Source organism: Quercus lobata, chromosome 4 (genome assembly GCF_001633185.2).
Source record: "Quercus lobata isolate SW786 chromosome 4, ValleyOak3.0 Primary Assembly, whole genome shotgun sequence".
Classification (NCBI taxonomy): domain Eukaryota; kingdom Viridiplantae; phylum Streptophyta; class Magnoliopsida; order Fagales; family Fagaceae; genus Quercus; species Quercus lobata.
Genome location: NC_044907.1, coordinates 26505191 through 26649369, shown reverse-complemented (window position 1 = coordinate 26649369; position 144179 = coordinate 26505191). Strand labels below are relative to the sequence as shown.

The window sequence follows — 144179 nt, the reverse complement described above, 5'->3', positions numbered from 1 at the left end:
TCCGGCAACCGACCGATGCTCACCCTCACCCGAAACCGACTCAATGGATTTTTCCGGCGGTCAGTTTCGGGTTCCTCTGCCCCTCCACCCGACGCCGGCGGGTTAAGTCCAGGTTGGGCCCAAAACTGACCCGACTCAACCCGTGGACAACCCTACTTATGGCAATCCTTAACACGATGCCCCATCTTGCCACACACAAAGCATTTCCGTTGAACTTTGTAAAGTTACCCCCACTAGGGTCTTACTTTGAGCTTTCACCAGAGTACTTCCTCTTATTCTTATTATGCTCCACAATGTTTGATTTAAATTCCATGTAGTGATTCCCTACGGCTCTTTCTTAAGATCGATTGTCTTCCTCAATTCTCAATCTTACAATCAAGTCTTCTAGCCGCATCTCCTTGTGCTTATGCTTCAGGTAATTTTTGAAATCTTTCCAAGATGGAGGCAATTTTTCAATGATAGTAGCCACTTGAAAAGACTCACTTAAAGACATACCCTCAGCATGTATTTCATGTAAGATTACCTGTAACTCTTGCACTTGACTATGCACAGTTTTGGAATCCACCATTTTGTAATCCAGAAGTTTGCCCACAATGAACTTTTTAGTTCCAGCATCTTCTGTCTTGTATTTCTTTTCCAAGGAATCTCACAACTCTTTTGTTGTCTTGATTGAACTATACACACTATATAATGTGTTGTCCAATCCATTCAGTATATAGTTTTTGTAGACGAAGTCAGCATGTTTCCATGCTTCCACAAGCAACAACCACTTGCCTATTTGTCTCATTTTCCTTGAGTTTTGGAGCATTCTCATACAAGAATTATGCCTAATTCAAGGTTGTGAGATAGAATAGCATTTTTTTGTTGCCATCTCTTAAACTCAGTGCCATTGAATCTCTCTGACTTTTCTCCATGATTAACCGGAACAGTAATAGGGGTAGCAACAAGCACAGTTTCATTCAAAATAAAACTCCATCAGATTGAATTCTCAAAATCCAACCGAAGCATTGTTTTATATTACACAACAGTCTAGAAAATATTGACACGGCACGAAACTGCATTCAAGTATTACTTTAAGGCAGAGTAAAACATAAATTATATAAGAAACCAACTAGTCACTGTGCAATGTCAGAATATACAAAAGATATTTAAAGGTAGAAGTATTCTACACAGTACCAAAGAAACACAATCAAAAATCAAACGAAAAGCAATCTGCACTAAAACCAAATCAGAGTCTGACAATCACTTTTATAGAATAGACAATACAAAGCCAACACAGAAAAAGAGATTATAGAACCACGTAAATCACTGTATGGTCATAAGCATATATATAATATTTTTATCCAACCAATATTTAAAATACCAAATTGCAGGCATAATTGTACAATAACTGAACAAATGTAAACAAACCCCAGCCAAACAAAGATTTAAGTAAGACAAATATCTTAATATTATATATATATATATATAATATAATTAAAGAAGATGAATAGCATTGAAAAAATCAATATCACAAGCACAGTCGTAATCAACTTTTGAAGATCACAAATTAATTTATAATATAACAAGTAGATATTCACGCTAAATTATAAACACAAACCCAATTTTCAAGTTTTGCCACGATATAATCAATTGCCGATTAACGTATTTCAACGAACACAGAAATTTATTGATGTGATAAAGTAAAAGGGATAATATGCATATCTGAAATTAAACAATAACACAAATAAATATAATAGATAAAAATAATAAATAAATATTAAATATAAATAATAAGAAATTTGTAAATAATTGAAGATTCACAGACTAGATACTTGAAAGGATGAATAATGTGTGAAAGGATAAATAATTAAGATCAAGTCTTGTGTTTTATACAATCTCCTTAAATCAGATTTCGCCCCTCATAGTTTCACTGTAGTGCTTTGAGACTCGTGGACGTCTGCCTCCCAAGATAAAATAATCAAACAGTACGAAAATGAAACACTTAAGGTCGTGCTCTACGAACTACTCAATGCCTCTTTCTCTCTCTTTGACACAAAAATGAATGAACCAAAAATATCTCACTGGGAGAGTTTTCTCTGAAAAGTTCTATTTTATGAATGAGGGACAATGAAACTATATGTAACTTCAAACTGAAACACTGTTTCAAAGATGATTGTTGTGCACAAACTCTAACTCAATAATAAAATAATAAAATATTATTATTAATTGGATAAATAGACCTAGTCCACACATGTCTAAAGCCCAACCCACTACCCAGCCCAAAGCTCATATTTTCTATTATTTTCAATGTGAGACTCAAAGATTTTCACCACTTATAATAACATCTTCAAGTGAATATAGAACATATCAATTTATTATTCACTCCATGTTATTTTTCAAACGATAAGCAATATGAGATGGACAACCCTCTAGATGGGCTTGTCATTTTATTCCATATTAAAGTCCATGTGTGTGGTTTGGTTTGCATAGATGTAAAGTTGTTCCTGACATTTGGATGACCAAGACATCCCTGGACGAGTCGTCCTCCTAGATGCTCTCCTTAGATGAACGGTCTCCCTGAACGAGTCACGTTACATCAAACAAGGGGTTTAAGTTGGTCTCTTCTAGCCTTGATGTAGAATCATTTCCTAGCAATGCCCATAATTGGACATTGAGGGTTGGTAGGAAGACCTTGGGTGTGATGCCCAAGGGAAATTGTCTTGAAGGTTAGACGAGTGGGATCTTACGTTTGATGACTAGCATTGCTAGTGTATGTCGAATGGGTTCATATGAGTATGCTCTCATTGAAGTTGTTGTTGTCCGGAGGGTCGGACAAGTGATACGTGTCAAGTGGCCTAGGGCACCTATTGGACACTTTTATCAGTGTCAAACAAGGAGGCTACTCACTAGAAGAGTCTTAGTAATTAAGTAAAGGGGTTATCCCAATAGGTCTCCTTTGGAAGAGCCTCATTTGGAAGAGACTCTCCTCTGGAATAGTTTACATTTGTTGGACAAGGTGTTTTGAGAGAGTTTCCTTTTTTTTTCAAATGTAATGCACCTTGGTCATCCATGGAGTTGGATGACTTACTCTGGGTGGTGCTAGTAACTTGGACTTCCGTATGTGGCGCTTGGCCATCTACGGGGTTGGACGACTCTCATGAGGTGATGTTGTCGATTCGGAATGGTTGCTTTGTCATTGCCTAGTCTTCCATGGAGGTGAACAACTAGCTTTTGTCAATGTCAATGGATGGCTGACTTGGCGGACGTGTCAGATAAGTCTATTGTACAGTAGTAGGTAGTTCGCTTAAGGGGTGAGAATATTATTCTCATCAATTTTATTTAAAAATAAACTTGTATAGAACTGAAAAAAAGAGATTTAAAAAATAATTGATAAACAACCAATGAAAATAAGCCTATATTGTGAGCTAAAACTGTTTTTACAACCATCGAAAGTACTTCAAACATTTATAAGCATGATTTTGGTATTTTATAGTCCTTGACTTCTTGTTCCTTTTGAGTTTGATACCTTTACATGGGTTAAAGGACCAAGTTTGAGCCAAAAACAAAAAAGGAAAAGAAAGGGAAAAATCAAAGGAAAAGAAAGGGAAAAATCAACTTTGGTCCATTTAGTCCTATTCAGTCCACTTAGTCTACTTTAGTCCGTTTTGTCCACCAAAAAAAAAAAAAAAAAACTACTTTAGTCCAATTCGGTCCACTTCGATCTATCGGTTCAATTTTACCTATTCAGTCCATTTCGGTTCACTTTGGTCCTTTTGGTCCATTTTGATATACTTACTTAAGAATGGGAAAGGACAAGTTTGGGTTGAGTATTATAGTTATTTGAGTAATATTAATTGTAATTATCTTATAAGCTTTGATTATTATGATAATCTCCTTAAAAGAATGAGAATTTGAATAATTTTTTTTTTTTATAGAAACATTTGAATAATAAATTTGAAACTTAAAAATTTTAGTTATACCAAAAGACTAGGAAAATATAATTTGCAATAACAATACTTAGAAGAATATGGACCACTTAAATAAATATACACACACATATCAATCAATCAAAAACACCAAAAATGTTAAAATTATATATTTGTAAAAATGGAGAGATGAAAATTACTTTTAGAAATTATTTAATTTCTATGAATAAAAGTTAGAGAATAAATTATACATTACACGATATCTCAAAATAATTATATATCCTCATGCATTGCATAAGTCTACAACTAGTTTATAGAATAAAATATTATGAGAAACAAATATATTCAAAATAAAAGGTATAGTTGTAAATATCAAATTATCTAAGTTATGCTATATAATAGAATATATTATATCATTATATATTATATTTATAATTAAATAGAATTACATTTAACAATCAAAGGAAAAAAAGAAAAAAAAAAAGATAACACTTTAAAACACAACCAAATTAGATCAACTTGAAGTCTAGTTCAACACAAAAATTCATCAACTTAAAATACAGTTGCAAGATTGAATTTAAGAAGAAAAAAAAACACGCGCACACACAGAGAGTAAGTACCATGTTGTGGTGGAGAAGAATTCAAATAAAAAATTCATTAAATTAAAGTAAAGATGCATGCAAGAGAGAATTATAAATCCATCAAAAGGGAAAAAAATAAGAGAGAGAGAGTAAACAACTTCTTTTCTGGGAAAAATATGGATTGAACTAATAATTTATATGGGTTGAAAAAAATGAATTTACATGGATTAACCTCTCTCTGATGAAACGTCAACACCTTTGATGGACCTCCAACACATGCCACCTCGCATTGCGTTGATGATGTTTAGATTAGTTTTGTTCATGTATTCTTCTCAACCATTGCAACCTTAGCTCAGAAAATTAAAGGTAGAAAGCTGTAAAAATTTCAAGGTGGAAGCGCCAGTTGCGCTTAAGATAAGAAAAGCGAAGGGAGTAGTAATGTTTAGTTAAATTAGAAAGTTGAAAAGTTGGGAAAGCGTTAAACGCTGCTAAAAAGAAGAAGAAACGTGAAAGCAGTTTATGGTTGAATTCAATCAATCATTTTTAATTTCCAAGAGAGGAAGTGACAAAAAAGAAGAAGAAATAGAATAGGACAAGGACTGATTAATTACTAGTTAGTTGGGTTTAAAGTTGAAACATTAACCAAATATGTTGTTGGGCAGATGAGGAGTCCATAATTCAAATGCAAAACATTTAAGCTTTTATTAAAGTAGACTAAATGGACTGAAATGGGCCGACCTAGACCGAATTGGGCAAATAGGGACTGAACTAGATCAAATGGACATAAATGAACTAAACTTGACCAATGAACAGAACTGGACCGAATGGACAGAAAGTACTGAAGTGGACCTAGACCAAATGGACAAAAGCGGACTGAAATTTACCAAATGGACCAAAAGCGTGTGTTTATTTCTCAAAAAAAAAAAAGAAGAAGAAGAAGAAGAAGAAGAAGCTAGTAGGCCTATCATAACCAAACCAAGCTGGAAAAGGTTTTAGTTTTTTCTAGTGTGTATTTGAAAAAAAAAATTTGTTGGAAATTGAAACAATATGTAAATTTATTTTATTGTATATAAAAAAAATTAATTTCTATCTCTTGTCTAAGAAAAAAAGAATATCATCATTTAAATTAGTATAGTTGAACACATCACATTTATTATTTTATTTTATTTCTTTATATATATATATATATATATATATATATATAAAGTTAAAGTTGAGAGAAAATTCAATTAGATACTAAATTGGATTTCAATTATGCTTTAATTTTGCCCACTGTTATATTTAAACTAGTGTGTAACCCCGTGCATACACACATGTACATTTAAAAATAATCACAGTTACATATTTATGTGAGTTTAAATTTAACTTGGTGTAAGAATTACAACTTACACATTTTTTAAGCTATGAATTTTTAAAATATGTAATGGTTTCTTATTTTATATATTAGATCTAGACTCTTCAGTTTTTGCACTCAATAATTCATTTACCACAAAAATTTAAAAATTTGATGGAACACATAGCGCATAATTCAGTTTTTGATTTTTACACATAATAATTCACTTGACACAAAAATTTAAAAATTAAATAAGACACGTGGCACAAGACTACAATTTAGAATTTAATTAGATTTTCTCTCAGTTTTACTTATTAATATACACACACACTAGCATGTAACACATGCAAAAGCATGGATGCATTTAAAATTAAGCACAATTTTTATTATAAAAATATAAATAATTTGTCAAATTATTAAAAAAAAATAGCATGTAACAGATGCATATTTATAGATATAATTATAATTAACCACAGTTTTTATCATAAAAATATAAATAATTAGTCAAATTATTTTTTTTAAGTAAACGTAATTAGTAATATATTAAAATTCTTACCTAAATTTAATACTACTTATGATCATTTTTTTTCTAATTTTTCATAAGATAGAAAGGGTGGTGATCCAAAGGGAGAGGACTGGATGGATCAAAAGTGAGGATTAATCTCTAGTAGTTATATTCCCAACTCAGACTTTATCATGAAGATTATGGTATGGAACTGTAGAGGGGCACTTAGTGCTGGTTTTCATAGATCAATCAATGATATGGTGAATACAAATAAGCCAAAGATTCTTATTGTGACAGAGACCAAAGTTGGAGGTTCTAGGGCTAAAGACATTTCTAACCATCTTCCTTTTGATGGCACTTTACACACGGATACAGCTGGGTATGTTAGAGGTTTATGGGTTCTATGGAACTTAGATTGCGTGGGGGTGGATCATATAGCTTCAACTGAACAGGAGGTGCATGCCATGATTAAGGTTAGGAATTTGGAGTTATCCTGGCTTTTATCTGCAATTTATGCTAATCCTAGGATCAGTGAACATTCCATCCTATGGAATAATCTTACTAGTGTTTCTGAAGCTCAGTCCTTTTCGTGGATTATGATGGTGGATTTTAATGAGGTACTCATGAGTGTTGATAAATTTGGTGGTAGGCCTGTTAACTTTTGGCTTGCTATGAAATTCCAGAATTGCTTAGACACTTGTGGTATGATGGATATGGGATTTAGTGGAAATATGTTTACCTGGACTAATTCAAGAGGTGTGGCTAATCTTATCCAAGAAAGAATAGACAGAAGCTTTTGTAACATGAGATGGTGGCTCATGTATCCAAAAGCAAGTGATAAACTAGAAAGCACGGACGCGGCTGGGAGGGTGGCGCACCCGAGTCCGACGCGACGCGACGCGGGACGCGGCGTCCGACGCGGGACGCGGCGTCCGACGCGGGACGCGGCGTCCGACGCGGGACGCGGTGTCCGACGCGGTTGACCGCGAGTCCGGCCGCGTCTGAGTTTTTTTTTTTTTTTTTTTTTTTTTTTTTCTCAGATTCGAGCCGAATCGGCTGGATTCGCGCCGACGCGACTCGATTCGCGCCGAATCGGGCTGATTCGGCCAGAATCGGGCCGTATCGGCCATATCGGGTCGTATCGGCCGGCGACCGATACGGCCGAAACAGGCCTGAAACGGCCGAAATCAGCCGAAAACGGCCGAAATTGGCCTTAAAACTCGCCGGAGCAGCCGAAATTCTGACCTCAGATGTGTTTTTTGCCTTCTTCTTTCTTTGTTTTATGAATCAAGTATATTAATGTGTTTTTTAAGAATATTTTAATAGTAAAAATATATAGAAAATATAAATAAAAATATTTTTAATAATTTTTTAATCGCCGAGTCCCGCCGCACCCGCACCCTACTTTTTCAAAAATTGCCGAGTCCCGCACCCGCACCTGCACCCGCACCCGAGTCCCGAAACGCACCCGTGCTTCATAGGATTTGGGTTAATTCATGTATCATGGTCAATTAGTCAATGTTAGTTACAAGTAGTGCATGCAAATTTCACTTCATCAATATTGGCACCTGAACTCGTTGTTTTGCATCTGTGATATGCTATGAAGCACGGGTGCGTTTCGGGACTCGGGTGCGGGTGCGGGTGCGGGTGCGGGACTCGGCAATTTTTGAAAAAGTAGGGTGCGGGTGCGGCGGGACTCGGCGATTAAAAAATTATTAAAAATATTTTTATTTATATTTTCTATATATTTTTACTATTAAAATATTCTTAAAAAACACATTAATATACTTGATTCATAAAACAAAGAAAGAAGAAGGCAAAAAACACATCTGAGGTCAGAATTTCGGCTGCTCCGGCGAGTTTTAAGGCCAATTTCGGCCGTTTTCGGCTGATTTCGGCCGTTTCCGGCCTGTTTCGGCCGTATCGGCCGTATCGGTCGCCGGCCGATACGACCCGATATGGCCGATACGGCCCGATTCTGGCCGAATCAGCCCGATTCGGCGCGAATCGAAGCCGATTCGGCGTGAATCGAGCCGCGTCGGCGCGAATCCAGCCGATTCGGCTCGAATCCGAGAAAAAAAAAAAAAAAAAAACTCAGACGCGGCCGGACTCGCGGTCAACCGCGTCGGACGCCGCATCCCGCGTCGCGCCGCGTCGGACTCGGGTGCGCCACCCTCCCAGCCGCGTCCGTGCTTTCTAGGTGATAAACATCTTACTAGGGTGCATTCTGACCACTGTCCCTTTACTTATTGATCTGGACAGTGGATCCAGTCTTCACTTGAGTTGTCCATTCCGGTTCCAACTTGGTTGGCTGTCTCTTCCGGAGTTCCATAAACTTTTTCAGAAGGCTTGGAGAGATTCTATTCCTCTGGAGAGTGCAATTAAGTCTTTTGTTGATGCAACAAAAAAATTGGAATAAAGAGATCTTAGGTAATATCTTTGCGAGGAAACGAAGACTTGAAGCTTGACTAAATGGCATCTAGCGATGCATTGCAACCAATCCAAATCAGTTCTTATTAAATTTGGACTGGAAGTTGAGAAAGGAATATGCGGAAGTGCTTGCTTTGGAAGAAGAGTACTGGGTAATGAAGTCTAGAATAGGCTTCTTGGTGAATGGTGATCGCAATACCTCCTTTTATCACACTTCGGTTTTAGCTAGGAGGAGGAGGAATAAGATAGTGAGTCTTAAAAATAATAATAGAGAGTGGATTTGTGACGAAGCTGAGGTAGCAAATCACATCAGACAGAGATTCATATCCTTATATACTTCTAGCATGGAGTGTGGATACCATAGGCCTTGGGATATTCCAAACTGGCAAGTACGTATTTCCCAGGAGGATGCTGACAGAATATGAAGTCCTGTGGCTGATCTGGAAGTTAGAGCAGCTCTATTGTCTAGGAAGCCTTTCAAAGCCCCTGGCCGGATGGGCTGCATGCAGGATTTTTCCAAATATTTTGACTTTTAGTAGGTGGTTCAGTCTAAGAGATAGTAAAGGAGGATTCCGTTATGGTGAGGTTCTGAAATTATTAAATAAAACTTTGGTTACTTTGATATCCAAACATCCTGGTGCAGCTAATCTTAGCAGTTTTCAGCCTATTAGCTTATGTAACACAGTTTACTAGTTGATCACAAAAGTTGTTGTTGCTTGGATCAGAACACTCCTCTCAGATCTCATCTCTCCTATGCAATTAGCTTTTGTCTCGGGGAGAAACGGGTTGGATGATGTTATTATAGTACAGGAAATTCTGCACACCATGAGCCTAAAAAAAGGAGGAACTAGTTATATGGCGATAAAAATTGATCTTGAAAAAGCTTATGATAGATTGGAGTGGAGCTTCATCCGAGACACCCTTACTCTGTTTAATGTTCCTCCTTACTTGATCAATGTAATGATAAGCTGTGTCTCCTCCTCTTTAGTTGTTGTTTTCCTCAATGGGGGTGCTCTTGAGGATTTCAAACCTTCCCGGGGGATAAGACTAGGTGATCCTCTCTTGCCATATATCTTCATTATGTGCATGGAAGTCCTTGGATTCTTGATAAAAGATAAGTGTGATTCAAATCTTTTGGATCCTATTAAAGCCTCTAGAGGTGGTCCGGCCTTTTCCCATCTCTTTTTTGCGGATGATCTTGTGCTATTTGGTAAGGCAGGTGAGAAGAATTGCCAAATTATTAAAGATACATTGGAGGTCTTTTGTGAACTTTCTAGACAAAAGGTGAATAATGACAAATCTAGAATCTATCTCTCCCAATGTGGAGTATTATAGACGAGACATGATTTGCTCCTGCCTAAACCTCCATTCTACATCAAATCTAGGCACCTATCTTGGTTTTCTTTGAAGAGTCCAAGTCCGACAACTCAGGATTTCAACTTTGTAGTGGAAAGGGTTTGAGGGCGTCTAGCTGGCTAGAAAGCAAATCTTCTATCCTTTGCTGGTCAAATTGTTCTGGCTCAGTCTGTTCTAGCAGCTATTCATGCATATGTCATGCAAGGTACATTGCTACCTAGTCGAGTACTTGTAGCTGTTGATAAGATTGGAAGGGATTTTATTTGGGGTTCCACTAATGAGAAACGGAAAATCCATTTGGTTAGGTGGGAGAGTATTACCAAACCAAAAAAGGAAGGCAAACTAGGTCTTTAAGCAGCTAAACTGAAGAACATTGTCTTACTTGCTAAATTGAATTGGAGACTTCGTTTGGAGAAGGATCAAGCTTTGGCCAGAGTGCTTCAGAGTAAATATGCAAATACTCGAAGAGCATGTTCTCGAACCTGGTCAGGTATTAAGAAAGGGGAGGAAGTATTTATCCAAGGCACTAAATAGCTCATCGTTGCAAACAATACGGTTAATTTCTGGCATGATAAATGGCTAAATGAGGGGAGCCTTAGGAGCTTAATGGAAGGTCCTCTAAACAGAGATGAATATCTATTACTGATAAGAGATATGATTTATAAGGGTTCTTGGAATCTTAACCTCTGCTCTTTTGATTTCCTGCAGTCCTTAGAATGAAGATCAAGGCCATTCCCATTCCTTTCTCAGACGCCAAAGTGGATGGTCTATGCTGGTCAGACTCTACTTCGGGTGAATTCAATGGAGGGAGTGCTTACAAATTGGCCTATGGTATATCTCAACTACAGTGCAGCTTTAAAGGTCAGTGGATTTGGAAGCTTGACACACTGCCAAAGATTCAACATTTTGTGTGTAAGTGTATATGAAGTGCCTACCAGTTAAATCCTTGTTGGTTCATCAAGGGATAGCAAAGGTAGACCAATGTGAGGGTTATGAAGTGAATTTTTAGACAATTTTACACATGCTAAGGGACTATGCAGCAGCAAAAGACTATTGGCAAAGAGCAATTATTGACATTTGCAATGACAATTTCTTCAATGTTGACATGTGCTCTTGGTTAAAGAATAATCTGGAAAATAGTTAAGAGTATGATGAGGAACCAACTTCCATGGAGGTATTTCTTTGCATTTGGTATTTGGAAAATCTAGTTATTCAAGAATGGAAGGATCTTTAATTGGAACTCTACAATACAACTCTCTCTAAAGGAGGACTAACTTACACCATTCTTCGCTTATTTCAGACTGCAGAGATTTGGTGACTACTTTCCCGGAGGTAAGAATCAAACGCTGCTTTCGAGAGGCGAACCATTGTGCAGATAGATTGGCTAAGGCTGGTGCAAGACTTCAGCAAGATTTTGTTGTTTTTGAATACCCCCTTTCGGAGGTAGTTTTGCCTTTGTTGTATGACTCTACTAGAGTTTTCTTTGAAAGGCTTTGGACTAACTCTGATGTTTGTTCTTAGTTTTCAATTCATATCCTTTTCTACCAAAAAAAAAAAGTGGGGTGATCTTTATTATATGGTGATTTTATTGAGTATATGTGATTGTTTTTTTTTTTTTTTTTTTTTTATAATTTTATACTTCATTAATATTAAATTCTTAGTATTTTACATTCATTAACTCACTTGGTACAAAAATTTAAAAAACTTAAGTGGACACATGCCACAAACTTAAATAAATTATTATGGTGTGGTCTCCACATAAATTTAAACACATGGCGTAAAATTGGATTTTAATTTAACTTTCTCTAAACTATATATATTTCTAGTTAGTTTCTCTCAAACATCCACGGTTTTTCATTCTTTAACTCATGTCGTGGAAACCTGAAGAAGGCACACACAATGCTCTCTTGATGGTACAAAAACTAAGCTATTAGCTTCGGTAGTAAACCTCGAATCCATGAGAGGTTTCCCTGAATCCACAAAGAGAAGAAAACTGAGATCCACCAAAGAAATATTTGACAAAAAGTGTGTGTTTATTGATAATAATTTGATAACTAACCTGCCTTTAGAGGCTACAATGCATTTGAATAGTAAAAACAAAACCTAGAAACCTAGGGCAACTAGAAAACCCTAAGGTGGCTATGGAAGCATATAAAACCCTAATTTGACTAAAAAAACATTAAAAACACCTAAAAAGAAGGAAATAAATTACCTAAACCTAAAATAACAAAAATTACATAAAAATACTAAAATTAAATAATTACAAAAATTAGATATTAAACCGTATCCTACATAAGACCCCTCCACTTGAAACAAACTCATCCTCGAGTTGATGGTCAAAATTTGAAATCTTCCGCTCCAAATAAACAAATACGTTGAATGCTTTAATAACTTGATCCAATTTTGAAACTTGAATTCTTCATAAAGTATAGCATAAAATTTCTTCTCATCTACCTTCAATTTATTTGCAACATCAATCAACAAAGGGTTGAAAATAAAATTAAAATTTTCTACCCTAAAAAAATCAACATATTGTGTGGTCATCTTCAACAAATCAATAGGAACCTGGGGGTTGTGGACGATGGACTCATCATTATATTTAACCTCAATTGGATCTTCCACAATATTCTCATTAAAACTTTTGACAAGTGGTATCTTCAATTTTCAAATCAATAACTTGTTGCAAGTCTTGATCTTTTTTAACCACTCCAAAATTTTCTTTAGAAATAGGCTGCTTCTTCTCAACCCTCAAACCCTTTTCTTTATGGGACATGGACTTGGCTATGATAATTTTGGTTCTGTGGTTGACCTTTCATATTTTGAATATACTGCTTTTCATATGAATATACAGATTTATAATCAACACTTGTATAATCTAGTATATCATAATAGTCATTAGAAAACCATAAATCAATTAATATCCTTTTTCATTCTTTGCCAAGAGCGGATTAGATGCTTACCTCGTCACTTTCTATTGATTTGAATGTCTTCCCACAATTCCTCTGCTTCATCATCCAATTTATTAGATGCAAGCTGCACTTTTTCTTCATCACAAATCTTCCAAAAATTAAAATACACTTCCAAATCAAGAAGCTAGTCAATAAAATCCAACTTACACATATCTCCGTCAAAGAATGGAATTTTCTTGTAGTAGGAAGTGCATCATTGAATATATTGATCATTGTTGTTGTGAGATGATTTTCTAGCAAGAAGAGTAGCAATCATTTGCTTGATTTTGCCTATAATTTGCTGACTCTTTTCATGAAATTGTTAATTTTCATCACGAAAATCAAGGAACTCAGCCCAAGTGAGGAATGTGTTGTTGACATCGTTGCCGTCGTCGTTGTTGTGGTGGTCGCCGTCTGTTAGCCATCAGACCAAAGGTATGTTCAGGCTCTGATACCAACTGATGCAGGATATGGAAGCGTCAAGAAGTAAAACGCATCTACTTCTAGAAAACAAGAAATAAAACATGTTTATTTCTGAAAAATAACCTCGAATCCACGAGGGTTCCTTGAATCCACAAGGAGAAAATGTCTGGAATCTATCAGAGAATAAAAAGACAAAAATCTGAATTTTTTTGATTGAATAATTGTTCCAAAAACATATACAAACTTAGGGGCCTATTTAAGGGCTCTGTAAAACTTGACAGACAAAAAAATATATTTTAAAATAACTCCTAATTGATACCTAACAATAACAAGAACCAAATTTGACTTAAAAAGCATTAAAAGCACCTAAAAACAAGGAAATAATAACCCTAAACCTAAAATAACAAAAATTACAAATTAAATACCAAAATTAATAAATTATAATAATTGAATTGTAGATTTCATCCTACATCATTAACTCAAAATCTTCCTTATAAACTTCAAGGATTACAATTTACAAAAAACCGTTCTTCTTCTTTTTTTTCTTTAAAAAAAAAAAATCACCTAGCAATATTTTAGAGTATCTTTTAACATGTGAGAGTGGACTGGGGAACCAAGACCCTTTACTTTGTTAGTGTCCAATGTCCATGCAATTGTTTTTGAGCTATTCAAGTTCCCCTTTTTTTCAAAATTTATAATAAAAAAAATTATAAAGGAACCTATGAAGTTGTTCAAAATTTTATTTTATTTTCCTTTGTTTTTCTCAACAACCAAATGGAGACTAACCCCTTTCTATATATTTGTTAATTTTGGTAACAAATTTTGTTTGAGCGTTGTTCTGGTATTGACTAAAATTATAAATGGACCGAATTTCTAGACTTAGACAGGCTTATACGGTTAACCTTAACCTAGTGTTGTCAGATTGAATTCTTTTTTCTGAATGTAAGTGGAGGATTTCGCCCGGTTTCTATATAGCAATGTGGAAATCCAGTATAATCATGTTGTTGAACAATTTTAGACTGAATTTTAAATTTTATTTTATTGCAGTATCAAAAGTCATGTAACTCAATGACTTAATCCATTCTCTGTTTAGGAGAATCAAGGTTTAAAACTATAATTATTGAATTTTCAAAATTAGTTCTTTTGGTTTTTGAAGTACTCCAGCCTTGATTTTAATCTTTAGGAGTCATTGTAAACAGAGTAATTCTTAGATACTCTTAGAATACGATGAATAATGCTCATTTCTCTCACATTCATGATAGGATTCAATTATTAAATTCATGGTGGGTTTACCATAAATGTGAGAGGAGGAAGCATCATTTCAATATACTCTGGAAGTACCTGAGTCTAATGAAGGAACCGGAGTCATTTACTTCAATGGCAATGTTCATCTATGGCTTTCAATTTTATTTTTTTTGGGAGGACGTGGGTGGGGGCAGAAGTGTGGGATGCCTATGAATCAAAATTTTTATTCTTTTAAATCCAGCATATCCTGGTTGTCGAACAGTTCATAAGATTCAAGATTTTGAATTTTCATCTTCATATGTACATTAGAAACAAAGTAAGAAACAGAGTAATCAGTAAGAAACAAAGTAAAAACCGAAGGAACTAATTACAAGTTCTCTAAATAGTAATGATGCAAGTGATGTGTGCATTGAAGGTGCCCTTGCTTTCTTTCTTTAGTACATAAATATGGTAAAAATAGTCCACAACTTCTCTCATAATTTTTTTTTTCTTTTATCCACCAAAGCCTTTGTCAAAGCTAGGAAACGTCAAGCTGTCCTCACACGGAGAGTAACTCCATGTTCAGGTGCAATAACCAACCTAAATGCAGGGGAGTGTTGGTATGCCGGTGATAGTGAGAAGCAAAACTTGGATAGAATGAGAGATAAAATCACCTTCAGTTCTGTCATGGCTAAGTGTTGGCCAGCACAGACACGAGACCCTACTCCAAATGGCATATAAGCTTGGGGAGTCTTACAAGCCCCAACAATTCCATGAGCAAATCTTTCCGGATTGAATTTGTGTGCATCAGGTCCCCACAAATCATGGTGCCGTTGTAATATTGGGATTGGAATCTGAATGTTTATGCCTTTTGGGATCATCATGTCTTTGAATGTTATGTCTTCCAGGGCCTCTCTGTTCACAAAAGCTGCAGGTGGGTAAAGACGCAATGTCTCTTGGATCACCATTGTCAACTGCCGTCAAATACAAGGTTAGTGAACCTAGTCAATGAATGGGTGTGTCAAATCTCATGTATTAATTTCTCAATGTTGAGTACACGGTTTCAGAATTTGTGAGGCATTGGTGTCAATCTCTCCTTGTAATATTTGGTAACTGATGCATCAAGTTCTTTATGTGTGAAATTAAATGAAAAAAAAAAAAAAAAAATTGAACCTCAAAGGCATAATTATGGGAAGAATATTCAATCATGTTACTAGCCATTAGAAGTCACTTTTCTGATGATACCTCAATGGGGTATGAAAATTTATTCTTGAACGTTTTTCCAGGCACCACCTCCAATTCTAAGGCAATCTTACATTTATAAGTGCATATGACACCAATATATGTGCAGAAGCATTCTTCTAAATATATACTATATGCACAGAAGCACCATATAATACACTCCTACATGCATTCTTTTTCTCTCTTGTTTGCTGGGATATTCTGAACTAACATGTATCCATATGTAGTGGGAGTGTTTTCTTGGAAGATAATTTGATAAAATCAAATACAGAAATAGCTAAAACTAATAGTACTATCATACAGTAACTAGAATTATAAATTTTAAAGAAAAATACATACCGTTTTCATGTTTCGGAGCATGTTGGCATCTGGCAGACTATCCCCAACTATTTCGAGCACCTCAGCACAAGCACGAGCTTGCCATTCAGGATGTGCAGCCAGTAACATCAAGCTCCATGAGGCTGTGATGGCAGTGGTCTCATAGCCAGCAAAGTATATGTTTTTGCAATTATCCACAATGAACTTGTCACATGGGCCATAACAGTCATTATTACTTTTGGCACCCTCAAGAATCATTTGTAAAAGATCCTTCTCATATGATGCTTCAGTGCGCTGTTTTACCACCTTTAATATCATTGAGTTGATCTCTTCTTCAAGTTTCCACATAGCTCTATTGTTTTTGCTTGGCAAGAATCTATAAAATATACATAACATCCATTTTGAAAAATTTAGGAATAATCATCCCTAGCAATGTTCTCTTTCCCTCCACCCCCATTTATAAAAGAATAGAGATACCCCTAGTTTTCTTATCTCATAAATCCTCAACCCATAGAAGGCCAGGGTTGAATCTAAATCCTTAGGCCAGTGTTTAATCTAAATCCTACTCTTTTATAAGAAAGGGACGTATCGTTAGGCTATAAGAACAATAGTCAATTAAAGATGTTCACAAACAACAAACCAAAATTTGTCAATGTTATAGTTTTCTATTCTTTGTTATTAAGATCAATGGATTCAAAATGTTACCATACCTAAAACCAGGAACTCCAACATTTCCCTTGGACATGATTCCTTGAAGAGTATTGAGTTTTAAGAATATTTCTTCCCCTTGGGAATAGTTGCTTCCAAAACAGGCTCTTGATATTATATCCGCCGATAGGCTTCTCAAATCCTCATTGATTTTAATGTCTGCAATCCCTCCCTCATTTTCAATTCTACTCTCCCAACTTCTTAGCATTGAGGTTGTTGAGTCCACCATCAGGTTTACCATGCCCTTCAGAAAGAAATGCACATATTATTTCTAGCAGTATAAAAGTTTACAACAACAACCTAGCCTTAGTCTATAGAGATTTATTAAATAATGGTATAGTAGTGACTAATTAATCTAAAGCTTAGTATGATGAGGCATTGAATTACCAACAGTATAACGCAATCTTGACTCAAACAATCAGGAAACTGAGACAATATTGTGCTTTAGGATTGTTTCTGAGTTTTGTTCATGTAAAATGGCATATTAATATTGTCAAAACTGGACTATCCCAAAAAAAAAAAGACAAAACTGGTTTCGGGTTAGTTAGTTAAAAACAAAAAAAAATAAAATAAAACGTAATAAAAAAATGGTTTCAGATTATGTCTTTGTAGAGGATTACATTGCCTATAATAAGTGAAATTTACCTTAACCCTATCAATGTACAATTCAGGAGCAATAATCTTCCTTTGATGGGCCCAAATTGCGCCATTTGACGACAGAATGCCTTGGCCCAGAAGCGGCCCACGATCTTTGGATAGATAAGAAGGTTTTCCAAGGTTCAAAGAAGTGCAAAGGCTGATTTCCTTCACCATCTCTGGATCTGTTATGCATAATAGCTGTATGTTTCCAGATGAATATAAGAATATCGGTCCTGCCACCAATACATACTAGCTAGGTGAGCAAGGTTGAAAAAGATAAATTTAAGATTTTGATTTTGATTTAGTGTTGATATGCATATTTTGATCATATGATCTTCAAGAGGTCCATTGTTAATATTCTAGGCATGTCTTGGACTAATTGCTAAAGATTACAAAACAGAGGAAAGTATTTGCTATATGACAAAACATGCCATTGTTTCTTCAACTTGTTACAAGTAAAAATGTGCATTCATCATTCAAATGAAATCTACTATAATTCCCATTCCCAAATCCCTATCCATGTCCAAGTTCACCTATTGGAAAAGTGGAAAAAAAAAACATTTGAAACAGAAAAGTACCAACTTTTATTATTAATTTATTTTCTGAACAATGCTTTTATTGGAGAAATATAATAAAGAAGCAAAAACAAAAAGAACCATCCGGTACAAATACAAGGTCATTGTCACAAGTATGGACTACAAAAGTTTATAACTCTAATTACAATTGGAATATTAAGACATCAAAAGTTGTCTAAAATCTGAGCTACACCCTCTATGACTGCTGCTATTTTAATTTTCAACTCCCTAAACTATATTTCAACCTACTTTGGTAGTTAGAGAGAGAGAAGAAGAAGAAGAAAGGAAATGACAAGTGAGGTACCATATTTATTTCTCCACTGCTCCAAATATGGGAAGAGAGTGGAAGGCCAGTCATGAGCAATAGCATCAGGGTGATCATACTCCTTTGTAGCAGTAGTTTTTGGTGTTGAATGAACTTGGAGTTGAATTCTCTTCATTTCAGGGATGTTCCCAAAGAAGAAAGAAGGAGAAGGTCCCCTTATACCTTGCCTTTGAAGTTTAGCTCCGAGAAGTTTTGGTTTCAAAACCAAAAGGTTATAGAGTGCCATTAACAACACTATAAACCCTCCTATAACCACTGATACAGTGATCTTCGCCATTAGAATTGGGTTTGCTTCCATGTTTTTGCTTCTTTTGCTTCTTTCCTCCCTAGACTTCGATCAAAACTAGGACTCTTTAGATTCTTTGCGTTTTCTTTCAGGTATTAATAGTCAATAGTCTGTTTTGCTGGCCACATTTTTTTGTCTTTTTTTGGTTTTTTGATCTTTAGCATTTTCCAAAAAATCTATATTGTGTTAGATTTTTATCTGATTTGACAAGTGTAATTGGACTAACTGAGACGTATTACCTTGAGACATTGCAGCCTATATGGTTTTGTTTTTGTTATGATAATGTTGATTAATAAGTGCACGAACTGTTTTGTCTTTTAGTCTTTAGAGCACCAGTTGCAACCAAAAAAAAAAAAATATTCTATTTTTACCTAACAAAAGTTTACTTTATCCATTTTAACATTTTACTTTATAATAAACCCTGCATTACATCTATTACTTTAGCATATCACTTATTAAAATAACTTTTTAAAAAAATTTCTAACTTTAAAAAAAAAAAAAAATCACCACGCTTTCCGCAAGTAGTAGCAAGCCAGCCACCACAATCCACCCAAAACCAATTTGAACCCATTGAATCACCTTAACCCACATCTAAATCCAGCCAAAACCCATTCCACTAGACCACCAAAACCACAAAGATCAAACCACCACTAACGACTCATTGCAACCCATCAAAATCAACCCATAAAAAAATATCCACACAACAACCCCAACAAAAAATCGCCACAAACCACCGAGAGAGAGAGAGAGAGGTAAAATTTAAAAACATTCAAAAGTTTTACAATTTTTATTTCTATTATTAGAATTGTACTTGTGCGCGTCGGAAATGAGGCTATTAGGGTTGAGCTCACTTGGGCTCACAACTTACTTATAAGGAGGGCTTAGGATTTCCTACTTTGGGTCGTTCTCGACACAGAGACTCAACGTAGTTTTTTCTCTCTCTTTCTGAATCACTATTTCTCTCTACCAATTGTGCACGCCGGAAATGAGGCTATTGGACTTGACCTTACTTGGGTTCACAACTTACTTATAAGGTGGACTTAGGATTTTCTACTTTGGGTCGTTCTCGGCACAGAGACTCAACGTAGTTTCTCCTCTCTCTTTCTGAATCATTGTTTCTCTCTACTCTCTATTTTTTGTGAACCTTTCAACAAAACCTTTTTCCTTTTTATCTTCTTATATTTATAGCTCTGGATTAGTGGAGAGACTATGATTACAACTATAGTTAATGCAATTGGGGGTCCAATATCATCAGTTGTAAGTGGGTGGTTAGGTGGGGGTGGAATGTGGCGAATGTGACCTTGGAACTTGGTTCCAACTTAAGTAGGAATGCTTGGTAGTGATGTTTCCTAAGAACTGCCAAGCATGCTATGGTGTGTTCGGATTTTAGTCTTTCTTTATTATTTGGGAACGTTATGCCGAGCAATGGTCAGGTGATGATACTTGGGCTTGTAGTTTGTAAGGGTAGAGTAGAAAGAGATTGGAGACATGAGCCATGCTGCTGGGCCTGAACCCAAGGCCCAACTGGATCCGGGTACCTTGATGCCATACAGTACTATTTATCAATGCTAAATTTTTTACCATTTAGTCATTTGTAATATTTGATGTGGGAGGTTTTTTTATGTTTAGTGTGCTAAATGCTAAAAAATTAGCATTTAGCACACTTGATGCTAGTGCTCTTATCCCTTTTTTTTTCAAGTGAGTTTTGGATAACAATAGGTTTAGGAACACAACTATTTTCACAAGTAATATATGTTATGATTAGTGCATAATAAAAATGGTAAATATGATGGTGTTCAGAGAGATAGTCAATACAATTTCTCATTAGATAAATGAGAAGGTTTTTTTTTTTTTTTTTAAAGGAATATTGTAAAGGACAAGGGAGTTCATACTAGTGATCTCATCCTTATAATCAATTGTACTACTCTTCTTCTTTTTCCATGACCCACAATTAAAAGGTAAAGAAAGAAATCAAACACAATTGTTATTAATTTGCAAAGATATGAAGGAAATCAAAAAAATTAATCTTAGTGTTACTAAGAGTATGGATGATTAGATGAATTTATTTTTATAGTTTATTTTGTTTATAAATAAACTTGTATGAGAGAGAAAGAGAGAGAGTTGAAAACAATGGATAAACAGACAAATGATCTAATATTTTGAGCTAAAACTATTTTTACTACCCTGGAAAGCACTTTAAACATGTATAAGCATGATTTTGTGTTCCTTCTAATACCTATATATAGGTTAAAGGACCAAGTTTGAGCAAAAAAACAAAATGGAAAAGAAAGGGAAAAACCAAGTGTGGGAGTGGTTTTTTCCAACCTAGGCAATGGGCTTTAACATTCATAGGCTCGTGTGTTTTAATCTCGAATGAAGCATTAAATTCTAATTTTACTTTTTACAGGGGAGAGGAGGAAGGCCCATTGTTACTAAAGACCAAAATGAGTGATTGGGTGTCTAAGGCTGTGTTTGTTTTGGGTGAAAATCACTTCCGGAAATGCTTTTCCGTAAAATAGGCTGTTTGGTTGGTCCGGAAAATTGGGTCAAACGGAAATTATTTTCCGTTGACCATAAAATAAGCCCTCTAATTCCGGAAAAGCATTTCCGTTTTTATTTTACCTTCAAATCACTTCTGGAACTGAGATGCGCAAAGGGAGAAAGAGAGAGAGAGAACGACTCAGCGAAACGGCAGAGAGAGAGAGAAAGAGTAGGGAGAGTGAACCGGGTTTGATCGTCACAACACCGTGTCGATCGCAATCTCGCCTTCGCGCCGATCGCAATCACAGCACCGCGCCACACCGCCGATCTCTCTCTTTCTCGATCTCCCTTTCCCTTTTGAACCGAGTCTGATCGACGCGGTGCTGCGATCGCGATTGGCGCGAAGGCACCCCGCCGATCGCCATCGCAGCACCACGCCGCGCGATCTCGCACCTAGATCGCACCCTTTGACTTCGCCGGCAAACCCAGAGCCCAGATCACGCATTCGACTTCGCCGAGATCGCACCCCAAGATCGCACCAAGATGGTACCGATTGCACCGAGACGGCATCGATCGCATTGAGATCGCAGAGAAATGGTTGGGTTTTGATGAATTTGACCGGATTTGATGAATTTTTTTTTGTTGGGTTTTGTTTCTGTGTTTATCTATTGAGAAATGGGATTATATATTTTTTTGGGAGCTGAGAAAATGTGAGAAAATGTGAGGAAGAAGAAGAAAATGTGTTTTTTATATTATTTTCAGCAACACAACCAAACACTAGAAAATATTTTCCAAAGCATTTTTTCATAATGCAACCAAACACTTGAAAATATTTTCCTTTCCCGTAAATAGCATTTCTGGAAATATTTTACATAAACCAAACACAACCTAAGCCTCTTTTCAAGAGCCCAAATCAAGTTCAAGCTCTTTTTGCAATATCAATTTCAAGGACTATTGGAGTTGTTTGAATACAAGTTTTGGCCTTCCAAATCACAAGTTCCCAAGCTTTTCCATGACAACTCTGGGCTTAAACCATGGCCTTAAGACTTGACAAAGCTGTAGGCATGTGACAATTTGCAGCTTCATTAAAAGTTTTGTGAGTTTTAGCTAGGGGTGTCAATTTTTGACCCAACTAGCGAACACAACACGGATTTTTGCAAGTTAGGGTTAGGCCTTAGTGAGTTTGGGTCATAAATGAGTCGACTCAAAAGTGACACAATAAAAAATGTGTCATAAACGGGTCAACTCGTGTGATCCACAATAGACACGTTTAACACGCCAATTTATTTGAGTCAACCCAAAAATGACCCATTTAACACAACCCTTTTAACTCGTATAACAAATAAATATTCATTTTATTTTAAAATTGTTAAATATTTTTTATATCCAACCTATATTTTAAACTTTAAAAAAAAAAGTGAGTAATTACAAAAACTTACAAGTGATATAATAGTAAATTAAAACTTTATAAACCCTAGTCATGATCAATCTACTGTTTGCACTAACTCTTTCAATATTAATACTTAACATTTGGCGAGTTCTATGGATATTATATTTTTGTTGAACTATGTTATATTGAATTTAAGTTGAAGTGTATACACTTCTTTTGGAGTGTAAATAACTTATTTCTAGATTGATGTTATATTTTTGTTGAACTATATTATTTTGAATGTGGGTTGAAGACTTGAAGTATATGCATTACTTTCGAGATGTAAAGAACTTATTTCCATATGGATGTTAAATTTAATATTAAGCGGGTTGAAATGGGTTGTGTCACATTTGTATTAACCCAACATAATCCGTTTATTAAGCATGTCAAGTGGGTCAGGTCATGTCAACCCACTTCATTATCAGGTCGGGTTAGGGTTGAAGAACCATTACATGATTGTTAAATGAGTCAGGTTCAGGTTGAGGTATTTAGTCGACACGAACCCGACATGCTAACCCAAATTGACACCCCTAATTTTAGCCATGACTTATTCAAAAATTTTGGTATCTTGATTTAAGGCATTATAATAAGGAACATATTGATGATATATTGGTGGGACTTGCTGAGATGTTGTTTCTTAATATTTATTTTGGGGTAATTCTGGTGCTGGATTTTGAGGAAAATATATACTCAAAATAGTAGTCAATTGTGGATGCTTTGATTCTTGTTTCATAAAAAAAAATTGTGATTAGTTGAATTAAATCCAATAAATAGACCGAATTTCTAGACTTAGACGGGCTTATAAGGTTATACCTTGACTTTTTCTTTTTTTCTTTTTTTTAAAGAAGCAACCATGGAGGGAATATTAGTGGATAGCTAAATAGCTAAATAGTTATATACAAAAACCTTATAAATATTTGGAAGAACGAACTCCATCTAAACTAAAGCAGGAAAAGAAAATCTCGCTTTCTTTGCTAAAAAATGAGCCAACGTGTTGCCTTGCTAAAATGTACGAGAGGAAGAATAGTTTTGGAGAGAATTAGCTGAGGACAAAATATCTTTAACAAGATGACCATAATATGGTTGAGGTAAATAACCGTTTCGTATATAGCAGTTATCAAAATTTCTAAACTACCCTTGAAGGTTGAACTGTGCAAATCCAGCTCCTGAACAAAGTGGACTGCTCTTCTTGCTGCAAGAACTACCACTGAAAGATGGCATGGGAACAATCTCGGATAAGGCTGCCTTTATTTCTCCATGAGAGTTGCGAACCACTACTTCGACACCTGCTACATTCAGATCTTCAAACACGGTTATACCTTAACCTGGTATTGAAAGATTGAATTCTTTTTTTCTGAATGAAATGGAGAATTTGACCCGGTTTCTACATAGCAATGTGGAAATCCAGTATAATCAGGTTGTTGAACAATTTTAGACAGTGAATTTTAAATTCTATTTGTTTGGAGTATCAAAAATCATATAACTCAATGACATGGTCCATTCTCTTACTAGGAGAATCAATGTTTTAAAACCCCCTCCCTTTATTATAACTATCTATGGAAATATCAAAACTAATTCTTTTGGTGTTTGAAGTACTCCAGCTTTGATTTTAATCCTTAGGGTGTTGGGCTTTATGGAGCATAGGTTTGTTTGATCCAGTTTGACGACCCGACCCGACCCGAATAATATTACGTGGTTTTTAATGGGAGATTTACAAAGACTTAGTCCACGGAGCGGAGATTGTAGGTTGTTGTTGCCGCATTCTTGAGGGTGAGAGAAAAAGATTGTAGCCGCAATTTTGTACTCCGTATCCTTCCTTGATAATAGTGAAATCCCTGCAACTCCGTGGACGTAGGCAAATTGCCGAACCACATAAATATTGTCTTGTGCGTGTGATTGTTTTTTCTTTAACGTATGTTTTCTCTATTTTTTTGTTTCTCACAGGTTGTGAATTTTGGTTAAATTCCCTACATAGGGGTCATCTGCTTCAATGGCAATGTACATCCATGGCTTTCAATGCTTTTTTTAGTATTTTTTAAAGAGTGTGGGGTGCTTATGAAACAGAATCAAAATTTCTATTCCTAGAAATCCAGCCTATCCTGGTTGTAGAACAGTTCATAAGATTCAAGATTGTGAATTTTCATCTTCATATGTACGTTAGCAATTGCTTAGTATTACGGGATTAGACCATGACTTCTATTTCTGCAATACTAGCATCACAACTGCTCTTCATCATTGCTTCAAATCTTTATAATCAGAAAGGAACAACGTAAAAACCGAAGGAACTATTACAAGTTCTCCAAAGGTGCCCTGCCCTTACTTTCTTTTTGTAATACATAAAGATGGTACAAATAGTCCACAACCTCACTTATATTTTTATTTTCTTCTATCCACCAAAGCCTTTGTCAAAGCTAGGAAATGTCATGCTGTCCTCACACGGAGAGTGACTCCATGTTCAGGTACAATAACCAACCTAAATGCAGGGGAGTGTTGGTATCCCGGCGATAGTGAGAAGCAAAACTTGGATAGAATAAGAGTTAAAATAACCTTCAGTTCTGTCATGGCAAAGTGCTGGCCAACACAGACACGAGGCCCTACTCCAAATGGCATATAAGCCTGTGGAGTCTTGCAAGCCCTAACAATCCCATGAGCAAATCTTTCCGGATTGAATTCGTGTGCATCAGGTCCCCACAAATCACACTGCTGTTGTAATATTGGGACTGGAATCTGAATGTTCATACCTTTTGAGATCATAATGTCTTTGAATGTAATGTCTTCCAGGGCCGCTCTGATCACAAAAGCTGCAGGTGGGTAAAGACGCAATGTCTCTTGGATAACCATTGTCAACTGCCATCAAATACAAGGTTAGTGAAACCATGTCAATGTATGGGTGTGTCAACTCTCATGTATTAATATCTCAATGTTGAGTACATGATTTCAGAATTTGTGTAGCAGTGATGTTAATCTTTCCTTGTAATATTTGGTAACTGATGTGTTAAGTTCTTTATGTGTAAAATTAAATGGAAAAAAAAAAAAAAAAATGTTTTGAACCTCAGAAGGCATAATTAGAGGAAGAATATCCAATCGTGTCACTAGCCACTAGAAGTCACTTTTCCGATGATAGCTCAATGGGGTATGAAAATTCATTCTTGAACGTTTTTCCAGGCACCACCTTCAATTCTAAGGAAACTTTGAAAATATAAGTGCATATGACACCAACATATGTGCAGAAACATTCTTCCAAATACATACTATATGCACAAAAGCACCATAAATAACATTGCTTGCTACATGCATTCTTTTTCTCTCTTGTTTGCTGGGATATTCTGAATTAACATGCATCCATATATAGTGGGAGTGTTTTCTTGGATAAAAATTTGATAAAATCTAATAGAGAAATAGCTAAAACTAATAGTACTATTATACAGTAACTAAAATTATAAATTTTAAAGAAAAATACATACTGTTTTCATGTTTCGGAGCATGTTGGCATCTGGTGGACTACCCCCACATATTTCGAGCACCTCAGCTCGAGCACGAGCTTGCCATTCAGGATGTGCAGCCAGCAACATCAAGCTCCATGTGGCTGTGATGGCAGTGGTCTCATGGCCAGCAAAGTATATGTTTTTGCAATTATCCACAATGAACTTGTCGCGAGAACTATCTGTTGATGGGCCATAATAGTCATTATAACTTTTGGCGCCCTCAAGAACCATTTGTAAAAGATCCTTCTCATATGATGCTTCAGTGCGCTGCTTTACCACCTTTAATATCATTGAGTTGATCTCTTCTTCAAGTTTCCACATAGCTCTATTGTTTTTGCTTGGCAAGAATCTATGCAAAATACATATCAGCAATTTTGAAATATTTAGGAATAATCATCCCTAGCAATGTTCTTTTTTTTCCCCCATTTATAAAAGAATAGAGAATTAGAGATACCCCTAGTTCTCTTATCTCATAAATCCTCAACCCATAGAAGGCCAGTGTTGAATCTAAATCCTACTCTTTTATAAGAAAGAGAAGTATCATTAGGCTATAAGAACACTAGTCAATTAAAGATGTTCACAAACAACAAACCAAAATTTGTCAATGTAACAGTTTTCTACTTTTTGTTATTAAGATCAATGGATTCAAAATGTTACCATACCTAAAACCAGGAACTCCAACATTTCCCTTGGACATGATTCCTTGAAGAGTATTGAGTTTTAAGAATATTTCTTCCCCTTGGGAATAGTTGCTTCCAAAACAGGCTCTTGATATTATATCCGCCGATAGGCTTCTCAAATCCTCATTGATTTTAATGTCTGCAATCCCTCCCTCATTTTCAATTCTACTCTCCCAACTTCTTAGCATTGAGGTTGTTGAGTCCACCATTAGGTTTACCATGCCCTTCAGAAAGAAATGCACAAGTATAAAAGTTTACAACAACAAAAACCAAGCCTTAGTCTATAGAGATTTATTAAATAATGGTATAGTAGCGACTAATTAATCTAAAGCTTAATATGATGAGGCATTGAAGTAACAACAGTTATAACGCAATCTTCACTCAAACAATTGGGACATATTGAGCTTTGGGATTGTTGCTGAGTTTTGTTCATGTAAAATGGCATATCAATATTGTCAAAACTGGACTATCCCAAAAAAAATGACAAAAATGGTTTCAGGTTAGTTAAAAACAAAAGAAAAAGTAATAAAAGAATGGTTTCAGATTATGTCTTTGTAAAGGATTACATTGTATATAATAAGTAAGGGTTTTAATTTGTTTAAGCATTATTCTAGTCTTCATAGGAAATTTTGGTAATTAATAGAGATCATTATTATATGCTGTTGTTAAAGTCTTTCTTCAATTGTCATGTTGAACATTTTCGCCACTTAAGTCTTATGCATAATATTAAGATCTATTGTCCAAGTACTATTTTTGATATTTATGTAAACCTTTGAGGCTTACCTTAACCTTATCAATGTACAATTCAGGAGCAATAATCTTCCTTTGATGGGCCCAAATTGAGCCATCTGATGACAGAATGCCTTGGCCCAAAAGCGGCCCACGATCTTTGGATAGATAAGAAGGTTTTCCAAGGCTCAAAGAAGTGCAAAGGCTGATTTCCTTCACCATCTCTGGATCTGTTATGCATAATAGCTGTATGTTTCCAGATGAATATAAGAATATTGGTCCTGTCACCAATATAGATTAGGTGAGCAAGGTTGAAAAATAAAATTTTAAGATTCTGATTTAGTGTTGATATGCATATTTGATCATATGATCTTTAAGAGGTCCTTTTGTTTACATTCTAGGCATCTAAGGCATGTCTTGGACTAATTGCTAGAGATTACAAAACAGAGGAAATTAAGTATTTGCTAAGACAAAACATGCCATTGTTTCTTTCAACTTGTTTCAAGTAAGTAAAAATGTGCATTCATCATTCAAATGAAATCTGCTATAATTCCCATTCCCAATCCATGTCCAAGTTCACCTAATGGAAAAGTACTAACTTTTTTGTTCTGAATAATGCTTTTATTAGAGAAAGATAATAAAGCAACAAAAACAAAAAGAACCCCTATTTTCGTAAGTATGTACTACAAAGGTTTATAACACTAATTACAATTGGAATATTCTGACAACAAAAATTGTCTAAAATCTGAGCTGTACCCTCTGTGACTACTGCTATTGTCTTTCTACCCAAAAAAAAAAAAGACTACTTTTATTGTCTACCTATTTTATTTTCAACTCCCTAAACTATATTTCTACCTACTTTGGTGAGAGAGAGAGAGAGAGAGAGAGAGAGAGAGAGGAAATGGCAAGTGAAGTACCATATTCATTTCTCCACTGCTCCAAATGTGGGAAGATAGTGGAAGGCCAGTCATGAGCAATAGCATCAGGGTGATCATACTCCTTTGTAGCAGTAGTTTTTGGTGTTGCATGAACTTGGAGTTGAATTCTCTTCATTTCAGGGATGTTCCCAAAGAAAAAAGAAGGAGAAGGTCCCCTTATACCTTGCCTTTGAAGTTTGGCTCTGAGAAGTTTTGGTTTCAAAACCAAAAGGTTATAGAGTTGCATTAACAACACTATAAACCCTCCTATAACAACTGATACAGTGATCTTCGCCATTAGAACTGGGTTTGCTTCCATCTTTCTGCTTCTTCTGCTTCTTTTCTCCCTAGGCTTAGATCAAAACTAGGACCCTTTTAGATTCTCTGTATACTGTTTTCTTTCTTAGCTGGCCACATTTTTTCTTTTTCGTTTGACCTTTAGCACTTTCCAAGAGAGAGAATAGTAATTTTATACTGCGTTGGATTTTTAATTGATTTGTCCAGTCTAATTGAGCTAACCGAGATATATACAGACAACACTAGCGGCAAAAATTGTGACTTGTTTTTAGCATTACTTTTTTTTTTTTTTTTGATAAGTGTTTTTAGCATTACTCATATGAATTAATTGCAGGTTAGAGCACTCCCTCTAACAAATTTAGCATTTAACAATTAAAAATTTACTTTATATCATTTAACACGTCACTTTATAATATATTCAACATTAAAACTTATATTTTTATTTTTTTAATTTATTTTTGCAACTGGCCTCACTTCGAGCTTAGCTGCTAAATTGTGGGCTATACGAGATGGCTTAACTCGGTACTGTCTTTTATCACTTGAGGCAATGGAAGTTGAGGTTGATGCCTCAATTGCAATATCCTTATTATCTCAAGTTCATACTAATGGGGAGCTTTCTTCTCTTATTGATGACGGCAAGAACCTAATGAAGAACATCCGTCAGTTCTAGCTGGAACACTGCTTTAGAAAGGCTAACCGGTGCGCAGACGCCTTTGCAAACTTTGGAACCAACATGGAGGATGATTTTACTTTGTTTGAGTCTCCTCCTATTTTTATTATTAATTTTTTGCATTCAGACAAGATGGGCTTAACCCAAGACTGTATTTGTAATATTATGGTGGACACCAGTTAGTTTTTTATATAACTCCAGTTTACCAAAAAAAAAACTTCTATTTTTTTACCATTTTATTTAAATATTCTTTTTTATTATTTTTTATTCTTACTCTCTCTCTCTCTCCCTTTGTCTCTCTCTCTTTCTCCCTTTGTTTTTCTCTCTTTATTAATTGAAGTGATAATAATTTTTTTTTTTTAAGATTTTAGCTACAGTAGGATGTCAAAAATGACATTTCTACTATAGTTAAGATGTTAAAACTTTTAAGTATAGCACCCTTAATGTAGTGTGCTTTTTTAGAATCAGATGTTAAAAAATAACATATTTAGCATTTGAAACCTTTTATGAGAATGCTCTTATATGGTCTCGTCTTTGGTTATGATAATGGTGATTTGGTTGATAAGTGCACAAACTATTTTATCCCTTAATATTTTTTTTTCGAAGTGAGTTTTGGATAACAACAAACTATTTTATCCCTTAAGGTGTGTTTGTTTGAAGGTTAAATAGGGTGGATAGAAAATTTTGAAGAGAAAATTGGAATAAAAACTTTTTGGAGTGTGTTTCGTTGGGTGGGGAGAAAGAAAAATAAATGGTGGAGCCTAGATGTTTTATCCCCGGGTCCACCAAAAATTTTTCTCCTCAAAATAGAGAGAAAATGAGACTGCTCATTGAACGAAAAATTCATTCAGTTCCTTTCTTTATTTCTTTCTTTCTTCTTCTTCTTCTTCTTTTTTATTTATTTCTTGGGCTGTGAGTTTGATAGTTGTTTTGTTTTATTTATTTTTTATTTAACTAGACATGATTTTTTTTTTAATAAATTGGTTGATTTTTTTTTTTTTTTGGTTGTTTGTCACTTTTTTGTTTTAATTGACCATCATTTTTTAATAAGGGTATATGAGTAAATTTATTCAAACTTACTTTTTCCATCCCTTCTTTTTTCCACTCCCAACCAAACAAAAATAAGAGAAACAACCAAAAATAATTTTTCCATCCCTTTTTTTTTATTCAAACTTACTTTTTCCATCCCTTCTTTTTTCCACTCCCAACCAAACAAAAATAAGAGAAATTAAAATATTCTCTATCGTCCCACTTTTCCACCCTCCCCCCATTTTTTATCATTCTACTTTTTCACCCCTCTAACTAAATGAACCCTTAATGTTTTTTTCGAAGTGAGTTTTGGATAACAATAAATTTTAGGGGCACAACTATTTTCACAAGTATGTTATGATTAGTAAATAATAAATATGGTAATTATGATGGAGTTCAAAGTGATAGCCAATGCAATTTCTCATTAGATAAAGGAGAAGGGATTTTTTTTTTTTTTAGAAGAAAGATAGTAAATGTGGAGGGAGTTCATATTAATGATCTCATCCTTGGAGCATTTACATCAGCTTACACACATATCAATTTTTTTTAATTGTATATATTTCTTCACACACAACAACCATTATCAACATTCTTTATGTATTCTCGTGATACGTAAAAAAAGAATTAATAATGTTAATGTAAATTTATATTGTTATTGTAACAACCATGTATTGTTACATCTTTTTGATCTTAATTGGCTAAAATGTGGTACTTTTTATTATTATACAAGTACTGATGTGAATACTCTTACAATCAATTGTACTACTATTCTTCTTCTTTTTTCATGACCCAAAATCGAAAGGTAAAGAAATAAATCACAAACACAATTGTTATAAGTAATTTGCAAAGTTTTAAGGAAATCATAAAAAAAAACTATGTTTAATTTTATTTAAAACTAAACTTGTAAAGAGTGAGAGAGAGAGAGTGAGAGAGATTTGAAAAACAATGGATAAACAGACAAATAAGCTAATATTTTGACTTAAAACTGCTTTTACTACACCAGAAAGCACTTCAAACATGTATAAGTATTATTTTGGTATTTTATAGTTCTTGTGTTCCTTTTGATACCTTTATATAGGTCAAAGGACCAAGTTTGAGCCCAAAAAAAAAAGGGGGGGGGGGGGGGGAAACCAAGTGTGTGAGTGGTTTTCTCCAACTTATAGGCAATAGGCTTGGACACTGGTAGGCCTGTGTGTTTTAGTCTCGAATGAAGCATTAAATTCTAATTTTGCAAGGGAGAGGAGGAAGGCCCATTGCTACTAAAGACCAAAATGAGTGATTGGGTGTCTAGGCCTCTTTTCAAGAGCCCAAATCAATGTCGAGCTCCATCTACAATATAAATTTAGAGGACTATCGGAGTCGTTTGAATACAAATTTCGGCCTTCCAAATCATAGGTTCCCAAGCTTTCCCATGAAAACTTTGCGCATGAACCACTTAAGACTTGACAAATTTGTAGGCATTTGAGAAATTGCAACTTCATTAAAAGTTTCTTGAGTTTTAGCCATGATTTCTTCAATAAATTTGGCTTAGTACCTGAAGCTTGCAATCCTCCTGGTTCCAAAAGTAGGTGATAATAACACTAATAGTGTGGTAGTCGAAAGGGGTGTGTATCCATGAGCTGATTTTTAAGTGGAGAGTAAACTTGATCTTCTTATCTTTGTGTGGTCCTTGACCAAATAATTTTGCTGTCTTTTAGAGGAGAAATGAGCCAGATTTCTCTTCTTTGAGCCCCTAGTGACTTAATTTTTTTTAGTGAGTTGGTTTGTCTTTTGGGACCAAATGTGATGTTGTGCCCATACAAGTTTGGGAATTCAAGAAAATAAGTGTAGTATTGAATCTTGATTGTCTTTGTAATTTGGTAAACCAAGTAGCTTAATTGACTTGTAATTGGACAGTTTTCAACCCACACTATTCTGTGTAAATATGAGCTTTTGTTAGAGAATCTCATTATTAAAAAGTGAGAAAATTTATGAGTTGTGAGAATTGGTACCTTAATGGCTCAACCTATGAGTAAGAAAGATTTGGACCATGTGCTTATTGCTTGATGGTGGCAATAATGCGAACCACCATGAGTCCAATTAGAGAAGTTGCAAGATGTAGATCTTAAGTCTATTACAAGAAGTGAAGAAATGTAGGCCATAAGTCAAATTCATGATATAGAGATTATAGAAGTCATGAGCTCAATTCATGATGAAAAAATAAAGCACACTATAAGCCCATTATATGATGTAAAAAGATGAGTCATGGAACCATTTTGTGATGTATAAGCCCATTATATGATGTAAAAAGATGAGTCATGGAACCAAAAGTGACACCACTTATGAATGAAGACCTGACCCGGACTTTCACAGCCATCGAAGTGGAACAAGCTCTAAAACAAATGAAGTCCTTAACAGCCCCTGGTCCGGACGGTATGCCCCCACTTTTCTATAAATCTTATTGGAATATTGTTGGCTCAGATGTTATTGATGCAACTCTATCAGTTTTAAATTCGGGAATTATGCCACCAAATATAAACCACACCTTCATCACCCTAATTCCCAAAACAAAATCACCAACTAGTCCAAAAGATTTTCGCCCCATTAGCCTTTGTAACGTCATGTATAAAATAATTTCCAAAACCATAGCAAACCGCCTCAAAAAAATCCTCCCAAAGTTGGTATCCGAAACACAAAGTGCATTCATGTCCAATCGCCTCATCACTGATAATATCCTCATTGCTTTTGAAACTCTCCACCACCTAAAAAATAAAAGAAGAGGCAAAACGGGGTTCATGGCTTTGAAACTTGATATGAGCAAAGCATACGATAGGGTTGAATGGAATTTCTTAGACAAAATTATGGAAAGGTTGGGTTTTGATAGAAAATGGATAAATCTTGTTGGTTGTTGCATCCGTTCGGTATCTTTCTCCATCATGATTAATGGAGAGCCTCATGGCTTGTTCAATCCTAGTAGAGGGCTCCGCCAAGGAGACCCACTATCACCTTATTTGTTTCTTTTATGTGCAGAGGGCCTTCATTCACTAATACAACAAGTAGCCAACAATGGTGACTTGCATGGAGTGTCTCTATGTAAAGAAGGGTCGAAAATTACTCATCTGTTTTTCGCGGATGATAGCTTACTTCTTTGTAAAGCTAAAGAGACCGACTGCCAAGCGGTGATGGACATCCTTACAAAATATGAACAAGCTTCAGGCCAAAAAATCAACCGTGAAAAAACCCAATTATTTTTCAGCTCAAATACAGATATGAACACCAGAAATAAAATAAAGGACCAGCTCGGTGTGGAAGCGGTGACACAATATGAAAAATATTTGGGGTTACCATCATTTGTAGGGAGAGCGAAAAGAGAAAGTTTCAGCTATATTAGAGAAAGAGTATGGCATAAAATTCAAGGATGGAAAGAAAAGCTCTTATCTCAAGCAGGTTGTGAGATCCTAATCAAATCGGTTATACAAGCAATGCCGACTTTTACTATGTGATGCTTCAAACTCCCAAAGAGCTTGTGTAGGGAAATTGAATCAATGATTTGAAAATTCTGGTGGGGGTACTCGGGAGAATCAAGAAAAATCCATTGGATAGCTTGGAAAAAACTTTGCACTCCAAAAATCCAAGGTGGTTTGGGTTTTAGGGAATTGGAAAATTTTAACCTTGCACTCTTAGGCAAACAGGTGTGGTGCCTAGTGCTAAACAAAAACTCCATGCTCTATAAAGTCTTCAAGGCAAAGTTCTTTCCACATTGTTCGATCTTGGACAGTGAGGTAAAAACTTCATGTTCATATGCTTGGCAGAGTCTCCTAAAGGCAAGGGAAGTGGTAAAAAAGGGAGCATATTGGCGGATTGGGGACGGATCACAAGTACAGATCCGGGGGGATAGATGGCTGCCAGGTTTGCCCACCAAGCACATTATATCTCCCCAGAAAAATCTACCTAATAATGCCAAGGTATGTGCCCTTATTGATGAGGATAACCATAACTGGATTGAGGATAGAGTTGTGCAGGAATTTCTCCCCCATGAGGCTCAAGCAATACTCGGCATCCCCCTAAGCTATAACCGAACAAATGATACTCTCATATGGGCTGGTACAAAGTCAGGAAATTACACAACAAGGAGTGCCTATAAATTGCTATCAAATTGTCCTGACCCAACCTTACCTGGTGCATCGGACCCCTCTGCCCAAAACAGCTGCTGGCGAAGAGTTTGGACTCTTAACGTCCCAAACAAAATAAAACACTTCATTTGGAGAACATGTTGTGAATCTCTGCCTACAAAGAAAAATCTGCTCATCAGGAAAGTTACACGGACAGCAATCTGTGACCACTGCAATGAGGAAGTTGAAGACACAATTCACGCGCTTTGGGGATGCCAAGTGCTCAAGGAAGTATGGTGGAATGAACACTACCTCAGAAATCAGCTATCTACACGATATGTGGATTTTCGGGACTTGTGGACAGGTATCATAAACTCTAAGGTACCCAAATTGGCTGAGAGATTTGCTTATGTTGCATGGAGCATATGGCACAAAAGAAATGCAACGAGAATGCAGTCCAGCTCACTCCCTTTCTACCGGATCTACCAGGACATGTGTGACAGGCTGCAAGAATTTCAGGCAGCACGGGAACTTGCCATACCAGAGCAAATCCCAGTGGGACCTACTCATTGGTCACCACCTCAACGTACACAGTCCAAAGTAAACTATGACGGTGCTCTGTTCCATGATACCAAACAAGCAGGGATCGGTGTGGTAGTTAGAAATTCAGGGGGAACAATACAAGGTGCACTCTCGGACAGATGTTGTCTTCCCATGACTGTTGATGAAGTGGAGGCTCTAGCTTGCAGATCAGCAGTACTTTATGCAATACAGCTCGGACTTGAAGAGGTAGTGTTTGAAGGTGACTCCGAAACAATTACCAAGGCTCTCAATTCAGACTCGCCCTGTCTAAGCTCTTTTGGCCATATTATTGATGATGTTAAAAGTCTAGCTTTGAATTTTGCTTCAGTATCTTTTATCCATGTAAAACGTCAAGGGAATGCTGTGGCGGATAGACTGGCCAAGACAGCAAAGTTTTCCCCTTGCCCTCGCCTCTGGTTGGATGACATCCCTAGTGATGTGCAAAGACTTGTACTTGCTGATAAATGCTTTGTTGATTAATAAAAAGGACGAACTGGTTTCTCAAAAAAAAAAAAAAAAAAAAAAAAAAAAAAAAAAAAGATATAAGCCATGAGCCCATTTCATGAAGTGAAAAGGATTGTGATCCGAAAAGCATGAAAAGTTAGGGTAAAAAGACTAATATGGGTGGATTAATGAAAAATTGGACATATTAGGCTTTTAAGTGAACTTAACTCAAGACCCATTCATTTGACTTTATAGAATTATATTCATGTGGGGCATGTTGTGGAGTAAAATTGCATCACATAGGATCAAAATTATAAATGATGTATTCTTTGTGCAAAATGAAAGTGTGGTCCAACCCAAGTAGAAATTATTATATTATACTTGCTTATAGTGTGTAGCCTGATCGAGCTTCTTTTTCTTCAACTTGGGAATTACAACTCATCTCTTCCATTTTTCTGTGAGTCTTTTGGAAGAATGAAAATAGATTAATTTTCTCATTGTTATTTTCGGTTTTTTTAGGCCTAACCTCTCTGCTCTTAATAAAATCCCCATATAAACTAATATATATTATAAAATTAGATATTCACTGTTTAAATTATATCATTCCCATTATACACTTCTAGATTAAATTAGACTTTAGAGTAGAATTTTTATGTTGTATTAAAAAAATTACAACCTCCTCAATTATTAAATTATTATATAAAAAATAATTAATTTTTTTAAATTAAAAAAAATGAAGATTTTTTTTGTTGGTAAAAAAGTTAAAACTTGTAAGGGAAAAAAAAAAAAAAAAAAAAAAAAAAAATCAGCACAAGGCAAAAGGACAACAAAACAAAGGCAGACAAAAGAGGTCAGGGGAACCAAAGAAGGAGCTCATCTCGGTGTCCCTCTCTCCCAATTCTCTCTCTCTCTTACACACAAATTCCAAACCCTAGCTTTATCCGTAAGTACATACTCTTTCAACCCCTTATCTCTCTCTCTCCCCAAAACGTCGCTGTCCGATCCCAAAAACCCTAACACTACAAATTCGAGGCTTCAATTTTCAACCCCTAAATGTACAAACTCGGAGCTTGAAGAAGAAAATCTAGGGTTTCCGCTTCTGCTTCAACAATTTTTCAAAAAGCTTTGATATTTCGGGAGAGGGAATTTTTTTTTTTGTATAAATTGTAAATTATGTACAGAGATCGAGTAGGTGGAGGTGGAGGATCGTCGAGATCGGAAATGGTAGCTGGCGGAGGAGGAGGACCGTTGGATCGAAAGCGAATCATCAACGACGCGCTCGATAAGCACCTCGAGAAATCGTCGCCGTCCACTTCGAGAGTCGGCGGCGGAATCAATAGTAGTAGTAAGGACAAGGAGAGAATCTCTGTGCCTTCCACTTCCACCGGTAAATCTCAGCAGCATCAGCAGCTCGATCATCGCGATTCTCGTTCCGCGTCGCTTTCGAAGAACAAGTGCTCCGATGGTATGTATTTTATGTGTATACAATTTTGAACTCTGTGTATGTTTTTTTGATCTGGGTTTGTTGATTTTTGTTGGTTTCAGCTTTTGCTTGGTAAATTGGGGTTAATTTGTTGTTTTTGTTTCTAATTATGTGTTGTCTGAATTCTGAAGTAAATTGCTTGTAGTGGGCTAGTGGGGTATTGGGATTTAGGACTGAAAGTGATTGATGAAGAAAATATGTGAGTTGTAGGATCTGAGTTTGCTGAATAAAGTGGTTTGAACTTTGAAGTAGGTATTTGTTTAAAGTTTAGTGTTTATGATTATGTTAGTGTGAATTATGGATTGTTTAGAAGCAAATTTAGTGTAAATGAGATCTTAATTTAGGAAAGTTTTAGTTTTTATCCCCGATTATCGATAGTGGAATTTTAGTGATAGAATACGGTGACATGTAATAGCATGTGTCTTAAGCGCCTGAGCAGGAGTTGGGTTGAGGATTTCGGTTGTTTTTCCATATAATGTAAACTTTCTCATTCATGCTTTGTTAATTTATGTTTTTTAAACTTTCTATTGGGTTTGGGTTAATAAAAAAAAGTGCTTTGAAGTAGGTGCTTGTTTAAAGTTTAGTGTTTGTGATTATGTTAGTGTGAATTATGGTTTGTTTAGAAGCAAATTTAGTGTAAACGAGATCTTAATTTAGCAAAGTTTAAGTTTTTATCTCCGATTATCAATAGTGGAATTTTAGTGATAGAATAATGTGACATGCTTGAGCTGGAATTGGGTGGAGGATTTTATTTGTTTTTCCGTATAATGTAAATTTTCTCATTCATGCTTTGTTAATTTCTGGGTGCTCCTGTAAATATGTTAAGTTTTCGAGATAATTTTATTGAAGTGTGTCAGCATTGAATTAGACCATTATGATTTCTCTCTATGTATATAATCTGTGAGTGTATGTATGTACATTGTTTAGTGATGTATCACAATTTCAATATGATGTAATTTGGATATGGATTCTGTGATGCATGTTAGAACTTATAAGTGAAGGAAGTTTCAGGCTGTTAACAAAGTATGCAATCAGGTGTAGTAGGAAACTATTGAATCTCATGCAGTTGTAACTGTTTATGGAGGGGTGCACATAGGTCGATCCGGATCGGGTTTGGTGCCAAAATGCAACGCAACCTGATCCCTTCGGGTGGAGAACTCACTCACCTGCTTCCATCTTATGGTTGGACAAAACCGTGCGGACCCCACTTTCACGTGGGCAGTAGGCATTGGGCTGGTCATCAGTTTGGGTTTTTGGGTTGGGTTCCAATTTTCCCCAAATAAATACTCTTGAAATTTTTCTGATCAACACAAAAGGACAAGAAAATTTTCTTTTACAATAACTGTACTTAGTTTAAATTTTTCTCAATAACCTGACAGTAGATCAAAACATAAATTTGATTACCTGCACTTTCTACATTTTTCTTAACAACCAAACAAAATCAAGATTCAAAAAATCAAGAACACAGCAAGAATCCAACAAGGCTCAAATAGTCATTTTCTCTTCTTCCTCTTCATTGTTTCAATAAGTAAACAAAACGGTCTTCAAAACACTGAAACGAAAATAAAAACAAACAATGGAGAGGATAGGTGGTTGTAGACATCGGTGAGCCTATCAGCCTTAATCTTTCAATTTTGTCCCTTTCAATTGCCATTGGTGAAGATAGAGGCCAGATGGGTGTAGATGTCAACGAGGGGTGCAAGTCAAGCTAGTGTCCACACCTTGCTGGAGTGTTGAACTGGATCAGACTATTCAAGTGGAAGATGGTTGTATCATTGTTAAGAATAGATATCATAACAAAAGGTTATGTGGCATTTAAAAGCAAGGTGAAAAGTTAGTTCGTGGAATCAAGACTCACCGGTGACCAACTGCATGAGTAATTTACTAAATGTAAAGGGAGTCATCTAGCATTAGCACTGCCCCTTGTAGATACATTTTGTACTAAGGAGGATGGTCTTCCATCCTATTTGTCAAACAAGTGGGATGAAATTCCCCATCCTACCTCCTCCCTTCTAAGTGCAAGGTTGAGGTTGAGGTCTTGGGTTCAATTCCTATTGGCTGCATGTATAACTTCCTAATTAAAATAGGTTCCTTATCCTACCTTTTGGCCTTTGTTTGACAAATAGAATTGCTTTCTATTGTCTCTTGATCATAATTCACGTAATAGAGTATCATCCTGATGTTTTAGTATATAGTATGAAGCTCAAGTGTCCTTGATGCTCATGTTCAGGTATGGATTTTTGGGGGTTTTTTTTCCATGTACTTCTGCTTAGATCTAACCTGTAATAAAAGTGAAAATAATTAGATGTTCCCTGGTAGCTAAGAAATGTACTTTACCCCCCCCCCCCCCCCCCTCTTTTTGGGGGGGTGGGTAGTTGGATTCTTTTTAATTACATTTTGAGAGTAAAAAAAGTGTTACATCATGTGAAGAAACATAAAGAATTTTAGCTATTTTAGTAGTCTGATTGAAAATTTTTAATAGGTATTTTCACCTTTTTGGCTGATGATGACCTTGTTTGCATTAATTTCAGAGGAATCTGAAACAGACAGTGAAGAATCGGATGTTAGCGGTTCTGATGGAGATGATACATCGTGGATTTCATGGTTTTGCAATTTACGAGGAAATGAATTTTTCTGTGAAGTTGATGATGAATACATCCAAGATGATTTCAATCTTTGTGGCTTGAGCAGTCAAGTTCCTTATTATGATTATGCACTTGATCTGATTTTGGATGTTGACTCTTCTCATGGTAAGAACTGTCCTGTTCTAAATTGTATTTAGGTTTATGCATTTTGAAATTATCTCTTTTTGCCAACAATAATTTGATAATTCTGCATTCTTGAATTCCTAAACAATTTCAAGCGAATGGGTTTTTATCTCCTCATACTTGTAGCTTTTGTCAACATAGATAAGTTGCCCATCGACCCTTTGAGGGTGATAAGGAAGCAAGGGTTTGTCCTTGGTGCTTATAAATGAGAATCTCAAATATGTACTCTTGATCACTCATCTTATTCTTGTGACCTCTACAAGTATGAAGTAAATGATATAAATTTTATATAATTTTTGTTTTTGCTAATATGTCATGGTGTTGTTTGGAAACTGCATTAATTATACAAAGCATTGTTTCATGGTTTCGGGAAAAAAAAAAAAAAATCTCAAATCTGATTAACTTTATCTCTGCATGTTTTTGTCATACAAAAAGGATTTCTCTGATTTATGATTGCTAGGCTTAAAAGGTGTTGTTTAGCAAACTACTATAATTTTTTGGTCTGATTCTAGATGTAATGAATAAAAATATTTTAGCATATCGACAAGCTTTATTTTTGTTTTGTTGTGATAAGGAGTTATCAATCTCAACTATTTTGTCGTTTAGAGTTTTGGAAGTAGGAATTTGGTAAGATCTATTGCCTACAGCATGTAAGAAACTGAGATCATAATGTCTTCCATCTCAAACCGTGTCTTTATTTAAAAAAGTACTTAGTAAAGTACATCCAAGCATTAATGTGGGTGGTTCTGAGTGAAATTTGCATATCAATGAGTTGTCCTCTGTATCTACATTTTATTACCTGATATCCATTTCAACAAATTCAAGTGACACCTATGACTGATTTTAAAAATATCTTTTATTGTTATAGTAAAATTCTGACCTAATTTCTGCTTCCAAGTGTGTGTGTGTGTGTTTATGTGAAGGATCTTGCCATTTCGCCTTATTTAATGGTATGGGTATGGTTTTCAGCAGGTGACATATTTACTGAAGAGCAGAATGAATTGGTTGAATCAGCAGCAGAGATGCTGTATGGTCTGATACATGTTCGGTACATACTCACCAGCAAGGGAATGGCCGCAATGGTAAATTTCTGAGCCAATTTATACTTTATTTGTTTCTTATGTTTCTGGTTGAGTAAAACATAGTTAAATCTACTACAGTTAGAGAAGTACAAAAATTATGATTTTGGAAGATGCCCCAGAGTTTACTGCTGTGGACAACCCTGCCTCCCTGTTGGCCAATCAGACATTCCCCGCTCAAGCACCGTAAAAATCTACTGCCCCAAATGTGAAGATATCTATTACCCGCGATCTAAGTACCAAGGCAGTATCCTTTTATTGCACTAGTTTTTACTTGTTTTGAAACTTTGTTTGCATTTTGCCTGCATCTGCCTGAACATTGAATTCTCATTGATAGATTTTTCTTCTGCTAAATGTGGTATGTCCCAATTGATTAATATTTTGTTATTATATAACTTAAGTGTGAAAGAGGGATTTTTACTTTGACCTTCCTGCAAAGTGAGCTATGGTGTTTCCATCTGGATGAAATTGTATGTAACAAGCTAATAAATAATTCTTATGGTTTAGACATGTGACCTCCTGAATTCAAATATATTGGTCGGTATGTTATGTATAGAAGTACAAATTAAGCTATATATCATGTGATTTCTTGTTCTCATCATCATTATCACTTTATTGCTATGTTACATGTGGTTAAGCTGATCTAGTGCCTAAAAATAGATTTTATATTTATGTCCTAAGGATCAGTAGTAACATTTTATAATTATTCACCAGTGAATCTTTAGTTTAAATTTACTTGATGCGCATATATCTTTTGGGGTCCAGGAGACAACCTTGGAATTCTTGACCAACAGGGAGAACATTCATAGAAAGGAGGGCTCTTATGTAATTTAACAAGGCTTGTTAGCTTAAAAGATGGAATTGGGGGATCTGTGGCTTGGCTTTTTTATTAAATGAGTTTGGACAATTCATTTGAGCTTTACTTGTGTTAACAAATGAGTGAGCCTAGGCAAGCATCAAAACAAGCCAAGCCTGACAGGACAATCATATCAGCTCATTTTCTGCTCTGGATGTTGCCATACTGCTGCTGGCTCTACTGGTGCTAAAGCCACAATTATTCTAACTGACATTTGATTCTTTGCTGCTTACCTTGCTGATTAGCCTAAAACCTGGAGTTCCAAGTTAAGCTATATGTTTTTTTAGGCTAGTGAAGAAGCTCTTAGTCTACTTATGTTTTAGCTTAAGTTGATTCAGAGTAGGCTTACCATTTGCGATCCCTAAGCCCAGAGCTGTATACATGAAATCTGAATCACCTCAATCAGTATAATTGCAAAAACTAATCATTTTTGTGCCAATAATCTTAAGCTATATATGATTGGTGGTTAGAGATATAGTATTGGACATTTTGTGTAGTGCACTTGGAGTTTCCATTTGAATTGTTGACTGATAATGGGTGATTGTGATTTCCATTAAATAGTTCTTCTTTGTTTTTATCATTGTGCTAAAGACTGTTGATGTGTGTTGAGTAATTGTGGTTGAATGTATGAGATGTTCCAATTTTTGCAAGTTATCTTTTTGACAAAATTTCCTTGACTTTATGAAGATATTGATGGAGCATATTTTGGAACCACGTTTCCCCACTTATTTTTAATGACGTATGGACACCTAAAGCCGCAAAAGGCGTCTCAAAGCTATGTTCCAAGAGTTTTTGGCTTCAAGATGCACAGGCCATGACATCAGAGGTGCAAGTTACTATTTGTGTTGAATTGTTCCACTGTTCATTTGTGATGGTTCTCATATTATCTCATGCTATGTTGTTATATGAATGGCTCTAACAAGCGAGATGAAATGCAAGAGTACAACAATTGATTCACAATGAAAATGTTTAGAGTGAAAATTTGCCTTTTAGCATAGCAGAACGTATATTTTTATTTTATTCACGAATTTAACAGAGCGTTTGTAAGCTTCTCTCTTTTTCTAGGTTTGAGGATATGTCAAGTGTTTTGTAGTTTCCTTTGCTTGGGTTATCTATCACTATTTCGTTGTTGAGTATGCATTTATTTCATCTCAAAACTAGCACTCGAGGATTCTAGGAAGGGATTAAAGTCCTTTTGTTTTTTGTTGCTTTCGGTGTCTGTAGATGTAAATCATGTAATGCTGTCTGATGCCATTGATTTCAGTGAAAATCAGGTATGTGGGAATATTTTTTTTTTAAGTGAGGGAAAAGGATTTCAGAGTATTTTGAGTACCTTTCTCAAATAATTATTTTATTCCCTCAAATTGGGGGAGAGGAAATATTGTTTAATGAATTTGTGTACTTGCCTTTGTACCCGTTACAATTTATTAAAATTTTAATCATGTTCAAACAACATTTATTACTGCTCTAATCTAATGTCAATGTATACGATCTCTTGTCTTGCTTCTTCTGCTAACTAGTTTAGGCCCCTTAGCCTATGTAATCTGATCTACAAAGCAATCTAGCTAATAGGCTGGAACCTCTGTTTCCAAATTAATCTCTAAGTGGTAGGTTGCTTTTATTTCAGGTAGGAATATTCAAGATACCATCATTCTTGCCCAAAGAAATAATGTATACTATGGATGATGAATTGTTGAGTGGGCTTAAAGCATAAGATGGAGAAGACTTATGATAGACTGGAATGGCCTTTTAGCATTCATGTCCTTCGATACTACGGCTTTTTAGAGTTTTGGATCAATTTGGTTGTCCAGCATCCTCACCTCTTCTCAATTCTCATAAATGGTGGGCTAGTAGACTTCTTCACTCCTCTACATGGTATTAGGCAAGGAAACCGCGTCTTTCCTTTTTAATTCATCTTAGCTGGAGAAGTTTTATCTAGATTGTGCCAACATGCTGAGTTTCTCTTTCTATTTCCCCACTTGCAATTTATCGATGATGTATTATCTTCTTGCACGCACAGGAACAAGAGCTATCACATTTTTAAACTTGTTTGCAAAAGTGATAAACTGTGAACTTAACTACATAATCTCTTTTCTTAAGTTTTAATGTTCCTGGAGCTGACAAATTGCTGACTATTTTTCTTCTTTTTTTTTTCTTCTCCACCCTATTATCTAGTCTATTTCTTTCCAAACTTCTAGACATTTCAGATCTTTTAACAAAGAGAATGAAACACATTCATCTGGTCGTATAATTTTTTATTTGTGTGGACACGTTTGTTTGGTCAGTAATTTCAAGCGGATTTAAGTTAATTTGTGTAAGTAATTTTGACAGAATACATATGCTCGGTATGCTCGACTTTGGAGTCAAATTTGCTAATTATTTATGAGTCAAATATCCAAACCGAATTAAGCCCCAGGTGAAGCTGAGCTCAAGCAGGTTGCAAGCTGCTCAGCTCATTTGGAGCTGTTGACCTCATCTAGCAGATTTGTAGTGTCCTGGAGCTCAAGAGTCAACATGATTAATCACATGTCTTCTAGAAAGAAGTCACATTTAGTGTAACCAATAATATGTTGATTTGTCAAGAGCCTTGCAACTTATTTGATTGACACATTTTGTTGTTTTCAAATTCAAAGGAGATATTCATGGGTCAAAGTCAGACCATTTGCTCTCCTAACTAGCCTTGCCTCATAAATCTCTTTATTAATGATCATTATTCATTCAAAATAAATCCTCTACACTTGTAATGTTCAGGTTATCCAATTCAGAACCTTTTGAATACAGGTTTTTCAGCCTTGGATTGAGACTCTCTAGAGTTTCAAAGGTAACTCTATCATCAAAATCTTAAATTTATATATTCATTATAAAATAAGTAAATTGTATGTTACCATATTATCATAATTTAATTCAACTACAAAATAGATAGTGCCAGTGTTTTGTTAAATATTGATGTAATCAAACAAAAAATGTTGATGACATAGCAAAATTTAATACACTAATTTCATAATAGATAATGAGTAATTCTACAATATTCTGGAAGTATAATAATGTTATATTTTTTTCTGTCACATAATAATTTGTCCCATTAATTCTTATTCCCCGGACTCAGTACCCAACTAATGAGGTGACTAGTCACTTTTGGCGAAACTCCTTTTCTTTCAGAGAGGAGGGATTACAGCACAAAATGTACTTAATTGATTCACGACACAATTATATTAAAACGCTAGTATGAAATGTAATCACCACTGTTATGAAGTCCTAAAGGCCTCAAATATACAATTTTGGGACACCATAGTAGAAGAGGACAACAGTTTCTATGAACCAGACTGTCCAAACAGTAAAAGTAAAAATCATTTTTGACCTTACGTTTATATTTTGGGAATAATGGAAAACGAAAAGGATATATATATTTTTTTATTTTTACAAAAAAGTTGTATTGTCTACTCAATCAACTAACTGGCACTGAAAATTGAGGCAGAAAAATCATGATTTGATGGGCGCCTATTTAAGCCAAAAACATATATAGTATGTAGTAGTGGCTCTTCTATTATATTAAAGAGGTAAAAGAAATTTCTTAAAAACTTGTTTGGAGCTTGCTAATGTTGTAGCTAATGTAATATTATGGTTCATAGCCAAAGAAGCTTAATCATCAAATTTTGTTCTGCACGCAACATTCAATATATAAACACATTCATGGCATATGCTTGGAATGATAGGGACTTGCATTGTTTATAGTATTCATCACAATATTGGTTTTGGTAAAAAAATGATGCAACCTACTTGACTAATGACAACTTAATTTTAAAATAATGAAAAAGAAAAATAATAGTATGAAATGACCTTAGCTTTCACTTCTTTGAAACTTTCCAAAGAAAATCTGCTTCAGTGCCTCTATCTTCTCCCACCTTCTTGACAAGGAAATCAAACTCTCAAATGCATTGACATCATTTTGTGACAGCAACTTTCTCATTTCTCTCTCTCTCTCTTTTAATAATTAATTTCTTTTCTACCTGTTTCTTTGTCTGCTGTACATGTTCAATTCACCAAATTATATAAGGAAGTCACATCAAAAAATTATATAAGGTAGAACTTTTGCTTTTTTTTTTTTTTTTTTTTTTTCTTTTTTTTTAGTATCCCCTCTCTTTTAGGTTGTGATTCAAACTAGAATAAATCTAGAGTTTATTAAATTCATGCAAATATGATAAATTCCTAAACTTTTCAGAGGAAAATGTAAGTCTATGCAAATACTTAAATATTAATAACAATAAAGTTTAAATATTTGATATCTATAACAAATACTTAAATATTCAAGGGCACTCATGGTTGGTTGTGTACTTGCAAATATTCTAAATTGAGGAGTTCATGTTTTTTTGTCATTCATTTATTAAAAAAAAGGGTTCCTATCAACAACAAAAGCATGTAGGGAGACTATATACTTGTGAGAAGCTATATTTTTTTGACTTGTGATGAGGTTAATTATTTAGCTAATTAGTTGTAACCATTGTTTTTCTTTGGTCAATAAATTACTAGTGTTTAGGGTAATACATTTTGAGAGGGAAATCACTCCAAAGACTTTGGCTTAGCAAAGTTATGATCAATACTTCCATAGAATCCGTTTGGTGAGATGTTTTGAAAGATTAATAGAGTTTTTTTAAACCCAAAACTCTATTTTGTAACCACAATTTTTATAGTTTTTTTTTTTTAAACGCTCATTTTAAACTCAAAACACAATTTTTCAACAACTTATACAAAAACACCCATAATCTGTTACTATGTACCTAATCCTGTAAATTTAATTACAATCCTATTTTCTACGCTATTGATCAGCTAAGAGGGTTAATTGGAGGCCCTCTAAAGATTAAGTTAATTCTAAAAGATTATGGTGCTTTGCTTTTTGGCATAGAAGTAAAAACTTTGTGTTGTATAAAGTCGGCAAAATATGAAAAGGAAAACAAGAAATCAATATCCCAATATGGCCAAATGGATCAAAAATTATGAAATGGCTGAGAAGTGTACTTCTTTATTCTTTCATTGTTTTTTTATTTGAGAGGGGAGTGCACTGCTTTACTTAACAACACAAAAAACAAACAAAAAAAGTCTATTGCTTTCAGAATTTGTTTACAACTGGTATCAATTATATATATTTAGATATTTAGATATTTATATGGTTCAACTTTGGGGAAATCGACCTTTTTGGAAAGTCGATCTTTCCGAGTTTGGCCATGAATACGACAATTTTCATTAATAAAGAACTTTTTTGCTTTAATATGTTTTTTTTTTTTTTTTAATTGAGAAAAACCTTGAGTTCCCTACACAATAAATAAATATATTGTTGGAATAATTATTAAATTCATTATGTCTCAACAGTTAAACTTTTAGGACAATTCTATTCTTTAGGAAAAAAAAAAAATTTTTTTTGAAACGATTAGTAATTTATTATTTTATTATGATTAAATGATAGAAATAGAGAGCACAGTAAAATTAAAAACTTTATTTTATACAGAAATTTAACTTTTCTACAACGTCCTATTGTATCTCTAACATCTTTTCAATGGCTAAAAAGTATGCTTACCTTTGTTTCAACTGGTACATCATACAGCCTTTTATTTCATTATACTTTTTTTTTTTTTGGAACCCTATCAATATGTTAAACACATGCTTGTTAAGCCTAATTTTGACCTAATTAAAAGATGATTGGACCGTTCTATTGGCCAGCTAAGAAGTTTAACTTTTTCCCAAGAACCTAAAGACAAAAAAATGATAAATTTAAGAGAAGAAAGGGAAAAATATATATAAAAGAATTGTTAATCCATGCTAAATTTGAAAAGGTTTGGGTTACATTTTCATTATTATGTATGGATTGTGGCTAATTTTTGAGCTTGTTTGATTTGGTATGGTTTATTTTGTTTTAAAAATAAATTAAACAAAGATAATGTTGTATTTATGAAGTTTTAAAAGATATTAAAAAAAGAAGAAGCCAAGCCTGCAAGACTTTTGCTTAGTAAGATTGCCAGGTAAATGTGATTGCATTGCTTTGGTTATTCTTGAATGGACCAAACCTTTTGAAACCTAAAAAGAAATTATGATCATATATCATTAAATATTCAGTATTTTAATAAAAATTAATAATATATATACATATATATATATATATATATATTTTTTTTTTTTATGAATTTCATAAATCTTATAAATTGTGAACTCTCACCTTAAAAGGAATACTTTGACTCTCAATTTACTTTTTATATACTTATATTGTTTGTTTGCATATCATTTCCCCAAGATTTTATTTTATTTTATTTTATTTTAGAATAAGTTGCACCTAATGTAATTCTTTGTTATATTACAACCGTTCTTAACTTTTAATTAAATTAATAATTTAAAGTTTTAATTATTTGATTACAAATTTCATTATTTTTAAGTAACATATAAAAAAAATAGCATGTAACACATGCATACGGATAGATACATTTAAAATTAAACACAATTTTTCTCATAAAAATAGAAATAATCAATCAATTTTTATTTTATTTTTTAAAGTAAACATAATTAGTCACATTTTAAAAGTTTATCTTTGCTAGTGAAAGGTGGGTCTCCATCTTCTCCTAGGTCGTAAAATAGCCATCCCTTCTCTAAAGGTGTCTTTTGTCCCTAAAGGTAACAGGTTTACCTTCAGGCTTTGAGGTTTCTTTTTTCGGGGATTGGGAAATAGTTTTTTTCTTAGTCTCTAAGATGGAAGACCTTATGAAATCATGGAGTTGTCTTACTCTTTCAAAAAGTGAAGGGTCTGACCTTTGACTGACAGAAGAATAGGCAGTAGTGGAGTTTATTCTCACGGAAAAATTCTTGACTAAGCGTGCTCTCAATATAGATGCTGACGTTGCACAGGATCAGTAGGTTGAATGCTTCGACTTCAACAGGCTTATGGTTGTAGTGAAGGCCTGCAAGGATGAACACACTTATCAAAAAGGCGACCGGGGTGAACTGGCCAAGTCCTCTCCGATAAATAAGTCAGTTTTTCTCTTAAAAACCAAGTTCCAACTTCTGGGGAGTCATGTTAGAAAAAACTTGCCTTGATTTGATACCGGCTGGTCTTTATATAGAGAACCTTAGAGCGGTTATTGATTTAGTAACTTCCCCAAGATATGTGGAAATCAATGAATTTTGACATAACTTCCTCAATGGCTATAGAAGTTACAACTGCTGAGGGAAGTTAAGCATTTGTGAGGAATTTGTGGCGATGAATACAGGTTTGGTTCCCACTCCAGAATTCCGTGAGAATTTCCCAAGTGTCATGTGGTCGTCCATGCGCTTTGCCTCTGGACGACCCTTTGTCCATAGATGACCTGCCTAAATGTTTGGCCTTTGGCTCACTGACGACCCTTATGGACGAACTAGAGATGAACAATTTTTGCTATCTCATCAGATGCTATTGCAAAAACCTTCACACCAAACTGGAGATCCAAAAATGGTTTTAAGGTCAAGAAGGAAGGTGATCATGTTGTACTATTCACCTTTAATGATAGGAATGAGATGGAAAAAATTATAGCAACTGAACCTTGGAGTTTTGATAAGCACCTTATGGTACTACAAAACTATGATAAGGAAAAAGACTTGGCAGATATGGAATTTAATAGGGCTACGTTCTAGGTTCAAGTACAAGATATACCAATCAGATGTAGGACTCAAAAGGTGGTGGAAGAGATTTGTGGAGCCATTTGGGCAGTAAACGAAGCACCAGTCGACGCAAAGGTGAAAGGGGATGGCTTTATCAGGGTCCAAGTTACTTTAGATATTTCTCAATCCTTGTGTCGGGGTAGAGTTATATCCCAGAGAATGGTAAGGAATTATAGGTGTCATTCAAATATGAACGACTCCTAAATATGTGTTATTGGAGTGGTTGCCTTACACATGATGATCATGATTGTGATCTGTGGATTGAAAGTGAAGGAAGTCTATCGATTAAATCTAGGCAGTTTGGTCCTTGGATACATGTAGCACACATTATGTCTTCAAGAAGGAATGTAATTAAGGTCTTGGGTTTTTACACTAGAAAGATGAAGGAGACCCCAGCAACATCATCAACACCGCTGAAGAAGCCACCAGTAGTGGTGGTTTGCACAAGGAAGCCTTCACCAGAGATAATTAGGCCCGAAAAGGAAAGTACAGAGCCCTTGCAATAGGAAAATATTGTGGCAGATTTTCAGGAGGATAATACACAGCATTCAAATCAAATCCCCACAAATCAAGGGATTCTGAGGAATTTGAATTTAATTCATCGGGCCCTGGTGTAGGGAAATTATCAGTTGAGACATTTGAGGAGATAGATAAGGAATTAAAAATTTTTGACTCTGATGCAAAAGTATTACCCAAAAATAGAGCATGCACAGGTAAGGAAAATTTTTTGGAGTCGTTGTCAATTAATGATTCACCAACTCTGTTCACTCAACAAGCACGTGCATACTATCCATCTGCTACACCACGCATACCACCATCAGTTTTACCAGCTACTCTCAGTAAGCTAGTGACTAATGAAGGAACATGGAAAAGAATTAGTAGATCAAATATAGGGACAAATATTGTTATGGAGGAAGCAGTGGGTGAGAAGGGAAGTGCAGGAGGTATAGAGAGCCAATCTGAGTTATAGGGAAAAAAAAAAGTTTCTCAGGTGGGCAATAAAAGCAAACAGATATTGGCGGAGGCTGGTTTCCAGTCCTGCCAGAAGCCATGAATATCATATGTTGGAACTGTTAGGGGCTTGGGAACCAACGAACAGAAAATCAGCTTGCAGAGATGGTGTGGATAAAAGATCCCTCCGTTATGTTTATAGCCAAAACATGGACGAATGAAGCAAGGCTAGTTCTAGTTCACGATCATTTGAATTTTAAAAATAAATTTGTGGCTCCCAAGAGAAATAAAGCAGGGGGGTTGGTGATTTTTTGGAAGGAAGATTTTGATTTAACAATTGAGACTTTTTCTAAGAATCACATAGATAGCACAATAAATAAAGCAGAGGAATGACATTTTACTAGATTTTATGGTGAGCCAGATACACAGAGAAGACACGAGCTTAGGGGAAGTTGAGAAAATTGAAATCAAGAGGGAAGGCTCCATGGATTTGTGCTAGGGACTTCAATGAAATTACAATAGCAATCCGAAAAAATAGGGGGAAGAACACGACCGCATTGCCAAATGCATGCTTTTCGCGATCTGCTTGATGAGTGTGGATTCATGGATTTGGGTTTTGTTGGACATATGTTCACCTGGCACAAACATTTTGAACATTATACGGTGTGGGAGTGTTTAGACAGAGCGGTGGCAACAAATGATTGGTTCTTTATGTTTCCAGATACAAAGGTCTATCACCTTGATTTAATTACCTCGGATCATAAACCATTGTGGATTGTACCGAAGGGAATGGACTGCAAGCAGCAGAAACCTTTTAGGTTTGAGCAAATGTGGATGATTGAGCAGGGGTGTGGAGAAACAATAGAAGCAGTGTGGATGGGGAACTATGAGGAACCTGATGGTATGAGAGTTTAGAAAAAGATTGACAATTGTGGGAAAGAGCTTATGAAGTGGAGCAAGAGCAATTTTGGGAGTGTAAGGCGTGAGCTAGAGAAAAAAAGGAAGATTTTGTCCAAAGCTGAAATGGCTACCAACAAAGGGGGAGATGTTCATCGAGTCTGAATTTTGGAAAAATAAAGAAATACACTCTTGGATCGTGAAGCAAATATGTGGGCTTAATGCTCAAAGGTTCAATGGCTCAAGGATGGTGATAGGAATACACAGTTTTTTCATAGTAAATCCTCTCAAAGAAGACGCATGATTTACATTAAAGGACTATTTGATGAAGAGGGACGATGGTGCACACAGCCAAGTAGAGTGGTAGACACAGTGATACAATTTTATCAAAACTTGTTCACCTCTAGCAACTTAGACAGTTTTGAAGAAATTCTAGACCAGATTCCTCAAGTGGTCACCGAAGATATGAATTTAAGCTGATGAGTGAGTTTACAGCTCAAGAGGTTGAGATAGCACTAAAGCATGTGACACCATTAAAATCGCCAAGACCAAACGATATGCCATCTATTTTTTTTTTTATCAAAATTACTGGTCATCGATTGGTAATGATGTCATTGAAGCTATTTTGCTATATTTAAATACGAGTACCCTCCCATCAACACTTTGTCACTCTTTCATTACCTTAATTCCCTAAGTTAAAAATCTTGAATATATCTCGCAATATCGCCCTATTTGTCTCAGCAATGTTTTATATAGGGTTTTCTCTAAAGTGTTGGATAACAGGTTGAAACAGGTTTTGCCCCATCTTATTTCTGAACATCAAAGCGCATTCATGATGGATCGCTTGATTTCAGATAATATAATGGTGGCCTTCGAAACCTTACACTATATGAGAAATCATAGTTCAAGGAATACAGGATATATGGCGCTCAAGCTTGACATGAGCAAAACATATGATAAGGTGGAATGGGTATATATGGAGAAATTGATGCAAAAAAATGGGTTTTGATGTGGCTTGGATTAAATTGATGATGGGCTGTATATCCACAACTACTTACTCAGTTTTGGTGAATGGGGAACCACATGGCAATATTACACCAACCAAAGGTCTTCGTCAAGGCAATTCTCTTTTCCCATACTTGTTTCTCCTATGCACGGAGGGTTTTCATGGCTTGTTGAAAAAGGCAGAAATTATAGGAGATATAAGAGGGGTTTTCAAAAGCTCCTGGAGATTTTAGCCACATATGAAAAAGCATCGGGTCAACAAATAAATAGAGCAAAAACCACTCTCTTTTTCAGCAAATCGACATCCCATGAAATGCAAGAATCAATAAAAGATGCTCTAGAAGTACCGGTGGTCCAACAGTATGAGAAATATTTGGGGTTGCCCTCATTCATTGGTAGAAAGAAAAAAGAGAGCTTTGATAACATCAAACAGAGGGTGTGGAATAAACTCCAAGGGTGGGAAGGAAAATTGTTGTTTCAAGCGGGTCGAGAGATTCTAATAAAAGCCGTTGCCCAAGCACTCCCTACTTATACTATATCTTGCTTCAAATTGCCTATTGCTTTGTGCCATGAAATAGAAGCTCTCATCAAGAAATTTTTTTGGGGTCAAAGAGGAGAAGGCCAAAAAGTGCATTGAATCAAATGGGAGGACCTATGCAAACCAAAGTCACAAGGTGGAATGCGTTTTAAAGACCTATCAAGGGTTAATGACGCACTCTTGGCTAAACAGACATGGTGGCTCTTACATGATAAAACATCGCTTTTCTATAGAGTTTTCAAATCAAAGTTCTTCCCTAATTGTACTATAATGGAAGTTGCAATTCCAAGCTCGGCTTCATATGCATGGCAAAGCATCCTTAGAGGTAGAGAAGTCATCCAAAGAGGGGCGATATGGCTAATAGGAGATGGCAAAACAGCAGCAATATTGCCATCTGGGGTGATAGGTGGCTGCCAGTGAAGCACTCTCCCAGAATTGTATCACCATGGGTTGTAGCACTGTTAGAAGCAAAGGTATGCAACCTTATTGAACTGGACCAAAACTGCTGGAATAGTGAAGTAATTGATTCCACAATGCTACACTTTGAGGCTGAGATCGTAAAGAAAATTCCCTTGTGCCTTATTGATCAACCCGATACACTCACATCGCCTTAAAACCCCAATGGTGAGTACACAGTTAAGTCGGGTTACAAATTTCTACAAGAGTAGTTCCAGAACACACGGCCAGGACAATTTGATATCACCCGGCTAAACCCACTGTGGCAGGTAGTTTGGAGCCTAACCGTTCCGAGTGAGGTAAAAAATTTAGCTAGGAAAGCAGTAAAAAATTCTTTACCTACTAAGAACTTGGTCAAGCGACAGATTATTAAGGGCGATAGTTGTGACGCCTGCCATAAGCATCAAGAGGATGTGAAGCATGCTCCATACCAATGCCTAAAACTGGAAACACTTTGGAACAAGGTGCCCTTTTGGAATCACAGTAGCCTAAAGCAAGCCACATCCTTCCTTGACCTGTTGGGGTGCGTTTTTGCAGAAAACCAAGAACTTGCCCTATTCTCTATGGTTATTTAGGCGCGGTGGACTCGAAGGAACAACATTAGGCTTGAGAAAAATGTTGGCTCGCTGGAACAGGTATTAAGCTAAGCTCGAGATAGGTTACGTGAATACTCACTTCACAACAACTCAACAATCACACCAGTGGGGCGTCCACCTACAATTTGGAAACCTCTAGGCAAGTTCCAGTATGAAATCAACTTCAACGGTGCTCTTTTTCAATCAGAAAATTGTGCTGGTATAGGGGTGATAACCAAGTATGAGCTTGGGCAGGTAATGGTCTCTCTCTCTCTCAGCATATACCTTTGCCGTTTACTGCTATTGAGGTTGAAGCTCTAGCGACACGAAGGAGTCTTGAACTGGCTTTGGAAACGGGTTTTGGAAGGGTGGTCCTGGAGGGTGATTCACAAATCCTCATTGAAGCACTCAAAGAAGACACTCACTCCTTTGCAAACTTTGGCCACATTGTAATAGATATATCATATCTTGCCTCCCACTTTTCAATGATAGATTATTCACATGTTTGTAGGCATTGTAATGTTGTAGCTCGCTTGCTTGCGAGACGGGCAGTTTTCATCTCATAATTTCAAGTCTAGATGGAAGATGTATTACCAGATATCACTACGATACTACATGCTGATCTTACCAACCTTTATTAATGAAATTCACTGTCTTTCTTCTCATAAGAAAAAAAAGTCACATATTAAAATTCTTACCTAAATTTAATACTACTTATGATCTTTTTTTTTTTTTTTTCTAATTTTTAATAAGATAAAAAGTGTGGTGATTTTTATTTACTATATGTGATTGGTTATATATATATATATATATATAGTTCGTTAATATTATGTTCTTAGTATTTTACACTCATTTACTCATTTAGCACAAAGATTAAAAAACTTAAGTGGAAACAGGGCACAAACTTAAGTGAATAATTATAGTGTGATCCCCACATAAATTTAGATACATGTCACAAAATTAGATTCTAATTTCAAATTTTAATTGAACTTTCTTTAAACTTTACCTATTAATATGTATATAGATTTGTATGTTAAGTTAAGAGCCTTGTTACTCAAATAGTCAACACCTCTTAGTATTTCCAACTAAGACATTTAGGTCCTATTTGGTTTCAAAAAGTGGTGTATCCACTTTTTATTTTCTGTATTCTATATTCAAATCTTTATTTATTTCTTTTTTACGAAATATTCAAATCTTGATTTGAATATAGAAAAATGCACTTATTTTCACATTTAGTAGTGTTTGGTAAGTTGTTTTGAATATATAATTTGCGTATAAAATACTTCATACCAGATTTGGTCATTGTTTTCTATTTTTTTTTTTTTAAAGTAACTTTTTTCACTGACACATAATCACATCACTCAAACAAAGTAACTTTGTGTTTCACAATATTTATAAATATGTCACTATATGTGTATTCATAGAAGAAAACATTGAAAAGTTTTTTTTATTTTTTTATTTTTTATTTTTATTCAAATTCAACTTTTAGGATACTAAAAATGAAAACTAAGTATAAACACTAAAACCAAACTAGTTTTTTAGTGGTGGGTCCCACAGAAAATTGAAAATGAATAGAGAATATTGCACTTTTTTTGGCTAATCAAATATCCTCTTAGAGTTCCAATTCTCTCTCTTCCAACTATCAAATTATCAAAAAAGAAATTGCATGTCAAGTTTCATGTTTTATTTCTTTTTTTCTTTTTATGAATAAGTCTTACATAGCACACTTCAGAAGCCTAGCTAACTTTTATGTCAAGTAACTTTCATGTAATATTTTGTATATAATTTTAAAATTAAAAAACTTAAAATTTAAACATTTCATGATGAGATAATAATTAATCTTTACTTATTTTGATATTTTGCAAGTATAGAGAGTATAAAAATCCAATAGTTGATTCATAAAAATAATATTTCAATGAAAATTTATGAAACTGTGTAATTAAAAATTTATGAAAAATAATATATATATATATATATATATTTATATAAAAACTTATAAGCCGGCAGAAGTTGCAAGATTGTTGAATGGGTTTTAATAATACTAGAAGACTTTTTAGTTTTATAGTAATATAAATTGTGGGGCCCAATAATTCATGGACCAGGCCCATTTGCTCTTAGAGAGTCCAAAGGCCCGAGCCGAGGAGAACTGTGGCCCAAGCTCTACAACACAGAGCATAAAACAATTTTGGGAGGCAGCCGAGGACAGTTCAGTCCTCGGCAGATCCTGAATCCCACCGGAATAAAGGGGTAAAACTGGTATAGGGACGAATTTGTGAGGAGGTCCAAAATATCTTGGGGAAGTTATCCTTACTACCCTTTCAGATAAGACCCAACACGTGACAGAGCCGTACTCTGCAGCTTTATCAACCATCCCCAACAATTCTGGGATTAGACTGATGGGACAAATATCAGTCTTGTAAAGATTGACCCTACATGTGGACGAAGGACAGTTAACGCAGAAGAGTATAAAAGAAGAAAGTAAGTAACTCTAAGGGGCTCTCGATCCCACCTCTAAGAAAAAGGAGACGATCTGGGTGAGAACATCTCAACAACACCTGAGATTACAGAAAAAAAACCATCGTCGGGTAACCGGGGTAAGACCCCAATGGTCCTTGGATCACCTCCGAGGAGGCCCATCCACGAATTCCTCTAAAACCAGGACCGGGCACCGCCCCGTGTCCAACGGCTAGCTTTTCAAGCCCACTCTCTACAAATCATATTGTGAGGGATCTTTCATGCGCGAGCCCAACATCCTTATTGGGCCGCCAGAGAATTGTGTCCTTACATAAATTTTTTTGTTTTTAGGATTCAACTATTTTCAATCGAATTAAAATAGTTGTGGATTATTTTATCCGCCGACTGATATATTTTAATATTAGAAACCTCATTTTTAGTTTATTCCATAGTAGGACAAAAAACAAATATGGCAACGATTTATATGTTTGCGGCTTTGTGCAGTAGAAAGTAGAAACTTGGCATTGTTTAATTGCTCTTTAAATGTTCGAATTCATTCCATCTCAAGTAATTTTCTTGACAAAGTTATTTGGAAACAACTTTGTGGAACATGGACAAAATCGATGGTTAATAATTCGGTCCACCATCATAAAGTTAGATTTCCTAATATGTTTTTCTTTGCTTTTCCTATATTGTTTGCAATCAACCAATACATTTCTATCATTCTGAAAAAAAAAAAAACCAAAACATTTCTACTTTCTCTAAAAAAAAAAAAATAAATAACCCAATACATTTCTAAATTTACCATGCAAAAGAAAAATAAAGAAGATTTAATATAAATGTAGCTTGCATCTAAATTAAAATTATGAAACGTGGTAGTAATAATAGGGTAAAACTTAAATACAGAATAATTCCTTAAGTTGAATACATTAGATTCCATAATTAAATTCAAACACATTGTTTTTTAGAAATATTTCATTGTCAAGTCTTATTATTAATTCAAACACATAGTTGCATACTTGCATTGAATTTAATTGTCCTTTAAAAAAATTGTTTGTGTTTATTAGTCATGTACTCATGTGTCTAAATTTAATTAAGAAACCTAATATATTGCACCTAAAGAACAACTATATCTAAATTTTACTATGTAATAATTAATATCATATATATATATAAATTTTTTTTTAAGAAGGATATATATATATAAATAAAATTAAAGTCAAAACTTTAGAGAAAGTCTAATTATATTCTAAATTGAAGTCTAATTTTGCGTCACGTGGCCCATCTAATTTTTAAATTTTTATGTCAAGTGAATTACTAGGTACAAAAATCGAAGAGTTTAAATCTAATAATTAGATTCTAAATTAGAGTTTAATATTGTGCCACATGTCCTATCTAATTTTTAAATTTTTGTGACATCTAAATTTTTAGATGCAAAAACCAAAGAGTTTAAATTCAATTAGATTTTATATATATATATATATGTATGTATATTATATTTTAGAAATTCATGATTTAAAAAAGGTGTAAATCATAACTCTAATATCAAATATAATTTGAATTCATATATGTGAATAATTGTGATTGTTTTTAAATGTATTCGTGCATATGCACGAGATTAACACTAGTTCTAGTACTAGTTAATATAAGAAGTAAAAATCAAGATACGAATCGGAAAAGATTAGATAATAAGTGCTAACAAATGGAATCTTACCTCTCACATGCATTATATATGTATGTGTGTGTGAGAGAGAGAGAGAAAAAAATAACTTATAAATTAAGAATAAAATTCCCAAAATGCTTCTTTTTTTCTTTTTTGTTCACTTTCCTTTAGATCACAGATTCACAGTTATGCAAGTTTGGCGTTTATTATCCAAAGAAGCACAGAGAACGTGTGGTATGACCGTATGACTACTGAGTAGCAGAGATCCATGGAATTCTCACTTTCTTGTGTTTGTAGAGAGAAATTGAATATTCGATCCATAAATTACATTAACTTTTTTTTTTTGAGGGACCATAAATTACATTAACTTAATCTTTGTATTTGGAATTTGGTTCAATGTTTTACACTTTTACTAGAAATTACATTAATTTATTTTCACCAAATAAATGAATCTCAAATAAAGAGAGGGGGGAAAATTCAAACTTGAAGTTATTCTTAAATTTTCAACACCGAGTCAGTTTTAAAAATTAATGCCCAAACTTTAAATGAATAATAATGGAATTGCATGGTATTGATCTAGACATGCATCGCTCTCTCGTTGACTTGTTAAAGCATTGTTCTTGATACTCTTTCATAGGTCTTGAAGTTCAATTCCACACGGATTCTTCTGATATTAATATGATTCTCATTAAAATCAAAGAAAGTTGTTGAAATTTGATAATTGCACTTAATGATATAATAAGTAAAGTATATATTTTTATTTATTTTTATAATTTGATGGTTACATTAGGATTAGGATGGAGATTTCTTTCTCAAATAATAATAAAAAGATGGAGATTTGAACCATGTATGTTTTTATTTTTATATTTTATTTTTTATTTTTTATTTTTGAAAAGGATGTATGTTTTTATTAGAAACACTAAATAATGTTAGTTGAATTACAAAACTCTTGGCATAAAGTATAATTTCTTTGCTAATAGAATTATGTTAGATAATATTTAAAATGCTCTTCCAAACTCTCTTAACTCTAAATTTTAATAAGTTATTGTAAATATACATACCTTAGTTTAATGGTAATGTAATTAATATTTCTCATTATTAAAATTATTGTCAACAAACAGCAAGAAAAAATGAACCAACACTTATGTCAAATAACAACTTCACAATCAAACCTCTATTTCTTAGTTGACAAGTAAAACAATACTACTTGTTATTTTTTTAAGAGTAACTATTAAATGAAGTATTGGTTTAATTTCTAACACATTTTTGGTTAGTATTCAACCTTTTAACTTTTCTTTCAAAATCGTGATTACACTTCACTATGTTTCATTTCAACCCTTATACTTTTATATTTTTTAAAATATCCTTAAAATCATTTAATAGATAGAAAATTTAAACATAACAAAAAGAATTAATGTCATATCATAAACTCCACCTCACCAAAATGATCCTCAAATTCATAAATTTTGTTTGTTATGCAAGTATTTTTTTTCATCAATTAGATAACAATGATGACATTTTTGAAATATTTTAAAGTATAAGGACGATGTTGAAACAAAAAATTAAATGTTGAGACTAAATATCCAATTTAGCCACACAAAAAAAAAAAAAAAAAAAAAAAAAAATTTGTACAACGGATTTATTGCCAAAAATTGACTAGAATTTTTCTATCATCTAAATATAAAAATTAGACTAGAATTTTCAAAAATATATTTTTATAGCAAACCCACAAAAGAGAGAGGATATAAAAATTATTTAAAAAAAAAAAAAAAAAACCCCTAAAAACTCGGAAAATATTATCCAAAAAAAAGTGGCAATGTGAGTGGTTAAGGTGAAAAATGTGAAAAACTACATCCTTCCCAATTGGAGGAGTTGGGAGTTTTTAAGCCTTTAAGGGCAGATGATTGAGGTCGGTCATAGATTCATAGCCCATTTGGGGTATCACTATTACCCTCTTTCTGCTTTCAAAATCCCTCCTCCCTTTCCAAAACCATAAATTCCTCGCATACACCGCTCCTTCTCTCCCTCTCCCCACACAAACAAATCCACACCATTCTCAACCAACAACACCACCAACAAACATTTCCCCTCCATCAAAAAAAAAAAAAAAAAAAACCAATCCCAATCCCAATCCCACAAAAACCCATTTAAATTCAAATCAAACCAAACCAAATCAAACACAAAAGAAACAAAGAGGAAGCAAAAAAAAAAAAAAAAAAATTCTTTGGTGGTGAGTTTTAAGGTATCTTTTTGTTGTTGATGTTGTTGATGTATTATTGTTTCATTCAATCAATCATTCATATATGTAATGCATCAAAAGAAATCGGAAGTTCAGATCGGAAAAGAAAGCAGTGGCATCTCTTCCGATTTCAACCCATCCCCTCCTCTTCTCTTCCCTCCTCCTACTCCCACTCATCTTCTTCACCATCCCAAACAACCCCAACCCTCTTTTCTTCACCAATCTCTGTCTCAACAACAATTGTTCTTACAACAACAATTACAACAACAACAACAGCAAATACAACATCAGCATCATCATCAAAAGCAAAATGACCCTCTTGCCCCTCCGTCTCCATCTCCATCTTCTTCCTCGTCTTCCACGCCGTACAAGCGAGCGACCCTTGTGACCCACTCGTCCTCTCTCTCCAAATCTCCCACCATTTACCAATTCCACTCGAACCCACCTCCGCAATTCGCCAACTCGCAAAACCCATCTTTTTTCTCTCTCTCTCTCGCCGTAAAGACCTTCGTTTTTCGCACCCTGAGGAAAGTCAAGCACTTTCGGCGGTTGCGTGTGCATCTCCGCCTCATTCTCTTGCTTTCTCTTCCATGTTTCTACTTCTTGGTTTCTCATCCGAGCCACTCTTTCCTCCTTGACTTTCTCTCCGCTTTCGCTTTCTCGGCCGCGCTTTTGTTCTCTCTCAACCTCGCTCTCCCTCGCCTCCCTTCTATTCGGCTCTTCCTTGCTCGTTCTTTCCCAATTAAGCTCTCCCAACCTTCTTCCATATCTAGACCTCCTCTGCCGGTGTTTTGGTCAATTGGGTCTCGGCCAAAACCCGAGAAGAGAGCGAGTTCGGGTTGTTGGGTTCAGGTTTTTAGCAACGGGGACGTGTATGAGGGTGAGTTGTATAAGGGAAAGTGTTCAGGGAGTGGGGTGTATTACTATTATATGAGTGGGAGGTATGAGGGGGATTGGGTGGATGGGAAGTATGATGGATATGGAGTTGAGACTTGGGCTAGAGGGAGCCGGTATCGGGGACAGTATCGCCAGGGGCTTCGACAGGGGTTTGGGGTGTATCGGTTTTATACAGGGGATGTTTATGCTGGAGAATGGGCTAATGGGCAGAGTCATGGTTGTGGAGTGCATACTTGTGAGGACGGAAGTCGGTATGTTGGGGAGTTCAAGTGGGGTGTCAAGCATGGTCTTGGGCATTACCATTTCAGGTAAATGGATTTATTGAATTATTGTTCTTTTTGTTTTTGTTTTGTAATCAATGGTTAAAGCATGGAGTTTGTGAAATTTTGTAGGTTATTGATTGTGCTTTAATTTTGTTGTATTTGTTAGAACTAGCTTCAATAATTGAGCATATGTTTTGATCTTTTAGCACTATCTTGTGGCAATTTGTTTGGAGTTCTTACTTTTTAGGGGTTGATGAATTTGTGGATCATGATTACAGTCAGGTCTTTCTAGATTAGAGAAAATTGTGTATAGTTACAACAATGGGGGAAGGGGCATTTGAACCCTAGACTTCTCCGTTGGAAACACTAAGAAATGCTGATTGAATTACAAGGTTCTTGGCCCGTCTAGACTAGAGACAATATGAAATTGAGTTGGATTTGTCTATTATCAAATCGAATATCTATCATCCAAAGTCCAAAACTATGCTTTTTAAGACACTAATCTATTTTCACAATAGTGTATCTTGTCCATTTAAGGTTTGAGTATAGGTAATTATTGTTCACACTATGCTTTTCAAGACAATGGCATCTGCACTATCACTTCTTCAGATGAATGATTTGATTTTTTGTGGTAACATAAAATCAGAACTCAGAAGTCATTATTGGTTTTGAATTCTAAACGTTGCACTTGCACAAGTAACTCTGTAATAATGCTATGCTTATCAGAGCAACATAATGATTAGTTATTATTACAACAATGAGCCAATGGTATCAATATTATTATATGAATGAATTCCCATTTGTTTATTTTATCATGTGTTTATTTATTATGTTTCTTAAGTGAGGTTAGAAGAATGCACTTATGGTTGATTTGTCACTTTACATTTTTTGAAATATAGTTTGCATTCCCAAATAGATGAAATGAGCTATTACTAGTTTCAGAACTTACATTTATTATTCCTCATTTGCTATCAAATATTCGGTTTTTGTTAACTCATGGCTGTTGGAAAAATGGATAGCACACTATTTCTTATTAATGAACAATATTTGGCTACATATTGGAGTTAAAGCAAGACCAGTTTTTCTCAAACACAAGGAAATTCTAGAAAGGCCTATTTCTACCATTTGAGTTTGCTAAATAAATATCACTTTATACCTGATCCAGTGTTTATTTGCTGAATAAATGTTTACCTTGATTACTTTACCTTTCTCTCCTCCAATGTCTAGTAGACTCTTTTATTTATACCTTAAGTATGTGTTCTCAAAGTTTAGTAGTTTGTTAATGTGATTTTCTTTTTTTTTTATTATAAAAATAATATCACAAGAGAGCACACCCACGCACACACGCCAACTTATCTAATGAGTATCAATTAGTGAATTTCATAGTTGATTTTGTATCTGTGCATATGAATTTGTAGCACTAAAAAATAATCATCTTATACTCTGTCCCAACTCATCAATTTTTTTTTTCTTTCTTTTATTAAGAAATGGGGACACATATGCTGGAGAATATTTTGCGGACAAGATGCATGGGTTTGGGCTCTATTCTTTTGCAAATGGACATCGATATGAAGGAGCCTGGCATGAGGGTAGAAGGCAAGGGCTTGGAATGTACACATTCAGAAATGGTGAAACACAAGCTGGTCACTGGCAAAATGGAATTCTTGACATTCCAAGCACACAGAACACCACCCATCCTGTATCTCCTGTTGCTGTTTATCATTCAAAAGTACTCAATGCAGTGCAGGTATTCCTTACTTCCTACCTTAATAATGTAAAGCTCCAGTGCAAGTGTTTGATGTAAATATCTTAGCTGCTGATGATTATAATTTGATGTCTATTTATGTCATGGTTTTGCAATCATACCATGGATGATCCTATCTTTTTGTACCCCTGGCTGTTTATCTTATGGCAGGAAACGAATCATGTTGTGTTGGCTATGATCCTTGTGATTATGGTTCATTTTCCATTTACTGTTGATATGAATCACCAGTCATACATGTCCTGTTTTCCATGCACATGATTAGCCCTTAGTTATTGGGTCCGACTCTTTTGTTCAAGATGATTTAAAGAAATATTCTCTGCCTGAATTTGTTCACTTGAAGCAAGATACTTTACAATTCTCTACTTATCCTCATGCTTTTTTAACATTTTATTCTTTCAAAGATTGTTTTTATGTTATTTAGTATAGTAAAAACATGTTACTGGTGTAATATTACTGTTTTATAACTAAAAATGAAACGTGAAAAGGGCATTTTTGCAGCACTGCAGTTGGGGAAACAAAATAACAAACTGCAGAAAGTTAATTAGCAATTTAAATAACTAGTAATAGTCTTTTTTCTGATTAGTTCTGTGATTCTATTTACAATCAGGAAGCTCGGCGAGCAGCAGACAAAGCCTATGATGTAGCCAAGGTGGATGAAAGGGTCAACAGGGCAGTTGCAGCAGCCAATAGGGCAGCTAATGCAGCTAGAGTAGCGGCAGTTAAGGCTGTCCAAAAACAAATGCACCATAATAGTAACAACAATGTTCCAATTCCAATTGTGTGACACTCCCAACTGCCACTCTGGCTCTTTTAATGTGCAAGACGGCAGCATCAGGACAGTGGCTTATGTTTGTTTTCTTCAACAAGTAGCTTTGTGTTTTTATGCGGTCTCCTTGGCCCCTTGCCTTGAGGGGACGATTTGATTTGTAGAGCCTCTTGAAAGCTGAGTAGTAGGGAAGATTACTGAAGAGTGTGCAACGGTCATCTATACAGCTTGAAGATTGTGTATACATAGAGAGGAGATAGAGAGGGTGGATGGTGATGGCATCCATATTTTTCATTTTTGCTGTTCCATCTTAAGTACATTTTTGTAAAGATCAGGTAGATGTAATATAAAGTGCTGGTGCCTAGGTAAAACCTCAAACCAGCCACTATTGATGTGAGTTTGCTGGTATTTAATCGAGGTAACAAATTGTCTAGTCACTGAAAAAAAAAAATAATTAACCCAAAAAAAAAATTATAATAGAATATTTTATTTTTTTGTAGTTAAATTGTTGTTCATGTTGGTGGCTAGGTAACCTTATTCTAGCCAATGTGTTAATGATTTTTCGTATCCTTGATATATGATTCATAGTGGTACATTGATGTTGGTCATTAAAACTTTGAAATGATGCGTCATATAGGTGCCTCTGCCAAGTTCAAACTTCATGCTTCTCACAGTTACTAAGAATGTGGCAAGAGTAGCTTCTCCTGTCCATATGGAAACTGAACCTACCAAAGCAAAATAATGTTATCCAGATTCCAGAGCATTTGGTGGAAGCTACGTACTGATTTCATGCCATTGAAGAATAGGTGGTGCGTGAAAGACTCAAAAGCATATACTATAATTAGTAGTTGGGGACGTTTTTATTGCTATTTTAAAGAGCAAAATAATGTAAACCAAAGAACAATTATTGGTAGATGTTGTAAATGTGATGGGGCTGTGTGAATGCATGCAAAATTAGACACTGGCGTTCTTGTGGTATGAATGAAAGTAGACATAATGGAACATCTTCGACCATAGGTATTGAGAGGTGTGAATCTTACTCAATGGGTAAATGCAATATTGTTATGACATTTGTGTAACAATATTTGTGTAAGAGGAATGTTGTATTAAATCATGTATTTTTAGACAAAAACATCATTTTTGTGGTATGCATAAAAATAGATGTAATACATTTTCGACCATAGGTGTAGAAAGAGGTGGATCCTAACAATGAAGATATGCAAATATTTTATCAATAGTTACTTACCATATTAGTAGTTTGTAGAACTTTTTGTAAAAAAAATGTCTCTCTAGCATTATTCTTATTTGGATATCAAAATAATATAAAAAAATTGTACTCACGGGATGGGTCAAGTTAATAACAGGACTTGTAAAATAAAATTGCAGAATTTTACTTTACATAATTGGAATAAAGTCTAAGATTTACCTATAGGCTTGATTACACATACTGGGTAAATGTAAAGTCATATGTGTCCAGATATATTTAGGATTAGGATTTCAAGTTTATAGACCCACTATTCTAAAAAGTGCTATTGAGCTCATACTACGTTTTATAAAAAGTTTTACAAAAAGTCTAAAATAGTTAAGTTTTTGTATATTATTGCTTGGATATCAAAAAAAAAAAAAAAATTGTACTAATGGGGTGGGTCAAGTTAATAACAGGACTTGTATGCTTACTTACACATATTGGGTAATTATCTAGATATATTTAGGCAGAGGATTCCAGGCTCATAGATCCATCAATCAATATAACAATATAAAAACAGAGACCTCATGCAAGAATGCATAAAGTCCTGCTACAGTGTTACGTGGTACTCTAAGCTTCCCTTTAGTATTTTTAACCTTTTTTCCATTATATTTTTTCACTGTAACTGAGGTTCACAATGACCAAACAATTGTATCTTCTAAAAAAAAAACTACGTTCTCAAAGTGTAGATGAAAAGCCCAAACCCATAAATATTGACCCAAATATGAACTCCCCACCAACATGGAGCTGAAAGGCTACAACCTTTGACCCACACCAACTTTGAACCCCTCACCAACGTGTACCTCAAAGGATACCCCACGCTGAACACCCCACCAACGTGTACCTCAAACGCCAAGGCTGACCCACCCCACAGACTACAGTTCAGTAGATGAAAGCCTAACTATTTACACACAAACCCTCTTCTTCCTTCCCACCTGTAGATGAAACCCAGCCAAGAATTTCAGTCACTTCCAACCTCTGTCTGTTTCTCTATACAAAAACTCTTCCAACTTCTAAGAAAACAACGGTTTCCATTCCAACCCAGTGATTATCTGTACAAACACTCTTCCAACTTCTAAAAAAACAACGGTTTTCACTCCGACTCGGTGATTATTTGAAGACATAAATGCAGGAGCTTAAAAGGTTTCAACGTTTAGTATTTTGGGCTTCAATGCAGCCACTTCCAACCAATTATACAATGCAGTTAACACCAGGTATATGCCACCTGATTTATGAAATTGAAGAGTTAGTTTCATTTAATGTTTGCTTGCTTTGCATGTTGTAAAAATCTATTCTTTTATAATTTCTCACAATTCATTTCAGAGAGGTATGTTTATTTTCTTAATTTTATGTTCCTCTTAAATAGTTCGTTTATTAATTTATTTTTCGAATCCCAAAATACTATGTTCGTTGTTATGCCACTATAATATCTTACATCTCATTTCACATTCGTTGTTAATTTCATGTTTCCCTTCTTCAATAGTTTGTTTATTGATTTGTTGTTTATTTAGTTTAGCCATCTTTGAAAACTATTTATAATTCAATAGTTGTTGTTAACCCACAGAAACAATATTGATATAAAACAAAACAAAGGAAATATTTAGAATGAATTTCAAATTCCTTTTCAAAAACCACGAGGTTCCTTAACAGTTTTGAGTAGAGGAATTTATTGGGGGAAATGGAGGCTGCAAGGCTTGCGTGCCAAAGAAGGCATATGATCATGTACAAGAAAAGGATGGCCAAGATGTATTCCACAAACATAGTGTCATCAAAGAAATTTGGAGGTTGGAGGTGGAAGCCATAGGAGTAAAAAGCATAAAGACATAGCAATGATCCATGATACAGATAGTTGTAAGCGAGCAAGACTTAACAGGCGAATGGTACTCAACCTTAACTCAATGTTTGCAGTGATCAACCCCTTCACTTATAAATGTTTTTTGTCACTCGTTTGTTGGGCTTAATGGTGATGTTGCTACTACAACTACTGTGCAAGAATTTGGGATACATTTGCCTATAAATGCCAGTGCCTTGGATAAGCATCTGCCTACAACTGAGCTTACATGTGCTAATTTCATAATTTTTCATAATTGTACTGATATAGTAATTAGCTTTGTTAGAGTATTTCTTTGGTTGTCACTTGCCTAAAAGTCTATTGAATCTTCGCTTAGGCTTTTTATTGCATGATTAATTGTCTTCTGGGTAGTGTAAATGGCCTAAATTATTTTGTGATTTAGCAGGGATCTATTAAAATGAAAGCTACCATGTTATGGGTTTCACCGTAAAGGCCTGCTGCCTTTTATAAAACCAGCTCACATTGTGATCTATTATTCATGCCATGGATCGATTTCCCTTGATAGTGTTCATTGTTATTGCTTGCTATTTTTATTTAAATGATAAAGGACTAAAACACATTTTATATGTGTATATATTTTCTTTTTTTGATTCAAAACACGTTTTGGATTAAATAGTGATGGAGTTATCCCAACCATAGTAAAATGTAAATTAAACAGCTTTTACAGCCATCAAATATTTTGGTCTATTATTCATGCCTTGGATTGTCTGTAATACTATTAATAGTAAGTGATGGGGAATTTGAAGTTTTGGATATTGAGAAAATTCAAAATCAAACTTTGCTTTACTTTGTCTCATCCATATTTGTACTTACTTCGAATAGTTTCATGTCTTAAAATTTATAATCAATGATAATTAAATAGGAAGATTGATTAATAGTTGTACTGTGACTGCTGAAATTCGCATTTGAATAGACTACTTAACCTCACCTACAGCAGCCATACATAATAGAAGCTTCACACTTGCTTCTTTTTTTTTTATGGGGGGGGGGGGGGGGGGGGCAGTTTTGGTGTGTAGTTATATATGACTGTGGTATTAACTTTGGGAATTGGTTGTTCTTGCTCTACATATTACTAACTATGAATATTAGGTCCATAAAGGTTATAGGTTTCACCGCAAAGGTCTGCTACCTTTTATAGAACCAGCCCATGTTGTGGTCTATTATTCATGCCATGATTTCCTTTGACAATGATGATTGTTATTGCTTGTTATTTTAATTTAAATGATAAAGGACTGAAACACATTTTATATGTGTATATATATTTTTTTTGAGCCTCGAAACTCATTTTATATTAAATAGTGGAGTTATCCCAACCATAGAAAAGTGTAATTTTTAAACAGCTCCTACAGCCGTCAATTTTTTTGTTCTATTTTTCATGCCTTGGATTGTCCTTAACAATGTTAACTATAAGTGATGAAGAATTTGAAATTTTGGATATTCAAAAAATTCAAAATCAGACCTTGCTTTACTCTGTATGAATATTAGATCCATAAAGGTATTGTAACATGGAAAACCACCTTCTGAAGCTCTGAAGTATAACCTGTTCATTTGATTTGTGGAATTTGTCTGAGCCACTAATTATAGACTGAGTCTACTTAACTTACATCTGTAGTTAGACAGAAGTTTTATAGCTGTCAATCCTCATGTTTCCTTAATTCTCTTGAAGTGTTAGGATTAGTATTGTATATTAGTAAGTTGAATATATCATCTTTTATATTTCAGGTTTCGGAATGAGATATAGAAAACCCATTGACATAACCTGAGTAAAAGGTCAAACAGCACACAAACTAAGTGCAAAAACTACTATTTTGGAATTTTATATTCATCGTTATTTTTCATTTTTCTCATTTTCATACATGCAAAATCACATTAAAGTACTGCTATTTGTAATTTTAAATATTAAAAATAACAATTAAATACTATTTCAAGAGATCATCAATGACAATATACCAACAATAGGTTCAAAATTGTGTCTCCATGTATATTAAATACTTTATTAATTGTGTATACATTTTCTAAAAGTTACTTTGATGTAAGTCCTTCATATATTTTCAGCCTACCTTATTTCTATTTCTCTTCAAAATTTGCTTTAAAATCCATTTTTTACAACATTACTTGGGGCTATTTTTCCCTTTGGTTGGCTTCAGCCCCTATGTTTCAAATAAAACTATTGCTAAACTGGGTTGTCAATGAATTGAAAATAATATTAATTTTTTACATATACTTTTGTATTTTCTATATTTCCATTACATAATTTCATCTAATTATGCTTCATTTTTCCCTATCATCTAGGAAAATTTACATAGCTGTGGAACTTTGGCCCACCAAGCTGTGTGTGTAAATATTGTATTTTCTATGTTTCAAGTACTCCTACAGCATTCAAAACATTGCAAGGCTAATATAAGGAGGTTCAACCCCATGTTTGCAATGACCTCTATGGGAAGAAATGTTGATGTCCATGCTAATGAAGGACGAGGCCCTTACATCTTTCGATTGAATGGGCAAAACCACCATTGGATCGTTACTTCTACTTGTTGGAAAAGACCCATCTTTTGCACAGCTGTATATACACGACACAAAAAAAGAGATTCATTACAGACTAAGTGCTTTGCCTGGACAGGAATCACAATATGACCTTGACATTGCTATAGTTCAAATATTATTGAAGACGCTTGATGAGAACAACATCTTGGTTAAGACATTCCGTATGGCAAGGGATAGGTTCAAGGACTCTGATATGCACAATGTACGCTTGCTATTAATTGGATCGCAATCAAGTGATGGTAGGGAACAAAACATTCCTACTTGCTCTGAAGTTGCTGCTATAATTGTAGGTTCAAAGATTGTTTTTATGTCATTTAGTATAGTAAAAACTTGTTACTGGTGTAATATTACTGTTTTATAACTAAAAATGAAACGTGAAAAGAGCATTTTGGCAGCACTGCAGTTGGCAGAAAGGAACTGCAGAAAGTTAATTAGCAATTTAAATAACTAGTAGTGGTCTTTTTTCTGATTAGTTCTGTGATTCTATTTACAATCAGGAAGCTTGGCGAGCAGCAGACAAAGCCTATGATGTAGCCAAGGTGGATGAAAGGGTCAACAGGGCAGTTGCAGCAGCCAACAGGGCAGCTAATGCATCTAGAGTAGCGGCAGTTAAGGCTGTCCAAAAACAAATGCACCATAATAGTAACAACAATGTTCCAATTCCAATTGTGTGACACTCCCAACTGCCGCTCTGGCTCTTTTAATGTGCAAGACGGCAGCATCAGGACTGTGGCTTGTGTTTGTTTTCTTCGACAAGTAGCTTTGTGTTTTTATGCAGTCTCCTTGGCCCCTTGCCTTGAGGAGGCGATTTGATTTGTAGAGCCTCTTGAAAGCTGTGAGTAGTAGGGAAGATTACTGAAGAGTGTGCAACGGTCATCTATACAGCTTGAAGATTGTGTATACATAGAGAGGGTGGATGGTGATGGCATCCATATTTTTCATTTTTGCTGTTCCATCTTAAGTACATTTTTGTAAAGATCAGGTAGATGTAATATAAAGTGCTGGTACCTAGGTAAAACCTCAAACCAGCCACTGTTGATGTGAATTTGCTGGTATTTAATGGAGGTAACAAATTGTCTAGTCATCCAACCTGAAAAAAAAAAATTAACCCCAAAAAAAAAAAAATTTATAATAGAATATTTTATTTTTTTGTAGCTAAATTGTTGTTCATGTTGGTGGCTAGGTAACCTTATTCTAGCCAATATGTTAATGATTTTTCGTATCCTTGATATATGATTCATAGCGGTACATTGATGTTGGTCATTAAAACTTTGAAATGATGCGTCATATAGGTGCCTCTGCCAAGTTCAAACTTCATGCTTCTCACAGTTACTAAGAATGTGGCAAGAGTAGCATCTCGTGTCCATATGGAAACTGAACCTACCAAAGCAAAATAATGTTATCCAGATTCTAGAGCATTTGGTGGAAGCTACTTACTGATTTCATGCCATTGAAGAATAGGTACTGCGTGAAAGACTCAAAAGCATATACTATAATTAGTAGTTGGGGACGTTTTTATTGCTATTTTAAAGAGCAAAATAATGTAAACCAAAGAACAATTATTGGTAGATGTAAATGTTATGGGGCTGTGTGAATGCAAGCAAAATTAGACGCAGGCGTTTTTGTGGTATGAATGAAAGTAGACATAATGGAACATCTTCGACCATAGGTAGTGAGAGGTGTGAATCTTACTCAATGGGTAAATGCAATATTGTTATGACATTTGTGTAACAATATTTGTGTAAGAGGAATGTTGTATACGACTATTAAATCATGTATATTTAGACAGAAACATTTTTGTGGTATGCATAAAAATAGATGTAATACATTTTTGACCATAGGTATAGAGAGGTGGATCCTAACATTGAAGATATGCAAATGTTTTACCAATAGTTACTCATCATACCAGTAGTTTGTAAAACTTTTTGTAAAAAAAATCTGTATCTCTAGCATTATTCTTATTTGGATATCAAAATAATGTAAAAAAATTGTACTCATGGGGTAGGTCAAGTTAATAATGGGACTTGTAGAATAAAATTGCATGCAAAATTTTAGTTTACATAATTGGATCAAAGTTATAATAATTGGATCAAAGTCTAAGATTTACCTATAGGCTTGATTATACATATTGGGTAAATGTAGAGTCATATGTGTCCAGATATATTTAAGATTAGGATTCCAAGCTCATAGACCCATTATTCTAAGTTTAATTTGTTAGATATTATATATTATCCTTTTGTAAATTATTTAAGTTTAATTATATAATTACCCTCATGATTCTAAGTTTAAGAGATGGGTTGTGGGTTAAGAACAAGTTTTTGGACTATGTTTTAGGATAATTATATCTAATTATATTTATTTAAAATAGGTGGAATTATATTTATGCAGATCAAAATTGTTGATACCTAAAACATCCTAAATTAACATTATAAGGCTAATATAAGGAGGCTCAACTCCATATTTTAATGAATTCTATGAGAGAGTGTCGATGCCCTAATGAAGGACAAAGTCCTTACATCTTTCAATCAAATGTCCAAAACCACCACAAATTTGGGTCGTTACTTTTGATAGTTGGAGAAAAATCCCATTTTGCACAGCCAAATAGAATTTTTTTTTTTTTTTTTTTTTTTTTTGAGAAGGTGCCAAAGAGATTGATAATGGGCTAAGTGCTTTGCCTAGACATGACTCACTATGTGACCTTGACACTGCTCTATATAGTTAAAATATTATTGAGGATGCTTGATGAAATCAACGCCTTGGTTAGAAATTCCATATGAAAAATGATAGGTTCAACAAGTCTGACATGTACAACATATGCTCAATTCATGTAATTTTAGTTAGAAGTTGAAGATACTATGAACACAAGGGGACATGGCACCCATAGACAAAGGGTGATAGGGAGAAAGATCCAAAGCAGTGTCTGGTCCTCGTCATTCGTCAATGTCATTTGAAGAATGAATTAGAAGTTAGCAAGGTTTGAGCATCAAGCCCATTTACTATGTGATTGATCCCCAAGTGGGTAATGTTATTTCACTCGGTAATAAGATTAATATAAAACAGAAACAAAATGTGGGAAGGGGAATGAACAAGGGGTCAAATTTATTATGGTTAACGTCAAATTTATTTCCTTTATATGGTTAACATCTTTGGGAGAGGTTTAGAAAGGATGGGTTATTTATTATCTAAGAAACAGAAGTTTGATGTGAAATCTTATTATCAGGTTCTTTTTTATGGCAACCAATTTGGAAGACCAAGGTTCCAAAGAAGTAGCCTTTTTGCTTGGACAGTGGTTCATGGCAAAGCTCTAACAGTGGGTAATCTTTGTGCAAGATCATCATTGTTTATTGGTGTTGTATGTGCAAAGTGACTGGGGAGTTGATCAATCACCTCTTGATGCATTACATTATTCTAAGGACTTTGGTCTCTCATTTGGTGCGATGTTAAGTGCCTTCCACCAATAGCAACTTCTTGTGGGTTTGAGTCTAGGAATCAACCTCTCCAAAAAAAAAAGGGAAGTAAGACAGCCTACCAATCACCTCTCCCAGATCCTGCAGAAGCGGGAGCTTTAGCACTAGGTATGACAATTATTTAATAAGGATTGTTAGAAGTATGTAGGAATGGCAACAGGCCGAGTTCGGGCCGGGTTTTTGCATACCCGGACTCGACCTGCAGGCCAAGACCCACGACCCACGACCCAGCCCGATTATTAATCGCGTTTTTTTTCCGGGGCCTAGACTCTCCCCACCTTTTTCCGCGGGCCCTGTTTAGCCGCTTGGGCCCAAATTTGGCCCAACCAAATTTTTTTTTAAGCCCATTAAATTTTTTTGCCAGATTCAAGCCAATTCAAGCCATATATGGCAGCCAATTCAAGCCCATTCAAGCCATTCAAGCCCATTAAGATTTTTTTTGTATTAAGATTTTTGGCATTTGGGCTACGTTATATGGCAGCCAAATCAATCCAAATCATAGGTTAATCATAAATCAATAAATCACCTATTAATTATACATCTATAAATCAATAAATCATAACTAAAATCACCAGCTAAACATAAAAATAAAATAAATCCAACAAGTCCAAGAACTAAGTATCACAAGTCCAACAAGTTCAAGAAATTAAAAAGTTACAAAACAAATCCCCCAAGTCTAAGAAATTAAAAAGGTTAAGAAATTACAAAATGTCTTTTCCTCCACAAACCAACAAATTAAAAAGGCTAAGAAATTACAAAAGGCTAAAAAGGCTTAGAATAATTACAAACCAACAAATTAATCCAACAAGTCTAAGAAATTAAAAAGGCTACTAAATTAATACAAAATGTCTAATCATCCACAATTGTGACACAACTCTCATCCTCTTCATTAGGCTCCCCATCATCATGAATTGATTGAAGTGTACAATTTCCAGACATAGTTGAAGAACCTACAACAACAATGAATTAAAAAATGGAATAAACTTCATCAAATTGTAACTAGCAAATATAAAAATACAATTTTGATTTTATAAATAGAAATTAGACAATTGCTAACCGTTGATTTCACTTCATAACCAATTCTGAGCACACATTATTGCCTCTATAGTCTCGGGATGTAGCCTACTACGGTGTGGACTTAAAAGTCTCCCACTAGTTGGGGACGTTTTTATTGCTATTTTAAAGAGCAAAATAATGTAAACCAAAGAACAATTATTGGTAGATGTTGTAAATGTGATGGGGCTGTGTGAATGCATGCAAAATTAGACAGAGGCGTTTTTGTGGTATGAATGAAAGTAGACATAATAGAACATCTTCGATCATAGGTATTGAGAGGTGTGAAACTTACTCAATGGGTAAGTGCAATATTATTATGACATTTGTGTAACAATATTTGTGTAAGAGGAATGTTGTATACGACTATTAAATCATGTATTTTTAGACACAAACATTTTTGTGGTATGCATAAAAATAGATGTAATATATTTTCACCATAGGTATAGAAAGAGGTGGGTCCTAACAACGAAGATATGCAAATGTTTTACCAATAGTTACTCACAATATCAGCCGTTTGTAAAACTTTTTGTAAAAAAAGTTATATCTCTAGCATTATTCTTATTTGGATATCAAAATAATGTAAAAAAATTGTACTCACGAGGTGGTTTAAGTTAATAACGAGACTTGTAGAATAAAATTGCGTGCAAAATTTTACTTTGCATAATTGGATCAAAGTTATAATAATTGGATCAAAGTCTAAAATTTACCTATTAGCTTGATTACACATATTGGGTAAATGTAGAGTCATATGTATCCAGATATATTTCGGATTAGGATTCCAAGCTCATAGATCCATTATTCTAAAAAGTGTTATTGAGTTCATACTACGTTTTATAAAAAGTTTTACAAAAAGTCTAAAATAGTTAAGTTTTTGTATATTATTGCTTGGATATCAAAATAAAGTCAAAAAAATTGTACTCTTGATCACACATGTTTGGCCATTGTTGTTGTTCTAGATCACTATGTACTATGTAGTCACGTTTATCATGGTAACCTAAGTTGAGTAGAAGCCAAAGTTGCTCTACTGGTTATTACTTCCAAGGCAAAAGGCAGGCTTTTGCGCATTCATTTTGGAAAGTGATGATTTCAAAGTTCTAGAACCTATCCTCAGTCGAGCTCATCCTCTAGATTGGCTAGTTGCTCTTGTAACATTAAGTCATTAAATTTTTACTCTAATCTTTCTCCCTTTGCTCTCTATCTCAAATCTCAAATCTGTAAAGCTATAAATTCTCTGGTTCATAATTTGCTTAATGTACCATGTTTTGTGGCCATAAAAAAATTAAAAAAAAAAAAAAAAAAAAAAAAAAACAATGTACCTTGTTTGGTAATCTTTAAGAAACCCTAAGAATTTCAAGTTTTCTGTGGTTGTTTGTCTAGTTAGGAGGAAAAGATGGTTCCTCCATTCCAAAATGTTGGTCTTGTTTAAAAAATTTAACCTTTTAAGGAAACATCATTTAATGTATTATTTGTCAGTTAAAATGACACAAATTACTTTCATTAATTTAAACTATAAAGAAAGAATGACATTGACTTTTTAAATAAAGTAAAGCATAAAATACGAATTTTAAATATAGGATAAGATATGAATGAAAAGAGTGCTTCATTTTGAGATCATAAAATGAAAAAGAGGACCAACAATTTAGGACGAATGGAGTATTTACAATTAGTTTAGAACAAAAATACCCACACAGAACTTCAAAGAGGTTTTCAGGTTCCAAAAATGAGGAAAGGAAAACATAAGAATAAATAAACCGAGCAAAGTGATTGAATCTTTTGTATGAATTTTCTGCACTACCATGTTGCTGTGTTGCTGCACTAACATAAGAATAAATAAACCGAATAAATAATGATCCATGTTGCTGTGTTTTGAAGGAACTGGAATGAGAAAAGGAAGATGGTATCCACAAACTACGTATATGATTCTTGCAACAGATACAAATCCTACATTACCAAACTGAATGCAACTGCCCTGGTTGAAACCCTGAATACATTACACTAATCTACAGCATTTTCTAGTGAAACCATTTGCAAACTCATCAAATCATGCGAGTCAACAGCAGATAATACATTTATAATGGTGAAAATGCCTCACCAGGGTGATTTTTCGTAGAGTTTTTTTATTAAAAAAATTCATGGTATTTAACCATTGAAAATGAAGGCGATTACCGAAAACAACTATTAATATTCATTCATTCATTTATTCATTACCAAAAAAATTTATCGATTGAAAATAAAATATTTGGAAAATTAAATAATTAAATAGTGCTGATATCAACCTCTATAAAGAATCAAAGCATGTGTTCACTAGATACTAGCGCTAAGATTGAGGAGAAACAATTAAAATCCTAATACACCAATTCTGTTTCTCAGTTTCTACTCAAAACTCTATAAATATATATATATATATATATTATTCTTTTTTTTATTCCTATATAATTGAAAAAAGTTCTTTGTTCCTATTTTTGTCCTTAGACTATTGAATAAGCACAATTTGCAAAGATTAGGGACAAAAAATCAAAATGAGCTTTTGGTAAAGTTTAAAGACAAATTATATCTTGAAAAATACCATATTCACAACAAATCTTAAGTGATAAGTTTTTGTTTATTAAAAGTACGCCAAAAAGATATTTCAATAGTAGATTTACATTAGAACCAATAACATATAAAAGAGAAAAGAGTTACTCTAATGCGTAGCATGTTAAAGACTTAATTAGACACTTTAGGATGGCCTATCAACCTTAATTTCATACATCATGCAAACCCAGACAGAAGAGAAACAAAGCTGCAGCCTTTAAAGTAAAAATTAATAATAAACAGCAAAACCAGATGAATCTGCTAGGTCTGCATCAGGAAATCTGACAAAATATGAAAATAAGATACTCCCAACTCAGTTTAACATCCTTTAACAAAAACTACATTGAGAACGATAATGTCAAAATTTAAGACAAACAAGAAAATGCAGTTTAACTCTCAGTCGCGTCCCTCAGCCTTCTGATGGTACTCCTAACAGTCACAGCACTTGCAGTACTGTCAAAGTAAAGCAGAAAAACAGAAATAAGAATCCTCAACTACCAAACTTTTAAATGAATAACTAACTCAAAGCTTTGAGAAAAATCCTTACTTCAATGTGTAAGCACCTCCCGCTTTCACTTTTCCACAATCCTTGCAACCCCAGATGCCCACAGCCTTTCTCTTCACTGCAAACTGCAAAATTACACCATTCATTAAAATGATAGCTTGAATTAGAGCAGAGACTTAAATGGAACTCAAGTAAAGCCATTAACCAGAGTCCAGCATCTGAGTAGTCATTCAATGATAAGAGATGGACACAAGGGGAGATACCTTCCCGCAAAACTCGCAGAAGTATTTGCTGTGCTGGCTGACTTCCATCTTCTTAATCTGCTTCCTCAAACTAGCACCATATCGGGTCCCTGAAATAAAAAAACATAAGTACAATAACTTAATCATAAAAGATGCTAGTACAACCTTTTTTTTTTTGGTAAAAAGGACTTTCATTCAAGAAACTAAGAAGCTGGTACAACCTTAATCATAGAAGATGTGGTTGGTTCTTATCCAGTAAGGTTTTAATATTAATCTTGCCAATTTGCTAGGAAGTAACAGTGTTTGGGAGTGTAGATTGGGTTGGCCACATGCTGGTCCATGATTTTATATAAGTCAGGTCCTCCTTTTATGGTTTTGAACATTGGGTTTGTTTAGGTTTTAAACCTTCAATTTGTTTAAGTTGAGTTTGTATTCACAGCTTCTATAAATTTTGCACAAGTACTTGAAAAATGAAACTTTTGACAGCATCCTGATTCCTGAGCGAATGATAAAACACCAATTGCAAGAATTTGTAATATTAAGCACAGTATGCCACACAAAATTTAGTCCATAAAATCAAACGTGAGATTCCATTAGCAAGTCAGATTATTTGAGTCTCATTTACCACAAACCAGCCACTGAGAAGAGGGAACGACCAACCTACCATGCTAACTTCACAACATTAACCTTTTTTTTTCCTATCATCTACAATTATTCTAGCCCAGTAGTGTGAATGCAAAAAAGAGTAGCACATCTTCCCATTGATCTATAAATTTCAAGAGATGTATATCAAAGAGACAAATTTTTATGTAGAACTTACCATACTTCCCAACGATACCGGCCTTCTTGGTTCTCTTAGTCTGCATACCATCAGAATGATCAAGACAGAAGGTAAGGCACAAACCATGAAAAACAAAAATTAAAAGGCAGCCCAGAAATAGTCATTTTCATATCTATGATTAATATCAACCAACAATAAACACATCCATTACTGGTAAACAGGAACAAAGAAACAACACTAGAATCATAAGCTCAAGGAAAAAAAATATCACACTGCTATTACTCATATAATAAAAGAAAAACTTCCAAAAAATTATGAAATAAGTCATCTCATTACATACAAAATCAGTCAGAAATCACACAGACCAGATGGCAACACATGCTTTCACAAAAATAGGACAATAAAACAGCAGCCTAGGATATGACCCATAAAGCAGTGCACAAGTACTACCGCTCTTAAGTTGCATTGACATTTTCAGAAGCAAAATGTACACATCCCAAAAAATAGGTTAAACATATTCATATCAACCCAATTGGAATCACAACTTTAGTTACTACCCAACATAGCATGTCCAAAATTATAGGATCTCCATACCATTACAAACAGAACCACAATATACTCCAATACACACTATCACAGCACATCGAAACATATAAACCTTAAACCATTGTCTTCTGGGTAAAAAGAAGACAATCATCTATAATACCATTGTTCAAACAGGATTGAGCTATTTTCTTTTAATATTACTTCAGCAATTAAAAATTCCAACAAAATATAAACAACCCAGAAAATCTTTAATAGATTCAAAGCCTGTAAGCTATTTAAACTATCTATTTCAATTGGTTTGCTTAAGCTGATTTCAAATCAAATATTTTCAAAAAAACGATATAATAATATCCAAACAGGAAAAAAATCATCAGATTCAAGCTAAACCAGCATATGGGTAAGCATGATAACATCATATAAACAACAAACAAACAAAAAAATTTCTCCTTTATTATTTTCTCAGCAACCAAACAACAGGGAAAAATGAAAGCAAACACGATTTCAAGCTAAAAGCTAATAGTTTTCTCAAAACCCAAATGCCAAAAACATAAATCAGATCCATTTTCCAGTTCAAACTTGAATATCACAGAGCTGAGAGAGTACCATTTTGGTTGGGGCTTAGGAGGAGCTGGAAACCCTAGAAGATGAACTCTCTCTGTTCACGAGCGGCCAAGCTAAGCGTATCGTTTCGTTGATTGCTTTATATATATGTATTTATATATAGAGACACAGAGAGGGAGGCCACTAGGGTTTATGTTTTCTCTTTGAGGCCTGTGTTTATGGGCCGGGTTTGTGAACCCAAAGGCCTATGAGTTCCCAACTTCTCTTTTGGATTTTATTTTAAGACAAAATTGCAAATTTTTACCATATATAAAGCTTGGGCTAAATTTGATTTTCCTCACTCAAATATAATATAATTATTAATTCTCATTGTATAATTATAATTTTTTTTATTATAAAATTTTAGTTGTAGTGTTTAATATTTATAGAAAAATAATAATTTAATAATCAAGTAATGCGTGAACAAGTTTGAACATGTAATTTTGTTTGGTAGTGAAATTGAGCTCGATCCAATTTTGATTCATGTTCGAGATAAAATTAATAAAAAAATCATAAAATTTTAAAATTCAACTTGATTTAACTTTTTTGCAGCCATATATTTTTTCGTATGGATTTTCAACTTTTTTAAATTATTTAATGACCATTTAAACATAACAATTAAAGAACGAGTAATGCTGCATGACATTTTTCATAATATAGTTGCATTGACAAGTTTTTATTGCTTTTATCTAAGCCCCCTATCGACATCACTTTATCATCTTTTTTTATTTTTTAGGAAAAAAAAAGGGGGGGATTCGCTTGTGTAGTCATTACCCCCCATCCCATGATATATTGTCACTTGGGCTTTTTGGTAAGCTCATTGGTACCACCAGTACATATCAAGACGTACAACTACTCCCATGGGTACCACTAGTGCATAGCAAAGCGTACCGCTACTTAACCTCATTACCATGTTTGCTACATTTTGAAGTTCGAGTCAGTATTCAGTACTTGAATCCGCAACCTCTTGGCACTTGATTCAAAGTGATGGATCTTTTCGAAGGTTATATAACTTACCACCTCAATAATTATGATTTTTTAATGACAATTTTTATGACTCTAAACTTATTGATAGAGAATCTATAGTGTCATAAGGTTGTATAAAGAATCTATGGGTCTGTTCGAGGGCTGTATAAATTACCCCTCCAACTTGTCTCTCATGTTGAAAAGTAAATTTATTTATCTTTCAATAGGGATTCAATTTCCGGATCTTATGTCAATGGGGTGAGGAGAAAAAAAATCTCCTTATATAAAGAATTCTACAAGCAGATTATATGGTTCATATCCTCCCAAGTGTGATATAAAGTTTGGAAGATTGTAACATATCCACCGCACAAAGTTTTTAAAAATATATTCACTAGATTGTAATGTATGCATATACACGAAAACATTCAACAACGGTGATGATGATGTGGTCTTAATTAGGTGAGTGAGGCGATTATCTCAATTTTTGGATTGCTTGGTACCAAAATTAAAAAAAATGAAATTAGATACATAGCATTTTGTTCGGAAAAAAAAAAAGGATATTAACATAAAATTAGATAATAATTAAAAACTAATTTAAAATCAATTTTTGATTATGATCTTGCATTGACTTTAATATAATATATGAACTCTTTTAAAATAAGTGAATTTGATTTTGTTATCCTATAAATATTGAATATGTATTGAATATCATTATGTTGGTATTTATTTAAATTATTTTTTTGAAAAATATTTATTTCAATTATTATTTATATGATAAAATTAAATCTATTTATATCTAAATAAATGAATAGAATTTTAGAAAGCACAAAGCATATCCAATTTCTAGTGCCCACTTCCTTATTTTGCCTAAGGTAAGACTAGAATATTACTCAAAAAAGAAGAAGAAAAAAGATAAGACTAGAATAGAATATTATACAAATGAAAACAGAATGTGTGCCCACTTTGACCAAGGCCAATCGTACATGTGTAAAACTCCTTTATTCAACCGAGTCCAACTTGTTCTATCAATTACATTCCTGATTCCTTTCATTTCCTATATATACTCTCAATACAGTGGCAAATAAATTATAAGTGTGTAACAATCCCAGTGTCATTGCACAACTTTCCAGTTTTTATCATTGTGGTTCTTAATTACTTCTTTCTTTTTAAGAAGAAAGAACCAAACCTTCTTAATACATCGGATTTCTAATAAGAACTGAGGTCCAACCAGGACATGAAGTTCCAAGCTCCTCCAATCAAAGTTCAAAGTTAACTCTGGTAAGTTATAACTTTGTAAGTTGCAAAATTTCTGAGCAGAAAATTTATATAGTTAACCAAATAAATTAAAATAACTGTGTTTAATCATCAATTACACCCATGATTGGAAGATGATATTAAGTGTAACGGGGATAAGTGTAACACCTCTCACATGGAATTCGGTGTGACGCCCTTTGGGCCCAAAATTACCAAGAAATCAAGAACCATGCCAATGCTAGTGAATTGCTCCAATTGTCGCACGCCATTGCAGCTCCCTGCAGGTGCCACAGTTATTCGATGTGCACTATGCCAAGCTATCACACACATCGTTAATCCTCGCAATATGCTGCCTGCTCCTGCTCCTCCTCCTCCTTTTTCAACTTTGCCCTTATGCAACGTGCCTCCTCCTCCATCGCTGTACAACCACATGCCTCCTGGGCCTCCCCTCAATGCTCACGGGAGAAAGAAGGCAGTGATCGTGGGGATATTATATAGGTACTCACTCAAAGGTTGCATCAATGACGCTAAATGCATGCGATACCTCTTGATCAATAAGTTTCACTTCCCCCAAGAGTCCATTCTCATGCTCACCGGTATGTATGTATCTTTGTATCTCTGCAGGCATGTATCTGTGTATGCATATGTGACTCTTATCATAATGGTTTGTTTCCTCTCTTTTTTATTGTAGTAATTTGTAACATAAGCATGATCATTATGTATGTATGAATGTATGTTAGTAAGGCCTCATCCTTTAGCTTGCTTTTACAACCAAAATTTCATGTGTGAGAGTGTGGATATATGTCTAAGCATAACTTAGGTTGATTTGGATTGTACCATGTAAAGCATTATATGTGTTAGTATATTCTCAATTGAGCTTGCCTCTTGTTCGGAGAAAAGATTTGTGGCATAAGTGATAACTAACCGACCCGTATAGTTGGTCTAGGATGACTAGTGTGGAAAATAGAAATAAGGAAAAGAAAAAAAAAAAAACAAATAATTGGTTTAACCAACTAGAATATGTAGGAAACCCTAGACTTCATCACCTAACGGTTTTTGGAGTCACCACTAAGCTTAAAAAATAATTTTCTAATTAGAAATTTTGAATTCAAATTGCAATGCTCAAACTTTCTTGGAGCCTTTTTTTAAATAGGATTTGAGAGTACCTTCTTCTAAGAGCTAGGCTAAAACTTGTTCACGTCTCATGTCCAAACGATCATCTCCCGTCATCGTTTTGGCTTACTTTCTCTTTCTCTTGAATTCCTAGTGATCGTAGGACTGTGTCTTCTAGTCTTGGCATTGGCTGCTGATTAAATGGAAGACATCCTTTTAGAGGCATCATCTTTCTTAAGAAAAAATGAGATTTTCCTGGGTCTTCTTAGGGGGGGAGAGGGAACTAGTGCTTGCCTATAAATATGATAATTGTGTGGCTTTTAAGACCGGATTTGCCAATACGGTAAACTTTCGTTTATCATGCCAAAATTAAATTCAAAATTCAAAAGTGAAATTTAGAAAATATGAAATTTCAAATGAGAAAAAAAATTTTGAAATAATAAATGTTGAAATAATTTTTAATATGCTTCATCCATCAATAGGCCTACAAATAATTGAATAAATCTGTGCAAGGCAATAAAGCTAGATCTGTTGATAAATCCAAACCATCACCATATGTTGGTCTCACTTGTCATTACTCATTATTACCAAGGTTGCATATCTGCGATTTTTGGAGGATTCCCATGTCATGGTGTTACTTTTCAGGTTGATTTGTGCAATGTTTGTTTTTGCTTGACTAAGAGGCCTACCAGTAAAAGCAAATACTTTTTTTTTTTAGAAACAATAAAAGCAAATACTTAATTCAGAAAACAGTTTTATTTCAGTTTTTCTAAGCAAACCCTGCTTTAAGAAACAGAGGTTTTGTAGAACTTTACTAGTTATGGCTGTGGTAATTCTTAAAACATGATAGTGGTAATTATTCTTACCTGAAATATGAAATGCAGAAGAAGAAATTGAGCCATACAGAATTCCAACTAAGTACAACATTAGGATGGCATTAAATTGGCTTGTACAAGGTTGCCAACCAGGAGATTCTCTGTTGTTTCACTATTCTGGTCGTGGTTCACGACAGAGGAACTCTAGAGGAAATGAAGTCGATGGATACGATGAAACTCTATGTCCTTTGGACTTCGAAACTCAGGGTATGATTGTTGATGATGATATCAATGCAACAATTGTCAGACCTCTTCCTCTTGGTGTTAAGCTTCATGCAATAATAGATGCTGGTCATAGTGGCACGGTACTAGATTTGCCATTCCTTTGCCGGATGAATAGGTTAGTGATATTAAAGGCTTTGATTCTCGCACACTCTTTATTATATATCGTCCACACACATCACTTATTTCATATTTTAAATATGGATATCAGTAATAAAAAAAAAAATATATATATATATATATATGAATATTGCTCATGAAATTATGAATATTGTATATACGAAGTGTATATCAACCATGTAAGAGAAAATTTTCCCTAATATTAAACATGTTTATAGTTTATAAATGTACTATTATGGCCACCTCATTCTTAGTAAGCAACACACATCTCCCTGGTGGGGGTTATTGTGGCTTAAGCATGTAACACACTTTTTCTTTTTTCTTTTTTCTTTTTTGCAGAAACGACAATAAACTTTATTTATTTAGAGTGATTTGTACAATGGAAAAGAGAAAATAATTTGTTTTAATTTGAGGAAAAATCAGACCTCCAGTAGACTTTAATTCTTATAAATTCTGGTATGCATTTTTATTAACAATAAGAATGAGTACTTATCCAACATATGTAGATGATCACTAAGATTACAATTAGATAACATCAATTTTGAAGGAGAGCTATCCACATACATGGACACATTACACATAATATGTACATATTAAGTTTTTCTTTGTTATTTAATTATATTATTTGCACTAAGTCTGTGCTACCTGAATTTTTTTATTTTTTATTTTTGTGTATCATGGATGATCTAAATATAAATGATAACACTCCTCATATTTTCTTCGAGTTTCAGTTTTTTCTTTTTTCAACATAATTTATTGTAAAACATTTCCCCAAATTACTTTGTATTTTAGGTTTTGCTTTCTTCTTGGTAATAATAGGGCTGGACAATATATATGGGAGGATCATCGCCCTCGATCAGGTGTATGGAAAGGAACAAGTGGTGGAGAAGTTATTTCCTTTAGTAGTTGCGAGGATGATCAGACCTCTGCTGAATCATCTGTATGTATTTGTAAATCTAAGCGAACATGAACTTTGGAATTGTTTTATAAAACTATACTAGTTATCATAGCTCGAAAGACATGAAGATGATGATAACATACAATATTAATGATTAAAAACATAATTTCACAATTTTATCTAATATCGTGTTTTGAAACACAAAATTTTAAAGAGAATATGTACTGACCATGCAATAGCGAGTATGAAGCAAGATTTTCCCATACAATAATAACAACGACAACGGCAACAAGAAGATGTTATATGATGTTTTTATGGAGATTGCAGGCTCTATCAAAGATAACATCGACAGGAGCCATGACTTACTGCTTCATCCAAGCAATTGAGCGTGGGCATGCAACTACATATGGGAGTGTACTCAATTCCATGCGTACTGCCATTCGATCTACGGGCGGTAATGGCCTTGGTGTTGGTGGTGGTGTTGTGACATCTCTCCTTAATATGCTTTTAATAGGAGGAAGTTTTGGTGGTGGGCTAAGACAGGTATTTGCTTCCTATATTGTTACTTAATCTAGGGTGTCATGAAAATTTTTCTATATCTACGACATCAAATAAAACTGTCTCACTATTATTCTACTTTATATTCTCGATCTGTTTGTTTCGATGAAAAATATTGTATAAAAATAGTTTTTCATGTTTTCTAGTGTTTGATAGTATAAAAATTTAAAATAAAATTAAAAAAAAAAAAAGTAAAAAGAAAACTATCTTCGGTCAACAGAAAAAGTATGGCTTATTTTTAGATATTGTTTTCCATTAGATTATTTTGAAAAACAGTTCTATCTCTCAGCAATTTAAATAAGGAAAGTTAAAGATTGTTTTTAACTTATTTATGGTTTCTACCAAATATAGAAAAATGAGATAATTTTATAGAAAATATTTTTTGAAAAATGACTCATTTTCTAGAAAACATTATTTCTAAAATAAATAGAGCATCGATGAATCATAATTTATTATATATTTTTATATAGAAAATAATCTCATCTTAAAATGAAAATAAAAAATATTATATATTAGCTATTGCAATTGATAGATTATGAAGTATAACACTGTAAGGACACGATTCGTAACGACCCGTAACAGTGTTGGGTTCGTACGTAAAAAGGCTTAAACAATATCATTTGTAGAGCGTGGGTTTGAAAGGCTAGGCCTTGGTCACCAAACGGTGGATTTTTCGTGGTGTTCATACATGATTAAGTCATTTTTGCCCTAGGAGTCTTTCTCCTGGAGGCGGGCTGGGAGGCTCTGGTTTTTAGCCATTTTTCCCAGCCTCCTCTCTGGATTCCTTCCTTTTCCTTTTATACTCACAGGTGTTCCTTATCCTTCGTCCACGTGTAGGATCGACTTTTCCCCAGACTGATACTTGTCCCATCAACCCATACCCAGAGTGGTTGGGGGTGGTTGTAAAAGCTGAAGAGTATGGCTCTGTCAGGTGCAGAGTATTGAATAGTATTGAATGGCAATAAGGGCAGCTTTCCTTGGTCGTTATACTTTCCAGCGTATCCTTCTCTGTTGACCTAGATATTTTAGATTTTCTTCCAAGCTAGTCCTATACCGTTTTTGCCCTTTCTTCTGGTGAGGCCTCGGACATGCCGAGGACGATTTGTATCCCAAGGCTATTTTATACTTGTATTACAGATCCTGGGCCATAACTTTTCTCGGCTTGGGCCTTTGGACCCAGCGAATAAATGGGCCTGGCCCACAAATTATTGGGCCCCACAAACACAAAAAGTACCACAGACAAGAGAATTCTATTCATGGGATATCTACTTCAAATTGATGTGCATGTGTGGCATTAGATTTTTAAAAAATAAAAAATAAAAAAATAAAAAAATAAATGACCATTTAGTCTTTAAGTCAAAGCTCATCAGATGTGTATAACTATTTATTAATTTCTATGATGTTTTTGATGTCTTCCTGAATTTATGCAAGCAATGAGTTGTTAGTACTTTGACTCATTTTCCATTGTGTTTTCTTTGTTTACAGGAGCCTCAGTTGACTGCCTGCCAGCCATTTGATGTGTATACAAAACCTTTTTCCCTTTGATTTTTAATAGTTTATTTATAGGTTGATATATTATATGATGGTATTGACTAGTCGATGACTCATGTAATGCGTAGTACATTCAAAATATTTTGTAAGAAATAATATTACGCCTCATGTATAATACTTATCATGCAGTATAATATTTGGAAAATAAACTTCAACTGCATTATATCTCATTAAAAAGACATGATAATCGAGAATATTGAGCATTTTACTTGATTGAATTGAAAAATATTAAATTATTTTCACTGATTTTCTTGATTGTGTGTATTTAATTTTTTTTTTTTTTTTTACTATACTTTGTTTACCAAAACAAATCAATTTGAAAAAAAAAAAAATCATATTTGAACAAAAATATCATATTTCAAATAAGTTGTTTCTTAAATAAATCTTACAAAAAGTAATCGTAAAATTTTATTTTACATAAATAATTACTGTACCACTACAAATAATTAATCCATGAAAACAAATGCATTTATTTTATTAATACTCAATTTAATTACATAGCACAAATTTAGAATAATGAGTATTGAAAATGATTTAGGAAATGTAAATTTTTAAGATGGATCATATATTATATAAAAGTCGAATCATAATTAGAATCCAAATAAAATCCAATTTAGTTTTTATTTTGGTTGGGTCCACACTAAACAATATATAGGAGAGTTATTCAGTAATAAACATGGTGGCATTCATGAGTCATGCCTTAAAGCATTCACATCCCAAAATTTTATCTCATCCTATTTTACCATCCCAAAAAGCTACTTTATCAATAATACCATACCATTTTACAATACTCCCAACATCCTAACTTTTATTTTACAATACAACACCTTACATATAATATTTCTACACAATAAAATAATATATCCCAAAACCCAGATAAAAACAAAAACCCAAAAACCTGGTGTGTGAGAGAGAGAGAGAGAGGAATTGTTAAAGAAAGTGAATAAAATATTAGTTTTTATTTTAGAATTGAGTTACAGTGCAATTCTAAATTTTTTTGCAATAGTTGGTTTTTACAAGTCCAGATGTGTGGGGGGTTTTGGGTTTTCATGCTAAATTTTTCCTATATATGACATATGCCATTTTCAATGTGAATACTCTTAGGGTCCGTTTGATTGGAGTAGAAAAGTGGGATGATAGAAAATATTTGGTTTTCCCTCTTGTGTGTTTGGTTGGAGGGGTGAAAAACTCTTTTATTTAGTTGGAGAGAAAAAAGGAAGGATGGAAAATGTAATTTATATAAATTGACTATTATACCCTTGTTACATAATATGTAATAAATAGATTTATTTGTACTCATTAAATAATATAAAATTTACCACATTATACATATAAATTTATATTATTATTTTTATTATTATAATGTAAAAATTACAATAGTGTACATATAAATTTAATTGGGCAAAAGATTTTGTATCAACTTGATCAAGTCACATTAAAAAATAAAAAAATAAAAAAATAAAAAAAAGAAGAAGAAGAAGAGAAGAGAAGAGAACTTGGACGTTGGTGTGCTGTGAAGGTAAGGATGAGAAGAGGCAAAAGTGATAAGGATGAGAAGAGAAAGCCATCAGGTCATGAATGAGGGATAGGTGAGAGTATTTGTGTAAAAGTGTTTTCACAACACTTTTTCCTTCACATTTTCCTCTCGATTTGGGAGGATTAAAAAAGTGCGTCCAAAGGAGAAAACTTTCTCCCCTGTTTTTTGTCTCTCCTATTTTCCTTCCCCAACCAAACAGTGAAAAGTAACATTTTTCACCCGATTTTCTTCTCCCTATTTTTCATCTTCCTTATTTTCATCCCAACCAAACACACTCTTAGACTGCTCAAACTATAATTGAAAAATAACTACTTGAAGCCAATAGAGAATGTGACTAACACCAAATATGGGCTTACAATTAGGGGGGTCCAACCAAACTATGGACCCAACCCACCTATTGACCCAAAAATCAGCCAGCTTGATGCCTGTGGCGGTTGGTGGCAGGTCTTTACTCTCAAGAAACCAATTTCGACAAGTCCAATTATTAGGGACCCAGAGTCATCAAGTTGAGTTCAAGTTGGGTACAAACTTGACCGGAACGTACCCATGAACAGCTGTCCTGCCATTACTAAATGGAATACAAATGAAAACTAACTACTTTTATCGATTCAATTGAATGAAAAACAAGTATTTCAAATTATTAAAAAAAAAAAAAATCAAGTATTTTAAAACTACAGTCAAATCAAAGTGGTGTAAAAAGGTGATTTTATTATTATTTTTTATTGTAAATGCGGCACAGCTTCCATTTAGTGGCGTAAAAAGGTGAGGAAAAAACATTTCCGCACAACCAACCATAAATTTCTTGATCATGCACTCCCTTATTTATTTTCAAAATTAAAAAAGTCTATTACAATTTTTTTTTTTAAAGGAGTGCAATGTTCATTTATTATAAAATTTATATTAGAGGTAAAAAGTATGTATAAGTACTAAAAATAGCAAAGAAATTAGTAAATTATTTTTTATCATAAAAATATATTTTACAATTAATAATCAAAATTTTGTTGTTTTTTCAACAAAAAAAGAAAAAGAAAAAAGAAAAAAAAGAAAGAAGAGGTATGGTGGTGGTGTGTTGGCCAGTCTGTCCATGGTGGGCCCTACAACAACTCTCTCATCATCTCTTCTCGTCGCTTTACAAAATGAGAGTCCGATTTGTATCCCAACTCACTCGTTATTGCAGTTCTTGCGTCGACTTCCATAAAGAAAAAAGTATTTTTGTATCGAGAATAATTCTTTTTTTTTTTTTTTTTGAGGAAAATGGAGAATAATTCTTAAGCACGGCAAATGACGTTTTATCCTCTCATTTTTATAGTGAGTCTTGTTGCCTACATCAACGAATAATTTCTTAAAAGTTATATATTTATTATGTAAGAGTATAGTATAATAATCTGTGTTACAATAAACTTTAACGTAAGTATATATAGATAACTAAACTCTAAATTACTAATACAAGTAAAAATTAACTTTGACCTATTACATTGTCCTAATATGTTTAATATATTTTTAATGAAAAATATAATTTTTCCATGTTTTAGTAGTGCTTAAAAATTTTCCTTATCGAATGATTAAAAAAGAAAAAGAAAAAAAGAAGGCAAAGAACTAGAAAGTAGTGGGGTTATTTTTGATTGGTTCTTACGTCGGATTTTCAACAACAAAAGTCCAACTATGTTTTCAGATTTCAAATAATATTATATGTATTTTTATAATTTTTTTTCATCGACATATATTTTAAAAAAATACAAATAACATTACTCAATCTCCTCAACCGAACAAGTCTACCTCCCTTCAAAAACTTCATAAAGTATATTTTTTTAATTTCATAATTAATATTAATTAATAATTAATAATAATTCCTCCGCAGACATAACGACCGCGTTGAATTAAGATTAAACAAACAAACAAACAAAATCCTTAAAATAATAATATCCATTTATTAAAAAACACAAAAAAAAAAAAAAAAAACCTCAAATTTTTCTCTCTCTTTCTTCTTCAACAGACAACCTCCGTATCTCTTTCTCTCTTTCTCTCTCAAAGATCAAAACTTTAAATTCAAAATCCCAATAATACCCTACTGAGTTTTTTCCATTCATCACCATGATGATGAGGCCGCCGCCATTGCTAGTGAATTGCTCCAATTGCCAAACCCCTCTGCAGCTCCCAGCCGGAGCCACGGCGATTCGCTGCGCTCTCTGCCAGGCTGTCACCCACATCGCCGACCATCGCAACGCTCCGCCTCCTTCTTCGGCTCTTTCTCAATCCTACGCGCCGCCGCCGCCGCCTGCTCCGTCTCCTTACAGCCACGCGCCTCCGGGCCCCCCGCCGAACGCGCACGGGAGGAAGAAGGCGGTGATAGTTGGGATATCGTATAGGTACTCGAGGCACGAGCTTAAAGGTTGCATCAATGATGCGAAGTGCATGAAGTACCTGTTGATCAACAAGTTCCAGTTCCCTCCAGAGTCCATTCTCATGCTCACAGGTATGAGGTACCCCATGTTGTGTAAATGTCATTGCTTTTTTTGCTTTTTAAGGTTAGGATTCATTTGAATACTTGTATGATCTCTCTCTTATTGTAATGTGAGAGTGTAGAGTTTCTTTTAGAATAATGATTGAATGATTAAATTCGCGATTTTTAATAGTGGTAGTTTATTATGGTATTATAATAGATAGTTGTGCCCAAAAGACTTGTAGCTCAATTAGAATCCCGCATCCCCAAAATATCGAATTATAAAAAATAATAATAGCTAGTTTCGAGTTTAAATTCTATCTTTACGCTATCTTTTATTTAAAATGTTAAAAATCTCATGTTTTGGGTCCTACTTATTACGGGGATGTTTGGGCTATACATGAAGGGGAGTGTTAGGATAATGGTTAAATCATAAATGATTAAATATGTCATTTTACAATAGCTTAGGATTTTGGGATAAGTGGTAGTTTAACAGTATTGTGTGTGTCATGTATGTATGTGTACTATGTATATTTATGGTTGTATGCGAGTTCATAGATTTGGTTCCTTTAGATTTTGTGTGTATATGCATAAAGTATGTTTTTGGTTTGATTTCAGAATCTCTTCGTATGTAAATTTGGTTCTTTTTGGGTGTACTTGTAGATGAAGCTCCCATCAAACTCACATCTAAAGCTGAATCTCAAATGGGAATTTTTAACCTTTCTTAAAAGGAAAAACTTAGCTTTTCCAGCACATGTAAAAGGGAATTACATTAATCAACATTATAAACTCGAAACCATCCAAACCCATACGAAGAAAGAAACTACAACTGGACTGTAACATGCATAAAAGGAAATAAAAAAGTAACAAATATTTGAGATTTTCGAGAGATTGTGTTCATAATTGGTGATCAAAACGTAAGCCTTGCCCATCATGATCAAGATATCATATATCCATATTATCAGCTTGTAAGTAAATGCCATGTTTTAATTCTTCCACCCATCATGATCAAGATATTATATCAGTAGCATACAGTTTTTTTTATAATCACATTTGATAGAAAATTCTTCATAAAAATAAAATTTCTATCAAATTAGTGGCTTAAATAAGCTTTACCCAAAAAAAAAAAAAAAACCCTTATTTCCAAATATCTAAACAAAGCACAAGAATGAAGTCACAACGAAATGACATAGTAATGCCTTTTCCATACCCAAAGTAATTGCATTTTCATTAGCTTACTGCAATCCAGAATTCAGTTTCTATTAAATTGAACTGCATTAAGCACACCAAATCATTTGACATTGAAAGTCGAGAAAGGTAAAATCTCTTATTAATTTCTGGAAGTATTTACATGTCTTTATTAACTGTAAAGAGAGCAAGGATTTCAAATCAAGTCAATTATGATGTTAGTGTGCACATGCAATCATTAATTTTGGCCTGTATCATTACTGTTCAATATTTTTTATGTAGATCCTACCGCTCAGTAAATTGTGATTATATATGTGCATTGAACCCAAATTATGTATTTTCAAGAGAACCTTTACTCTTTGGTTTTATGGCTATCCAGTTGCACCCTTTTTTGGCTTAAGAAGTATATTCGCTACGAGACTTCTTTGAGACGTGGACTTCAAGAAAACTAGGCATTAATTCAAGCTGTGTTAGTAAATGAGTCATAGGTTAGTGGTGCATCATTCAGCTTTGAGTCATTTGCTCTATTTATGGATAAGTGAGCATAACATATTCAGAATGAGATCTATTGGTGAATGCTGTTTGCCAGATGATATTTTTTGTGTGTGTATTTGGTTTAGTGGTAGTTAAAGTAGTGGTTGTCTTTTCCTTGTAGTTTAATCGTGCTTAAAGAGTAACTGAATAATTTCTTTTAAAATAGAAAAAGAAAACATTGCTGCAACCAATGATACTAGACGAGCTACCCATAAAAAAAAATTTAAAAAAAAAAAAATACCAATGATACTAGATGAGAGGATTTTGACCAGTCAGCATCAGGAAAGTTACCAGAGGAAGTTAGCAAAAAATGAAGTTACCAGAAGAAGCATGATAGGAAGGAAGAAGCCTTCTGTTCACAAAATTTCTTCACAGATCTGCAACAAGAAGCATGACAGGAAATCAATTTATCAGTGTTACAAGATCCACAAAGTGCCATAAGTGGCTGAGGGTTTGCATGCAAACTTTAGGCTGTAGGAGAGAAGTTCCCTGGGATAACTCAATGCATAGTGCTACAAATAATTGATTAATTCTGTGCAAGGCAATAAAGCCAGCTCTGTTGTTAGATCCAAAGCATCACTATAATTTGGTCGCACTTGGCATTAATCTATTGAATAAACCATGTATGTATTGTTTGAGTTTGAAAGTTATTGCCAAGGGTTCATATCTGTGATGTATGGCGTCCTTTTTTTTTTTTTGGGGGGGGGGGGGTGTGGGTTGGGGGGTTTAAAGACTAAATACTTGGTTTTTGCTCTCCCTATCTAGAACATGACTGTATAAACAAGTAACCTGGTAGAAAGCAAAGCTTGGTACGCTTGGGCCGGGACTTCACAAACCAATCATGGTAAAGCATAGGTGTCCTATCAGGATTTGATTTGCAATATGCTTTTCAACTAGTCATGAACTGCAACCTTAGATTGGTGTTTGGGTTAAGCATAATCAGGACCCCCCCCCCCCCCCCCCCCCCCTCCTTCCTTCCTCTCATCCCCAAGGATTAGCACTTATTAGTTCAAACTCTGGAATCACCACATTTTCCTCGTGTTTTTGTGCTGCCTATTGGTTCAAGCCCCCCTCCTTCCCTCCCCCATTATCTATGTATCAAAAAATAAATTTCCACATAAGTTTCACTTATAAAAAATAAATAAATAAATAAAAAGCTTTTTTGGTGCTTCCTGTAACCAAATGAAAGAAAAAGAGAGTTGCCACTGTTATACAATTTGCAAAGGTCTTCATTTATATAAATAAATTCTAATTTGTAAACAGTTTTATTTCAGTATTTCTAGGCAATCAAATGAGGCAGAAGCAGACTCTGCATTAAGAAACCAATTTTTAATTACTGAGTTTATTGCAATTTTTAAAATGTCATTCATCATTAATTTAAATCATTGAAGGACATGTGGCTGTTGCCTGTTCCAGCAACCTAAGTTTTTGATGTCTCTCATTTTAAAACATGATAGTTGTAATTCTTACCCAAAATATGAAATGCAGAAGAAGAAACTGATCCATACAGAATTCCAACTAAATACAATATGAGGATGGCATTATATTGGCTTGTTCAAGGTTGCCAACCAGGAGATTCCCTAGTGTTTCACTATTCTGGTCATGGTTCACGGCAGAGGAACTATAACGGTGATGAAGTGGATGGATATGATGAAACTCTATGTCCTTTGGACTTCGAAACTCAGGGTATGATAGTTGATGATGAGATCAATGCAACAATTGTCAGACCTCTTCCTATTGGTGTTAAGCTTCATGCAATAATAGATGCTTGTCATAGTGGCACTGTACTAGATTTGCCATTCCTTTGCCGGATGAACAGGTTAGTTTATATTAAATACATTTGTAGTTTATAAATATACATTAAGTTTCAGCAAAAAAGATATATACATATTAGGTTTTTCTTTGTTATAATTATATTATTAGCACATAGCAGTTGGGAGTGGTGTATTGGAAGACCAAAGTCTTTCAGAAAATTTGAATTTCCATAGAGATGGACATCCTGTTCTCATTTTAATAATGTCTAAACAATTTCTTAGAACCTTGCTTTTGTTCTATATGGTTTTTGAAAAATTAAAATTACGCTCTTAGAGAAGAAAGAAAAGAAATGAAATGACACTTCTATTTCTATTCAGTTCATTCACTAAGTTCAAGTTATCTGAATTTATTTCCTTCTCTTTTATCTGTAGTAATACCATTTTAATATATCTTTGGGACCAAATCTTTTACTGTTCTTATAATTTCCTTCTTGGTAATAGGTCTGGACAATATATATGGGAGGATCATCGCCCTCGATCAGGTATATGGAAAGGAACAAGTGGTGGAGAAGTTATTTCCTTTAGTGGGTGTGATGATGATCAGACCTCTGCTGATACATCTGTAAGTTTTTGAAAATCTAAGCAGACGCTTTGGAAATGTTTTATAGAACTACAAGTTTTTATACATCAAAAGGCTTGATGATGATGATAACAGTGATAACACCAACACCAGCAATAACATGTTATACGATGTTTTTATTGAGACAGGCTCTATCAAGGATCACATCAACAGGTGCCATGACTTTTTGCTTCATCCAAGCAATTGAGCGTGGGCATGCGACTACATATGGGAGTGTGCTCAGTTCAATGCGTACTGCCATTCGGAGTACTGGAAGTAATGACCTTGGTGGTGGTGCTGTGACATCTCTCCTCACCATGCTTGTGACAGGAGGCAGTGTTGGTGGTGGGCTAAGACAGGTATTCGCTTGCTATATTGTTTAGTTAATATATGGTGTCATACAGTGAAAGTCCTTCTACGTGTGATATTTACTCTCAAATTCTGTGCCTGTTGCCTTGGGATTTTTTTTTTTTTTTAATGACCCTATTTGTCAGTTGCAAGTAATTTCCAAGCATGAGTATGCACCATTTACTCTTAAGTCAAAGGTCATCAGATGTGTATAATTACTATATGCAATTCTATGATGTATGAAGTCTTCCTGATTTTATGCAAGCAATGATTTTTCAGTACTTTAAACTCATTTTCCGTTGTGTTTTTATTTGTTTACAGGAGCCACAGTTGACTGCCTGCCAGACATTTGATGTGTATACAAAACCTTTCTCCCTGTGATTTTTTATGTTCTATCTACAGATTTATTAGTTAGAAATTAAATATTATATTGAGGAAAGGGTTTTTCTTTATTGTTGAAAACACATTGCTTATAATGTATTTTATTGATGGAACAAGCTTTGTGTCTCCAAAGTCCAAGCCCCATATTTTATACATGACATTCATGCAGCAACTTTGACCTGAAATTTCATTTTCATTTTCATTTTCATTTTTTGGAAAATATGTTCTTATGAGTTATAACCAGAGAAACTACCTCAGTGAATTGAACAATACCTCATATCATGTACAAAAGTAACTGCCATTTCCTGGAGACATTAGACATAATATTAGTTACAGAAAGAAGCATATGAAAGAAGCAAAGGTTACAGCTTTGTATAATATCATTGGTTTAATGACTTCATACCCTTCGAAGAATGTACTTACGTTTGTACATTTAAGGCGAGAATCGAATAAAATATCAGTGCTTTACCCTCTGGCCTCTGCTCCCATCTCCTTAGGTAGGCTATGAAATCAATGTCCTGAAAATCCAGGAAGACTAAATTTGAGACTTAATCATTGAAAAGGAGTTGAAGATTCTTATTTATGGCTATAAAACAATCATATAATAAAACACACTCAGCCCTACCTCCCTGTCCTCAGTCATCATGACTCTGGCCATCATCTTCTTAAACAACAAGCTACAGCAGAATAGGACCCTTCCAACATATTAATGCAATATGGAATTCCAGAGGGGCTATGTACTGGAAAACTTTTAGACATGAATTTCTGTGAAGAACTGTCTTCACACCAAATGGAATTTCTTAGTTGATAAGAAATTCTGGTCCCCAGTGGTTAGTGTTGATTGAACAAATCAACCAATAGTGGCCAACTAAATAGAATCTTTAGAAACTTTAGTCAGCATCAGCCGTAAAGAACCTCACCAAGTTAGCCACAGGAAGCCAGAACAAAAAACTTTATGCTCCCATCTATTTGGATTCTGGCGTTTGGAAAGTGAATGGCTGTTGTTGTTGTTGTTGTTGTTGTTTTTTTTTTTTTTTTTTAATTAATTAATTAAAATATTTATGTGAGGTGAATAGTTTCAAACCCTCTATTATGTGTTAAGTAATGTTAAAGATCTATTTGTTTTGACAAAAAAACATTTTATTTTACGTTATAAAAAAGACATACATATGGATCATTTTAAGTCGCGGTCTAGTCTAAGTTTCTATTTGAAGTTAATTTTTTTGGCTTTCTAGTGTTGCCTTTTGCTGAAGGTGGATTAAAGTAAACTTAAAAAAAATGTATAAAATTTTTTTTAGTGTACTCCCTTGCCCTTGGGTTAAAGGGCACCCCCACCCACAAATGGGCGGGTAGCCATTACAAAATGTATAAAAAAAAATAAAAAATAAAAAATTGTGTTTTAAAAGGCGGTGTAAAAACAAAAATAAGCTAAAAGGAAAAAACTAAACGAATAAGCTACTTAGGCCTTTGCCTAGCGCCGCCCATCATCATCATCATCATCATCATCATTATTATTATTATTATTATTATTATCCCAAAATTGTGGGCTATAATTGGTTTCATCCAAAAAGAATTAAAAACAAAGCATTGGTGGGCTCTCTCCCACATCCAAGATGGCCCCCAAAGTTGTGAGATAATAAATATTTAATCCAATTGAAACCTTACACATTACTTTAACCCAAAAAAAGAAGTTGTGAGTTTGCAAAAATTATCATTCATTGTCAATTTCCCATAATTTGTCAATTTCCCATAATGATTTGAGTTTTTAATTTTTGTAAACCAATCTATAACATGATAGATTGTCAGCATTAGCTCTCGATATTCCAAATGATTACACTCTAAACAACCTCTCTCTCAGTCAAAAAAAAAAAAAAAAACCTCTTTCTCTCTCAACACCTAAATCAAACATGAAAAATTAGATTTAGGTTTTCTTTTACCATGATCGCTTTACCAAAAGTAAAGTAAAAATCATTTTTAGAAAATAAATAAATAAAAATTTCATATCTTTTTGTTAAAATTTATACCTAAACTATAATATTTGACTCTCTAATATGAAATTAATTTTGGTTTGACAAGTATTAATTAACCAAGTTATGTGTTGAATCTGTCTTTACTTCAATAAGTTGAAACCATATGGTGATTTTATTGTTAAGTAAAGTTGCAATAGTATTTTTGATAAATTAATTCTACTATTGTATTTTTTTTAATTTTATCTTTGTGATAATATTTTGTGCATCTTGAGTTCAAAGAGAAGATATAATTAGAAATTTTAAAATCTTGATTCAATTAAAAGTTATAAAATACATTATGTCAACAATATATTTGCCAAGTATTTTGTCAAATATAATATAAAATGATATGTTTTTCCCCAACTCATTACGCTCGTCAAATGTCAATATAATCACCCTTGACTGACGCTCTAAGTCGAAGCCAATCCTGCTTGGCTTATGACCAATGTTCGCCCCTAATCTCTCCTTAAATTGTTTCACTTATTTTCACTAAAATTGATTAGTGTATTGCACCTAATTACCAATAAAGAACATGTAATTTAATCATAGAATTGGTAAAAGAGAGAAACCATTCGCATTTGAAGGAAAATTCTAATATATATATATATATATATATATTGAGTTAAGAGGGGAAAGAAGAACACTCATTTAAAGGAGATACACTACACATCGCTCATTTGATGTAAGGTATTTCGTATATATTTAAAAGAAATTTATTCTAGATAATATATATATATTAGTTTATTCTAAAAGAAATTTATTCTAGATAAAATATTAATTTAAAGTGAAATTATAAACTTTTAAAGCCCCAATTCCTTATATATTTCACCAAATCCAGTATTTAATTACATGTTCTCTCATACATACTACATTGGTAGGGGGCTTCTGCATTCAGGTTTTAAAAACTGATACTCAAAAATCATTGTGAAAATCTATTATTAAAAACTCCGAAATGATGATTTCTAGTTTAATGTAAAGATCTTATATGCGAGTTTAATAAAATATTTGATCCTAAGATAAATTAGTCAAATTGTGTGACATCTTATAAGCAATAAACATCTACTCATTCATTCAATAATGACCGATATGATGCTAAAGCTCAAACTGTAACGAGATCCATCTCATGACACAACAAAACCAAAAAGTAAAATAAAAGTTGGAAACTTAAAATTCTGATGCTCAATTGAACCTTTCATAATTGCAGTTAACATTTCAAGAATAATATTAAGACATGGACAAAGAAACCGAATATATAATCCCCACCCACCCACAGAAAAATATTTCTTGGATATTACTAAGTACCCTAAAGCACTAGAGAATAATTCCTCTTTCATTTTTTTTTCCTTTCCTTAAAAGATACAACGAGCATCACTATCCTCTAAATAAATTTATCTAATTTCCTTGAACTGTTGTTAGGATTCGGAGGTCGAAAATCCTCTATGCGCAAATTGGAGTTTTTGCGGAGTTCATTTAAGACAGAATCTCCTTTCTCTGATTTTATTACCTCCAAGGTGCTTCCAAGAACATCTGCTGCAAGCCCGTATTCTAGCAAATAACCTGGCTCCTCTCCTCCTTGGTATATTAGCCGCCCGATCTCACTCAAAGGGACCACATTTTCTGTAATGACTTTCGCAAAGAGATGACCAAGAAACTCTGGAGCTCTTGGGGCATCATTTACGGCATCCTCCAGATTAGTCATAACAGATTCAAACCTGGCCAGATGGGAGAAAAACAGCAGCAAGTAAATAAAACACCAAATATAAATGACAGACAAATACAACTATGATTGACAAATTATTAGATATTTTTTACCCTTTGATGAGCTGGGCTTGATTCAGAACACCATCACGAGACTTCGTAAGATTGACTAGAAGCTTAGTCAAAACATCCCTTTCCATGTCCTTCCTCTCAAATGAATCTGTGACCCATAGAGATACCATTGATGGATGGAAGCTTGGGGCATTCATGTCTCTTATGCACAATTCAACTTCCTTCTCGTCTCTGGCACTGAAAGTTGAATGACTTTCGTTCAATATATCGATAAATACAACAGAATGACCTATGGAATCTATATTATAAATAACAAGGCTATATATCATAACCATGCCAACAGTTAAAACTACAGGCATCTGAATTCCCTTAAGCCATTTGCAACCAAACATGAGAATGCTCGGGAATCCTTCCTAAGAGATTACCCTAAACCAAACAACTAGAAAAAGTAATAAAATGACCTTCACTTTTGCCAAAAACCTAATTCAAACAGCAGGTAAACAACTACTACATATTATTTATTCCGTCTCTTTACTTTGAAAGCCAAAAGTATAATGAATATTCAAATGCCTCACAAATGAATCAACGAACCCCTCGTAGAAAATAGAACTAGCCAGGCAAAAAATAAAAATAAAAACAGCACTGCCATGGAATTTATTAACTAATATAAGGTTCACACAGTCTCATCTAAATCATTTTAGAAAATCTTTTTATTTTTTTTAATTTTTTTATTATAGGTCAATCATTTTAGAAAAACTTAACATATGACAAAGCATTACCACACAATTATAAGATATATTACTCATAACCTAGTCATTAGTTTATGTGTACCTTAGGTGCAGTACCTTAAGTTCCCCAATTAAATTCAAACACCTAGTTGCATTGACCAAGAAAACAAAAACAATGTCATCTTTTCCAAGGATAATCAAATTTGATACACCCAAGTGTTTATAATTTAATTGGGGAACTTAATGTACTGTATCTAGATTTTACCCTTTCAAAAAAAGTTTCTAAAAACTGTCTATAGAACCCCACCCCCACCCCCCCCAACACACCCACAAAAAAGAAAAAGAAAAAAGGCATACAAAATAAGATGTTTTCAATGGTTTTATTTATCTTAAACTTAAAACACAAAACAATTTGGACATTTCAATTAATGACGTAATAGAAAACATGACTTCTGCTAGAATTAAATAGACATGTCCAACACCGTCTAGATTGTTGAGGATTCATAGCCAATCCAAAAATATTTGGGACTACAAGTTGGTGGTTGTGAAAACACAAACCAATTTCAGAAAACACCATTTTGGTGCTTTCAAAACAGTCATTTGGTATTACAATTTTCAAAAATCCATATCTCCCCACCCCCATCCCAACCCCAAAAAAAAAAGGAAACCAAATGATTTGTCGTGCATGTCTTTTAAAGCTCAGACAACAGTTCCAAACAAACCCAATATTTACTATTAGTACTTTCCATAAAAGCAGGCTAAGATTCTTCCCAAACTAATTGGGGGGAAAATGCTGGTGAAACAAGTTAGGAAGTGACAAATGAATTGCATAAGACAATTCTTAAGAGAACAAAGTTAGATTAAATCACAGTTACAATATTGCCATGGTAGAGGAATTAGAACCATGATCTACTTGATAGAATCCCATAATTTGTTGTCAGCCAAAAATTGGGGTAATTGGACTAGCTATTTGGTTTTAAGAAGAGAGGGAAGGGGGGTGGGGGAAGAGAGAGGAAGAAACAAGCTCAAGTTCACATCAATTAAACCAAGAAAATCCCCGTTAAAAATACTAGTTGTACAATCGGCACAAATAGTTACTTCCAAATCTAAACAATCTAATGAAACTTGCTTATTTCCAAAGCTGCCATTTTATCATTCCACCCTCCTCAGGTCCAAATGTGATAAGCAGTACCCAAGGAGCCATCAAAACACTTTTTGCCACCACATTCATAAAAGAAGTCTCAAAACAAACAAACTGGACATCTCAATTTTTTTTTTTTTTTTTGATAAGTAACTGGACATCTCAATTTATTTGAACTTTTAGCTCAATTTTTTTCTCTTCTCTAAAGTTCCACGGGAATAAATTGAAATACTAATCCTATCTCCTATCTATACAAAACAAATAGGTAGAAAGGGAAGGATAGCTATATTACTTCATTTGACAACACAACATTATGGACATCTGTTGCAAAGTATAATAAATCCATACAAAAAAAAAAAGAGCACAAAGGAAAGGATAGCCATAATACTTCATTTGACAACACTCAACGTTATGGACATCAGTTGCAAAGTATAATAAGCAAACAACTCAGTACTTGAATCAGGTAATCAAACAATATGGAAATTGAAACATAACACATAAACTTTACACTAGCATACATATGATGCTAGTTTCTCTAAAGTTAACTTAGAGAAAAAGAACTGGAATAAACAGGAAGATAGATGCATGCATAGGACATGAAGATACCTGTAAAATTCTTTAATTGCTGCAATGGACATATCTTTAAGGCGTTCTTCAGGCAGCTTTTCTGAAGGAACATTTTGGGGAACAGCGGCTCCCTCCATGCGTGGAGTTGGTGAAGTGACAACTGATCTATCAAAACTCCGATCGGGATTCTTTAGGTCTCTGTTACCAAAATTTACATTACGCTCTTGAGGGCTTGATTGGTCATAAGCTGCTGGGGCAGCAAATCTATCTGGAAAAAATCTTGGAACGAGTTCCTCTCTTGGGCCATAAGTTGTCCGCTCCGACACCATACTGTAACCATTCAAGCCAACTGCCATTCTTCGGGGGTCTGCAGCACCAGGAGATATTTCAGCTGCAAGAGCACTTGACATTGCTGGTGGTCCTCTAATTGACATTCCTCTTGCAAGACCACCTTGAGGTCCAAGAGTAATAGAATCATCACCAATAGGTCTTTGAGGCAAGGGAACAGATAAGGTCCTAGCCTCATAAGGCACTCTGTCCTCAAACCGAACATCTTGACCACCTACTCCACGAACCTGACTAGGCAGGCCACGGAAACCACCCATCTGCGCACTTGAAGGAGACAACATAGTTGACCCTCTTGAACCAAAATCCATAGGTGTCCTTCTTGTTGAAGTGTTGATGTTTCCTCGGCCCCCCAACCTGCTAGTTTGTGCCTGTCGTTCTTGAGCAGCATCTCGGTGCACTTCCTCAATCTTTTTCGGCCCTTCAACTTTCCTCCGTTGTTGCCATTTATTCTTTCTCAAATCAATTGAATCCTTCAACATGAACCTGACCCTAGAAGATAAATTCATATTGTTGGAGAACGCCTTCATTCTCTCAAAATATGCATCCATATTCTCCTTGGCTTTGGAATGGTCGATCATCTCTCCAATAGTACTCATCAATTTGCACAAAGCTTCGATATCTTCTTCATCAGGATTAGGATTATCATACTGACCCAGCAACTTCTGGATGCATGCATGCATTATTCGCTCAGTCAACATTTTCTTCTTGTACAGCTCCCCAATTAATCTAATGTTACCCAACATTCGTCTTCGAGCCTTAATTCTCTTTTCTTCTCTTTCCTCTGCAGACTGTTTGATCTCACCCTCTTCATCAGCTTTATTAGCTTCTTCTTGCTCTCTTTCCCCTCTCTCAAATTCCTCCTGGCACTTATTCAAAAGCACCCTCTTAAAAGTTATCTTTTCATTGTCTTTGCTGAAATCAGGCAATTCCAAGGAAAGATGACTACAGAAATTGGCATACATTTCACAGAAAGTAGGTTCCATTAAAGCTTTGTCAAAGATCTGTGAGATGACACCAGTTAGAGTGTCAGGATTGTCAATGTTTACTGCTTTCACTTGTTCGAAAAGTTTATCAAAGTTCTGAGGAGTTAGCTTGTTCAAAATAGCTTTCAACTGCCTTTGCTTTGCCTGTTCCTCATCCGTCACTTTACCCACTTCATACTTCCTCTCAGCTTTGTGCATCATCTGTAATGGAGTATGAGGAGAAGGAAATAAACCCTTCTGTTGAATATTGGCATTACGCAGCCACCTGTCAGCATCAGGGCTGTTTCTAGGCATTCCACCCTGAGAACCCATGGAGGGACCAGAGAGGATTCCTCCGGGGTACTGCATAGGTGCCTGTCCACGTGGGTTCCTGAGAACACCATAATTGCCTCCTGGGCCAGGTCGAAAACCTGTATTACCTCCATAAACAGGAACAGGATCCAAACGCACATCACGAATTGCAAAATGACCAGGTAGTCTACCCCACCTCTCCTCTTCACCCATACTATTACTACTACCACGACGGTCTAATCGATTTCCCCCACTTGGCCTGTCTACAATTCTACCTGGACTAGGGTATGAATCACGTTCAACAAGATGAGAGAGATTCAAATTAGCACTCATCAAGGCCTCTATATCAGATGTAATCTCAAAATCCTCAGGGAGATCAGAGCATTGCTCAGAAAATTTCAAGAGGAAATCTCGGGAATACTTCTTGGCCATACTTCCATCTCCATCATGGCCATAATGAACCAGTCCTCCATGAATTAGCTGTCCATCATCTGAAACTTCTAATTTTGGAGTAGACAAGTCAGCAGCATCTTCCCAATCATCGGGCTCGGCTTTGTTCAGTCCACCCTTTTCACTAGCAACAGCATCTACTTCAACCGCATCAGCAGGTGCCTGCTTCTCATTCACACAAGTAGAAATGCTCTCAGTATAATCTGTAGACAAAATAGTTTCTTTCTTTTCCTCTGGGCCTTTGTAAGCATTATAAAGATCAGAGGTTGTCCCGGCAGCATCAGCTTTCAGACAAATTTCTTTCCTCTTCTTCTTTGTTGCTTTAGAAGTAACCTTTGCCTTATTCTGATCAAGGATAGGTTTATCCTTAGCACCTGATGCTGGCAAAGGGGCCAATCCACCACCAATGATCTCTGCATCTTCCCCTTCATGTTTTGAAGTTGCTTCCTTAAGATCAGGGGCTGGAATAGGAGCAGACTGCTGATCTGATGTACCAGACATTGTACCAATCTCATTACTACCTATGCTGTCACTTCTGCTTGAAGAGGCATCTACAGTAGAGGTCTTCTCACCATGAGAGCTTCCAACATCAGAAGAACCCAAATCAGTGGAGTTCAATATCTCTAAATTATCAGTTGTCCCATCAATTTCTGCATGATGGCTCACGGGTTCATCCAGCCGCTTCTGTGCAGTCTCTATGGTTAAGACCTTGTCACTTACTACCTTCAAACCAGAATCATGTCCAGATTGTTTTACCTCTTTATTAAATTCTGAGGATTTTAAAGAGATAGGTTCTGAAGATATCTCACTACTGTTGATAACTTGTGTGGACCCTGGAGGTAAACTGTTTTCTCCTTGTTCATCTTTTCCTACAGTTTCATTTACCAATTCCTCATCTTGTGAAGAGGATTTGTCTAGCTTAGCTTGATGAACAGTTTCAAGCGTATCAACAATGATCCTGGCACCAAAAATTTCAGATGAAACACTATAGGAGGCTTCTACAACAGTGTCAGACTTTAATTCAGATGCATCAGGAGTACCACCACTAACATTTGACAGTGATTGTTGGGTTGATGAAACACCTTCACTAGTTACAGGTGTAGGTGTAGCAACAGTCGGTTTAGCTTCTACAGTACCAAAAACTCCACTGCCGGAAGATATATCCTGCTCCAGGGCCTGAGAAGGCAAACTTGAGATTGAAGCAGATTGACTGCCAACCTGTGAAAAGGAATTAAATTTTTGCAATACAGATTAAGAAGAAATTAAAAAAAAAAAAAAAAAAAAGATACTAATTGAAATTGAAAGAATATTAATGGAAAAGGTAGTAGAAGAGTAAAGCATAAAAGTACCTGATGCTGTGATTGGATAAGTCCTTTCTTGCTTATCTTCTTTTGATAATCTTTGATAGAGTTTGACCTACTAAGAGTTTCCCTTCGTCTGCCTTCATTGATGGGCACAACTGGTACAGATTCCTCGGATGGAGAAACTGAAGCAGAAGAAGATGGATTCGATACAAGGCCCTCAGAAGAAACTGCAGCAGATACTACCACAGACTGTTTAGTAGCCACTGGCAACGACTTGGAGGCCAATGATTCAGTAACTTCCCTTTGAGGATGAGATGAGCTGACTTCCCCAGATGGCCTCACATGTTTAGTAGGTTCACTCTTTTCAACACCATGTGAGCTTTTTGGCAGCAATGAGTCTGCAACCTTTTCCCCGAGAGAACCAGGAGTTGGCTTTACTGTAATTGGTATCACTGTTGGTGGAGCAGAGGAGATTATATTATGTACATCACGAGAATGTTCCAAGTTTGGTAGATCTGCAGTGACATGCATTGGGGTCCCAGTCTTATTTACAGGTAGGGAATTAAGAGGTGATGGATTCATGTACGCCATGTTTTGGGGATTCTGGCCAACTGGATAATTAAATCTCGGTGCTTGAGAATTGGGTGCTAACTGGCTACTTGTTAAAGGAACAGAACTTTGAGGCGGATAGAACATAGAACCAGCATTGAAAGAATTGGGATTATAAAAGTTAAGAGGATGAGAAGGTGCAAATGATGGAATAGGCTGGGATTGAGGAGGCATATTAGAGAGAGACCTAGGAGCCGATGATCCACCATCTGAATAAGAATCAGTTCGTTTGTCAAGCCTCAACTCTTCATGTGTATCTGGATGAGTAATCTTAACAGTAGTTTTACGGGGGCCACCAAATTTTCCTCCCTGCTGCTGGGGGTATGGTGGGGTCATGCCCATTCCCATGTTGCCTAATTGAGGGGGCAACTGAGGACCCATTTGAGCAGTGTACTGGCCTTGATGAATGATTCCCTGCTGCATAGGATGGGGTTGGAGAAACACGGGCGGTTGCACTTGTGGCGCATTTGCCATTGATAAACCCATGGGCAACTGCATTTGAAGTGGAGCGGCTGTCATACCCTGGGATTGAAGCTGTTGGTTAGGGCCAGCAAATTGCACAGAAACCTGTGGCTGGTGATACTGCATTGGCATGGACATCCCACCCATAGGAGGAAGTACAGGAGGCTTCTGAGGTTGACTTGCAGGTGGCGCAGGCGAGACTTGCACATCCTTTTTAACCTTTGGCACTGAATGAGCCTCCCCAGTATTAGATTTTTCAGCAGCAACTGCATCCTTCCTCGGGAACTGCTGCTTGGGTGCAGTAGGAATTGGCAATGGAGGGGGAGGTCTAAAGGAATCATGACGTGCCTGCCGGTCAAAAAAACACAGAAAGGTTTGTTGTCAAATTACAAGCACTCAATGTCATAAATTTCCAACATTCAAAATTGAGTAATTGAATTATCCCAACACCAACAATTGAAGCACAAAGGAAATGGCAAATAAAAATATGCCAAGTTTTAATAGTACATTGTATAAAGCTCCAAACTAATTGAAAGAGAACAGGAAGGGAGGTTAGGGGGCTACCATTAAGCATCAGATTTTCAATAGACAAGCAGGTCAAAAGATGAAATAGGAAAAGGGTAAGTAAAAACCTGATCTCGTTTCTGCTCATCCAAATTTGGGGGTGCTGAGCTTGTCCGGGCAGGAACCTACAACCACAAGATAAAAACAATCATTCAAATCTACAAAAATAATATTAAAAAAAAAAACTACCAAGCACCATGCACTTTAGGGAAAAGAAAAAAAAATATATAACAACGTTGATTTAGTAAATGTGAGATCATAAACATACCTGCATCCCATTCATGAAACCAGGACTTATGGACCCAAACTGGAATGGGTAAGGCTTAGAAGCATCTCCTGGGGCTGATCAATAAATAAATAGCATATCATTAGTAACATTGGGCTAGAACTACTAATCACCATCAAGAGAAACCAACACTGATAGTCTCCCACATTATAACAAAATTCAAGAACTATATCTGATGCATCTAAATAACACATACCCTTTACGGGTGTTTTGGGAGCTGCAGCCGGGTCAGAGCTCATGGCGGAAGATTGAGAAGTTGGAGCCTTCGGAACAGGCCGGGTGCTTCTCTGCACAGCAGCTGCTGGTGCTGGTGGCTCAGCTGGCTTGGCAGCTGCGCTTGTAACCGGCGCATCAGCTGCTCCTATCAACACCCAAATAAAAAAAAAACCATTAAACTCAACCACACTCGCTTTTTTCTCAATTATAACAAAAACCCATCAACATCCTCCAATCAAAGACACAATTTTTAATCCATACCATGTAATTGGGGGTGTACATGGGAACCATTCTGTACAACAGCAGCAGCAGTAGTCCGTGGCGTAGACGCGGCAGCAGCATTGGTCGTAGCACTAGAGTCCAACGTAGTAGACGGCGAATTCACACTAGCAGTAGGCACATGTGCCCTAGATTGCCCTCCCTGAGCATTATTGCTACTCTTCTTATAACTAAAAAAACACAATAAAAAAAATCCCAAAACAAAAAAAAAAAAAAAACAACAATCATCAAAACCTCAAATCACAAATCACCACCATTAACAACAAAAAAAAAAAATCAAATTGCAAACCCTAATTACAAACCAAACCAAAAACAAAAAACAAAAAAAAGTAAAAACCAAAACTTTGGAAACAAAAACGGAAACCCTAGACAGAGAGAGAGATGACCTGCGAGAGTTGGAGGAATTGTAGGACGGAGAAGGGGCGGGCCCACCGCCGCCCTTACCGTACGCGCCTGAGGAGCTCCGCTGCTGATTGGAGCTGGAGGATCGCCTATCGGTTTTCCTATACTGCGTCGTTTCAATCTTCTCCGACCTGTTTGATTGATTGTAGGACATATATCCCAATCCGTAAGATTCCCCCTCCGATATTTTTATTTTTCCTCTATACAAAATTTTCTCTGTAACCAAACAAGATCCAACCACAACAATTAACAACAACGAAAACAAACTGCAACGAGCGTAATCAAAAAACAGAAACACAATCGAGAGAGTTAGAGAGAGAAAGTTTAGAGTACCTGAGGAGTGAGAGAGAGAGAGAGAAAAAAAAAAACCGAAATTAGGGTTTATTGGGCGCTCATCAGAGATGTTGAAAGAGAGAGAAAGGAGGAGAGAGATGAAAAAAAAAGAAAAGAATGTAAATTAGAGAAGGTTTATTTTGTAAAGAGTTTTTAATTAAAATAGGAAAAAAAAAAGTTTTTTTTTTTTTCTGTTTTAATTAAAAATATTTTTTTTTTAATTTTTTTTGTTTTTGTTTTTAGAGAGAGAGAGGTGAGGGTGTGTATATATGCGGTAACAAACTGAGCAGCGAAGGGAGGTGGTCAAAACTCAAAAGGGGGAGGGAGTAGGTTTTTTAGGAGATCAGAGATCTTCTCGCTCTAGCTTTCTCTCTCATCAACTCTTTTTTTTTTTTTTCTTTTTTTTTACTCTTTAATGGGTGCTCGATTGTACTCGTTGAGGATAAATTAGAAGTGTTCTTTCTATATATTGAAACCCATTGAGATCAGGACACGTAGAATGTTTTATTGACTCCTTAAAAACACTAAAAATGAACGGATCATTTTTTCTTATTTTTCAATTTATTACATTAGAAAAGCTTCGGGTTAGTTTTCTATGCACTGAAAACACATGGAGATATAGACATGTAGAATGTTTTACTGACTCCTTAAAAACATTCAAAAGACGAAATGAATTACTTTTTATTAATTTTTCTTCCCATTTTTCAATTTTTTACATTAAAAAGGCTTTGGTTTAGTTTTCTATACATTAAAACCCATTGAGATCCTGACACATAGAATGTTTTACTAATTCCTTAAAAACACTCAAAAATGAATGAATCACTTTTTATTAATTTTTCCTATTTTTCAATTTATTATTTTAAAAAGGCTTCGATTTAGTTTTCTATGAATTGAAACCTGTTGAGATTCGGACACATAGAATCGATTTAGTTTTCTATGAATTGAAACCTGTTAAGATTCAGACACAGAATGTTTTACTGACTCCTTAAAAACACTCAAAAATGAATGAATCACTTCTTCTTAATTTTTCCTTTTTTCAATTTATTTTTCTATGAATTGAAACCCGATGAAATCCAAACACATAAAATGTTTTAGTGACTCTTTAAAAACACTCAAAAATGAACGAATCACTTTTTATTAATTTTTCCTATTTTTCAATTTATTACTTTAAAAAGGCTTTGGTTTAGTTCTATGCACCGAAACTTGTTGAGATCTGGACACGTAGAATGATTTACTAAGTCCTTAAAGACACTATTAAATGAATTAATCACTTTTTATTTATTTTTCCTATTTTTCAATTTATTACTTTAAAAAGGCTTCGGTTTAGTTTTTTATGCACCGAAACTCGTTGAGATTTGGACACGTAGAATGATTTACTGGGTCCTTAAAAACACTAAAAAAAAATGAATGAATCACATTTTATTTATTTTTCATATTTTTCAATTTATTACTTTAAAAAGGTTTCAGTTTAATTTTTTATGCACTAAAACCCGTTAAGATTTGGACAAGTAGAATGATATACGAAACCCTTAAAAACACTCAAAAATGAATGAAACACTTTTTTATTAATTTTTCCTATTTTTCAATATATATGAGATTATGAGGCTTTTCGTCGGTTGAAGGCTACCATTACTTATTACTTTTGGTTTGGAGTTCTTTTCTTTAGTTGGAGTTGTAGTAGGGCCACGTGTTGTTGAACCATGAGGGTAGGAGTGAGAAATTGGGTTAGAAAGTGGGATGTGGACGAAACTTAGATGAGAGGTTTTACTTTGGAGAAAGGAATATTTCAGATAATGGAGAGTATTTTGTGGAAAAGGTATTTTTGACATAAAAAGGTAGTTTCATTGAATAGTTTGGACAATGTGTATGGCAAATTTGGGAATTTGTGGGATTTCAAATTTCTTAATCACATTGGAAAATCAATCGTTTCATATCAATTATTATGTAGTTCGGTTTGGTTTCATGGCTTTGGGCTATTGTATTTATCAAAAGAGGTTGATATGGTTGGAATAATAATTGTATGGTTTTATTTATTTATTTATTTTTTCCCATTATTAGTAGGTAGGAGTAAATCTAGAGTTCAAATCACATAATAAACGTGTATAAATAAAATAATTCAAACAATTGACCAAAATAAATTTTAGGCAAAAAGTCATTCTATCTATCAATTTTTTTTTTTAACAAAAAACAAAAGGATTATGTTAACGAGTGCCCTTAGAATATTAGTTAACAATCCATTTTAGGAAAGTTTTGACACCACTTTTATGAGAAATGAAAAAATCTGTCAAATCACCGCATACCCTTGGTACGGTAGTCACTTTACAAGTATAAATGCTTGTGGGGTGTGGGGGGTAAGAGATGAGGTTCAAGTGTCAAAAAAGGAGTTTCACACACATATACACTTAGATTAGGCTAGAGTAGAAATTCTATATTGTATAAAAAATAAATAAAAAAACTGTAAAAGCATTAATTGTTTTTTTTTTCTTTCTCATAAAAACTTTTTTTAAATGGATTATTAACTAATACCTTAAAGACATTCGTTAGCATTTCTCAAAACAGAAAATAGAAGAACTACAATTTTCTTTTTCTTTTTCATGTCCACTAAAAGTTTAAAAATAGAAAAACTATAAACTTTCTTTTCTCTCTTTAATTGGTCCTCACAAATGAGTGAATGACAATTGAGATTTACTATAAAAGAAATCAATTATATTGATAAGACCTTAAAGTTATAAATATTACTGATATGGAAGGGATTTGATGATTGATATTTTTAGAGATTTTGAAATATTGATTTTTTTTTTAATTTTTTTTATAAGATAATTCTATAGTTATAACGTGTAACGCTAGGAGAGAGAGAGAGGGAGAGGTATTTGAACCCTAGACATTTTTGTTAGAAACATGTGGATGTACTTAGTTAGAGCTCCAAAGTTGTTAGCATTTTGCAAAGTGATTTTAACAAGTCTATGCATAAGGTTTGTTACCTACACTTATCCAACTATGTATATGTTCTATACTTTTGGAATGTTTTGGCAAACTGATGCTTCTATAAGAGGTGTCCATCTTACTGGACAGAAGTTGTTGCTTGAAGATGTGGTGAAACATTATTGGTAATTTGGTATAATTGGTGTTGAAACAAAGATTCTTGGTGGGTTTTAAACTGTGGATTCAACTTATAGGCAATGCATCAACTACAACTAGGCAGCCAATTTTAAGAGAAGAGGTGAGGTCAGGTGATAGACCATGAGACTGAGCATTTTTCTTTTTGGGCTTCGATGGTGCATTTAGGCTTTTTACCAATTGTTTGGGGCTAATTTGTTCACAGCCCAACAAAATAGGCCCAAAGAAATGGACTCCATGCATTTTGGACTTGAAAATCTCTCAAGGCCCAATCAAAATAACTAGAAATAGGGAGTGCAGCCAACTTGCCCAAACTGACTCGACCCAACCCAACCCACCGGGTTGGGTCGGTTTTTAAGGCTTAGTGGGTTGGGTTGGGTTGGGTTATAAATTTTTTTTGATAGTGGGTCGGGTTGGGTTTGGATCATAAAATTTCAAACCCGCCAAACCCAACCTGACCCACCCATATATTATATATATAATTAATAAAATTTTTAAAACAACGAGCTCTTCCTATCTTATATAAAAGTCAATTAGTTCACACAAATCCTAATAAATTACTATTGTTGTTTAGTTATTAGTGTTGTTTGCCTTTAAGGAGTTTCATTGATACTAATATTTGGGTTTTTTTTAATATATTTATATTTATATTTTTTTTACTCAATTTAATAATAATAATAATAATAAAAAATTTGTCAAACCCATGATTTCAACCCGACCCATGTGGGTTGGGTTGGACTTATGTGATAAATTGGGTTGTGTTGAATTTTTTTTGACCCACCATGGTGGGTTAGGTCAAAAAATCCCCTTAACCCAACTCAACCCGACCCATACACATCGCTAACTAGAAAATATGGGATTTGATAGGTGGATAGCCCAACCCAAAGTATAATAATTACCATCAATTTCTTAAGTTTTCTTATTCTTCTTTTCTTTTGGTCTTTTATGAAATAATAATGAATTGTTTACTTTTTTTCTTTTCTTTTCTTTTTCATTTTTACAAGATTGTCACTTTTTTTTTTTTTTTTTCTCAAGGATCACTTCAAAACTTATAATGTTAAACAGTTAAAAGTAAATATTCAAATTATTTTCATATATACAACTAAAATGATTTCAATTTGAAAAAGAATGTCTTGGGGAAGTGGTATAGTAATAGTATAATTTACAGATTTTAAAAGGAACCCACTGTTTAAAGTTTTAAAGACAAAGAACACAAAAATTATTAATATTCAAAGAATTTCTACAAGTTTATAAGGGGCCCAAAGGATCATTGCCCCCATGGATTGTTCTTCTTGGTGTTAATAGTTCAATATGGTAATGGTTTTAGGTATTTGTTTTGAATTTCAAGTCTTAAGTTGTGGGTTTTGCCACCTCAACACTTGTATTAAGATTAAGTGTCTTCTCTACTCCTAACATGAAGATAAAATCCTAACTCGCCCCATCAAGAGCCATTTTGAAATAAAGAATTAGAAGAGGAAAACTTGTTGTGTGCCAAGTGTGTGCGCTAATAATTGCTTATATGGATTGACACATGGTTGTCCGTGACATCAAGAGGTACGCAAATTAATAAAATCCCATTTATTAATTATAATTAATTGTGTTCTAATCACTAGCAAGTTTTGCCAAATCTTCCAGTATTTTGAGGAAGTTGAACAGGTTTAAGATGAAAATGAAAGGTGAAAAAAAGGGAAAGAAAAAAAGTTTGAAGCAATCAAATAGGTTAATAGCATGTTTCAGAGCCATGCTCTTAATTACATATATATACAAAGAAGTCCTTCTCATATGGATTTCTGGTTGACCAAAACACACACAGACTTGTATGAAAGTGATAGGTGCAAAGGTTATCTCAGACTCTCTGTGTCAACGGCATGGCTTAATCATCAAGTACCTGGTAAAGTGATGTGTTCATATATTTATAGCAACTCCAACTTCAACCAATCACATTGTTAATAGGTACATACATGTTAAGAAGTATTCTACGTAACTTTTAAACTGGTTTATCTTATATTAATTATTAAAATAGTTTAATTTAACTGAAACTCTATTACCAAGTTTCAAGGAATTTAAAATTCTGCTCCAACTAAAATCAATATATATCTTATTAATATTTTGGATATTTTAATATAAGTAACCATTTTATTTAAGTTTCAAAAAATTTAAAATTACACTCCAACTAAAATTCTATTGCCAACAATTTCAAGGAATTAAAAATAAATTTAATATTTATATTTTAATATAATAAAACTTTCATAGTTCACACTACATTCTGTCATTGACTGGTTCAATATATATGTATGCATTATAGAGTTAATTTAGAGTTTTAAGTGGCTTACTAATTTTTATATATATGATAGTTTTGATAATATTTTTTTCCTTTTAGATAAAATTTTCAGTTAATTTGTGAGCATACTACTAGTAGCTATATAAGGTAGTGCACAACATGAACATCTCTTTCTTTTTTTTCTTTTCTTTTCTTTTTTTGGTTTTGAGAAGAACCCAACATGAGCATCTTGATACCTTCTTAAGTAGGCAAGCAACATGAGCATAGAAATAGTTAAAGGCTAATGATTATGAAGAAAAACTCTAAATACTGAAATTGCAGGACAGTACATAAGATGTTCTAGTGATACCTTCATGAGCAAAAGAGGAAGAAGAAGAAGAAGAAGAAAAAAAATGATACATTGGAGCTTCTGGACGCAGATCAAAAAGTCACTATGTATGAATAAAATAACAACTAAAAAAACCAGTAGTTATCCTCAATGAGCAAAACTGTCTAATGACTAATGTTCACCATGATTTAGCAAAACAGCATTTAAAAAAGAACAATATATAGTGTAAGAAGATAAATTTGGTGAATCTCCTTTCCTATATATTTTAACAGTTAAGTTAGCACAGCAGCCTACAATATAAGTTGAAATCACACAATGGCATTAAAATCTTGAGAAGAAACTTATCTTAGCCAGCAACTGTCTAATGAGTTGTCCGCATAATCTGAAGTTAAGAGAACTTGATGGAACTAACAGGGAAAGTTTTAATCCTCTAACCATACATAATTGGTAAACAAAAAGCACAAATCTCCATAAAACAAGAAAGATAAACAGTAATGCCATGTTAAAGTCGAGTTAATAATTTAGGCAAGTAATGCATTTAAAAGGTTCAGTCTAGCTGTGTTTTCTTTTCTTTTAATTACATGAGGATATTCCATTTGAATTGGGTCTAATCACCATGCATGCAATCACCCACAAACTATGTACATTGCAAAAGACCAAGGGAATTGAACCTGTACATCTCTCTTGCTTATAACAAAGTACAAAAATAAGAAGAAAAATACTATAACAAAACTGATCCTAGCACCAAATTAGAACATGCCACTGCCACTTAAAAATGATAAATACAGATAACAACAGAGAGTTATGCCAATGAGAGAATGAGCGAGTGCTGTGCAGCTCGCAGCACTTGGAGCGTGAGCTCGGCTTCCCTTATTATTTGGTCGTTTGGTATGTATTGCCAAATGCCTAAAAGTTGCCTCTGGCGTTCGCAGAGCTGGTTCTCGACGCAGAGCTGGTTCTTGACGCGTTTGATTTCTTCTCCAAGTTGAGCAAGCCTTTGTGCCATAGCCATAGCAGATAAATTCATATCTCCAAGTTGAGCAAGCCTTTGTGCCCTAGCCATAGAAGATAAATTCATATTGTTGGAGAACGTCTTCTTTCTCTCAAAATATGCATCCATATTCTCCTTGGCTTTGGAAAGATCGATCATCCCTCCAATAGTACTCATCAATTTGCACTTATCATACTGACCAGCAACTTCTTGATGCATGCGATTCGTCTTTGAGCCTTAATTATCTTTTCTTCTCTTTCCTTCTCTTTCCTATGCAGACTGTTTGATCTCACCCTCTTCATCAGCTTTATTAGCTTCTTCTTGCTCTCTTTCCCCTCTCTCAAGTTCCTCCTGGCACTTGTTCAAAAGCACCCTCTTAAAAGTTATCTTTTCATTGTCTTTGCTGAAATCAGGCAATTCCAAGGAAAGATGACTACACAAATTGGCATACATTTCACAGAAAGTAGGTTCCATTAAAGCTTTGTCAAAGACCTGTGAGATGACACCAGTTAGAGTGCCAGGATTGTCAATGTTTACTGCTTTCACTTGTTCGAAAAGTTTATCAAAGTTCTGAGGAGTTAGCTTGTTCAAAATAGCTTTCAACTGCCTTTGCTTTGCCTGTTACTCATCCGTCACTTAACCCACTTCATACTTCTTCTCAGCTTTGTGCATCATCTGTAATGGAGTATGAGGAGAAGGAAATAAACCATTCGGTTGCATATTGGCATTACGCAGCCACCTGTCAGCATCTGGGCTGTTTCTAGGCATTCCACCCTGAGAACCCATACTACTACTACTACCACGAAGTAATAATCAAGATCCCCCACTCGGCCTGTCTACAATTCTACCTGGACTAGGGTATGAATCACGTTCAACAAGGTGAAAGAGATTCAAATTAGCACTCATCAAGGCCTCTATATGAGATGTAATCTCAAAATCCTTAGGGAGATCAGAGCATTGCTTAGAAAATTTCAAGAGGAAATCTCGGGAATACTTCTTAGCCATACTTCCATCTCTATCATGGTCATAATGATCCAGTCCTCCCTGAATTAGCTGTCCATAATCTGAAACTTCTAATTTTGGAGTAGACAAGTCAGCAGCATCTTCCCAATCATCGGGCTCAGCTTTGTTCAGTTCACTCTTTTCGCTAGCAACAGCATCTACTTCAACCGCATCAGCAGGTGCCTGCTTCTCATTCACACAAGTAGAAATGATCTCAGTATAATCAGTAGACAAAATAGTTTCTTTCTTTTCCTCTGGGCCCTTATAAGCATTATAAAGATCAGAGGTTGTCCCGGCAGAATCAACTTTCAGACAAATTTCTTTTCTCTTCTTTTTTTTGCTTGGTATTTCTTTTCTCTTCTTCTTCTTTTTGCTTGGTATATTTTGTACATCATGAGAATGTTCCATACTACTACTACTACCACGAAGTAATAATCGAGATCCCCCACTTGGCCTGTCTACGATTCTACCTAGACTAGGGTATGAATCACGTTCAACAAGATGAAAGAGATTCAAAGTAGCACTCATCAAGGCCTCTATATCAGATGTAATCTCAAAATCCTCAGGGAGATCATAGCATTGCTTAGAAAATTTCAAGAGGAAATCTCGGGAATACTTCTTAGCCATACTTCCATCTCTATCATGGTCATAATGATTCAGTCCTCCCTGAATTAGCTGTCCATCATCTGAAACTTCTAATTTTGGAGTAGACAAGCCAGTAGCATCTTCCCAATCATCGGGCTCAGCTTTGTTCAGTCCACCCTTTTCACTAGCAACAGCATCTACTTCAACCGCATCAGCAGGTGCCTGCTTCTCATTCACACAAGTAGAAATGCTCTCAGTATAATCTGTAGACAAAATAGTTTCTTTCTTTTCCTCTGGGCCCTTGTAAGCATTATAAAGACCAGAGGTTGTCCCAGCAGCATTAGCTTTCAAAAAAATTTCTTTTCTCTTCTTCTTTGTTGCTTTAGAAGTAACCTTTGCCTTATTCTGATCAAGGATAGGTTTATCCTTTCCACTAGCAACAGCATCTACTTCAACCGCATCAGGAGGTGCCTGCTTCTCATTCACACAAGTAGAAATGATCTCAGTATAATCTGTAGACAAAATAGTTTCTTTCTTTTCCTCTGGGCCCTTGTAAGCATTATAAAGATCAGAGGTTGTCCCAGCAGCATTAGCTTTCAAACAAATTTCTTTTCTCTTCTTCTTTGTTGCTTTAGAAGTAACCTTTGCCTTATTCTGATCAAGGATAGGTTTATCCTTTTCACTAGCAACAGCATCTACTTCAACCGCATCAGCAGGTGCCTGCTTCTCATTCACACAAGTAAAAATGCTCTCAGTATAATCTGTAGACGAAATAGTTTCTTTCTTTTCCTCTGGGCCCTTATAAGCATTATAAAGAGCAGAGGTTGTCCCAACAGCATTAGCTTTCAGAAAAATTTCTTTTCTCTTCTTCTTTGTTGCTTTAGAAGTAACCGTTGCCTTATTCTGATCAAGGATAGGTTTATCCTTTTCACTAGCAACAACATCTACTTCAACTGTATCAGCAGGTGCCTGCTTCTCATTCACACAAGTAGAAATGCTCTCAATATAATCTGTAGACAAAATAGTTTCTTTCTTTTCCTTTGGGCCCTTATAAGCATTATAAAGATCAGAGGTTGTCCCAGCAGCAATAGCTTTCAAACAAATTTCTTTTCTCTTCTTCTTTGTTGCTTTAGAAGTAACCTTTGCCTTATTCTGATCAAGGATAGGTTTATCCTTTTCACTAGCAACAACATCTACTTCAACCGCATCAGCAGGTGCCTGCTTCTCATTCACACAAGTAGAAATGCTCTCAGTATAATCTGTAGACAAAATAGTTTCTTTCTTTTCCTCTGGGCCCTTGTAAGCATTATAAAGATCAGAGGTTGTCCCGGCAGCATCAGCTTTCAGACAAATTTCTTTTCTCTTCTTTTTTTTGCTTGGTATATTTTGTACATCATGAGAATGTTCCAAGTTTGGTAGATCTGCAGTGACATGCATTGGGGCCCCAGTCTTATTTACAGGTAAGGAATTAAGAGCTGATGGATTCATGTAAGCCATGTTTTGGGGATTCTGGCCAACTGGATAATTAAATCTCGGTGCTAACTGGCTACTTGTTAAAGGAAGAGAACTTTGAGGCCGAGAGAACATAGAACCGGCATTGAAAGAATTGGGATTATAAAAGTTAAGAGGATGAGAAGGTCCAAATGATGGAATAGGCTGGGATTGAGGAGGCATATTAGGAAGAGACCTCGGTGCGGATGACCCACCATCTGAATAAGAATTGGCCCGCTTGTCGAGTCTCAACTCTTCATGTGTATCTGGATGAGTAATCTTAACAGTAGCTTTACGAGGGCCACCAAATTTTCCTCCCTGCTGCTGGGAGTATGGTGGGATCATGCCCATTCCCATGTTGCTTTGATGAATGATTCCCCGCTGCATAGGATGGGGTTGGAGAAAAACCGGCGGTTGCACTTGCGGCGCATATGCCGTTGATAAACCCATGGGCAACCGCATTTGAAGTGGAGCGGCTGTCATACCATGGGATTGAAGCTGTTGGTTGGGACCAGCAAATTGCATAGAAACCTGTGGCTGGTGATGATACTGCATTGGCATGGACATCCCACCCATAGGAGGAAGTACAGGAGGCTTCTGAGGTTGACTTGCTGGTGGTGCAGGCGAGACTTGCACATCATTTTTAACCTTTGGCACTGAATGAGCCTCCCCGGTATTAGATTGTTCAGCAGCAACTGCATCCTTCCTCGGGAACTGCTGCTTGGGTGCAGTGGGAATTGGCAATGGAGGGGGAGGTCTAAAGGAATCATGACGTGCCTGCGGGTCAAAAAAACACAGAAAGGTTTGTTGTCAAATTACAAGCACTCAATGCCATAAATTTCCAACATTCAAAATTGAGTAATTGAATTATCCCAACACCAACAATTGAAGCACAAAGGAAATGGCAAATCAAAAATATGCCAAGTTTTAATAGTACATTGTATAAAGCTCCAAACTAATTGAAAGAGAACAGGAAGGGAGGTTAGGGGGCTACCATTAAGCATCAGATTTTCAATAGACAAGCAGGTCAAAAGATGAAATAGGAAAAGGGTAAGTAAAAACCTGATCTTGTTTCTGCTCATCCAAATTTGGGGGCACTGAGCTTGTTCGAGCAGGAACCTACAACCACAAGATAAAAACAATCATTCGAATCTACAAAAATAATATTTTTAAAAAAATTACCGAGCACCATGCACTTTATGGAAAAGAAAAAAAAAATATAACCATGTTGATTTAGTAAATGTGTGATCATAAACATACCTGCATCCCATTCATGAAACCAGGACTAATGGACCCAAACTGGAAGGGGTAAGGCTTAGAAGCATCTCCTGGGGCTGATCAATATATAAATAGCATATCATGAGTTACACTGGGCTAGAATTACTAATCACCATCAAGGGAAACCAACACTGATAGTTTCCCACATTATAACTAAATTCAAGAACTACATCTGATGCATCTAAATAACACATACCCTTTACGGGTGTTTTGGGAGCTGCGGCTGGCTCAGAGCTCATGGCGGAAGATTGAGAAGTTGGAGCCTTCGGAACAGGGTTGGTGCTTCTCTGCACAGCAGCTGCAGATAAGGAACATACCTGCATCCCATTCGTGAAACCAGGACTTATGGACCCAAACTGGAAGGGGTAAGGCTTAGAAGCTTCTCCTTGGGCTGATCAATAAATAAATAGCATATCATTAGTTACATTAGAACTACTAATCACCATCAATAAATAAATAGCATATCATTAGTTACATTGGGCTAGAACTACTAATCACCATCAAGGGAAACCAACACTGATAGTCTTCCACATTATAACAAAATTCAGGAACTATATCTGATGCATCTAAATAACACATACCCTTTACGGGTGTTTTGGGAGCTGCGGCCGGGTCAGAGCTCATGGCGGAAGATTGAGAAGTTGGAGCCTTCGGAACTATTTCCTATACTGCTTCGTTTCAATCTTCTCCGACCTGTTTGATTGATTGTAGGACATATATCCCAATCCGTAAGATTCCCCTCTCCGATATATATTTCTTTTTCTCTATACAAAATTTTCTCTGTAACCAAACAGGATCCAACCACAACAGTTAACGACAACAACGACGACGACGAAAACAGACTGTAAACAAAAAACAGAAACACATCGAGAGAGTTAGAGAGAGAAACTTTAGAGTACCTGAAAGTGATAGGTGCAAAGGTTATCTCAGACTCTGTCACTCTGAGTATCAAGAGCATGGCTTAATCATCAAGTACCTGGTAAAGTGATGTGTTCATATATTTATAGCAACTTTTTTGTCCATTATATTTATAGCAACTCCAACTTCAACCAATCACATTGTTAATAGGTACATACATGTTAAGAAGTATTCTACGTAAATTTTAAACTGGTTTGTCTTATATTAATTATTAAAATAGTTTAGTTTAACTGAAACTCTATTACCCAAAAGTTTCAAATTCAAAGAATTTAAAATTGTACTCCTACTAAAATTTAATAAGGGTCCGTTTTGATACAATTTATTTTTATTAAAACTGAAAATTGAAAACACTATAACAAAATAATTTTTAAATGTGTGAATAGTGTCATGAGACCCGTGAACTGAAAACATGTGGAGATATAGATATGTAGAATGTTTTACTGACTCCTTAAAAACATTCAAAAGATGAAATGAATTACTTTTTATTAATTTTTCTTCCCTTTTTTCAATTTATTACTTTAAAAAGGGTTTGGTTTAGTTTTCTATACATTGAAACCTATTGAGATCCGGACACATAGAATGTTTTACTGATTCCTTAAAAACGCTCAAAAATGAATGAATCACTTTTTATTAATTTTTCCTATTTTTCAATTTATTATTTTAAAAAGGCTTCGGTTTAGTTTTCTATGAATTGAAACCTGTTGAGATTTGGACACATAGAATGTTTTACTGACTCCTTAAAAACGCTAAAAAATGAATGAATCACTTCTTATTAATTTTTCCTATTTTTCAATTTATTATTTTAAAAAGGCTTCGATTTATTTTTCTATGAATTGAAACTCGGTGAGATTCGGACACATAAAATGTTTTACTGACTCTTTAAAAACACTCAAAAAATAAATGAATCACTTTTTATTAATTTTTCCTATTTTTCAATTTATTACTTTAAAAATGCTTTGGTTTAGTTCTATGCACTAAAACCCGTTGAGATCTGGACATGTGGAATGATTTACTAAGTCCTTAAAAACACTCAAAAATGAATTAATCACATTTTATTTATTTTTCCTATTTTTCAATTTATTACTTTAAAAAGGCTTTGGTTTAGTTTTTATGCACCGAAACTCGTTGAGATTTGGACACGTAGAATGATTTACTGAGTCCTTAAAAACATTAAAAAAATGAATGAATCACATTTTATTTATTTTTCCTAATTTTCAATTTATTACTTTAAAAAGGTTTCGGTTTTATTTTTTATGCACTAAAACCATTTAAGATTTGGACACGTAAAATGATATATGAAATCCTTAAAAACACTCAAAAATAAATGAAACACTTTTTTATTAATTTTTCCTATTTTTCAATATATGAGATTATGAGGCTTTTCGTCGGTTGAAGGCTACCATTACTTATTACTTTCGGTTTGGAGTTCTTTTCTTTAGTTGGAGTTGTAGTAGGGCCACGTGTTGTTGATCCATGAGGGTAGGAGTGAGAAAGTGGGATGTGGACGAAACTTAGTTGAGAGGTTTTACTTTGGAGAAAGGAATATTTAGATAATGGAGAGTATTTTGTGGAAAAGGTATTTTTGACATAAAAAGGTAGTTTCGTTGAATAGTTTGGACAATGTGTATGGCAAAGTGAATCCATGTGATATTACTGTTCATATGCGCTAAAAAAAAAAAAAAAAAAAAAAAAAAAAAAAAAACGCAAACGTGGTATCATAAGCTATATCCAAACACTCACATTCTAAGGAATTAAAAATAAATTTAATATTTATATTTTATTATAATAAAACTTTCACAGTTCACACTACATTCTGTCATTGACTGGTTCAATATATATGTATGCATTATATAGTTAATTTAGACTTTTACAAATTTTATATATATGATAGTTTTGATAATATTTTTTTCCTTTTACATAAAATTTTTAGTTAATTTGTGAGCATACTACTAGTAGCTATATAAGGTAGTGCACAACATGAACATCTCTATTGAAATTGGGAGAGAGAGAAGTTTGGAAGAGAGAGAATTGAATGAATAATGTTCTGCTTGAATATTATTAAGAACTGATTAGTTTATATACATTGAGTCATTAACAAACTTAACAAACTAATAACTAACTCACATGATCAACACGAGATGAAGTAAACAACAAATAACAGTAAATTTAAAACTGCATGTAGCATAGCAGTGACAACTAAAACACCTAAACGACTTGCAGCTTGACTGAACAGCTTGATTGATATTTCAACACTCCCCCTCAAGATGGAGCATATATGTTGCTCATGCCCATCTTGCAGAGTAAGTTGCTAAACTGTTGATGTCCCAGAGGCTTTGTAAGTAAATCAGCCAATTGGTGCTTAGTTGAAACATGAAAGGTCTAGTTTCAAAAAAAAAAAAAAAAAACATGAAAGGTCTTGACTAAATTATCTTGTATCTTCTCCCTCACAAAATGGCAATCAAGCTCTATGTGCTTATTCCTCTCATGATAGACCGGGTTAGCTGCTATGTGGATTGTAGCTTTACTGTCACAGTACAGAAGAGCAGGATGATCATGATTGATTGACAGGTCTTTAAGCAAGCCTTTTAACCATACAAACTCACTTACAATAGCAGCCATAAACCTATACTCCAATTCTACAGAAGACCTGGACACAGTGTGCTGTTTCTTGGACTTCCAGGCAATTAAGGACTCACCCAAAAATACACAAAATCCAGTGATAAACCTCCTTGTATCAGGATAGCTGGCCCAATTAGCATCACAGTAACCTTTCAAGTGTAAATCTAAGTTTGTTGAGAAAAAGAGACCTTATCCAGGTGTCCCTTTTAGATACTTAAGGATTCTGTTGGCTGCTTGGAGATGTGGTTGTCTAGGCTGTGCAAGAAACTGACCCAGTTGACGCACACTATATGCAATATCTGGTTTGGTCAGTGTTAGATACAACAGTTTCCCAACAAGTCTCCTATATTGAGAAGGATCTGTTAACAAGTCTCCATGATAGTTTGATAGCTTGGTGTGTTGCTCTATAGGTGATTTAATAGGCTTGGCTGCTAGTTGTCTAGTTTCTGCTAGAAGCTCTAAACAAATTTTCTTTGGCAAACACTTATGCCTGTGGAGGATCGAGCCACCTCTAATCCCATAAAATATTTCAAAGGACCAAGATCCTTTAGCTTAAACTGATCATGAAGAAATTGTTTGAACTCTGAAACAACTTCAAGGTTATTGCTAGCTACCAAAATGTCATCAACATATACTAAGATAACAATGATAACATCATTATGAACTCTTGTAAACATAGAGTAATCAGATTTGGACTGAGTGAATCCATGGTTGATGATTGTGGTTGAGAGTTTTGAAAACCATTGTCTGCTGGCCTGCTTCAGTCCATACAAGGACTTGGTGAGTTTGCAGACTAAATCAGGGTCCCCCTTGCTACCAAAACCAAGTGGAGGTAGCATGTGTACTTCCTCATCAAGGTCTCCATGCAAAAAAGCATTATTAACATCCAACTGGACCAAATGCCAATCAAGAGTAGTTGCAACAGCTAATATAGTCCTAACAGTGACAAACTTCACAACTAGACTAAAGGTTTCATAGTAATCCAAACCCTCCTGTTGAGTGTAGCCTTTTGCTACCAGTATAGCCTTAAACCTTTCAATACTCCCATTAGATCTATGTTTCACTTTATAGACCCATTTGCAACCTATAGGAACCTTACCAGTTGGCAAAGGTGTAAGCTGCCCAGTATTGTTTATTTCAAGTGCATGTATCTCATCAGACATGGCTGCCTGCCACCTAGGATCTCTTGCAGCCTTAGCATAGGACTTAAGCTCAACACAAACAGAGAGAGCAATAGTGAAAGCTCTATGAGGGATAGATAGCCTATCATAGGAAAGGACAGATTCAATAGGGAAAGGGGTAGTAGGTAATGGTAGGGGTTTGGTTGAGGCAAGTTGACAATGGAAATCCTGAAGGTAAGCAGGTGCTTTGTGAGGTCTGGAGGATTTTCTGGGTGCTGGTTGGGCAGGTTGGACAGACTGTACAGATTAGACAGGTTGTACAGGTTGTACAGGTTGGTCAGGTGGAGCAAGTTTGACTAGACTAGGGTTAGGATTGATAGGATGGTTTGGTATAGCATGTGGAGAAGAGATAGGTAAATTAGGTATGTGAGGTATATGAGTGTCAATCATTATGTCAGAAACTTCCATTGGTGAACCATCAAAAATGAAGGTGGGAGGTGGAAATAAAGAACCACTAGAAAGTGGTTGAGAGTTAGAAGCATTGTTAAGATGAAAATCCATGGAATGAAAAGGAAAAATGTGTTCATGGAAGACAACATCTCTGGACAAGAAAATGGACTTGGTTTCAAGATTGACCAATTTATATCTCTTGACACCATAGGGATAACTAAGAAAGACACAGGGAAAGGCTCTAGGATCAAATTTAGATCTATTCCTAGAGAGAGTAGATGCAAAGCACAAACAACCTAGGACTTTAAGATGAGAGTAAGAAGGAACAGTACCCAAAAGGATTTCATAGGGAGTTTTATTATTCAATAAAGGACTAGGTAACCTATTAATAAGATAAACTACTGTAAGGATGCAATCTCCCCAGAACTTCAAAGGCAGATTAGCTTGAAACCTAAGGGCTCTAGCAACACTCAGAATATGTTGGAGTTTCCTTTCAACAACTGAGTTTTGTTGAGGTGTATCTACACAACTCAGTTGATGAAAGGTACCCTTGGAAGAGAAAAATTGAGGCATATGAAATTCAGGACCATTATCTGATCTTAAGGTTTTAATTTTGAGATGAAAATGAGTTTCAACAAAAGAAAAGAGGGACTGAATAATAGTTCTAGCATCAGATTTGAATTTCAGCAAATATACCCAAGTACATCTACTACAATTATCAACAATGGTCAAAAAGTATTTAAAACCATTAATAGAAGGAACAGAAAATGGTCCCTAGATATCACAATGAACAAGATCAAAAATGGAAGAACAAATGTTATTCTCATTAGGAAAAGGAAGCCTTTTTTGTTTGGCTAAAGCACAAATAGTGCAAACAGGAAGCTCTTTATCACAGAAAGTTACATTAGGAATTATTGAGCTAATCAAGTGCAACCTAGATGAAGAAGGATGACCCATTCTATTATGCCACAAAACAGAATTTGAAATAGTAGTGTTATTACATGAGACAAGACTACAATCAGCAACAACAGAGGAAGGAAAGTAAACACCAGGATGTGAGAGAACAATGGGCATGAAATTGGAAAATTGAATTGGGACAGAAAGTTTGGCAGAGTTGGTTTGTTGTAGAATGTACAGGCCACCATGCTTTTTACACAAACCAATCGTCTTCCACTGGAGTAAGTCCTGTATAAAGCAGAATTGAGAGAGAAAAATGCAGCAACACCTCAGATAATGTGTTAATTTCCCAATGGAAATAAGATTGAATGAAAAGGAAGGAACACACAAGACATTGTCAAGGACCAAATCACATGATAACTGCACTTGACCAACTTGAGTGACTAAGACAGATTCACCATTAGGAAGTTTGATAGAGATGTGAGCTATAGAAGTAATTTTGGTAAGATATGAAATGGAATGAACCATGTGGTCAGTAGCACCACTATCAATAATCCATTCATTAGGTAACAAGGTAGGTGGAATGAAAAGATTGGAAGAAAAAACTGAGTGATCTAAGTTGGTGGATGAATGCAAACAAAGAGGCATGGAATTAATAGAGTCTAAGCATTCAGGTTTATCTAAAATGTCACTATTAGGTGTAGGTAAAATACCTGTAGTGTGAAAAGTACCAGGTGGCAAGGACTTGGTGACAGGAGCAGTATGACTGATGAGTGTGGTAGCTTGATGAGTTCCAAGAGAAGAATCTTGATTTTGATTTCCTTGTGATCCCAAGGTATGGGCTTGCAACATGGACATGAGTTGGTGACATTGAGAAGAAGTGAGAGCCACTGTGGTCAACTCCTCCATAGTATCTATGTGATCCAGATTGGAACCCATTGAAACCTGATTGGCTGAGTGCCCCTTGCCTTTGTTCTTACACCCAAGAGGGTAACCATGAATCTTGTAGCATTTGTCCACCACACGGCCAAGAATCCCACAGTGTGAACAAATTGGTCTTTCCCTTTTTCCATTAGGCTTGTTGGTATAATTTCCCTTATTAGATGAATTATTAGGACCTCTAGAGAAGAGTGCAGCAGATTCAACTGTAATGGCATTGGAACCAACTCTTCTATGCTTCTCTTCTTAAGTGATGAGAGAGAAGACTTGATTCAGTGAAGGTAAGGGCTTCATCAGTAGGATCTGTCCCCTAACAGTTGCAAAGGATTCATTAAGCCCCATCAGAAAATTCATAGTACACTCCTCTTCTTGATACTTAACCCGAGCAGCCATTGAACCACATGTGCAAATACCACAAGAACATGAGGGAATTGGCTTTATAATTGACCAATTCATCCTAGATTACCTTGAATTTCGTGTAATAACTACTCATAGAGAGATTATCTTGAGAGAGAGTACTCACCATTCTTCGCAGTTCAAAAACCCTAGGACCATTGCTCTGAGAGAATCGGTTCTTGAGATCTATCCAAACTTCTTTCGCAGTATTCAAGTAAATCACACTTGAAATCAAATCCTTGGACATCGAATTGATCAACCAAGAAAGAACCATTCTGTTGCATTTCTTCCAAGCAGGGAAACTTGGATTTGAGGAACTTGTTGGAGCTTTGATAGTGCCATCAACAAAATTTGTTTTGTTCTTGGAATCAAGAGCATAAATGATAGCTCGGGTCCATGTAGCATAGTTCTCTTCAGTAAGAGGCTGATTAACCAGAATCAAGCCAGGATTCTCACTATCATGCAAAAAATAGGGACTGGACGGTTTTTCCCAAGCAGGCACAGAGGTTTAAGAAGTAGATGATACTGAATCTGTATTGGCAGATGCGGAAGCCATTGAAGAAGCTTGAACTAGGTTTTACAGAGAACTTAGTTTCAAGAATTAGAGAAAGCAAAGAATTAAAGAAACTTTGCAAGAGAGATCAATGAAAGAATAAGGAAATACAAAGTGAAGAAAGCTTCAAGAAAAGCCCAACAATGGAGGATGAGTTAGGAATTGATGGAATACACCGAGCCAACTCACTCTGATACCATATTGAAATTGGGAGAGAGAGAAGTTTGGAAGAGAGAGAACTGAATGAATAATGCTTTGCTTGAATATAATTAAGAGCTGATTAGTTTATATACATTGAGTCATTAACAAACTTAACAAACTAATAACTAACTCACATGATCAACACGTGATGAATTAAACAACAAATAATAGTGAATATAAAACTGCATGTAGCACAGCAGTGACAACTAAAACACCTAAACGACTTGCAGTTTGATTGAACAGCTTGACAACTTGACTGATATTTCAACAATCTCTTTCTTTTTTTTTTCTTTTCTTTTTTAGGTTTTGAGAAGAACCCAACATGACCATCTTGATACCTTCTTAAGTAGGCAAGCAACATGAGCATAGAAATAGTTAAAGGCTAATGATTATGGAGAAAAACTCTAAATACTAAAATTGCAGGACAGTACATAAGATGTTCTAGTGATACCTTCATGAGCAAAAGAGGAAGAAGAAGAAGAAGAAGAAGACAATGATACATCAGAGCTTCTGGACGCAGATCAAAAAGTTACTATGTATGAATAAAATAACAACTAAAAAAACCAGTAGTTATCCTCAATGAGCAAAACTGTCTAATGACTAATGTTCACCATGATTTAGCAAAACAACATTTAAAAAAGAACAATATATAGTGTAAGAAGATATATTTGGTGAATCTCCTTTCCTATATATTTTAACAGTTAAGTTAGCACAGCAGCCTACAATATAAGTTGAAATCACACAATGGCATTAAAATCTTGAGAAGAAACTTATCTTAGCCAGCAATTGTCTAATGAGTTGTCCGCATAATCCGAAGTTGAGAGAACTTGATGGAACTAACAGGGAAAGTTTTAATCCTCTAACCATACATAATTGGTAAACAAAAAGCACAAATCTCCATAAAACAAGAAAGATAAACAGTAATGCCATGTTAAAGTTGAGTTAATAATTTAGGCAAGTAATGCATTTAAAAGGTTCAGTCTAGCTGTGCTTTCTTTTCTTTTAATTACATGAGGATATTCCATTTGAATTGAGTCTAATAACCATGCATGCAATCATCCACAAACTATGACATTGCAAAAGACCAAGGGAATTGAACTTGTACATCTCTGTTGCTTATAACAAGGTACAAAAATAAGAAGAAAAATACTATAACAAAACTGATCCTAGCACCAAATTAGAACATACCATTGCTACTTAGAAATGATAAATACAGATAACAGCAGAGAGTTATATACACTCAAATTAGAATGTTTCAAAAATCAGTAATGGCCTGTTTGGATGGAGGGAGGAAGGAGGGGGAGTGGAGGGGAGTAGAGTAGAGTTGGCTAAAAATAAGCTAATTTTTTGCTAAATTTACTCTACTCTACTCCCCCTCTCTCTCCCTCAATCTAAACAGATCATAAGGCTCGACCTAGTATGACAGTTCAAAAGTAAAACATTTGCAAATCAGACATATTATAATTCATATTTCCTGCTGGATTTCTGTTCCAAGACAAGTAGGCTGGGTCCCCAACGATCTGCATAAAAAGTAATAACAATTTCAGACACATCTTACAAATGACCTATGCTTTACAATCAGTTAGCTTTTCAAATTAAGGAACCAATTTAGCAATAACAATTCTAAATATCCTAAAACTTCCAAACTGATCAAGTAGTCACAGATATAAAAACCATTTCATGTTAGTAACCCTGGTTGTAAGTACCTTCAAAAGTTAACAAGTACAAAACCTTTAATATAATCTTTGAAACAATTAAATTGTTAAGACACTCTTTTTAAGTGTAACTCATTTGATGCTCAGCCTTAAGAACCTTGTACAATAACCAATGAGTATTGATGTTCTATGTGCTGACCATATTTACCATTCACAGAACTTGAAGAGACCATACAAAGATAACAGTACAGATTACATCCCTAACCCTCCTAGAAACTCAAAAATTCAGAAATCAGAGGGGAAATAATAATTTGACGACTAGCAACATCATACACACCTTAATTGAAGGGCATCATAAGATTCAACTATTTTCATGGAAGAACCATAGAACCAAAACTTTCAACTAAATCTGACTCCTTTGGCTGGTAGATGATCTTCTCAAACATATCTTTGAGCTTATCATGCCGTATCATCTCATCCAGTACTTTATCATCTGAAACTACAGCCGGACTCTTTTGCTTGTCATTTTCCTTGTTGGTAGAAGAAACCACCATCTCAGAAGAAAACACCAACTCAGATAGACGATCTTTCTCAGCCTGTTTGCAATACTTGTCACATTCTGTAGTCCCCCGTGTGATGAGATGGTAAGTATAGACCACTTTCTTTTGGCCAATTCTATATGCCCTGCTTATTGCTTGCCTCTCTACAGACGGATTCCAAACAACATCAAGCAGAACAACCCTTGAAGCACCTACCAAATTGATGCCCTCAGAACATGCCTTTGTCGAAGCTAGCAATACTTTTGCTTCACTGTTTGGATCATTGAATTTATTTATCATGAATTGGCGAGTCTTTTGATCTAGTTTACCATGCATATACAGCAATTCCCTCCCTTCACACCAATTTAAAAGTGAATTTAGTTGGTCCATTATCAAACATAATGGATCAATGAATTGGCTGAACACCAGAATTTTTTCATCAACCGTATCACACAGTCGAACAAACTCCATTAAAAATCTGGTTTTAACGCCTTCATTAGGATTTAGCCTTTGCCTTTCCAACCAATCCTGGTCAAGGATGGATTCTTCTTTCTTGGTTAAAGACATGCACTGAAACAGAGAAGGGTGGACAGAGGCCAACGCTAACCTATGTTCAAATTCAAATGTGTTTGAGGTACCTCGAATGCCCTCTAGCAGCCGCTTCTGCAAATCCGGTGGATTCAAAACCACCACACAATCTCTCAGTCCAGGAAGATTCTTTTGAAGAATGCTACCTTTGTGTACATGAACAAATGGTGCCATAAGTGCTTTGAACTGCTTTATTTCCTCATCAGCAAGACTGCCTGTTGAATTGCTGGTGGAATCTAGTACCTCTCCCTTGACTCTTTTTTCTCTCATCAGTCTCCTTTGGCAGAGTTTTTTAAGGTTTGAAGGGGTTGTGTCTGCAAATCCTGGCCTTACTAAGCACAATGTATTATAGAGCTCGAGGAAATTGTTTTGGAAAGGAGTCCCTGAGAGGATGATCCGCTTTTTGGTTTGAAGTTCACAGAGAACCTTCCAAATGCTACTCCTTTGATTTCTAGGTGTGTGACCTTCATCAAGAACTAACAAGCCTGGCAAGTCAAGCAGAAAGTTCCTCAAATCTTCAGTTTCTGTTTCCCTCTTAACCTTACTTCTCTTCTTGGTTCCATCATCCTTTCTGAATTTTTCTCCAGCAAGCTTTTCATACAAACTGTAGCTAACCCCTAGTATGCTCTTATCCTTACACCAGGAGAACAATTTTACCATGCGAATGTCATTCTTGTTTTGGCTTTGGTGCCTACTTCTGTCCAGAAATTTGACAACAACCGCACTCTCCTTTCCTGAGAACTCCAGGCTGTTCAGGTTGTGAAATGGAACTCCAACGTTCCATTTTTTAAACTCTTCCTCCCAAGTGAGAAGTAGGCTGGCCGGAGCAATAATTACTGGGCGGCATTTTGGGAACATTTCCAAATACGTCTGGAGGAAAACAATGGTTAGCCGGGTTTTACCGGTTCCAGGGGCATGTGAAATAATGCAACCACCAACATTATCAGGATCAGAACTCTTCAACTTTTCAACTTCAGTGGTTCCTGCCAAGTTCTTCCATATGAACTCAAAACCTTCCTGTTGGTGTGGATACATGCTACTTTTAATATTGGGGATGATGTCCCATATTGTCCCTTTTGTTTGGTTGAATGAGTCTCCAGGATTACTACTCAAATCTTGAAGTTGAACCCCATCAAACATTGAGACATTCTCCCCACTATATGAACTTTTCCTGCCCAATCCTTCGGAAGCAAACTTTGCCTAAGAAGTACAAAACAAAAGTAGTTAAGCACAAGAAAACTAGAAGTTGACTCTCTCTAAATGTGCAAATTCATAATTATAGCTAGAGAGAGAGAGAGATAGAATATATAGGCAGGAAACTGTAATAGCTGAATAAATTTAGACAATTCTACTTTGATAAATATGTTTTTTTTGGATTAAATGTGACTACAAAAAGTTGTTGTGTCTTTGTTTACTCGGAGTACTTACCATAGGTGGCAACACATATCTAATCTCAAGCATTATGAAGGAACAAAATCTGCATTTTATTCCAATTTGCTCATCCAGGATTAAGTCATGCTTACAAAGGGTTTCCAAATTTGCTCCATTTTCTACTTCATTCATTTCCTCGTCCTCAACCTGCAGATCATAAGAGAGGAGTGATTCTTTTGAAAGCAACCCACCGGAAGTTAAAGGAAATTATGAGTATAGATCATGATGATTTATGTTTAATATATTTTCCTTGATTATCTTCAGGAAAATTTTATGGAATAAAAAAAGAAAAATTAAGTGGAAATCACCAAAAGTAAGTTTTGATATATGAAGAGGTTCACCCTGTTCCATGTTCCAACCGTTTGTCAGACAAATGGAAAATAAAATTGGACTCTTACAACTATGTTGGATGAGATGATGGTGATACCTATGATTCAGATCATGTTGTGTTTTGTGTTGCATAATCTTGAGAATTAAATATTTTCCAAGATTGTATATAAGTCATTTAGTTAAACTTTCCATACTGTCAATACACTTTCGTGGTTTAAAATATGGCAACATTTTTCATTTGTTATGGTTGGAGGGTGTTAAACAACAAGAACTCAGCTGAATTCTAAAGAGAGCCTTTAAATTCATCTAGGTAAACACAAAATGAATGATTTGGAAAGCATACCATGCAAATTGAGTAGTGGCTGACAAGCTAAAACTCAGAATCCTCTATAATGAAGTGAGTAAAACACAACATTGAATTTGAGATTTGAAGTCCGAGAGAACAAATTAAATGTGAATTTCCAACCTTAATAAGCTAGAGAACTAATAATTCACATATTTTTTTTTCACTTAGGACACAATGGACCTCAACAATTTGTTTTTGGTTCTGCCAGCTTCTTTGAGAAGCTTACCCCACAGGAACCAAATTCAAGGGACTTGAGAATGAAATCCATCTCAGCCCATACAATTTGATCACTGCTTTGTAATGAGTCACCTTATTTTTATCAAGTGAAGCTACTTGTATTGAAACTTAAAAATGAAACTAAAAATTAAAGTACCAGCTGTATACCTATCAGTATCCAATTGAGAAGCACAGAATCAATGAAATCACACAATTTTTTTAAAGAAATAATCCTCAATAATACGTTTGTTTTGTATGAGAAACCTACCACAGAGGAACCAATTTCAAGGGACTTGAGAGCAAAGTCCATCTCAGCCCACAACATATCCAACTCTTTTTCAGATTCTGATTTCTCCAATGTTTCAGGCTCTTCAACACCAAAAGTAAACTTCAGAGGAAGTGGCTGTGCATCTGCAGCTTTAGGTCTATTAGTAGTATCTTCTTCATTAGTAGTCTCTTCATCAGAAGACACTAAATGATCCGTAATAGCCTCTCCTTTTTCTGTAATGGAATCAAGAAGAAGTCTGAAAATATTCGTATCTTTCAGCCCACCAGCTCCCTTTCTCTTACAACTAAAGTCTCTACCTTCTGGACCTATTTTATCCCCCTTCCCCTTCTCTTCCTCTTCCTGTTCATCTTGCCATTCCTGTTTCTTGCTCTCCTCAGAGAATTTAGTTGAAGAATGCAGAGACTTTTGTGCCTTCTCCGCCCTGCCAACAATGAATTCATCATTTCTTGAATCACCCTCCTCCACCTCCTTAGCAGTCTTAGTTGAACCATATACTTTCTTAAGGCTCTCCCTAGATGCTGCAGTGGCCGTTGAGCCATATACTTTCTTAATGTTCTCTCTAGATGCTGCAGTGGGACGGCCAGTACCAGACAAATTACTTTTCTCACCAGGAATTTTAATCCTCTTCACTGAAGACCGAGTGACTAACCGCTGCTTCTTCTCAGTTTCCTTACTAGAAAAAACAGGCATACCAACCCTTGTAGCTTTCCTTTCCCTACCAGAAAAAAAAGGCACACCAACCCTCTTAGTAGCTTTCCTTTCCCAGTACATTTCCTTTGTGGCACCATCGTCTCTAGTTTCACCATTATTTTCACCAATTGAGCTGGTCTCAACCTCCTTTTCCTCTTCCTTCTCCCTGCACCTTTCCTTCGCACCCTCATCCTCCTTTCCGCGCTCTTCCACTGTGCCACCATCATATCTAGTTTCAGAAATCTTTTCACAACTTGAGCTGGCTTCGTAATCTGCCTCAATCTCCTCCTCCTCTTCCTTGTTCCCACAAACTTCATCGGTGAAGCCATCATCTCTAGTTTCAACATTCTTTTCACAAATTGAGCTGGCATCAATCTCAGCCTCAACCTCCTTCTCGCTGCACTCTTCCTTTGTGGCACTATCATCACCAGTTTCTTCATTCTTTTCACAAAATGGGCTGGCTTCATTCTCTGCCTCAACCTCCTTTTCCACTTCCTCCATGCACTCGCCCATTGCAGCACCTTCATCTCCAGTTTCTTCATTCTTTTCATAGAATGTGCTGGCTTGATTCTCTACCTCGTGCTCCTTTTCCCTCTCCTCCACGCACTCGTCCATTGCAACACCTTTATCTTTTTCCTCCTCTACAATGGGAGCACCCATGTCTTTGTTATCAGTCACAACCTCTGCCTCATTCTCCCTACTAGAAAACTTACGTTTCTTCAAAGGAGGCTCAAGCTGATTGCTTTTCTTCTCATCCTCTTTACACACACTTGCTTCCTTCTCATTCCTACTGTCAGCAACATTTTCTTCAACGAAATCAGATAATTCATCATCATCATCATCAAATGACAAACCCTCATCCTCACTAGTTGTGTAATCCACCTTATTCACCTTATAATCCTCATCTTGACTATCATCATCATCGCTACTACTCGAAGACGAAAAAATATCAGAATCCTTTTCAGAACTACTCTCACTCTCACTGACTTCCAACGGACTCTCCCCAACTTTTGAAGGCATTGGAGACACTCCTGAAACATCTTGGCCATTCCCACCATCACTCTCCATCGCCTTTTTCCCTTTATCATTCCCCAGTGATTCAAACTCCTTTTTTTCACGATTATTACCATTAGCTTTACCTTTGGACACTACTGGACTCGTCAAATCAAAGCTTTCAAAACTACTCTCACCAACTTTTGAAGGCATTGGAGACACCCCTGAAACATCTTGGTCATTTCCACCATCTTTTTCCAACACATTCTTCCCTTTATCACGCAATGATTCAAACTTCTTTTCAACGGGAGTCACACAACTACTTTCACCAAAAATCCATTTGGACACCATCGGACTCTCCAAACCAAAGCTTTCCAATCCAGCAGGATCTGATTTCCACAGCCTGCTACCAATTCCAGCTCTTCCAATTAACTCAAAGTCATCAAAGTCATCATTCTCATCATCTTTGGTAAGATCAATACTTTCGACAGCTTCTTTCATATCAAATGGTTCCTCACCAACATTGATAACCTTTTCACCACCAAAAGCTGCCGCAGAATCAGGTTCAGGCCTTATATCATCTCCTGAATTCTCATACGCATCTTCTTTCTTCTCAAATGGTACAGCATCAACATTGATAACGTTTTCACTGCCAAAAGCCGCCTTCACTGAATCAGGCTCAGACCTTATCTCACCTCCTGGATTCTCGAAAAGACCTCCTTTCATCTCAAATGGTTCCTTATCAACAATGATAAAGTTTTCACCACAAAAAGCCGCTGCCAAATAAGGCTCATACCTTATCTCATCACCAGCATTCTCATAAGCACTTTTTTTCATCTCAAATGGTTCCCCATCAACATTGATAACCTTTTCACCTCCAAAAGCCGCTGCCAAATCAGGCTCAGACCTTATCTCATCTCCGGAATTCTCATAAGCACCTTCTTTCATCTCAAATGGTTCAACATCAACATTGATAACGTTTTCACCACCAAAAGCCACTGCCACTGAATCAGGCTCAGACCTTATCTCACCTCCTGAATTCTCATAAGCACCCTCTTTCATCTCAAATGGTTCCTTATCAACAATGATAAAGTTTTCACCACCAAAAGCTGCTGCCAAATAAGGCTCATACCTTATCTCATCTCCTGCATTCTCATAAGCACTTTTTTTCTTCTCAAATGGTTCCCCATCAACATTGATAACGTGTTCACCACCAAACACCGCCGCCGAACAAGGCTCAGACCTTATATCATCTCCTGAATTCTCATAACCACCTTCTCTCATCTCAAATGGTTCCTTATCAACGTTGATAAAGTTTTCACCACCAAAAGCCGCCGCGGAGTAAGGCTCAGACCTTATCTCATCTCCTGAATTCTCATATGCTCCTTTTTTCATCTCAAATGGCTCCCCATCAACATTGATAACGTTTTCATCACCAAAGGCCGCCGCTGCTGAATCAGGCTCAGACCTTATCTCATCTCCTGAATTCTCATAACCATAAAAGTCATCCTCACTGCTACTACCATCACTTTCATCTATAACAATAACCTCTACTTTATCATCATCCCCATCCTCCATATCTTTCTCTCCAAACAATCCACCTGGGCCATCTACACTAGACCCAAATCTACCTTTTTTGGCTTTCTCAGTCCTCAATTGAGAACCAAACAAAACAGAATCCCCCTGTTCCTCCCTACTCTCTCCCTCACCAACAAACAGACAATCATCCTCATCATCGGGTTCATAAAAAGTAACTTTTTTTCTCTTCCTTCCACTCTTTCTTACCTCTGAATTCGATGCTGATCCACACCCAGATGCTCTATCTTCCACATTGGTCCGAGAATCACTCCCTCTTGACGAAGCTCTTCTCGCACTGGAACTACCCTGAGAGATTGTTCTGAAGTACAAGTCTGTCCCAGAACGAGTTCTTCTAGCAATGCAACTGTAGAAATCCATGAAATTTACAACAAGAAAGTAATAAAAAAAATTCTGGGTCTGACTCAAAGATTGAAAATTTGTGTTGTTTATGTAGAAAAAAACTGAGAAACGGTTCCAAAGCAAAGCAAAGATCGAAACTTGATGGTTTTGTTTGAAAAAAGATTGAGTCTTTTTGGAAAAGAAAAGAGTGAGACTTAAAAAGTGTAAAGGAATTTGGGAAGTGGGTTTGAACACAAACTTGAAGTAGTTATCATTGTCAACTGAGTAATTGCGAAGAAGAATGTGGGAGAGAGAGACTCGTTTCAGTTCTGCAAATGAGGCGCCAAAAGTGGAAATATATAAAAGCTTTCTATGTTTTTTTTTTTTCAATTACTATTAAAAGTTAAAAACGTGTAGTTTAAACTTTATCTTTTGCACATGGGCCTCCAAACCTAAAAACATGCATCATCAATCTAGCTCTTTGATTATCCACCAAAATTTAAAAACCAACATCTCTTCATCATTAGTGCACGAAATTTTTATTTTTTACTTTTTATTTTTGAAAAAAAATAATAGTAAATATTAATAACCAAAAAGTTAATTAGAGAATTTGTAAAAAACAATAAACAATATGTAACGTACAAGTTTGATTATGGTAAAGTACAAAATTATGATAGATGATTAAAATAATTAAAATAAAGCCTAAATTTTATTTTAAAAATTTCTAGAAATTTTAGTTGGAGTGGAATTTAAAATTTCTTGAAATTTAAGTAATATATTTTTAGTTAAATTAAATCTTAACAATTAATAAGATAAATAGAATTTAGTTAGAGTACATTTTTAATTTCTTGAACCTTAGATGGTAGAGTTTTAGCTAAATAAAAATATTTTGACACTAATAAAATAACTATTCTAATTAATAATTAACATTTATTCCAAATTGTTTGAAATATATTCCATTTTTCAGATGTCTCAAAATTAAGTTCTCTTTGAAAAGTCAAATTCCATCATTTTATTAGCATTCTCATTATACCATTTTAGAATTTATCAATACTCTATGAGAGAGCTTTACATATATATACACTTAAATTAAACTAGATCGCTAGAGTAGAATTCTATCTGAGAGAAAAAAAAAATATCAATACTTGTATTAAGATTTAATTTGAAGATTAAGATTGAATTTGGATGAGGCTTGGTTGTTATAGAATTTAAAAATACAAGTTTGTACTAGTTTATGGTCCTAAGAGGTGTTGGATGGGATAGGAAGGAGTCTCCCAAATCTAACCTACACGTGTGTGGTAAGGACGACACCAAGATTGTAATATATAACCCAGAAGAATACACTGAAAAGGAGAGAATTTCTGTTTGGAAGAAAGTCATATGAAACAAATATCTTAGCCTATTCCGAAGAAAAATTGAATAATTCTTATTGCAAAAAACCATCTTGAATCGTAAAGTTTAATCGCTTTTCTTCTGGGATAAATCTAGTTCTTCTATCCATGTTCTACAAATTTATTGTTTGAGTCGCTAGCGTTTTGAGCCCAATCCGGTTTTGGGATCAATACAATTTCAGTCCCTACAAAAGTAATTAATAATGAAACTGTAGCTATTTCTGATAAAGTGAAAATAGCCATTTCTATAAAGTGAAAGTAACCACTTAATAACACAAGTAATTTACTACCCAAATTTTATTATATAATAAGTATATGAATGTCAAAACTTAATTTCATCAAAATTTGTTTATAAACTATGCATAATATATGAGAGATTAACAATATCAAAAAAGTAAAAAATCTGTCATTTAATGGACAAAATTGAAATCTTTATTTCCCAAAATTGTAGTTTCATTTATGGTTTAATCTTTGTTTTAATTACTTTAAAAATTGCAATCATTAATTTATGAGTTATTTTCATCATGCATCTCTATTTTATCAATTTTTAGAGACAATAATTTTTTTTTTTAAAATCACATCTTCATTTAATGTTTAAAAATCTCCCACTATTTTGAATTAACAGTGTTAATAATTTGTTCTCACTTCTCAACTTAGGTTCAAATTAACTTATGTGAACATTTATTATCTTTTTTTAGTTCAATTTTTAGACTAAAAGAAAATAAAAAAGTTCAAACAAAAACAAATGCAAAGTGCATGAGTCCTGCACTCTGTCTAGACAGTGTGGTACGGTGGTACCACTAAAGAGGGAGGGGATCACTAAAAAGATCTTCTTTACCTCTGGTGAGTTCATTTTCAAAGTCAAAAGTGAATATTTAAAGACCGCATATTTTTTCACAATTTTTGTGTCATTATTATGATATGTGTGTGGTTAATGAATGACTAAAAAATTGTGAGTTCATACCTATTTGGTTACAATTGAAACGCACTGCGTTTGCTTTTTTTTTTCATTGAGAAGCACATTTTAGTGTTTTTTAGTGGATTTCATAAACTATTTACGAGACCTACAAATCTCTTTTTTCAACAAAAATTTTATTAAAAATTGGTCTCATGATATTATTCACATATTTAAAAATTATTTTATTACAGTGTTTTCAATTTACAGCAAAATAAGCGGTATCTAAACGGATTCTTTATATGAAAGTGATGGTTAACCACTCACGGTCTGCCATGTCAAAATTGTGGCCAAAAAAATTGTGAAATAAATTTAGGGCCATGTTCTTTACTAATTGATCTCTCTTCGATGCTTGATGGTTACACCATCTTATGAGCCTAAATTTGCAATCTAGAACTACTCAATCAAATAAGTTGTGTTTAAATTTGAATGTGTGTGTGGAGAGAGAGAGAGAGAGCCATGAAAAATATCACAATTTTTACACAATTTATTGTATTATTGAGTTGTGAGTGGTAAAAATGTGGACCTCACAAACCTACTATATTTTTTTAGGCAACTTTTTTTTTTTATAAGAAAGAATAGAAGTGACCAACCTTTCCTCACTTGAAGCAAGTTAATGTCATGGATTGATTCAACCGTAATAGAATAGGCTCCACGTTCATTTAGCCCACCCCCAAATTTTCTCTAGGAATTCAAACTTTAGAACAAAATAAATTTGTTTCCTTTACCAATTCCTAAGTTAACTTTAAGCATGTTTCATTTAAGAAGGTCGATCTTGTTTTAATCACTTGTACTTGTAGTTTATTTTGTGGTAATTATGCTATTTTTATTATCATTTGTTTTGTTATATGATTTAGTTTTAACACCGAACTCAAAATTGAAAATTAAATTACAAGTACTTAATTTCGTTTATTTTTTAATATGAAAACAAAGTTGGTTTAAATTTTAAGTAGACCACAATATTTGTTTTTTATTATTATATGAAACTAACCTTAATTTGGTTAGTATTATTTCATCAAGTTATATACTTAACTTATCAAATTAACCTTAATTTGACTATTCCCTAAAAAAAACCTTAATTCAATTAGTATCAAATAATTTATTTAATTTTAATTTAAATATAAGTTTGTAATCTATATCCAATAGAGTTTGTAATTAACTTTGAAAATTGAACACATAAAACTTGTTTATTTTTTATACGCATAGTTGTTTAATTTTTTTATAAATTTGTTTAATGGTAATTTAGGAAACTTCTAACTTTTTGAAACAAAATCAAAACATTTAATGATATTCCCCTAAATAGTTGGGTTTTTTAATTCAACTAAAAAATTTGGGACAAATGGAGTAATTAATAATAAGTGTAGCTACTTGTGACAAAGTGAAAATAACCACTTGACAGCACAATAACATGTTTAAGACCAAAATTTTATTATATAGTAAGTATATGATTTGGTTAGAAAATGTCAAAACTTAATTTCATATAAACTATGTATAATATATGAGAGATTAAAAATTTCTAGAAAGTAAAAAATCTGTCATTTAATCAACAAAATTGCAATATTTATTTCCCAAAATTATAGTTCCATTTATGGTTTAATCTTTGTTTTTAATTACTTTAAAATTTTCAATCTTTAATATATGATTTTTTTTTTAATCATTCATCTGTATTTTATCAATTTTTAGTGATAAAAAAAAATCACTTTTTTATTTAATATTCGAATCTCGCACCATTTTGAATTAACAGTGTTAATAATCTGTTCTCACTTCTCGAGGTTCAAATTAACTTATGTTACATTTATATCTTTTTGTTTTGTTCAATTTTTAGACTTATGTGATTAAATGAATTTTAAAAAGTTAGAATAAAGACAAAAACCAATTGGTGCAAAGTGCATGAGTCCTGCACTGTCTAGAGTACATTGGCACGGGTACCCCTAAAGAGATCCATGCACGGTACACGGTTCTGTTCTGTACCTATTGGCTATTGCCTATTGGTGAGTTCACATTCAAACTTCAAAGTTAAAGAGAATCAAATATTTCCTTCTTTGAAATTTGAAAATATATATATAAAAATAAAAATAGTGCAAGGACTAAGGACTAGTATTATTATTATTATTGTCAAATGTTAACGAGTTAGGGTTAAAATAATATGGGTCTTATTTAATAAAAAAAACTGAATAAATGGGAGAAATGGTATAAAGTTAACTCAAAAGTGTATAAAATTTACAAAACACTGACATAAAGACAAAATATCTGACACAAAGTTTGGTGTTAACTGTTAACGGCCACCTTACAACTATTACAATTATTATTGGCAAATGTTAACAAGTTAAAGTTAAAATAATGTGGTTCTTACTTAATAAAAAAAATTGAATAAATAGGAGAAATGGTATAAAGCTAACCCAAAAGTGTATAAAATTGACAAAACACTGACATAAAGACAAAATATCTGACACATAGTTTGGTGTTAACGGGCACCTTACGGTACCCATTAACACAACCCATTATTATTATTTTGAAAAGTTTAGAACCACATAATTTCTCATAATTTTTTGCCACAATTGTGAAGTGCCAAAGTGTGATTGGTGAAGAAAAAAATGATGAGTTCATGTAAAAGCGGTGATTAATCAATCATTGGGACAAAAAAATTTGTAGAATAATTTTGTGGTCCTTAACCTACTCTTATGTTTTGCCAACTTTTTTTTAGGAAGAATAGAAGTGACCAAACTTTTCTCACTTGGAGGAAATTAATGTCATGGATTGATTCAAGTAAAAATGTGATTAATGAAGAAAAAATGGTAGGTTTATGTAAAAGTGATGATTAATCAATCATTGTGACAAAAAAAAAAAATTGTAAAATAATTTTGTGGTCCTTGACCTACTCTTATGTTTTGCCAACTTTTTTTTAGGAAGAATAGAAGTGACCAAACTTTTCTCACTTGAAGGAAATTAATGTCATGGATTGATTCAAGTTCAAAGTGCGATTGTTGAAGAAAAAATGGCGAGTTTGTGTAAAAGTGATGATTAATCAATCACTGTGACTAAAAAAATTGTAAAATAATTTTGTGGTCCTTAACCTACTCTTATGTTTTGCCAACTTTTTTTTAGGAAGAATAGAAGTGACCAAACTTTTCTCACTTGGAGGAAATTAATGTCATGGATTGATTCAAGTTCAAAGTGTGAATGGTGAAGAAAAAAATGGTGGATTCGTGTAAAAGTGATAATTAATCAATCATTGTGACTAAAAAAATTGTAAAATAATTTTGTGGTCCTTGACCTATTCTTATGTTTTGCCAACCTTTTTTTAGGAAGAATAGAAGTGACCAAACTTTTCTCACTTGGAGGGAATTAATGTCATGGTTTGATTCAAGTTCAACGGTAAAGAATAGGCTCCAGGTTCATTTAGCACAGCCCCAAGGCTTTTCTATAGGAATACAAACTTTAGAACAAAATAAATTTGTTTCCTTTACCAATTGTTAAGTTAACTTTTATCCCAAAAAAAAAAAAATTGTTAAGTTAACTTTAAGCATGCTTCATTTAAGAAGATCGATCTTGTTTTAATCACTTGTTGTTTATTTTATGCTTATCACTATGCTATTTTTATTATCGCTTGACTTGTTACATGATTTAGTTTTAACACCAAACTCAAAATTGAAAATTAAATTGCAAGTAGTAAGTATTTTACTTAACTATGCATCGCTTTATATCCAAGATAAAGTAAAGTTTCTTTTTATTAATCTTTTTTGGTTAAATTTTATGTTTGAACCATAACATTTGATTTGTTATGTAAAACTAACCTTAGTTTGGTTAGTATTATTTCATCAAATTATGTATTTAACTAATCAAATTAAGGTACCTTGATTTGATTAGAATATCAAAAAATTTATTTAATTGATATTTAAATATAAAATAGCTAATTATATTTATTATCTTATGCCTCAAACTATATGGTTTAAAATCTAATACTCCCTCTTATTGATTGATCATAGTCTTGGGGCTGATTGAAGACGATCAGATTCTCCAAGCAAATTTAAAAATGTACTTGGGCTGGTTAATGCTTTATAAGGCCCATTCCCATGTTATCTGCTCTGAAATTGTGCTGACCTCAGTTTGGGCTGAAAATTGAAGCCCAATTTGAAAGAGAAAGTTAATTGAACCTTTCCAAATTCTCTGGCACAAATAAGGTTACAAATTTCTGTCAACTTCATTTTATACATGTCACAATTTGTAGGAAATTGATTAGCACATAAAAATTAAAAAAAAAAAAAATCATCTGAGAGAAAAAATTGTAAGAATCTAAGTAGAAAATATTTAGTGATTAGTAAGAACATATATTATCATAAATCAAGAAACTGCAATTTCATTATCATAGTCTCATCTTTTGGAAAAAAAAAAATGGTGGTGGGGGTAAAATTAAATTGGATACTTTCCCGAATGTCATGGGTTCACAAAATATATATAGACCCTAACTATTTATTTGTTTGCAATAAAATCTACCATGTGTTTTGGTGATTGACATTGAATTTAGAGATGTCTAATCCATCAAATTTAAAAGTAGTATGTTTGAAGGAAAGGAAATAGATTAGCTCATGGCTTAGCTAGAAGAGCAGTTTTATCTGTAGACACGGATGTATAGGTAGAATCTCTACTTGCTGATTTGGATGATGTATTCCAATCAGATTTATTTCAACAAAATTCAATTACTTCTTTCATAAAAAAAGTAGCAAAACTGAGTTAAAAAAAAGAAAAAAGAAAAGAAAAAAAAAGAGAGAGTCCCAGTTAATCATATGCACCAAAGTCATATTTAAGGGTATATGCATACATAGTTAATGTTCAGTCAACAAACATTTTATGGCACAAGGACATGATATGAATGGTTATATTGCAAATTAGTAATGCCATTTTTTAAATCATAGTATGAGATTATATTTTGAATATGAAGAGTTCCAATGATACCAATATTCTCTCTAATGCCTGGTTTGAGGTTTGAAGTTTGAACCCCATTTCAGCTTCAATTATTTATTTAACTCAAATATATTTATGTGTGTATGTGTGAAAGTGGTTCAAGTGATAGCCCAATATAGTACTATTTGGCGTTTGAGATTCAAACCCTATCTCTCTCTACACCGCCACTAAATACTTGGGGGAAAAATGAATATGAACATTATGAGTTTTTTATAGGCTAAAAAGTGCTGATT

The 144179-nt window shown here is 34.7% G+C and overlaps 9 protein-coding genes and 2 pseudogenes across 18 annotated transcripts; 5 read left to right on the top strand and 6 right to left on the bottom strand.

Moving 5' to 3' along the window:
- Nucleotides 1-15230: 15230 nt before the first annotated feature.
- Nucleotides 15231-18813, bottom strand: LOC115984112 (cytochrome P450 714C2-like). The gene is made up of 5 exons (XM_031107020.1): nt 18495-18813; nt 17622-17848; nt 16979-17220; nt 16290-16644; nt 15231-15682 (listed from the first exon to the last, which is right to left on the bottom strand). The coding sequence occupies exons 1-5, from the start codon at nt 18811-18813 to the stop codon at nt 15257-15259; spliced, it is 1569 nt and encodes a 522-aa protein (XP_030962880.1). The 3' UTR covers nt 15231-15256.
- A 5955-nt stretch (nt 18814-24768) lies between these two features.
- Nucleotides 24769-28946, bottom strand: LOC115984110 (cytochrome P450 714C2-like). Its single transcript, XM_031107019.1, has 5 exons — nt 28523-28946; nt 27660-27886; nt 26859-27100; nt 26176-26545; nt 24769-25558 (listed from the first exon to the last, which is right to left on the bottom strand). The coding sequence occupies exons 1-5, from the start codon at nt 28839-28841 to the stop codon at nt 25133-25135; spliced, it is 1584 nt and encodes a 527-aa protein (XP_030962879.1). The 5' UTR covers nt 28842-28946; the 3' UTR covers nt 24769-25132.
- Nucleotides 28947-36468: 7522 nt separating this feature from the next.
- On the top strand, nt 36469-43963 carry LOC115986464 (putative casein kinase II subunit beta-4). Of its 4 annotated transcripts, none has more exons than XM_031109494.1 (6): nt 36469-37100; nt 39650-39868; nt 40859-40968; nt 41047-41209; nt 42509-42647; nt 43449-43963. In XM_031109494.1, the coding sequence occupies exons 1-5, from the start codon at nt 36809-36811 to the stop codon at nt 42637-42639; spliced, it is 915 nt and encodes a 304-aa protein (XP_030965354.1). In that variant the 5' UTR covers nt 36469-36808; the 3' UTR covers nt 42640-42647; nt 43449-43963. The 4 variants fall into 4 exon arrangements, with proteins under 4 accessions (XP_030965354.1, XP_030965353.1, XP_030965352.1 ...); XM_031109493.1 differs by having other exon boundaries at nt 40856-40968; XM_031109492.1 differs by having other exon boundaries at nt 36470-37100; nt 41047-41212.
- A 16266-nt stretch (nt 43964-60229) lies between these two features.
- LOC115986621 lies at nt 60230-64361 on the top strand (annotated as a pseudogene).
- A 1652-nt stretch (nt 64362-66013) lies between these two features.
- LOC115986620 lies at nt 66014-70503 on the top strand. Of its 2 annotated transcripts, none has more exons than XR_004090806.1 (3): nt 66014-66424; nt 69355-69845; nt 70104-70219. XR_004090806.1 is itself a non-coding variant. In XM_031109827.1 (3 exons), the coding sequence occupies exons 2-3, from the start codon at nt 69560-69562 to the stop codon at nt 70278-70280; spliced, it is 510 nt and encodes a 169-aa protein (XP_030965687.1). In that variant the 5' UTR covers nt 66014-66424; nt 69355-69559; the 3' UTR covers nt 70281-70503. The 2 variants fall into 2 exon arrangements, 1 of the variants encoding a protein (XP_030965687.1); XM_031109827.1 differs by having other exon boundaries at nt 69355-69892; nt 70104-70503.
- A 6394-nt stretch (nt 70504-76897) lies between these two features.
- Nucleotides 76898-79488, bottom strand: LOC115988095 (60S ribosomal protein L37a-1-like). Its single transcript, XM_031111732.1, has 5 exons — nt 79381-79488; nt 78271-78310; nt 77472-77560; nt 77251-77333; nt 76898-77156 (listed from the first exon to the last, which is right to left on the bottom strand). Exons 1-5 carry the CDS (start codon nt 79381-79383, stop codon nt 77093-77095), a joined length of 279 nt encoding a protein of 92 aa, XP_030967592.1. The 5' UTR covers nt 79384-79488; the 3' UTR covers nt 76898-77092.
- A 1965-nt stretch (nt 79489-81453) lies between these two features.
- On the top strand, nt 81454-87095 carry LOC115984220 (metacaspase-1-like). Of its 5 annotated transcripts, none has more exons than XM_031107193.1 (6): nt 81454-81621; nt 81872-82193; nt 83595-83925; nt 84720-84867; nt 85153-85368; nt 86869-87095. In XM_031107193.1, the coding sequence occupies exons 2-6, from the start codon at nt 81944-81946 to the stop codon at nt 86926-86928; spliced, it is 1005 nt and encodes a 334-aa protein (XP_030963053.1). In that variant the 5' UTR covers nt 81454-81621; nt 81872-81943; the 3' UTR covers nt 86929-87095. The 5 variants fall into 5 exon arrangements, with proteins under 5 accessions (XP_030963053.1, XP_030963051.1, XP_030963052.1 ...); XM_031107191.1 differs by having other exon boundaries at nt 81732-82193; XM_031107192.1 differs by having other exon boundaries at nt 81454-82193; nt 84747-84867.
- A 3335-nt stretch (nt 87096-90430) lies between these two features.
- On the top strand, nt 90431-95915 carry LOC115983674 (metacaspase-1-like). The gene is made up of 5 exons (XM_031106405.1): nt 90431-90944; nt 94122-94452; nt 94889-95009; nt 95156-95365; nt 95676-95915. The coding sequence occupies exons 1-5, from the start codon at nt 90563-90565 to the stop codon at nt 95733-95735; spliced, it is 1104 nt and encodes a 367-aa protein (XP_030962265.1). The 5' UTR covers nt 90431-90562; the 3' UTR covers nt 95736-95915.
- A 2974-nt stretch (nt 95916-98889) lies between these two features.
- Nucleotides 98890-108614, bottom strand: LOC115986835 (eukaryotic translation initiation factor 4G-like). 2 transcript variants are annotated; one of them, XM_031110172.1, is made up of 10 exons: nt 108478-108614; nt 108129-108360; nt 107725-107912; nt 107444-107608; nt 107230-107303; nt 107030-107086; nt 105372-106745; nt 101990-105240; nt 99557-99751; nt 98890-99456 (listed from the first exon to the last, which is right to left on the bottom strand). In XM_031110172.1, the coding sequence occupies exons 2-10, from the start codon at nt 108296-108298 to the stop codon at nt 99123-99125; spliced, it is 5808 nt and encodes a 1935-aa protein (XP_030966032.1). In that variant the 5' UTR covers nt 108299-108360; nt 108478-108614; the 3' UTR covers nt 98890-99122. The 2 variants fall into 2 exon arrangements, with proteins under 2 accessions (XP_030966032.1, XP_030966034.1); XM_031110174.1 differs by having other exon boundaries at nt 107444-107602.
- A 6181-nt stretch (nt 108615-114795) lies between these two features.
- On the bottom strand, nt 114796-120216 carry LOC115986836 (annotated as a pseudogene).
- An 8783-nt stretch (nt 120217-128999) lies between these two features.
- Nucleotides 129000-136949, bottom strand: LOC115983353 (SNF2 domain-containing protein CLASSY 3-like). Its single transcript, XM_031105995.1, has 4 exons — nt 133018-136949; nt 131855-132004; nt 129637-131626; nt 129000-129164 (listed from the first exon to the last, which is right to left on the bottom strand). The coding sequence occupies exons 1-3, from the start codon at nt 136675-136677 to the stop codon at nt 129671-129673; spliced, it is 5766 nt and encodes a 1921-aa protein (XP_030961855.1). The 5' UTR covers nt 136678-136949; the 3' UTR covers nt 129000-129164; nt 129637-129670.
- Between the last annotated feature and the right edge of the window lie 7230 nt (nt 136950-144179).

Coding starts and splice junctions, on each gene's coding strand:
- LOC115988095 (XM_031111732.1), bottom strand. Junction 77,561..78,270: donor CGGTATCGTTGGGAAGTATG/GTAAGTTCTACA, acceptor TTTTTATTTCAG/GGACCCGATATGGTGCTAGT. Junction 77,334..77,471: donor TCTGCGAGTTTTGCGGGAAG/GTATCTCCCCTT, acceptor GTAATTTTGCAG/TTTGCAGTGAAGAGAAAGGC.
- LOC115986620 (XM_031109827.1), top strand. CDS start 69,560: ATGGGCAAAACCACCATTGGATCGTTACTTCTACTTGTTGGAAAAGAC. Junction 69,893..70,103: donor CTGAAGTTGCTGCTATAATT/GTAGGTTCAAAG, acceptor ATTTACAATCAG/GAAGCTTGGCGAGCAGCAGA.
- LOC115983674 (XM_031106405.1), top strand. CDS start 90,563: ATGATGATGAGGCCGCCGCCATTGCTAGTGAATTGCTCCAATTGCCAA. Junction 90,945..94,121: donor GTCCATTCTCATGCTCACAG/GTATGAGGTACC, acceptor TATGAAATGCAG/AAGAAGAAACTGATCCATAC. Junction 95,010..95,155: donor AGACCTCTGCTGATACATCT/GTAAGTTTTTGA, acceptor TTATTGAGACAG/GCTCTATCAAGGATCACATC.
- LOC115984112 (XM_031107020.1), bottom strand. CDS start 18,813: ATGGAAGCAAACCCAATTCTAATGGCGAAGATCACTGTATCAGTGGTT. Junction 17,849..18,494: donor GCAGTGGAGAAATAAATATG/GTACCTCACTTG, acceptor TATTGGTGGCAG/GACCGATATTCTTATATTCA. Junction 16,645..16,978: donor GTTGGAGTTCCTGGTTTTAG/GTATGGTAACAT, acceptor TATATTTTATAG/ATTCTTGCCAAGCAAAAACA.
- LOC115986464 (XM_031109491.1), top strand. CDS start 36,809: ATGTACAGAGATCGAGTAGGTGGAGGTGGAGGATCGTCGAGATCGGAA. Junction 39,869..40,855: donor GGATGTTGACTCTTCTCATG/GTAAGAACTGTC, acceptor TATGGTTTTCAG/CAGGTGACATATTTACTGAA. Junction 40,969..41,046: donor GCAAGGGAATGGCCGCAATG/GTAAATTTCTGA, acceptor AATCTACTACAG/TTAGAGAAGTACAAAAATTA.
- LOC115983353 (XM_031105995.1), bottom strand. CDS start 136,677: ATGGATTTCTACAGTTGCATTGCTAGAAGAACTCGTTCTGGGACAGAC. Junction 132,005..133,017: donor TTGAAATTGGTTCCTCTGTG/GTAGGTTTCTCA, acceptor TATGATCTGCAG/GTTGAGGACGAGGAAATGAA. Junction 131,627..131,854: donor GATATGTGTTGCCACCTATG/GTAAGTACTCCG, acceptor TGTACTTCTTAG/GCAAAGTTTGCTTCCGAAGG.
- LOC115986835 (XM_031110172.1), bottom strand. CDS start 108,298: ATGTCCTACAATCAATCAAACAGGTCGGAGAAGATTGAAACGACGCAG. Junction 107,913..108,128: donor AATTCCTCCAACTCTCGCAG/GTCATCTCTCTC, acceptor GTGTTTTTTTAG/TTATAAGAAGAGTAGCAATA. Junction 106,746..107,029: donor ATGAGCAGAAACGAGATCAG/GTTTTTACTTAC, acceptor TTTGACCGGCAG/GCACGTCATGATTCCTTTAG.
- LOC115984220 (XM_031107191.1), top strand. CDS start 81,773: ATGGAATTCGGTGTGACGCCCTTTGGGCCCAAAATTACCAAGAAATCA. Junction 82,194..83,594: donor GTCCATTCTCATGCTCACCG/GTATGTATGTAT, acceptor TATGAAATGCAG/AAGAAGAAATTGAGCCATAC. Junction 83,926..84,719: donor TTCCTTTGCCGGATGAATAG/GTTAGTGATATT, acceptor TTTGTATTTTAG/GTTTTGCTTTCTTCTTGGTA.
- LOC115984110 (XM_031107019.1), bottom strand. CDS start 28,841: ATGGAAGCAAACCCAGTTCTAATGGCGAAGATCACTGTATCAGTTGTT. Junction 27,887..28,522: donor GCAGTGGAGAAATGAATATG/GTACTTCACTTG, acceptor TATTGGTGACAG/GACCAATATTCTTATATTCA. Junction 26,546..26,858: donor GTTGGAGTTCCTGGTTTTAG/GTATGGTAACAT, acceptor TATTTTGCATAG/ATTCTTGCCAAGCAAAAACA.